The 143285-nt window shown below is 35.2% G+C and overlaps 6 protein-coding genes and 1 long non-coding RNA gene across 10 annotated transcripts; 3 read left to right on the top strand and 4 right to left on the bottom strand.

Moving 5' to 3' along the window:
* Nucleotides 1–2052: 2052 nt before the first annotated feature.
* On the bottom strand, nt 2053–9637 carry LOC141608789 (homeobox-leucine zipper protein ANTHOCYANINLESS 2-like). Its single transcript, XM_074428133.1, has 9 exons — nt 9557–9637; nt 9092–9285; nt 7666–7783; nt 6858–7550; nt 6036–6137; nt 5739–5951; nt 3476–3656; nt 3012–3379; nt 2053–2788 (listed from the first exon to the last, which is right to left on the bottom strand). The coding sequence occupies exons 1-9, from the start codon at nt 9635–9637 to the stop codon at nt 2408–2410; spliced, it is 2331 nt and encodes a 776-aa protein (XP_074284234.1). The 3' UTR covers nt 2053–2407.
* A 6184-nt stretch (nt 9638–15821) lies between these two features.
* Nucleotides 15822–17618, top strand: LOC141609486 (uncharacterized). The gene is made up of 3 exons (XM_074428536.1): nt 15822–15851; nt 16467–17158; nt 17255–17618. The coding sequence occupies exons 2-3, from the start codon at nt 16477–16479 to the stop codon at nt 17299–17301; spliced, it is 729 nt and encodes a 242-aa protein (XP_074284637.1). The 5' UTR covers nt 15822–15851; nt 16467–16476; the 3' UTR covers nt 17302–17618.
* Nucleotides 17619–21680: 4062 nt separating this feature from the next.
* Nucleotides 21681–22478, bottom strand: LOC141608788 (uncharacterized). Its single transcript, XM_074428132.1, has one exon. It carries the CDS (start codon nt 22476–22478, stop codon nt 21681–21683), a length of 798 nt encoding a protein of 265 aa, XP_074284233.1.
* A 27755-nt stretch (nt 22479–50233) lies between these two features.
* Nucleotides 50234–51830, top strand: LOC141609485 (uncharacterized). The gene is made up of 6 exons (XR_012527436.1): nt 50234–50549; nt 50746–50825; nt 51102–51167; nt 51413–51436; nt 51548–51621; nt 51716–51830. It is a non-coding gene; the product is annotated as an uncharacterized LOC141609485 (long non-coding RNA).
* An 824-nt stretch (nt 51831–52654) lies between these two features.
* On the bottom strand, nt 52655–59464 carry LOC141606731 (protein IQ-DOMAIN 24-like). 2 transcript variants are annotated; one of them, XM_074426004.1, is made up of 5 exons: nt 58848–59322; nt 53829–53999; nt 53615–53674; nt 52825–53420; nt 52655–52793 (listed from the first exon to the last, which is right to left on the bottom strand). In XM_074426004.1, exons 1-4 carry the CDS (start codon nt 59229–59231, stop codon nt 52866–52868), a joined length of 1170 nt encoding a protein of 389 aa, XP_074282105.1. In that variant the 5' UTR covers nt 59232–59322; the 3' UTR covers nt 52655–52793; nt 52825–52865. The 2 variants fall into 2 exon arrangements, with proteins under 2 accessions (XP_074282105.1, XP_074282106.1); XM_074426005.1 differs by having other exon boundaries at nt 52655–53420; nt 58848–59464.
* An 18040-nt stretch (nt 59465–77504) lies between these two features.
* LOC141606734 (putative methyltransferase PMT15) lies at nt 77505–84184 on the bottom strand. Its single transcript, XM_074426006.1, has 6 exons — nt 83391–84184; nt 81190–81400; nt 80564–80861; nt 79370–79762; nt 78615–78692; nt 77505–78038 (listed from the first exon to the last, which is right to left on the bottom strand). The coding sequence occupies exons 1-6, from the start codon at nt 84069–84071 to the stop codon at nt 77795–77797; spliced, it is 1905 nt and encodes a 634-aa protein (XP_074282107.1). The 5' UTR covers nt 84072–84184; the 3' UTR covers nt 77505–77794.
* Nucleotides 84185–116807: 32623 nt separating this feature from the next.
* Nucleotides 116808–126430, top strand: LOC141606730 (E3 ubiquitin ligase BIG BROTHER-related-like). Of its 3 annotated transcripts, none has more exons than XR_012526793.1 (11): nt 116808–117020; nt 118245–118309; nt 118528–118590; nt 118676–118813; nt 118916–119076; nt 119401–119629; nt 123356–123393; nt 123484–123528; nt 123817–123941; nt 124431–124586; nt 126142–126430. XR_012526793.1 is itself a non-coding variant. In XM_074426002.1 (11 exons), the coding sequence occupies exons 5-11, from the start codon at nt 118969–118971 to the stop codon at nt 126178–126180; spliced, it is 693 nt and encodes a 230-aa protein (XP_074282103.1). In that variant the 5' UTR covers nt 116808–117020; nt 118245–118309; nt 118528–118590; nt 118676–118813; nt 118916–118968; the 3' UTR covers nt 126181–126430. The 3 variants fall into 3 exon arrangements, 2 of the variants coding, with proteins under 2 accessions (XP_074282103.1, XP_074282104.1); XM_074426002.1 differs by having other exon boundaries at nt 124478–124586; XM_074426003.1 differs by lacking the exon at nt 118245–118309 and having other exon boundaries at nt 116931–117020; nt 124478–124586.
* Nucleotides 126431–143285: the final 16855 nt, after the last annotated feature.

Genomic DNA, 143285 nt, shown 5'->3' with positions numbered 1-143285 from the left:
AAAGTAGATACCTTTATGATGTCCCTGGGAATATATTCCGAAGAAGCGGGTTACCCCCATCGGCCATCAGTCCTTCACGACGATTCTGGCAGGACAGCTGGCAAAAAATAGAAAGCCATGTAGAAACATTCCTGGTGTCGACAGTCAAGTCTATTTGAGACTAACAGTCAATTATGCACTTTCTATTTCCATATCATGGCCGAGATCATCATCACAATTACTAAAACCAGAACCCACATCGCTATCATTATCTATCTCTAAGTCTGAATCTTGTTCCGATTCCATTACCAATTACCATTCACATGCATTGACGTATTCCTCCACATTCCTTGAACTACTTGCCGACTTCCTCTTCACATGGACCTGTCTCATTACCAAGAATTCAATCAACTTTAATTTCTGTGAGACAAATGCACGTCGAGCTCCCCCTATCTACAAGTCTTTATCAGAAAAACACAGTATAAAGCTTCCAAAGATTATGCTTCTTTTCAATAGTCAACGACAATATTCCATGAACTCGTTTTTTCCATTGATTATGAGCCTCCAGCAATCTCATATCGTACCCTGATATCTCCTTATTTCAATCAATACTTACCAATGAAAACTCAACAATCTCCTTTAGTCAAATCCATAGTAAGCCTACAATGATCAATCCTTTCAAAAGAATCCCCTTTTTAATAGTCAATATTCCATGAATCGTCACCACAGATCTTTTTTTCCATCGATTATGAGCCTCCAGAGACCTCATACATACGAGGTACGAGTATCCTCGTAAAAGTGACCAATAAGGCAACAGTTGCCTCTTCACAGTTCAACCTTACACACTACTTTCCAATGAAAATCCACAAGAAATGAAAACCTTCATCCTCCTCATCACTCTCTCAATCGCGCAAACCGTCAAATTGGGATATTTTTCCAACAAGATGAATACAATTGCGCATACTATCTACAACATCAGATAACCTAAAATACTAAGGGTATACTTAAGCACAACAAAATACACAAATCATTCGAAAACCCGAATGCTCTAAGAGCAATTTCAACAGGTTAAGATAAAACTAACCCGGTTTTCGACAACATTAACAGTTTGCTTATCTTAATCAGAATAATCACAGCATCAGAAATTTGGGAATCAAGGACATGCTTTTGCAAAAGTTCTTCCCTAATTAATCAAATTGAATATTATTTGAACTGGGTATTCATAAATTTCAACAATTTGAGGGAATTTTAAGCAGAAAGATACCTGCTTCATGCTTCTTGTATCCTAAACAATAACAACATTACCTCCGTGTTTCAAGGTTCTCGCAAATTGCGGGGCAAGAAGGTCGGATGTACGTAGTCTTAACTCTTACCCCTATGTTAGCAAAATATAGAGAGATTAAATCGTCAAATTTGAGAAAAATCGGGACTTTTTTCGCAATTACCATGAAATTTGGGAGTGGAGCATCATAGATCAATTTCAATTGAAGGGTGTTTGGGGTTTAAGAGGTGACAATTGGGTAACTCGGGTGGTGTTTGAATGTTTGATCGGTTTATCTCAGATCGGATTAAATCGGGTCAATCACATTGGATCCATGTATCCCTTTGGGCCGAGTTGGATTCGGGTTGGATCATGATCGGGTCAATTAATATGCGGGGTCGAGTCGGGTTATTTACGGTCTGATTATTGTCGTTTTTTTAATGGCATTAGTTCAATTATTTTACTAATAAATATAGCTTTTGAGCATTATATTTAGTTTGATTATATTATACTCGTAATTAAATAAAACGTATGAAGGTAGAGACTAAATCGCTTTCATTTGGTATCGGTTCCGTTAATTGCACGTTACAAGGTCGATACAATATAAAGAAGTGAACGATATGAAGTTACAAACTACGGAGTATTAGAAACAAGTCTCGTAGGTGTAACAATAACACACAACTCTCGAACAGGGTCTAAGTCGACTAATTAAAATAAAGATAATACTTGGTATAATGATAGGTCTCAGGTTCAAATCCTGCCTCTATGGTATCATACTGAGAATATCGTCTATATCGACACGGAATTTAAAATTAAGCAGTCTCAAATAAACCATTATTATACCAATAATAACTACACCCACCAAAGTTTCAGACTTACAAGACATTCAGAACATTACAGATAACTGTAACTGCAACATCAGAAGAGCAACACTCTTCCATTGTAAACAGCTACTTAAACCTTTTATGTCGACTTTAATCCGAGTCAATACCCGAACCAGAGCACCAAGGTTCGATCTTGACTCAAAACGACTCCAATGTACCTGTCGAAAATGCTATCTATTTTCCCACCCTTATACCTTATACCAGTTACCTATGTATACTTTGTTTTCTATGTAATGTACAAGATTTCGCCTTTATTTTGTTTCGAAATGTTCCTGTATAAAGGTCAGTTAATACCGATTGATGCTCGGATCTTCTGAATGGTGCAGGACATAAGATTGTTGACGGTTTCAATTGATTCAACTGTGAGCTTATTTGTAGGGAGGCTACTGACCAGAATTTGGAACCCCATAGTTAACACAGATGCTCCACCGAGAACAGCGGAATTTTCACTGCCATTTCCAGCCAATGTGGGTACGTTGGGTAGAATAGGACCATCAGTGATTGCAAATCCCGAGGGGAGTAACGCCAGATAGTCTGAATCTGCACCCTGTAGGACCGATTCCATTGATTGTGAGTCAACTGGTGCATACACTATGAAACAGCCTGTTTTGTCTGACCATGCTTCCTGTAGTATCAGCATGTTTCTTTCTCTCGGTGGCGCAGCCTGAAATTGAAGTTGTCGGATTGTTAGTTACGCAGAGAGGGGGCTAGCAGGGGCGCTCGCCTCTGTTGAAAAATGAAAAAACGCGAAAATTTTAGTTAAAACTTTTAAATTGTCCCAAGTTCATCTTCTGGCATTACTAACGGGAAATCCTGGCTCCGCCACTGGCTGTCTTACAATAAAACGGTCCTATAAAAGATACGAAAAAGGGAAAGCGAACACTTACAGGTGGACAAAGCAGTGAGACGGAATTAATTCCGTCCTGACTCTTGGGAAGATAGGTAATCACTTCCATAGGGCCACCATTAGCCAAGATATCCCATTTTCCTCGTTGTTTCTCGTCTTTTAGGAAATCAAACAAATGCTGCCTTGGTAGAGGCAACCAGACAGAAGTTGCAGCACTCAGCACCAGACCAGACGGCTCGCCTGGTTCATTGATGCTAACGCGGTTCATAATGCTAACATCAGCAGCCAACCCTTCCATATGCAGCTTCTCCCAATGGCTTGACGATGAGGCAGATAGAGCCGTGCACAAGGCGTTGCTTATTCGCTTCATTAGCTTCATAACGCTCTTCTTGCCTTCTTGGCATACAGCTCCTGTTTTAAAATTCGCAACAAATCGGGTCAATCCAGGAAACCAAAAACAAATGAAAGAAACAGAAGACAGTAAGAAGAGGATTATACTGATACCGTCAATATCAGTATCTTCAGGAATAATTCCAGAGGACATAAAAACGGAAACACATTCGCGCTCTCGTTGGAGAGTAGCAAGCCATCTTTTTGCACCAAATGCCAATCCTGACCTCATCAATGGTTGATACAGTTGATGGATGCAATTTTCATCATATTCCGAATGTTCAATCCATGTAACCTGAAATTCAACCGTCTTTAGATATATATAGAGGCAAATCTAACTTTTCCTTGCGCGTTCCTTTTACTAATTCGAGTTATATGTTATTGTAGCATTTTACAGTAACAAGAGCATTATACCATCAATATCAACGACAAAGCTTGGTCGCTAGGAAGACGTAATCTAAATAAACATTCACACGAATATCTAGATTTTATTAAACTAATTGAAACTGTTTTATGTCAGTACTGAAAGTGAACCTTTGAATCTACGAAATGCATCTAAAAACATGAAAACAGAAGCTCATGAACTTGACAAGCAAATGATACTCTCAAGAAGAGATGCACAGAAAGCAAAGCAAGCAGGAAGGCGATGCTCGGCTCGCATATCGTTGTTAATCATTTTCTCATTAATTGAAGAGTAAATTATCAATTACACCCACGCCAAATACACATTTTTACATTAACTCTCACGTCAAATTTTTTTATTAAATTACACCCAAGTTAATAGCTCAGTTTACAAATTGCACCCAATATCGGAATCCGGCCACTTTTCCGTCAAAATTCAATTTTTTTTTAAAAAAAATTGATTTTAGGACGATTTTGCCCTTGTTCTTTCCTCTTCTTCTTCCTTTTCTTGACTGTTCTAATTTTATTCTTCCTCTTTCTTTATTTATTCTTCATCTTTCTTCTTCTTTTTTTCTTCCGTCCAGATTTATTATTATTTTTCTTTCTTCAAATTTCTTTTTTTAATTTCTTCTTTCTTCTTCTTTCATTTCAAGTTCTCCAGATTTATCAACCCAAATGCACATTATGAATTAGGGATAAATAACAAATAAAGTAAATAATTTCCCTCACATCAAACAAATCCAATCAAAATAAAAAGCAGAAGAATGAATTAGGCGGTGCGAATCTGGGTTGATGAGCAACTCTTGGTGGTCGTGCTTGAGCCTCGGTGTACGAATTGCAGGTGGTTTGGGGAGATTTTTCAATATTTGTTGGGTTTGGGGAATAAAGCAGACAACAACAAAAAGTCGAAAACAACCACCCAAAAAGTCAATTGATAAAATTAAGGGGAAATAATTAGAAGTAAAATGGAGGAGATATCAATTAAGGTTGGATCAATGCTTATTGATTTTAATTTGTGTATGGAGTATAGGTGTTTGGATTTTTTATTTATTTGATAAGGAAAAAATGATTGAAATCGGGGAAGGCTTCATGGTTATTGTTGTAATGGTGGAGGAAGAAGATGAAGTTGTAATGGAGGAGAAAGATGAAGCTCAAGGTGGGAGGGAAATAGGGGAAGTAACTCAAAATCACACAAAATCAGACTAATAGATTCGGGGGCAAAATTGTCATTTCATAATTTTTTTCGCCGGAAAATGGGGTTGGGTGCAATTTATAAACTGAGCTATTAACTTGGGTGTAATTTAAAAAAAAAATTTGACGTGGGAGTTAATGTAAAAATGTGTATTTGGCGTGGGTGTAATTGATAATTTACTCTTAATTGAATAAGAAGACAGTGATTGTTTGACAAATACGTTTTACATGGACCAAGAAGACATATTATATATGTAAGATAAAACTGGCTTTACCAGTCACATTCAACCCGTTTTCAAAAATAAGAAAACCAACTAATGGAAGTCCAAATCCAACATTATAACCGCAAACACAACTTCATTTTGACTTATTTGATTATACTCGTATAAAATAAGGACAAGAGTCGGAGCTCAAATATCTATAAAAAAATGAAATAGCGTCACCAGGCCACCCGGGTACAAATGGTATCGAGTTTCAGTTCCATTACCTGAAATCCTCCGGCTCACTCTAGGAGTAAAAGGGTCGGAAGTATGTAATCTTACCTTAATAGACTGCTATTTCACGGTATATATATAATAAGTGCAATCGATTAATAAGTCGTTTTACTTTATCTTAATAAGACCGATATGGAATTATTTGTACTCCGTATAAAGTACTAAGAAGTCGTGATCGACTGTGAGTTTATAACAAAATTTGCATATAACAAAGAACGAATACTTGTTTAAGGCCGTTCTACACGGGAATTTATGTAACAAATCGATGATTATGTCGAGAAGTACATTACCACAGAATAACCATTGGCAATATCTTGGATGATGCAACCAGATGGAAGTCGCCTCCACTTGAAGGATGAAGCTGAATAAGACGATTCACGGATCACGTCCAAAGACACGTCGACCACTGCCCACATACCCTCGGAATGTTTCTTGGCAAATCGAATAAACTTCTCTTGTCGTACAGGAACAAATGGTGACGGAAATATCATTTCCGCATTCATCTAAAATAACATTTTCATTACATAATAAATTCCTATGTTTTGAACCTTAAATTGTCAATAATAATAATGTATATGAGGACATACCAGCTGAAGTTCGCCATCTCGGGTTCCATTGTTGCCTATGAATAGAACCTCGATAGTTGACGCTTTCCCTACAAGGCATGGAAACATGTCCTTCCATCTCTTCTAAAGATTCGACACACAAAAGCAAACTCTACTTTAGCAATTCAATCTCATACTGCGTTCTCTAAAATTTTCCAGCCTAAATGAATTTGGCTATAAATGGGCTTTATTATATCATATCTGTAATTGGGCATTTGGGTCTGTATTATACCATTTCTGTTATTTGGCTTTCATTATATTACATTTACATCTGTATTATACTGACCTTTTCCACTGATTAATAAGTACAAAACATCCCCCAAAAGAATAAGAGTTCTCCAAAATTATCTCGCCTAAATGAATTTGGTTATAATTGGGCTTTTATTATATCATATCTGTAATTGGACTTTTATTATATCATATCTGTAATTGGACTATTATTATATCGTATCTGTTATTGGACTTTCATTATATTAATTTTACATCTGCATTGTACTGAACTTTCCCTTTTCCACCGATTAATACAAAATATTAATAATAATAAATTTACAATTAAATTTCAAATTGAGTTAAATATTATTTTTATTATTTTTTTTTCAATGTTTCTATCTCGCAGGATCATACTGGTTAATAATAATAAATTTACAATTAAATTTTAAATTGAGTTAAATATCAATTTTATAATTATTATCTTCTTTAATATTCATATCTAAAAAACTGCGCATTACTAGTTATAAATGAGCAAACAATCATTAGAGTTTGCGAACAACGAACAAAAATGCAAGAAGGGAGAAGAAAGCTTACAGGGAACATCATTGTATCAACAAGTTCCAAGCTACTGATATACACACTGCTAGTCTCTCTAGTAGCATCAACGGTGAAGCTAATCGGTCTAATACCCATAAAAGGCGAGAATTTCTTCGCATACTCCTCATTATTCAACAATTCTCGACTTTCGTCTAACCCTTTAAACCACAAAGGACTATCAGCCTGAGCGAGGGCAAGCAATTCATCCATAGCAGCAATTCCAGCTTGCATGAATATCGTCTTCTCATACTCACTAATCATGATCGAACCATTCATAGGAGCATGAGAATTGCTCGAAACTCCATTTTCGAGGTTAAGTCCCATAAGCCCAAGCCCAAGCCCAGGCCCAGGCCCAATCCCAAGCCCAAGCCCATTTAACCCACTTCTCGACGTGGATAGACTCAAGTTAGAGTTCGCGGATGTTGAGGCCATTATCTGATTAGCCAAATCAGAGATCGGCCTACCCATGAACTTCTCAACTATGGTGTTAACCCGAATTAATTCCTCTTTTAAACGAACATTCTCGATTCTAACTTGATAGTCATCCATGATTCCATCCGCTAGCATTGCAGGACCACCGCAATTTTGACAAAGCGGGTTCCTTATTATATCCCTCAATGCTATGTTTTCAAGACGGAGTTTATCATACTGTTGTTTAAGCGCTACATTTTCATGTCGCTCGATTTGTGACTGTTTTTCCACAATTCAATGAGAAAAATTAGACTAACTTAACAAAATTTAAACAAAGATTATCAGAGTCAGGTGATATATAACCTGACTCTGATACCATGATAGATTAGATTACCTTCATTTGTGTTCGACGATTCTGAAACCAAAACTTGACCTGTCTGTTATGTAATCCAAGTCTCCTTGCAATCTCAAGCCTTTGTTTTTCGTCTGGATGAGCACAGTTTGCAAAGAAACTGCCACCCCCGGAAATGATTAGACGACATTTAAAGCGTTTGTCGTTCCCAAATCGAAAATTAAACCAACCCTTTTAAGATATCGATCAATATATAGAATAAAACAAACATATTTGTTTTCTACCAAGATTAATAAATTACTTTGATCCAAATAAAGATTTATAGCAATCAACCCTTTTACCATAACGACGACAACAAACCCTTTTTAGGAGACGAATTTAGGGTCAGCTAACATGAATCCACATTAGGATTGTTGTTAAATTAAAAATCTTTTTCAAGTCCTCCACTGAAGGTATATTAGATAATACCAAAAGTTGACGAGAAGCGAATTTGGGGTTCACTATCATGAATCCTGATGAGGATTAATGGTAACGTTTATAATTACTATCCATCTAGTCGAAAGCAAATCACATTATACCAAAAATTAACAAAAACATGATTTAAGACCGACTAACATTATTAACCGTTCTAACTGTTCTAAGGATTGTCGGAAAAATTTATAACAAATCACATTATACCAAAAAAGCAAAAAAACTAGTCGAAAAAAAGAGAAAAATAATTGAAATGAATTTCAGGCTTGCCTAATATAAACCAGTATGTGGATTATACATCTGATGTAGTACATCAGATGTTATAGTTTTTGAGCATTAATATAAAGTTTTTGAGTTTTAATCTAAAATTTTTGAGTTTTATTTTAAAGTTTTTGAGTTTATTTACTTAAACTTTAATCTCAAAAAGTTACATTATAACTCAAAAAAATTACATATAAGCTCAAAAAGATTTGATTTTTGACATCATAAAACTAAAATGTAATTTATAAACTCTATAATACTCGAAAAAAATACACAAAAGCTCAAAAAGTTATTAAATATGATGTAGTACATCCGATGCACAATCTTTTTTCTCAATATAAACCTACATTTGGAATGTTAGTAAAACTTACTTTCAAAATCTTTTACTAAAAGTAAATTAATTATGGCAAAAGTTGCAACAACAAAGCTTTACTCCATATAATAATTTAAGGGTCGACGACTAACCTAAACCATTTTGAAAAATTATCAAAAACAAAAAATTAAACATACCTCTCAACTTCTTGAGTTAAGTAGGAAATGCACACAGATTTAGGTTATTTCACACGTAAGATAGTGTCATTCTTTCTTATACAAGACTCGCTAAACTTAACTTTTCACACCATACAGAAAATCTCTAGAGCAAAGCATTGCTCCACAGGATTTATTTATTTAGAGTCGATTAACATGAACCAAGACCTTGAATCATCGAAAAAAGAGAGGTAAAAAATCAACTTACTTCTCAAGGTCTTCGATTTGTTTAGGGGTGTGCCTATGATATTTCTTGGATTTTCCCTTAGAAGTTGAACCATTACTTTGAGAAGTTCCTTTTGAGTCATTACTTCCTGAATCATCTCTTTCGATCACCATCATGTTGTTCGCATCCAATTCATCACCGAAATTTCCCATTTCTCCTTGACCCTCCATTTTACCCTACAAAACCACATTGAAATTTGTTCAATGTTATATTACTCCGTCTATCTCAGTCATTTGTTTACTTTTTTTTTTTTTGTTAAAGTATGGAAATTTCACAAAATGCATGAAACATAGGGTGAGTTCATTGCCAATTATTCTTAAACTCCTACATTAAAGTTAAATGTTTTTTAACATCAAATAAATAAATACAAATAGGACACCATCAAAGACAAAAATGAAATAGAAGAGTTAAGTCAAAACAATATTTTTAAAGACAAAATAGAAGTACAACAACATAATCAAGTGTCAACTCATGAAAATGACCCAAGAGACCAAATCTTCCGAAAATCTCCTGATATGTTCCAAACATAGTAATAACAAAAAGTACATTTTTAATCCTAAAAGAAAAACATTTTCATCATTAATTAGCATGAAAAAATCTTTAAAATCAACATTCTTTACAAGATAAAGTATATCAAAGTTTGAAAAATCATTTTTTTTATTAAAAGAGAAAGTATATAACATTTGGAACTTTTTAATGGGTTTTATATGGAATGTATAAAAATTACAAATGGAGGTATTATATTTATTACCATTTCAATGTTAAACCTTGTTCTAGTAGTTGTTACACAACTAGGTGCACACTAATTCAAACATTTAAAAAAAAAAAAAACTCTTTATTTAATTTTCAATCTTTTCTTCATTTCCCCTTTTATTTCATCAAATTTCAAAAAAAAAAATAGGAATAAAAGTTTAGGAGAATGATATATAAAAGAAGAAAAAAAATTAGGAGAAAAAGAGTGTAAGACTATAAGTGTAAAGATGTCAAATTAAAGAATCTTAAGACTTTTGTATGTATTTATAATCTATATATTATATGTTCACCTAATTGCATGTGAAGATCCATAGAAATGCTTTGAGATGAAATTAAACTATAGTTTTTCTTATAGAAAAAAATAAATTAAATTAAACTATAAGATGTTGAAGAAGCATAAACAATTCGAGTATAAAATTATATAAATAGAGTTCTTTTGCATGATAGTAGCTGACATACTTGCAAATTTCAATGGTGGATGATTCCCTTTGGTCAAAAATCAAATATACAAGTATTCAATTGAAATATAAATTACTCCGTATAATATAATTTTTTTTCTTACCTTCACTTGTGGATTAGTGCTTTGTTCTTCACTCTTATGAATTGCTAACTTGCATTGCTATGTTTCTGAACCTCTCCTTTGTTTATATATACACAAGAATGTAACCAAAAAAAAAAAAAAAGAGATAAGTAAAAAATAAATAAAATACGTAAATTCTTAAAAAAGACCGTTACAGTGTACAAATGTACAATAGCTTTATCAAAAATAAACTAATTGGTCTGTCCTGATTAACTTTTTAGTTTGTTTTTTTTGCACAAAGACTAACATAAAATATGTTCGAAATAATATGTCCGGGAAGGAATGGTAACAAAAGACCGGGATAGAGAGAGTAAACAACAACTTGAACATTAGAAATAGTAATAACTTTTTATTTTTATTTTGGGAGAAATATTTTAATTTAACGTATACAAATTAATGGGACGGGGAAGAATAATATAAACAAATTATAAATAAATATACTGCATAAGAATAATGTAAACAAATTAATTAATCAGAATATAGGAAAGACATTGCAAGATAAAAGGTAATAAGATAAGATGGTACGGTCTCTCAAATGCCCTCATTTTAATCGGTCCGTATTTTTTTCATTTTCTCAAAATAAATGGATTATTATTTTCTATCAACGGTCCGGATTAAATATTGTGATAATCGAATACTTATAATCATTTTATAAAAATAAAGTTTTAATGGAGAGAGCCTATTTCGCATTTTAATAGACCCTATATATGATAGTGTAGTACGGAGTACTATGTTTATTTTTATTTTTATTTTTTTAAAGAGTAATAAGTGCGAATATAATGATGTTTGAGTTTAAACGAAGGTCGTGGTTCCGTGAGATTCACCTCTTATGACTTTACCAAATAAATAAAGTGACATCTACAACCTACATGTAATATGTGACAAGGTGATACCAAAGTTCAATATTAACACAAATTTTCATTTACGATAGGCTCTTTTTCGTCACTCGGACCGAAATATTACCATTTTAATGAGAAATGTGATCATTATTTAATTGATAGCATTTTATGAGTGGTTACTTTTATCTTAAAACGATCACATTTGGGGTAGTCACAATTTGTGACCGTTGGTTGGCGCAGTGGTAGCATGGGGCTGCGCTTGGTAGGGAGGTCTGCGGATCGATCCCCCACAACTGCGATTGGGAGGGGTTTAAATACCGTAATCCTTGGACACGCCCCGAAATCCGGATTAGTCGGCCCAATGTGGTTCGGATTACCGGATGGTTTAGACCAAAAAAACAATTTGTGACCGTTATAAGAGAGACCAACTACGATATTAATTTGTTACGCCATCACATATAGAAAAAAAGAAAAAAAGAAAAAATGGAGAGTTAGAAGGTATGAAAGTCAGCGGAAGAGTGAGTAAAATCAGTTCAAAAGGGACTGGCGTTTCAAGTTTGACAAAAAGAACAAAAGAAAAAGAAGTGTGTACTTATGTTCCCCCTAATTCATGCGTCCCCTACTCGCACTAAATTAGCGCGTATAATGCACATTCTGTCATTAATAAATCATGGCCATGGGGAAGTATTAGTAGCAATTAAGGCTAGGAAATACTTTTTTCGACTCAAACATTTGCTTAATCCCACACAATAAAATAGAAATGTGACTAAGGACTAATTTTAAAGGAAGGAAATAATTAAATCATTTTTGCGTAATCTAAGTCATGTTTTTCTTATTTTTATGTTCTTGGATACCTTGCCTTATAGAAATTGTTGAGTTGTTTTGAAATGATAGAATTTTCTCGTGATACACCACATTTAATGGCTTTTTGAGATATAGTTTGCGACTTGGGTAGGGTTATGTGAGGAATTAATTGTTACTTTTTGCAAATTGTATTTTTGAGCACACTAATATATACGAGTATGATTCAAATGGCATTCACAGTCTAAGAGAATGCACAAAATAGGAATTAATATAACGCGATATAAAACATATAATGAATGAAATGCAAATTATAATTAGCTAATTTTTACGATAAATAAATAGAAAAAATGAAGAAAATAGGTGTAAGCTAAAAATGGTAACATCGGAATTTGGAAAGTAAGATGTGGGTGTGTTGATGGGATGTCGGAGGAACGCGCGTGTAGATAAGATGTTCAACATTTGCATAGTCGTATATAGAATTAATCTAACAAGATAATGTGTTGTCAACGGTTTCCTAGTCAAAACGTTAAGCCATGATAGTTCTTGTCGTTATACTTTTAATTGTTTTTGCATAACGCGCACTTTTAATTGTTTTTGCATAATGCGCGATTAATGATTTATGAATACTTTCATGCTACATAACTGGTGGCAGTAGTAGGATATGATCTGTGCCATGGTGGGATGTGACAGGAACGCGCGTATATATAAGATGGTGAGCACGCGGATACATAATTATAATTAATCCAAAGGGATATCTGCAATCAACGATTTTTCCAAGTAAAGGATATTAAAACACGATTGTTTTTGTCGTTATACTTAAATTGTTATTGTACAATATGCAATCTTTGATTTTATGAGCTTTCTTGATGCATAACCGATTAGCCACATGAGGGTGATTGACATACTCGAAATTTAAGAGGCATACATGCTATAAATACTTCATAAGATTACTCTTGAGAAGGTTTGAACCTGAAACTCGTGAGAGTTACACCCATATTTTAACCGCTAGACTTCACCTATACCTTTAATTACTTTTGGACAGTACATCATTAATTAATGATTTATGAACTTTCGTAGTTTCATGCTACATAATTTTGACAGTAATTAGATATGATATGTTTTGAAAGCAAGCATTTTTAAATGTTGAATAAGGTGATATTTTAAAATCGTTTTACAAAAGATTTAATTTTTTTTTCTAATTAGTTAGATATATGGTTGGTCATGTGTGAGTTTGACAACTAATTTTGGGAAATGTAACTGATTTATGTTAACTGACATAAAATGATATGATAATTATTTAATAATAGATTTTTTTGTCAACATAACTTTTAAAAAAAACTATTTCCAAACACCACCTTTAAAAAAAAGATTTAGGAAACACGACCTTTAATGATTTTTTTTTGTCAAACACGACTTTTTTGCATGATTCCAACAACTTAAATCATTTTCGTTCACTTGCAATGGGGTGACTTTCAGCCGATGTTTAAAATAGCAAACGAGGTCGATTTGAGGTGTTCTTGGTCTCGTTGGAAAAATGGGAGTACAAGCTTTCGAGGGGGTATCAGCACAGTGGTCAAAGCTGGCCTTACGTGGAGCATTTTCGGTCAATTAAGTCTTTCGCACGTGAGAACCTACTTTGTCTTTTCTGTTTTGTTTTTCCTTCAAATTCACTCCCCTCAAACCACCACTTGCAAGTTGCAATTAACAACCACCACAAATAACACAATTACGACCTACCTTGTAGTTTGTACTCCCTTCTACATGCATGCCAAATTTCAGACCAAACAAAGCATTATAACCCTATTAAAAGACCCATGAAAAACCCTCGACCACCCGCTATGCACCCGTATTTACAGCAATCCTCTATGACCAGCCTTACTTTACACACCAATCGACCCAGCATAAGGCCATATTTGACCACCGTGTTGATAAGCCCGGGAAAGCTTGTACTCCAACCAAAGAGTCCAAGAGCACCTCAAACCGACCCCGTTTGCTATCTCAAACATCGACTGAAAGTTACCCAATTGCACATGATCAGTAAATTGTCGGAATCCGGCAAAAAAGTCGTGTTCGACGAAAAAAATTATTAAAGGTTGTGTTTTCTTAACCTTTTTTTTAAAAGATGGTGTTTGGAAATAGTTTTTTTTTTTAAAAGGTTGTGTTTGACAAAAACCCTTAATAGTATACCCTAAATTTAAAGAGTAGAAGGGGAAAATAAAAGCAAATCAGGTACCTTAAATTTCAAATACTACTCTAGGTAACATTTCATTTCAGATAACTTATTCGCGAAACGCTTACAAAAAATAAGGTACCTGAAATTTGGGTCAAATAAGCTAGTTTGACCAAATAAGGTACCCGAAATGCATTGCCAAATAGAGCACAAATCGTCCAGAAAAGAAAATAGGGAAGAAAACAAAAGTCATCCAAAAATGAAAATAAGAAAGAATATAGTGGATAAGAGGGACTAGGGAGTATTAGTGGTCTACTGGTATTACCTAGGGCAGAGCACGGATCGGATATCCAATACAAACTGTTAGTTTGGATCGGATATCCATATTAAAAATTTCTAAAGTCAGATATTCATATCCAAACCAAATGTCTCGGATATTCAAAATAATTAGATCGGATTCGGAGATCAAAATATTCGGAACGTTTATCCAAACCTAACATTCGGATTGGATTGGATATGGGATCAATTTGAACAATCAGATTTTTTTTTTCTCAGCCTAACTATCACCCTAAAATGACATATATGCCCTGTTCTTTTGGATTTGAAGTTGTTGAACTGAACTGAACTTATAGGAGCTGAACTGAACTTATAGAAACTGAACTAAACTTATAAGAGCTGAACTGAACTGAACTGAACTGAACTTATAAAAGCTGAACTGAAATTATTTATAGAAGTCGAATTGAACTAATAAAAATTTTGCATTTTATATAAGTTAATTTTTTATACAAGTACTACAATACATTACAATAAAAAATAAATTACATATTACATTTTTTTTCTAACCATGTGTTTCCATATTATCCGCCTCCTCATCACTTTCATCTTCATCATAATTTTCACTAACATCATCAAATCCATTGTCTCGCTAAATGTCTTTTACTATGTTATTTCGTACCCTTTACATAGCTTCCTTACGCTTTGTTTCAGACATGTCTCAATTAATGAGATATAGGTGAAATAAGGGTAACAATATTAATGAGATATGTGGACTTGAGAATAAGTAATGAGTAAGCGGCCTAACATAAACAAATTATAAGGATCATTTTTTTTTTGTTTTTTTTATTTAAGAATAATGTGTATTGGATAATTTTAATATTGGATTTTTTTTGCATTAATTAAAATGAAAAGCATAATTTTTTTTTTTTAATTTGTCAATATTAGAAAACGGGTATGAATTTGTAGTTAATATAAGTTGTATGAACTTGTCTAAACTGAGCTTATAAGAGCTAAACTGAACTTATAGGAACTGAACTTATAGGAGCTGAACTGAACTTAACTTATGAGAGCTGAACTGAAATAAACTTATATAGGAACTAAACTGAACTTATAAGAACTGAACTGAACCGAACTGAACTTATAGTAACTGAACTGAACTTAAAGGGAGTGACTTTAAGTCCAAAAGAATAGGGCCATAGTGTGACACTACTTGAATTGAACCCAAAGGCGACCCGATCAAACATTTTTTTAACTCCTATATAAAGTCTAATTTCGTATTTTTCATGCGCCCAAATTATCTTTCTCTCTCTCTTTCTCCAGGTATATTTTCGTATTTTTCTTCTTCTTTTTTCTTCTTTATTATATGCTTGAAATTGAAATTAGGGTTCAGTTATTTTGGGTGTTTCCAATTTGTTGAAATTAGCGTTTCAGTTATGATTTATCTGTTTTTTTTGTCTATTTAATTTAATTTTTTCAATTAGGTCTATTTTGGATGTTTCATTTCTTGTTTAAATTAGGGTTTGAATTATGAATTATTGTTTGGTTATTCAATTACTTCTTTTTTAGGGGATTTTAAATATAGTTCAGTTAGAGTGTAAATTATGAATTATTGTTTGGCAATTCAATTACATCCTTTTTGGGGGATTTTAAATATAGTTCAATTAGGGTTTGAACTCTGCAATATTGCGGCAGCTATTTTGTTTGGCTATTAAATTAGTCTTCTTTTTTCTTAGACCTATTTCGCGTGTTTGAGATTTGGTTAAAATTAGGTTTTTGAATGTTTGATTAATGTTATTTAATGAAATTTGCAAGTTATATCTAATCCAAATGTGGTTTAATTGGTAGAAAATTAGGGTTTCAATTACAATTAGAGTTTAAATTATGAATTATTGTTTGGCAATTAAATTACATCCTTTTTTTGGGGATTTTAAATAGGGTTTCAACAATGGAAGACATGGCTGCGATTGTTTTATATGGTTATGAGTCGGTGGAGAAGAAATCACCTCTTGATCGCTATGAGTCGGAGGATGTATCTTCACTGGATAATTCGTGTTTTGAATATGAGCCAGTCGTCGAAGAGATGAAAAAGATGAAGATAGAAACCAAAAACAAAGTCGAAGATACTGGTGTGACATTTTTTGACACAACTGATGCCTGTATTTTGGAATTAGATCCCGAAAAACTTAAGCCAACCAATAAAAAACAACTCCTTGACCTTGCCCCCTTTTTGAAATATTGCAGACTACGCAAATTGACGATCCGTACTTTTAGCGGCCCTGGTATAGATGCTCGTAAGTTAGAAGGTGGTGGAATTATAGTATATGAGAGGTCTCAGTTAAGCGACGTAAAGTTGGAGAGGTACTCCAATAAAGCGCGCGAAGCCATCCAACAATACAATGATGTCGTCACCAATCCCAATTCCAAGCTTGAGTTTGTCTGGTTTACTAGGTGTGCATTCAAATTTCAGAATAAGTTATTTATCACGTTTAAAGGTCGCCAAGACGGGAATGGCCAAATTGGTACTTATCAAGCTGCAATCCTTGATAAGTTCTGTGGTTATGAACTCCAACTTGTTTTTCTTAGGCATGTTGAAGCTGATAAGATCCTTGCCTTTTTGTCTCTCTCTGGTAATAACTTAGTAATTTCTTTTTGTCATTCATTTTCTACTTAAATGTGTGTTGCTTGTGTTGATGATCTTCTTTTGCTGATGATCTTCTTAAAAGGGGCTGCTGAAGAAGTGAAGAAGTTTTATCGCGGAAATTGGAATTGAAGAAAGTAAGACAAGGTAGTATATGGACTCTTTCGTTGCAATGTTGTACTAATCACCACATTATTTAAGGGCAACATATACTAACGCCACAACAATGTCTCTTGCAAGTTTATTTCCCTATTTTATACAATCACATGGCTTTCTCATGCCTTGATCAGTTTGGTGGCACTAAAGATTTTGGCTGCTGCCCGCTGGCCCTTTATTTATGTCCCATAGTGATAGATTTGTCGAGAAACTTACTCGGAAATCGTAGCTTATAGGAAATGTTTATATGTTGGCTACATTTTGATATATATGAGAAGTTTTATGGCCCTTTATTTCCAATTTTCCATAGTGAGAGTTTTTGGCAGTTTTTGCCATATTTCCGATTATGCCGATAAGATACAAGACGTTTTATGGGGATTTCAAATGTTGTCATACTTGGTACTTTCATTAGGAAGGCCAACCTATACTTAGAATACTTTTGATCGATAATTTGATGAAATGTAGGTGAAGGTTAAATGAAGATGGGGTCAGAGCCTATAAGAAATGTAGCGAATCAAAGTGTATTTTATATGGAAACGTAATGAAAAATATTATGTGATAATTAGAGTAAGAAGGATAATAATAATTTGAACTCTTGCAATAATTTTATTATCTCTTAATAAAATTGGAAATACACCAATTATAAATAAACACACACACTCGTAATCTCACAAATATTTCTACGGACTCACTAAAGCTTACAAACACTTCTTATTGTTTGCTTTGTTTGTAATACATTGCTCAGACAAATGCTAGCTGTTTATACTACACAACCTACTATCACAATAATGGCTTTAACACATACACACACTATACTAGAAAGACTTTTGCCCTGCAAAGTGAGAAAACTTGGAACTTGGGCAGCCATGTTTTACCCTTATTTTCCATAAGCCTATTAAAAGATAGGTAGGCAATTATTCTTGACAATGAGTATGAGCATTTACCGATCCATGTGTGAACAAATGTGAGTAGTTGTTGAATTTTAACAATCCCCCTCAACGACTACTCCCGCTCAAAGCTAACCGAGAAATCATACCCAGTTGTTTTCAGAACTTCTCAAACTTTGGTCCACTCAGACCTTTGGCAAAGATGTCTACGACTTGATCATCGGTCTTGACATAGTCCAGATGAATCTCGCCTCTTAGAACCTTCTCTCGTACAAAATGGTAATGTCAACATGTTTTGTTCTAGAATGAAAAACTGGATTTTCATCTAATCTCATTGCTGACATGTTGTCACAATAAACTCCAGAATCAACTGGTTGATATAGATCCTTCAAGAGTTGTGTTAGCCATACACACTCTTGTGCTGCCATCGCTGCTGCTCTATACTCTGCCTTTGTACTTGACAATAATACAATAGGTTGCCTCTTACTACACCACGAAACAGCACCAGAACCAAGACTAAATGCATACCCGGTTGTTGATCGACGTGTGTCGTGATCACCAGCATAATCAGCATCACAATACCCGTGAATTTCAGATAATTCACCACTTGGGTACAATATTCCATAGTCAATTGTTCCTTTAATGTACCTCAATATACGTCGTATTGCTTCCAAATGAGACTTCTTTGGGTTTTGCATGAAACGACTAACCACGCTTACCGCGTAAGCGACATCAGGTCGAGTCAGTGTGAGATATATAAGACTGCCTACGAGTTGTCTATACATCGTCACATCCTCTAAATCTTTTCCCTTTGTAGAACACAGTCTAACATTAATCTCGGTTGGAGTCGACACGGGTTTGTAATCAAGCATACCGTACTTCTCCAAAATATCCTGGGCGTATTTCTGTTGACAAAGAAATATCCCACCTTTCGTTCTGTCTACCTCTAGACCAAGAAAATGCTTTAGCTCTCCAAGCTCTTTTATATGAAACCTTATTGAGAGATTTGATCTTATTTGATGAATCTCTCTATCATCGTCTCCAGCGATGATAAGATCATCCACATAAACAAGGACCACTGATAACTTTCCATCTCGAGCTTTTACAAACAAGCTCGAATATGCAGGAGCAACTCAATAACCACTTTGCAATAAGAACTCAGCTATCTTCCCGTACCATGCTCGTGGCGCCTACTTCAATCCATAAAGAGCTTTCTTCAACTTACATACATAATGTTGATCAGAACTTTCAAACCCTTTAGTTGATCCATGTATATGTCTCTATCAAGCTCGCCATGAATAAATGCATTCTTCGTGTTCATCTGCCACAATTTCCATAAATTACTAGCTGCAAGTGCTAGTAAAACACGTACCGTGGTAATCTTCGTAACTGGACTAAATGTTTCATCATAATCTAGCCCATATTTCTGAGAGAATCCTCGAGCTACTAGTCGTGCCTTGTACCTTTCAATAGAACCATCTGGCTTGGTCTTCACTTTATACACCCACTTGCATGAAATGGGTTTAACATCGGTTGGCTTTGGCACTAACTCCGAAGTTTCATTTTGATGAAGTGCTTGGATTTCCTCTTCCATAGCCTTCATCCAATCTTTGCTACGAGCGGCCTCATCGTAACTACTTGGCTCTTTCACGGTGTTCTCCACCATTGCTGCATTTGCATATTTAGGATTTGGCTTGTGTGGCCGGCTAGTTCTCCTCACTTGTTGCTGACTATCCTTATCTTGGATAATGACATCTTCAACCTGACTCGGTCTTAATTCCTCAGGAGTTCTGTGGTGTACCCCTTGTTGTCCAAGGACTTTTCTCTTTTACTGGTGAAGATTGAGATCCTTCACTTTCTGATTCACCATCACTCTCGCTTAACTGATCATCTATCTTATCCTTGAGTTATTCCTCAATCTCCTTTGAGTCTGGCAGTAACACGGCTTGTGGTGACCACCAAGATGATGCTTCATCAAACACCACATTTCTTGACACATGATATTTGTCAGTAGTTGGATCACAACATTTCCAACCTTTCCTTTGATCATCGTACCCAAGAAAGATACAGCGAATTGCCTTCTTGTCAAATTTGGTACGAAGATGATCTGGAACGATGACATAACATACACACACGAAAACTCGAAAATGACTCACAGCAGGTTTTAGCTCCCACAACTTCTGAAATGGAGAGACATATTCTAGTCTCGCTTGTGGTAGCCTATTTGTCACATGTGCAACTGTCTTCATGCATTCAACCCAGTAACATGGGGGTACATTTTTGGCATGTACCATACTTCTGCATGTCTCGGCGAGATGTCTATTCTTCCTCTCTGCCACTTCATTCTGTTGTGGAGTGTTTGGACACGTCAACTGACGTTTGATCTTACAATCTTGTAGATATCGTCTGAATTTTGTGGTTGTGAACTCTCCCCCATTGTCTGTACGTAGACATTGAATCTTGCTGCCAACTTCTTTTTCCACTTTTTTTTTGAAAGTTTTGAACTTGACAAAGGCTTCTGATTTTTCCTTTAAAAAATCAACCCACACATATCTTGAGAAATCATCAATGAAAGTGATCATGTAACGATAACCACTAACTGATGGTTGCTTCACCGGACCAAATAGGTCAGAGTGAATTAACTCCAGAGGTGCCTCCGCCTTGAACTTTGACTACTCATATGGTAGTTGATGTGCTTTGACAAATTGACACCCAACACAAACTACATCTTCCTTCACATCAAGTGGAGGAAGGCCATTGAGCATTGATTTATTCATCATGACTTTCAGCTTGGTGTGGCTTACATGCCCCAGGCGTGTATGCCACAAATCAGCCGTCTCATTTTTCCTAGCTTTGTCTGCAAATTATGTCGTTTGAGCAGACATTACGTAGACAGATTCCAAACGTCGCCCTTCCATGATAGGAGATGAATTCTCTTCCAAACTTGGATACACTTTCACAACATTAGGCCCAAAAGCCACATGATTTCCCGAAGCTGCTAGTTGTGACACCGATATTAAATTCTTCGTCATACTTGATACATGATAGACATTATCAAGATGAACTTGTTGGTTACTATATCTTGCGATAACCATGGCCTTGCCAATATGAATGATTGGTAACTCCGAGTTATTTGCAGTCACAACAACTCGTCCACGCTTATACTCTGACATGCTATGAAACTTCTCTTTGTCTCCCGTCATGTGATTCGAAGAACCTGAATCAATTATCCAATCATCTTTATAATTGATTAAGTTGTCACTTTAATTTCAGCGACTAATGCCATTGATTCGTGCACTATTGACTTCTTGCTTGAACCTCCTTGTTCAACTGAATATGAAGCTTGAACATCCCATTCAACTTCCTTATTTTTGTGCCCATTTAATGTTGCGACATTTCCTTCTGCTGGTTTTGTCCAACAATATCGAGCATAATGTCCCTTTTTACTACACTTGTAGCAAACAACATCTAGGCACACATGACCTCTTTGCTGGTCTGGTTGTCGATCTTGACGAGCTCCCCCTCGTTGGAAGCCTCCTCTTCCTTGGCTTTTTCTGAATCCTTCTGGCTTTCTATTTGAACCGCCTTGAGAACTCGACCCATAATTTCTCTTGTCACCTCCTTGGTATGACTTTTTTTTTTACCAAATAGAGCATTTTCTTCTTCCTTGATGGATGCTCCAGACATTTGCTTATCTAGAGTTTCTTGGTTGGCTAACATATTTTCAAACTCAATAAGAGTTGGTTGTGTAGCCCAACCTCGAACTGCTGCAACAAGAGTACTGAAACCTGGCCTTAAACCGAAGATAATAATTCTTCGCATCCTAGTATCCGTGATTGGATTTTCAGGATCCAACTTTGTGATTTGAACACACAAAGTTTTGACTTTGGTAAACCACTCGTTTACCGACATGGTATTTTGTCGAACCGACATTAGCTCATTCTCGAGCAACTGGAGTTGAGAATCATTCTTCTTTGAGAACAATTCTTTTAAAGTGTCCCATGCCTCCTTTGGTGTTTTTGCATCTTTGATGCGATACAGCATATTGTCTCCGACGGTTGTTGTTAACACGTACATAGCCTTTCCGGCTTTGACCTTCCACTTCTTCAGCTCTTCTCCTCTAGCTGGTTTGGCGGTTTCACCACTGCCAACGATGCTCCAAAGATCTTGTCCCAACAGATTGAATTGCATACGTGTGCTCCACGTACTGTAATTTCCACTGTTTAACTTCTCAATACCACTAGTTGAAAAGTTGATATCTCCCATGATGACTTGATGACGCCCGGCTCAATCAAGTAAGCTCGATCCCCGACCAATTTGCTTCACAGTCCCGGACTGTGCACACTAAGATAATATTGATCCCAGAGTGTATTTTATACGGAAGCGTAATGAAAAATATTATGTGATAAGAGTAAGACGGATAATAATAATCTGAACTCTTGCAATAATTTTATTATCTCTTAATAAAATTGGAAATACACCAATCTCTCTCTCTCTCTCTCTCTCTCTCTCTCTCTCTCTCTCTCTCTCTCTCTCTCTATATATATATATATATATATATATATATATATATATATATATATATATATATATATATATATATATTTCCACATAAAAAATAAAGTGGAGAATCTTTTAATTATTATAATATCTATGTTTCCTATTTTATATTCATGAGAAGTTTATAATTTGAGATATTCTACGGTGTACCTCTGAGTTTTTCAGTTTTCTATGTTGTACCCCTCCTTTTTTAAAATTCTACATTGTACCCTAAACTTTTTACCTATTTCTCCATCATAACCCTGTTTAACTCTTCATTAACTTTATCAAAATCAAACGACCGTACTTTGCCCTTTATTCTGACTTATTAATGTTGTATCACCATTTTATATGTGAAACATCACAAATGACCTTTAATAAGCACCAACTATTAAAAACAACTCTTATGATTCAGGACATGATATTGGAGATTTTTTGAACTTTTAGTTAGTTTCATTGGGCTGATGAGTAAATCGGCAAACTAATAAGTAAATGAGTAGGTTATCGAGTAATTGGAATGATAAATAGGCGATTTAATATGACATTTAAGAAACTAAGTTAGCAATGACAATAAATAAGATCATGGTATAGACTAATGTATAGAGTTTAAGGGTACATCATAGAATATAAAAAAAAGAGGGGTATAACGTAGAAAACCGAAAACCACGATGGTACACGGTAGAATATTCCTTCTAATTTTTATATAAAAACTTTGACATTTCATTTTGCAAAAAAAAGGTCGTTATAAAAATTATAAAGATATTATAATTAGATTCGTGGTAAAAAATGCTTTCATTAGAGTATAGATTTTATATGATTTGCACATATTAAAGATGGTGTAATTCTTAATATGTTATATGTCTCTTAAATATTATTTTAGAGAGCTCTTAAGAGTTTATATCATTATCTTCAGAGTATGATATATAAATATAAATATTTTCTATGTTATTATGTATTACTTCGTATATTCAAGTGATGTTTATAATCTTTATATAAAAACTTATACATCTTATTTACCCAAAAAATATTCTAAAAAAATTTATGAAAACTATATTATAATAAAGTCTTGGTAAAAGAAATGCTAGCATTAAAATATAGTATCATATTATTTGCATATATTTTTAATTATGATAAAAAAATTTAAAACGTACGAATATTAATAAATAGTACTCCCTCCATTCAAGACCAAATAAAACATTTTCATTTACACACTTGTCAATACACAAACTACAACGTAAATATCTTTAAGTTTACATTATAAAAAAATTTAAAATTTTGATATTCTCATTGTACTTTATAGTTGAATCAAATAAGATCCCACATGACCATATTTTATCTTATATATTGCAAGGAATCCTAAAGATTATATTCGTTCATGAATAGTGTAAAAAAAGAAATGTTGTATTTGGTCTTGAATCGAAGAAGTATAATATTTGCTTATTATTATTAACCCGGTTTAGATGTCGAATTATGCGCAAAAATATGGTGTATTTCTACGTATGTTGTTTGTCCCACATTGAAAGATATGTTGGTGTGGTAAATATATTACGTATAAATAATAGAATTGTGCCACATCGAAAGTTTATCATAAGGTGGGTGATCATATGATTATAAAAAGAAGACATTCTTAAAACCTAAATACCAACCCAAAACCTTCTTAGTCTCTTAAGCATTGTCTTGGAGAGTTTTAAGAGTTTATATCATTATCTCCACGGTATGATTTATATTATGTCTAAATTATTTTTATATAAAAACTTATACATCTCATTTAACAAAAAAGTAACATAATTATTTTTTTGAAAAATTATATAATTTGATTCGTGCTAAATAAATGCTAGCGCTAGAATATAGTATTATATTATTTGCACATATTTTAATTATGATAAGAAGTTGAAAAAAATGTATTATACGAATATTAATAAATAGTATAGTATTTGCTTATTATTATTAAACTAGGTTAAATGTCGAATTAGGTGCGAAAAAGATTGTGTATTTGAGTGTTTCTAAGTATATTGTTTGTTCCACATTGAAAAGTAATGTAGGTGTGGTAAATATACAACATATAAATAGTTGAATTGTCTCACATTAGAAGATTATCATGAGATGAGGTATCACATTATTATAAATAAGAGTCATATTTGAAACTTAGGACTATCAACCCAAAATCTTTTGAATCGTTTAAATATTATCTTAGAGAGTTCTTATAAGAGTTTTTGTTAACGGCAAACTTTAATTTGAACAATACCATACAAATATTAATCACATAGATATTTATAAAAGCAATTATATGTTACTATATTAGTGATATTATAATGTTTATTTTAAGACAATCGATAATATAATAACTTTATTTAAGACAAAATCATAATTAAAAAATAAAATGGGTGCTAAATATACATAAATTGGTTATTAATGTGTTATATATAATGATAATTTCTGCACTAAAATAGAAAATTTATGAACTATAATACAATCAAGTGTTACATAAAAAGATCTTGAATCCACAAATAAATCAATAATGGGCTATTTTACTTTGAAAAAAGTATAATTAAATCTTTTTAATTTTCAAATATAGGTAATTATTATGCCTCATTACATTCGAGTAGCTAAAACACATCATAATTTTTAACCATTAATCAAAATCGCACCAGAAAAAGAAAATATTTTGCATTTGTTTATACATTTTATCGCTCCCTCAATTACATCTTAAAAGTCGTGTTAGGAAAAAAGAAAGCAATTAAAATCATATCATTTGTACTTATTTAAATTATGACAAAAAAATGAAAAAAAAAAACGTACAAATATAAATAGATAGTATAGTATTTTCTCATTATTAAATCAAGTTGGATACCAAAATAAGCGCAAAAAAAGGTGATGTACTTTTTCGTGGGCTATTTGTCGCACATTGAAAAATAATGTAGGAATGATAAATATATTACATATAAATATTTGAATTGTTTCACATCAGAAAATTATCATAAGGTGGGGTGATCCTAAAATTAATTTAGGAAAGTATCATAAATAATATTTTTTGATGTAAAAAATAATGTGGAAAATCTTTTAATTATTATTATAATATTATAATATTTATTTCTCTATATTATATTCAAGTGATGTTTATAATTTTTATATAAAAACTTTTACATTTCATTTGGCAAAAAAATATCATTAAGAAAATTATGAAAATAACATAATTTGATTCGTGGTAAAAATGCTACCATTACCGTATAGATTTTATATAATTTGTACATATATTAAATTGTGTATTTTTTAGTATGTTATATGTCCCACATTGGAAAATAATGTAAGATTATATTAAAAAAAAGAAGGTCCCAAATCGAAAAATTAACATAAGATGTGGTGGTCTTATGATTATAAATATGAGGCAACATTGAAACTTAGGTATCAACCCAACATCTTTTGCGTCTCTTAAATAAGATGTTTTGACTTTTGATCATATCTAAATAAATGATTAGATATAAGATGTAAATATTAAGACCTTATAACCATTTTTTGTTATTAAGTTAATTACCCCGTTGCAACGCACAAGCATCCAAACTAGTTATAAATAAACACACACACACACACACACACACTCTTAATCTCACAAATATTTCTACGGACTCATTAAAGCTTACAAACACTTCTTATTGTTTGCTTTGTTTGTGAATACATTGCTTAGACAAATGCTAACTATTTATACTACACAACCTACTATTACAATAGTGGCTTTAACACACACACACACACACACTATACTATAAAGACTTTTGCCCTGCAAAGTGAGAAAACTTGGGCAACCATGTTTTATCGTTATTTTCCATAAGCCTATTAAAAGATAGGTCAGCAATTATTCTTGACAATGAGTATGAGCATTTACCGATTCATGTGTAAACAAATGTGAGTAGTTGTTGAATTTTAACCAGAAACTCTTTTATAAGTCGTTTCCTTGGAAGAAAGTTCAACCAAAGTTCCAAGACAATCTATTGAGTTCCAGACAATCTACAATAATTCTTCATTTGTATATTTGATAGATATTTAATGATATTTATTCGACAATTGAAATTCTTGGGATACTGTATTCAAGTTTTTGACTCTAAATAAACTGTCTCGGGGTAAATTATGTAGAATAGTGCATTAAGTTGAGTCGGTAAAAGAGACGGCTTTTTCTTGAGAAAAAAATCTTCCAGTTGGATTCATATATCCAGTATCCTTGACAAAGAAAGAGTCTTTGGGTAATTCGAGATTACTGAATTGTGATGTTATCGTTCCACTTAGAACTACAGCATGTCGATACCCTTCACCTACCTCCTCCACTTCTTCTAATATCCCTCTCATACTCGCTATCCTCATTTTCGATGACATAGGAAAAGAACTTGTCCTGCATTTTAAATTTTATTAACTAGCAACTTAGTACCATAAAGACATGAAAATAAACGATATAATTACCTCACAGACTTGGTTTTCCTCCTTTGCTCTCGCACAAATCGAACCGACAACTGGATAATCAAACAAAGCTTTTTCAATCTTTTCCTCATCATATCCTTCTAATCGAGTTACTCTGGAAATTCTCAACTTTTGACCAATTTTGACCGGTTTTTTAATGTCACTAACCCCCTCATAAGAATGATAGTTCTCTTCTAACTCTACATAATGTTTTTCCACCCACTGATATGTCTTCTCAAGGCTTCCTCTCAAGGCTATATAGAAATGCAACCAATCTCATATATGTCTTCATATCCACTCTACATAATGTTTGTACTAGTTTATTTTATTTATGAAAGTTTACAATTGTCTAAAAAAAAAAATCTAGCGGAAGATAGTCACGAAGAAATTGTTGATTATTAGCGGGTTTGGGACGAATATGGACAGGCCTACACTTACAAAATTTGTAGAAGGAATATAATGCGAATAGAGTGTATGGTGGCATGTGTTAGTATGCAAAAAAACTAAAATTAACTTTGAGATAAATGAGAAGTTTGAAACCACAGAGTTGAGTATTTCGAAAGATCGACATTTGCATTTGCGGGGATGAGATGAGAATTTCATGCGAATATGCTGTTAGTATGCAAACAAACTAAAATTGATTTTTGTAAACATTAATTAATTAATTAATTAATTTAATAAAATAATACCTCGTAAAAAATCAAGCAAATTTTGTTTATCTTCATCAGAATTTAACATATTCACCCAACTACATGAAACATGAAACATGAAACATGAAACAATTAATCGATTAAGATTAAATGAATGAATGTATGAATATTATATATGAAAAGTTCAAGTCACATATATAGCCTAGCTCACCCAGGATTGTTTGTACAATTCCGATAGACAGTTGCCGACTTCTAGTAAACTTATAGTTCCGGTTCCTGCAAAATTTGAATTTGAATGTCACTTGAAGCCTCTAGTTCCGTTGACTAAATATTAAATATCAAACTAACTCCATTTTCATATATACTGCTTTATCTTCTTCAATGGCACTTTAAGCCATCAATCTCCTCCGTTAAATCTTCCGGGACAGTTTGCCTACTAATATACTTTCATTAACATAAACAATATGCCCATAAACTGAAAAATATATCAAGTTATTTCGTAAACGCTCATTATCATCATCATTTCTTTAATTTTCCAGTTTTGTTAACATGTTTCTCCTACAACTTTATAGTTTTTCCTAGATTGATTACATCTTTTAGACAACATTTTTGCACATAAGAATTTGTGACAAAATATTAAAAAAGAAAAGGCTTGAGCGACATTTTTCTTGTTTACTACGACATTTATGCTAAAAAAACTTACAATAGTTGTGACAAAATAATAATAAATCATGGCAAAATTCTAATAAATTGTGGTAAATGCGAATATATTGTGCCAATATATATATAACATAAAAATAATACATTTTTTTTTCTTGCAATTTTATTTGTAAAACCTACATCTTTAAAACTTTTGATTGGTACCTTGTAAGAAAGCAAGTAACTCTCGCTTATCTTCATTGAGTTAACATGTTCACCAATCTACATGAAAAAGTTAATTAATTATGAATGATGAATGTATAAATATATGAAAAAATTGAGTCACATAACCAACTGGCTGGTTATCGAGCATTATTTATACAACTCTAACCAATAGTTGTCGACCTCCAGTAAACCAGGGAAACCGATAAACTTGTTGGTTGTTCACTCTCTGTGACTATTTAGAGACTTTGTACAACTTGGTTTACCCTCAGAGCAAGTCCATCAAACTTTCCAAACAATACATTTTGGATTATATCCTTGTCGACATAAAAAAAATAACAGATAAAGTATTTGGATATAATCTACATAAAGCATATTTGTGGGCTGCTGCTAATTTATTGGTGTTAGAAGAACACTATGATCATTTTGTTAAGGTTAATCGTCCACAAGGAGTGGTTTAAAATGGTCTTCGATTGAGAATTGTAAAGATAAATGGATATGAAGGATGTGACCAAAACTCGATTGAAAATGTGATATTGAATAAACCGGTTGCTGCTTCTGTATGGATAAATCGAAATGAGATGCTTGAAGTAAACAAGGTAACAATATTAGAGAAAAAAAAGGCACGCAAAAATTTCAATAAAAATTACATTATTTTGGTTGTGGTAGTCTAATACAGTAACAATTTTGAATTATGTAGAATCATAATACCCCTTACGCCGTTGATGATGCTGGTGGCAAATATGCGACGATCGAAGATCTATGGAGAAAGTTAACAAGGCAGAGAAAAAGACAGGGAATAAACACGCAGTGATACATAGTGGGATGATAGCATCCCATTCGGACCTCCCGAATTCCTAACGGATTCTTACGTTGTGAAAGATACTGAGTGGTTTGTGCCAAAAGACATATTTTTTTTGTGAAGAGATAGTCCACTATTTTATCCGGGGAACTCAATGCACTACTATATGTAGTGTACCCCGACTCTCTTTATTTGAAGTAGTAAAGTTCACTTGAATATTAATATCTATGAGTAAGATAATATGTTGCTTTTTGAGTTGAGTATGCAAAGTTGTGTAAAGTGAATGATGGTATCTTGAATGTGTTTGGTGAATCTAAATAGAATTGTTTGTTGGAAATTTGAAGATAATAGGTGCGAGAATTTGTGTTTATTTGGTAGCAAGTTTTGCTCGTGACGGTCAGATCACTAGTTTGTGACGTCTCTACAAACCCCATTCTTTTTTAACATTATTTAAATCGGATGTGAGTCGTCACAAACTTGTGACAGTAAAAAGTGAGTGAGAATTTGTTTTTATTTCTAACTATATTAGTCCAAAGGCAGGGGATGTATATTTTGTTTTCCCTTCTAAAACCAAACAAGTGCAATGAAATTCGACAAGCTCATTTGCATTTGAAACAGTTTTCGTTCAGTAAATGGTCTCGGGTTTGTAATAAAGGCGAACGATGGTGCATAGGAGCGCTGATGACAAATTTGTCAGACATTTGTCGTTATGAGTTGGCCTTGAAACATGCTAACTCGGTTATCGAAGGAGTTATGTCCACTGTCCTATACAAATTAACTCACTTAAGACTATGTAATCGATATGCCTTGCTAGAGGCCAATGTTGGTTTGACGCGTAAGGTGATTTACGTATCTGGTAGTCTTAAATGCGCCTATTGGGTCACACACAAAAGGTACGAGATTAGTATAATTATAAGTCGGACTTATAATTAATACTAACAGGTCTCTAATAATGATTAGGCCCAGCTGCACTTATCTGATAGAGTTTTAGGAAACTAACCTATGTATCTCAACTATATAAAGAGAGTTTGTGTGACAAACCTAATCAGGGTTTTTATTTTGTCTGACATAAAGAGAGATACACTAAGAGAGAGGAAATGAGTTTTCTCCAAAGTTAGATTTCTTCCCTTCAGTACTAGCATATGAGGCGCAGATTAGTACCTGTGTGGATACCGGTAGAGGCATCACAATTGGGGTGCGTATTATTCGTATGGGGTTTCGGATTTCTACATCAAATACACTTCTTATTATCGTTATTGTTCCGCTGCGCTAAGAGGTATGTGATTCATCTTATTTCCTACGTTAATTTGTATAATACTTGCGGTTAGACGATCCTGGCTCATAGGGTGTACAAAACCCTATAGTGGTATCAGAGCCTTTTGTCGCGTAGTATTATTCAAATCGACTTGAATCTTGCCCCATAATTTATTATGGGAGATTCAATTGATAAGATGGATATGAATATTTGTAGATCTATTAGAAACATGTTTAGGGTAGTTTCAATTTGCGAATTTAATATGGTGGATTATGAAATTGGATTTTATATAAACCCTAATTTTGAATTAGAGTATTGTAGATACCTCATTTATGCACCTCCCGCAAACCACCCGGTGATGATTGGGCCGCATGTTTGGTATGCTGAACGATTTGTGACAATTCGTAAGATTATCGTCAAGTGATTGCTCAAATATTAATGTCTACCTCTTAGTTGTCATCTACGTGCCGATACGGTCGTTTTGACAGTAATTAGAGTACATTTGGAGTCCGGGCCTAAAACCGTCTCCATTTTCTGAGAACCGTTAAATCCCGAGTCAGAATGTTCTGGAATGTTCCGGATATTTCTATTCCATATTTCACAATCTTTATCTTTTGGTAAACAATTTCCCGTAATATTCACATAAGATATTAAGGAAAACCGAATTATTCCGTCCTACCATAACTTAAACACGGAAATCTTTCTTCCGCAGGAGGAAACCCCTTGGGAACAGACGGCAGTCTGCGCCTCTTCCAAGAGACGCAGTGACTGCTGCGCCTCTTCCCAGGTCCTTTTCTGCGTAATTTTTGTATCTTTTTCATATCTTTCCGAGATTCACTTCCAAAGAGTCTCCGAAACCCTAATTGCTTCACGTGATTAGTATAAATAGGAGTCTTCGCTCCTCATATTTCTCACGCGAGTGTTCGCCCTTATCTTCTCCCTTTGCATTCTAGACCTTTGTTCTTACTTTTTGGCGTCTACGTGCTTGAACATTCGACCACGTAAGCTCGGATCTTTCTGAGTACCAGCCTCGTTTGCATGACCGACCAATTTGACCAACTACACATCAATCAACTTAATCAAATCTAATCGTTTTCCTCTTACGAGGGCACATTCTTTGCATTCGCGTCGAGTATCACTAATCGATATCTTAGTCCTTCTCGTTTCGTCAACATGTAAGTCTGAGGGTGTAAATCTCTCTTTTATTTATTGTATTTTAATTATTATATCACAATTGTAAGGTTTATGTCGAAAATACCTTTTAAAACCGATTTCTAAAACCGTGTTTTAAAACCTCTTTTTACGGATTTCCAGTAGACAACCGTCGAGAAAGGACGCAGCAAGAATCGCGCGCCTCTTGAAAGGAGCGCGATACTGCTGCGTCTCTTCGTGAGGGCCGCCGATTCTCGCTTCCTTTCTTCTTCGTTAAATCCTCGTAATTGGTCGTGTTATTTGTTTTCGTTTGTTTGTTAATTCTTCGACACAATCACATAATAATTTCACATGTATGTCATTAATCATCATCATTAGTTCGTATAATTCATTGTTAAATCCGACTTAAATCCCTTATAATCAATATTTTTGGTTTTTCGTCATTAAATTCAATCCGGGTTGTAGAAATTCAATTCATCAATATTAGGTCTCTGGAATTCATCTTTGACATATTTGCATCTGTTTATTATTGTCACCATCGTATATTTGTCACTAATTCGTTATAGTTAATCTATTTTATTCACTCATGTCACTAATCAATCATTCTTTCGTGTAATAATCCGTCTTAATTCCGTCTCATCCATGTTTATTGCTTTTATGACCTATTAATCACGTGTAAATAATGTATTAATCACTTTTATCCGAGTAAATAATTTAATCAATCATTAAATTCACCAACGAGTATTAACAACACGCAATTCCGGCTTCACAGCCAGAATTCAGGTCAGGAACAGACGCAGCGTCTGCTGCGCCTATTCCAAAGGACGCTCTGCTGCTGCTTTGTTCGGTTGAATTCTGCTTCTGAACTCCGTTGTTGCTTGACCTAGTTTATTTAACATACGTATAATTAATTATTAATCGTATTATCACCTTCTGATCTGTTCGTTTATTCTTTTATTATTTCGTTTTCTCAAATTATCCGTTTTTAAGGTATTTTCGACATAAATCGCCTAATCCAATGTAATTAATGTAATTTTCATTATTGCAATTTTCCTATTGTATTTATCAAATTTCTTGTATCATTTGTATGCCTTCACATGTAATTGAACATTAAATCTTACTTCGACCTAATTGTTTGCTAAATTAATTGTTCACCGACTTAGTCTAATCTCACATGAGAGGATTAAAACTTGGATGTTGTATTGCATGCATACAATCGACGATATATCAAGTACGAATAACTTCCCTAATCATTAGTAGAGGCCGCTATCGAGGCAGGCGGGATTAGGTGTTCAATCAAAAGAGCTTCCTAATACGTACCCTCACCCCTTACTCCAGATATCTGTGAACACCCGTGTTCATTGGCATCCACGAGAGTCATTCTAGACATAGAATGCTAAGGGTAACGATTGCTTAGTGTTCATGTTTCTACTTTGTGTCTTGACATGACACGAGGTATTCGAACGGTTCCAATTTCCTATAAAAATTGGTGGCGACTCCATACAAAAATGCAAACGCTTGTTTCTCTTCTCTCCCAAGCGCCCCCATGGGCCCCCGCTGTCCACAAGTATATATTTGCCCTAAAATTGTTTTTTCTAAAACCCTAAAATGATATTTCACTATTAATGATGAGCCCTAATATTATTAAGGCAAGACTCGAAAAAAATAAGATGAAGGGAAGCCAAAACCATAAGCTAAGAGGCGAAAAACATGGCTTAATTGATTGGTTTAAAAGGTTGAACAAATCGGTTTAGCATGATAATAATTGTCGAAATTGTTTCTACTAGTTTTGTTCTGTTTTTTTGTGTTAAACGGACCGGTTCCAAGTTAGTTGGACCCTTATTGACAGGGAACCGGTTTAAGGTTTCAACAAACCAGTGTATTTCAAGGCGAACCGTTTTGTTTAACATTATAGCACATTTAGCATGTTTTAGCTCGGTTTTTGATTTAATTGGAATGGTTTGACTGTGTTCTTTCCGGTGCCTAGTTGGGCAGGCCAAGACAGTTTGAGAACCGGTCATATTATAGTCGTGTCTGTCTATTTTCTATGAAAACCTATTGATTTTATATGAAAATCGATTTGTTTGGCCTTGGTTTTGTTGTATTTTGTTTAAATATTGAATTGATTATGACTATAATTGTTTTACAATTACGAATAATTTTGGACACTTGCTTTATATCTCGAATAGGGGAAATGGTTTTTTTGGTCGGGATATAAAGCAATCCTTTAAGATATCAAGTCTTGTTTGTTTTGGATGAATTGTTCAATTAAATTACAATTATGAATTGCACAATGATTTGGTTATGATTGAGAATTGTTTTGCAATTATGAATCATTTTTGGGCATTTACTTTTGTATCTCGAATTAAGAAAATCGTTTCTTTGGTCGTGATAATGTTGTCATGCCTCTTTTGTGTATATTGATGAATTGTTCATCTAAATTACAATTATGGATTGCTTAATGATTGTTAATCAAATTTGAGATATGTTTTTTCTCATTTTCCCAGGTTGGGAAATGTTCTTTTGGGTCGGGAAAATGAGAAATATTCTCAATTAAATAGCAATTATGAAATATTTTTTTGATTATAAATCATATTATGGGTCTTTAAAATTTTTTCATTAAGACATGTGATGTATGAATGATTATTGTTTTAGACTTGTATGGCTAAAACTGGTATAACTTTGAGATTATGGCTCAATGTTATAGCTGGAATTGGTACAACTCTGAGGTGGTGATAAAGTTATAGTTGAAGTTGGTATAACTTTGAGATTACGACTCAATCTTATAGCTGAAACTAATACAACTTAAATCACATGTCAATGTTATAGCTAAAGCTAGTACAACAATGGACTAATGTAGTTGACCTAGTGCCATAATTAGGACTCATATATATTGCATTTTATCACTCATAAATATTAAGCATTGCCTTTCCATTATTGGCCACTTGTGGACGCGGGCCCACGGGGGTCGCTCGAGAGGAAAAGCGAGCAAGCTTTTGCATTTGTGGAGTCGCCACCAATTTGAAATGAGGTATCTACACCACTATAATAAGTTTGCAACGTTGGTTAAAGTGACTGCCAAAGCAGTACTTTGCCGATTATGTGAATTGAGTAGATGGGTAACAGTTTGCATTGTTGGTTAAAGTGACTGCCAAAGCAGTGCTTTGTCAATTATGTGAATTGAGTTGTTACTCATACGGTGCAATTTGGTTCGCTTAACATGGCTATCAAGTCGCACTTGGGCTTTGAGGCAAGGAGTTGGTGTCATATGATGACTAACCGACAAACCGAGAGTTATATGGAGATGTAATTGACATGGTGATGTCTACCTAGACATTTGAGGTTTGGACGATGAGCCAAAGCTCACTTAAATCACAAAATGTTTAGGATCTCGGAATAATGTTCATGTATGAAGGTTACATGTTCAATTTATCATCTTAAATTGTTTAATATCTATAAATATTATTAAAAGGGTAAATAAAACTCTCAATTAAAAGCCACATAAGCATGGCTAAATGCCACCTAGAGCTCCTAAATGCCACATTGCCAAACAAAAAAACCACGTCAATATTATACAAGAATATTGGATACTGAATTGGCCCATAGTAAAAAGCCATTGTGAATAAAAAATAAAATAAAAGGAGACGCTTGAGTTGCCACAAAATAATTACTCAAAGCCATTATTGTTCACTTCATTATCCTCTTTAATGTCTATAAGTAAGCTCTTCTTTTATTTTCCACCTTTTCCTCTTCACTTCATTTCTCATATTATTTAAACCCCATATATATTTTCCGTAGTAAACATTTGCTCTCCAAATCCCATTTTTGAGTTTGTCAAGAAAATATTTCACGATAATAGCTTACGTCGATATTTCCTTACCATCAATAAGAGTGTAACTTAGGTTATGTGTTGTTATATGAGTATAATTTTTTAAAATTTTATGTAATGTTATTTGTAAATTCGTTCGATATTCTATAAATATTATTAAAAGAGTAAATAAAACCCCCAATTAAAAGCCACATAAGCATGGCTAAATGCCACCTAGAGCTACTAAATGCCACATTGCCAAAAAAAAACCACGTCAATATTATACAAGAATATTGGATACTGAATTGGCTCATAGTAAAAAGCCATTGTGAATAAAAAATAAAATAAAAGGAGACGCTTGAGTTGCCACAAAATAATTAATCAAAGCCATTATTGTTCACTTCATTATCCTCTTTAATGTCTATAAGTAAGCTCTTCTTTTATTTTCCACCTTTTCCTCTTCACTTCATTTCTCATATTATTTAAACCTCATTATATATTTCCCGTAGTAAACAATTGCTCTCCAAATCCCGTTTTTGAGTTTGTCAAGAAAATATTTCACGATAATAGCGTACGTCAATATTTCCTTACCATCAATAAGAGTGTAACTTAGCTTATGTGTTGTTATATGAGTATAATTTTTTAAAATTTTATGTAATGTTATTTGTAAATTCGTTCGATATTCTATAAATATTATTAAAATCTATAAAATACTATTAAAAGCCTAAGCTAAAACTGGCTTATAAAGTCCACGTCAATAAAGCCACGTGTGATTGTAAAATGCCACGTCTGATTAACGCAATGCCACATCTATGATCTATATCTATATAATAATAGAAAAAGCTAACTGAGTAGATTTTTATTTGACACGTGGCAACATATACAAGTCCAAGCAGCTATGTGACGGGTATCATCAACTTTATTCTCTCAAAAATTATATTTAAAATTTAATTTAATGTGAAATAATTACAAAATTACTCATATCTTAATTCTGACGGTTACAAAGGAAAAGGGAACCTTAAAATCCCATAATCTTCCCCATATGTGAAGTGTGAACGACTTAACACAATTATTACTCTGTTTAATACTCTAAAGACTTTACATCCCTCATCATTAACGACCTGCAATCAAACTCCCCTCTTTATCTTCTTTCTCCTTTAATGATGCGAAACATTGTCTTTTTAGAGTATTAATTCCCGTGTATTTAACTACAGTATTATTTATCCTTGTAGTTGTGAGTTTGTGACCCTATTTCGGTTAACTTTTCTCATGTTCTCTTCTCCCCCTACTCCGATCCGTATAGTTTCCCTCAAATATTGTATTTTGTTTGTTTTTCGTTTTTGGCACGATATTAATTTGTACAACTAATTTGATTTCGAATTCGATGACATAATTCCATATCCACTGCTTCTTTGTGGTATTTTTTAAGGAATTTTTAGTTATTATAATTTGCGAATTTGGTTGATTAACTTCTTGTATATTTATCATTGCTACATGGAAATGTTGGCTAGATTGCAAGTGTTATTAGGAGTATTACTCATAATTTAATGAGGTCGAGTATGTGATTGTTATGGAGTTCTATAATGAGTTTCATTTTTTTTCCTTTTTCCATATAACTCACATGTGTTGATTTATAAAGCTAACTAAGTTTCTTGGCTATGATTCACCTAGGTGCTTGGAGTTTGTGGTAGCAAAGGTGGTGATAAGTGATAACAGATACATAGTGTACGGGAAAGCTTGGCGCAAATAGCAGAGGATGATGACAACAAGACTACTTTAGAACTTTGAGAAAATTGGTTTCTACATCAACCTTAAAAAATTTCACAAATTCCCTGTGATGGACAAAATCCGTAGGGGTAAGTGGGAAAGAAAGTGGAAGAAGATTATGAGAGGTTATAAGTTTGTGACCGTCACATGTATGAGGGGCTGTAAAATTTAATTCCTCTTATCTATTTCATCTGAACATCCAATCTTCAATTTCAGTAAAATTGTAGATGAAGTAGAGAACCTGAAGATAAGATTTTGGTTATTGCTAGAAAGTAGAAATGCTTACAAAATATTCATGCATTATTGTTTTGATACAAAAGGATGGAATATTTTGAGGAGACAAATATTCATGCATTGAAAGGTGAGCTAGATCGGTATTTATGTTTGTATACTGTAGGTTATATTATTTTTAAAATATTAAATAAAAATTAAAATATATATTTTGTTTTCTATAAAAAAACGGAGTACATTAATTGATAAAATTTTCTTCTATCCGCTTTTAATATTATCTTTCGATTCAATTGAAGTATCCCTCATAAAAAATAAAGAAAAAGAGCAACTATTGAGATAAATGAAGTATATTCCTTTAATTTATAATTTCGGTTTTTCTAACCTATGCCCATTAGGCATAAGATAAGAAACCCAAAATAAAAAGAAATAAATGATATTTGTATGGGAAATTGCAATATCAACTACTTTTACTTTGATTTACAAGAAAATACATTTATTACTTTGGTGTAGCTATTTTTTCTCAAGAAACCAACTGAATTTTTTTTATACAGGAGTAAACTATATTATAGTATAAAATTCATGGATGTTGAGGCCGAGGCCCTGTTCTTTTGGAGTTAAAGTCACTTAACTTAAGTTCACTTCAGATCCTATAAGTTCAGTTCAGTTCAAATCAGATCCTATAAGTTCAGTTCAGATCCTATAAATTCAGTTCAGTTCAGTTCAGATTCTATAAGTTCAGAATCTTATAAATTCAGTTTAGAAAAATAATTTACGGAGTGTTATTTTTAAAAATCGACGCAAAAATATTTGACGTTATTATTACTATATTTGATACATATATACATTATTATTTTCAAAACAAAATTATCGCTCTTCTCATTATTTTTTATCGTAATGTAACCGTGGTATAATGTATGAACAAACCAATGTATATATATATATAAAGCTGAAAAATGTTATTATTTTACTTTGTGTTTTAGACTATATTTTCTTATGAGTGTTCTCTCTTGGCTGCCCACTAATTTCACATAATTTTTTTTTACACTAAAAGTTTACGTTTTTTTATAATAATAATAATAATAATAATAATAATAATAATAATAATAATAATAATAATAATAATAATAATAATAATAATAATAATAATAATAATAATAATAATAATAATAATCAAAAGTTGCGGTTTATTAAAAAACAAAAAATAATAATAAAAATAACAACAAGAACAAGACCAATAATAATAATAATAATAATAATAATAATAATAATAATAATAATAACAACATTGAGTTAAATTAATTTAAGTTAATTTAAAATCAGATTATATAAGTTCACTTCAGTTCAGATCCTATAAGTTAAGTTCAGATCAAATAAGTTCAGTTCAGTTCAGATCCTATACGTTCGGTCGCACACAAAAAAACATAAAAACATCAAAAGATATTTTTTTTGGCATGCACTAAATTAAATACTACTTATCCTTCCTGATTATTTATTTACATTTGATTTTGATACAAAGACAAAGGAACAAGGAGCTAAAAGGCTAACTATTGGATGCTAAATGGACCAAATTGAGCGTAAAAGATTAAACTGGTCATCAAAAGCATAATCAAATTAGAAAGGTAGAATAATTACACTCCTAAAAAAGAAAAAGAAAAAAAGTAAATAAATGACCGGGACAGATAGGGTATTATAACATGGTAACATGTTCGAGAGGGCACCAACAAAGTCCCGTGAATTCACGGGCAACTAAACTAGTGGTAAATAAAACCCCCTATAAGCCACATAAGCATGGCTAAATGCCACCTAGAGCTACAAAATGTCACATTGCCAAAAAAAAAAACACGTCAATATTATACAAGAATATTGGATACTGAAATGGCCCATAGTAAAAAGCCATTGTGAATAAAAAATAAAATAAAAGGAGACGTTTGAGTTGCTACAAAATAATTACTCAAAGCCATTATTGTTCACTTCATTATCCTCTTTAATGTCTATCTATAATTAAGCTCTTCTTTTATTTTCCACTGTTTCCTCTTCACTTCATTTCTCATATTATTTAAACCTCATATATATTTCCCGTAGTAAACATTTGCTCTCCGAATCCCGTTTTTGAGTTTGTCAAGAAAATATTTCACGATAATAGCTTACGTCGATGTTTCCTTACCATCAATAAGAGTGTAACTTAGCTTATGTGTTGTTATATGAGTATAATTTTTTAAAATTTTATGTAATGTTATTTGTAAATTCGTTCGATATTCTATAAATATTATTAAAATGGTAAATAAAACCCCCTATAAGCCACATAAGCATGGCTAAATGCCACCTAGAACTACAAAATGTCACATTGCCAAAAAAAAAAAACACGTCAATATTATACAAGAATATTGGATACTGAAATGGCCCATAGTAAAAAGCCATTGTGAATAAAAAATAAAATAAAAGGAGACGTTTGAGTTGCTACAAAATAATTACTCAAAGCCATTATTGTTCACTTCATTATCCTCTTTAATGTCTAGCTATAATTAAGCTCTTCTTTTATTTTCCACCTTTTCCTCTTCACTTCATTTCTCATATTATTTAAACCTCATATATATTTCCCGTAGTAAACATTTGCTCTCCGAATCCCGTTTTTGAGTTTGTCAAGAAAATATTTCACGATAATAGCTTACGTCGATGTTTCCTTACCATCAATAAGAGTGTAACTTAGCTTATGTGTTGTTATATGAGTATAATTTTTTAAAATTTTATGTAATGTTATTTGTAAATTCGTTCGATATTGATATCAATATATGAAGCATATTGTATATATTTTTTGACTACTTATTGAAAATTATGTTTATATGTATTTGGTTTTAGAGTTCATTAATTTGACCATGCTTTTATACGATAGATTACTAATTATTATCAATTTGATTAGTTTGTAGGCCAAGAGGATGATGTAGGCTAAATATTTGAAAAGGAACACTAAAAATGATCTTTTTGTTGGAGAAGGTTGTATACTAAAATTAATTTCTTTTATATCTTAATTTTCATGTTTTTGCCTTTTTGCTTGTGTTAATCTTCATTTTTACATTGATTTGTTGATCTAACCAGGGTTTGTTCCTCGCACCTTTCTTACTAAGATTTGTTGAGGCTTTTAACTTGAAGGCATGTGATTTCAATCATTTTACCATTGTTCCTTTCGTGAAAATTGTGATTAAACTTGTAGAAATTTGTAAATTCGCGAACAACAATTAATCTCGACTCAATAATGGACTCATGATGTTCCCATTTTCGTAATTAGAAAGTATGAGTAAGTCATTATAAAGTACAAATTAAAAACCAATCAAGTAAAATGTTGGGATTGATTTAAATAGTTTTGAGTTTTGAAGTTTCATACTTCATCCATTGTCCAAAAATTATTAATCCCTCCTAACTTTAATTGATTACTAATCTCTCTATAATGATATACTATCAAATCTTGCAAATGTATGTTTTATTTGGGTATGTGTTATTTTTTGTATTCATCATTTTTCCTTTGAAAAATAGCTCTCATATAATGAAATTGGAGTTGCGAGGATCTCAAACTTATTAACAAGTTGGACAAAAAAATCATATTGACATGGATAATGGTTAAATGTAAATTATTATCTAATATTTCTGCGTACATGTCATATTATCTAATGCATATGTCTTATAACACATAATGAGATTGTAATGAGATTTGTAGTAGGCTACTATTGTAATACTCCGTATTTATAAGTCTTGGGGTACTCTATCGAGTAGCCCTTACTCTGTCGAGTAAGGGCAAGTTGCGAAATAAAATAGTTTCTGACCTGTTGGGTACTCGATCGAGTAGCTGGGGTACTCGATCGAGTAGGGGGGTACTCGATCGAGTACCTTGGGTACTCGATCGAGTGTCCGGTTTTACGGGGGAGTTTTCTCGGGTTTTGTTAATTACGCGATTAAGGTATTTAAACCAATTCGTCTTTGTTCTAAATCACTTTTTACAAAACCTAAAACCTGTTTAAGAGAGAAAGCAACTTGTCTTCTTCCTAATCGCGTTCTTGACAATTCCCGGAGTTCAGACGGTCGGTTTGCATCGTAGTTTGTGTCGTTGGATTCCTTGCGTCGAGGGTAAGCTTTTAATGTAATTTATATAATGTTTTGTTAAGATTAGTGAAACCCTAATTTAGGAATTGGGGGTTTTTATGAATAGTAATTGAATAGTAGTATCTATGTGTTGTATGGTAGGAGGAGAGTTCATAGAAGAGCCGTTTTGAGACAGCTGTAGATACCGTCTGCGTCTTGTGCAATCCAGGTAGGATTTCCTACTCAGTATTAGTCCCATAATGGGATATTGGTGATGTGCTGTAGTTAGTTGATTGATTTGATGATTGTAATTGTGATTGTGATTGTGATTGTGGTTGTGTTTGTGATGGTTCTCGAGATGCGTTCTCGGCTGAGTGGGGTCACTTGCGGGAGTGATCTCACGCCCTAGTTTCGCCCTTCGTGGAACCCGCCACGAAAGGGGATGTGCACATTAATGGACAGGGTTATCGCTCGTACGATGAGCGGGGCTTAGGTGGGAACGGCTGCGGTCCCCCATCGGGCAGTGGCGGGTCCAGTGGACGGTCAAGATTGAGATGATGGGAGTTGGTGGTGTGTGTGTGTGTGTGTGTGTGTCAGTTCCATTTGTCTGTTTGCCTTATTATTGTTGATATATGTATTGAATTGTGTGATTAATCGACCCCGTTTAAATGTTTTAAAAGCGTGGTGATCCATTCGGGGGTGGGGAGCGATTATTTGAGGAGTGTGATATGATGCGTATGGGATAGTGGGATGAGTCATCACGTGGCGTTAGAAGTCTTCCATCGTGTCGACGAAGTCTAGTAGCTTTGATAGTTTTAGCGTAGACCGTATGAGAACCTTGTAATTCCTTTTATTAGTTTTGGGTTGAACATGTAATCACTTAATCTATAATTACTTTAAAAGTACGTTTCTTTATTGTCTTATGATATTCGTACACTCGGGCAACCGAGATGGTAGTATCCTTATACCTGAGTGGTCCTGGTAAGGCACTTGGAGTATGGGGGTGTTACAAATGGTATCAGAGCGACGATTTTGGAACCTGTAACAAATGAACATAATGAACATAGGGAGTCTAATAAAATGAACCTGGTGTATGTGTAATGGGAGCCCCGGCTGATGCTAGGTTTTGGGTGAGTAGGCGCCCTCACTTCAAAATCTTGGCCCCATGATACTTAAGCCAGTCACATGGTATGGGAACGTGGAGTCCGTGTGTATATGTGCGACGTGTATGTTAATTGTGCTGTATATGGTTTGTTGAAAGCATGTTGCATGATAGTTGGTTGACATGTTGGTTGGAATCGTTGGGAAAGCATATGAGAATGATGAATGATATGGTAGAAAAAAAAAAAAAGTAGTTCGTATATGATGATGTGTGATGAAGTGGATTTGTAATGTTGTTGTATTAGCAACATGGAAATAGGATTTGTAGTGTATGGGTGTGGTTTGTGTTATTAAAAGTTATGAAAATTTAAAACATGCGAGTAACACATGATTGAAAGTTGAATGTTATATGAGCATGATAGATGGTAATGTTTGACTTTTGGTAAGTAGTAACATGAAGAATAGAGGTTCAATGATATGTGTTTTGTATAACGAATTGGATGAAAAGCATGATGGCTGTTTATAACGTGGCACTTAATAACACGAAGTAGATTATTTTGTTGATTGTATGAGGAGTCGCGCAGATTTGAATGCGTAGTTGTAATCATAATGTTGAAATAATAATGAATGCATAGTACGTTAGGGTATGTGAGATAACATGCGGGTAGTATTCACGAGTCTGCATGACTCGATCGAGTGGGTTTGATTCGATCGAGTGGGTACTTGTCGTTATTTTGACCGAATCGTGTTTGGGCACTCGATCGAGTACCTCGGGCACTCGATCGAGTATGGGGTCACTCGATCGAGTAGCGGGGCTACTCGGTCGAGTAAGTCGAGATCGAAGGTCGGTTTGGGTTCGAGTGGGGCACTCGATCGAGCATGTTTGGCACTCGATCGAGTAGCCTCAACTCGATCGAGTAGGTTCTGGTACTCGATCGAGTGGGGTCTGTGCAGGTCATGTACGTGTTTCGGGTCATATGCGTGTTTCGGGTCATATGTTTGTCTTTTGACATTCGTTGCATATTATGTTTAATTCAAAGGTGTTGTATTACTTCTTTATGCATTGTTTTACGTATGTGTTGGTCCTGAAGCGTAAGTCACCCAATCTTATGTTGTAAAGAGTGGCACTATGATGAGTATGAGTTCGGTGGGGAGGACATGAATTATGAGTGATTATGATAGATGGTGGAAAAAGAAAAGGAAGATTGGTATAGTTTATTGAGGCATGGCGCACGTTTTGCGAGACGGGATGAGTGATATGATTGTGTGTTGAGCAATGTAAAAATAAGTGAATATAGACAAAGGATGATGTGAGTATAATGAACGTGAGAATGAAAAGATTGAAAGTAAGAATGTGGATAGTGGCAGCTTGAGATGTGTAAAGAGTTAAGGAGGGAAATGGTTAGGAGTCGTGTGGGTTATGGATTTAGGTAGTGAAAGTTCGTTTAAAGGGGTTGAGAAGAGTAATATATAGTGAACTTTGTGGAGACATGTCGCGAGGTGTATTTATAGACAATGAGTGAGTTTGGGAGGTTTGGTTTATTAAAAGATGAAACTACTGTGTGAGTTCCTTGGGTAATTGGCGATATGAAAGGAATTTTGATTTCTAGAGATGTAAGAAGGGAGATGCAATTGTTGAACAAGAACGTTGATTCTATGGATGTATTAGTGGCAAGGGTGATTGATGACATAATAAGAGAATATTTGTGGTAAGAAAGAGGGAGATGATATCGATATAAAATAATGGGATTTGAGTTTTGGAGCGATGAGAAGGTAATTGGTGCACAAAAGGGTTAGATAGAAGTAATAAGGAGTTGAGCTATTAAATTGGTATTATTGAGTGTAAAGAGAAAAGAAGGATAAAAGTAAGCTGAGGAAAATGTTCACCGGAGTTATGTGATGTAAAGGTAAGGAATCATCGAAATGTGTGATAGTATCACGAAGATGTTAGCTGAAGGTTATATAGGAGTTTCAGGACAACATGATTGATAATGAGTTTAGAGGAATTAAGGAAAGTAAGAAGTTGGAAGAATATCTGCATGATATGAGATTTTGGTGGAGAAATGGATGATGATTCAATTAAGGAAAATATTGGGAAGAATGTTGAGATAATTTTGTTCATGGATTCGATGTTCGTTGTTTGGGATGTTAACCAAAGATAGAAAAGAAATCATGATATTTAGAGATGAGTGAAGAGGTTTGATGTCCGGACAGTGGTAGTGTTATGGTCTTTGACTAGTGGTTAAGGGAAAGTGTATATTAGAAAAGTGGCAATTCTAAAGAGGCTGATTTTGTAAAGACTGAATTGATAAAAGTATGGTTGTCAGGAAGTATAAGACATAGTCTTAGGAGGTGGTTTCTCATAATGAGTGTTATCTGTATGGTTATGTATGGCGAAGGTCTTTGGTGATGCGAATGGAAGAATGTGATGAGGGGCATGCGAGTTAAGTTCGGACAAACAGTAACCTTTGTTGAGTGGTAACTTACGTGGTCAGGATTGACTAGTTGGTTGTGATTACGGGTCTATTATATGTGTAAATGTTTGTGTGAGGTTCTGACCTCACAAGAAGTGGTATGGTGTGATAATTATAAAGTCGTTTTATGAATGTTCTGTATTATATATGTTGGGCACGGTAATTTAATTGAATGATATCCAAAAAGGTAATAATTTGATTAATTTGACATGGCTAGTTATAATTTTATGTGTATTAATAACACACGTGTATTCCGTGAAATGGTAGAGATGATGTTCATGAGATGCTTATCTGTTCTTTCATATAATATGTTGCGTTGTGATAGAGTAAAGTGGATTGGAGTAAGTTTCCTTGTCCGAAAGGTTATTTCCGAGTCAGTATTTATGGGAATTGTATATAGTTGTGATGTCTATCGATGTGGTTGTGGTGCCTCGGGTAGTGATCCGGGCTCGATATTTAGTGTTGTGATGCGGGTATTTTCGCACTACGGTGTGGCTGTTGGTGGCGGTGTTGTGATGCCGTCACCGGTTGTGGTGGAGTAGGCGGGATGTTTATGATACGAGTTTTCGAAAGTGCATACCAGTTATACATAGATTGTTGTTTTGTTTGATGTTGCTCTCTGCGAGTTTCAGTTTGTGCTGATAGACAGTTGTCTTGCTTATTCATGTTTTCTTTACCAGGTTAAGTTAAGAATGAGGTAGAGTATGATATGAAATAGAGTTTAATATGTTTCGTTGTTGTCATGGGATAGTGATAATCTGTTGATGGGACACGGTTGTGAGAGGTTGTTACGGTAATTTTGATCTTGTTTTCAGATGAGACATCGTTAGACATGGTAATGGAAAATGATTCGTGGATCATGTGTTGTAATGAGCTGAAAGCGGCAGGTAGTTCATAATCTTTTGTTGAGACAGTGAGGGTAGGGTGTTGGGGAAATTAGTGTCATGTTAAGTTGTGTATGAATTTTGCGGTAATGAAAGAAAGAACTTGAGGATCTAGTGTGCGTGTACGTAACGAGTGCGGATCGTGAGTTATGCTTCTGGAAGATAAGTGCTTTACATAGCGAGGTATGTTGGTTTGCAGTGATAATGGAGAGTTAGTATGGTGATTTTGCTACGAGCCTCATGGTATAGGTTAGGGGTGTGCAGATTGATTTGAAGTATGAGAACTGGTGAAGTAAGAGAGCCTTGAGAAATAGGAGTGATTATGGAAATGAGGTTATAGGCAGTTATCTTTGACATAGGGTGGTGATGAGGATAATGAGATAATATAGCTAAGGGTTTAGTATTAGCGAGTTACGAGGACGTAACATTTGTCTTAAGAGGAGTAGGATGCAATAAAAGAGAGTTTCATGGTGGTGCATGCGGTAATATAATTGGAAGTAGAGTGTTAGCGTAGCGTAAAGGAGGGATTTGTTTTGTGGACAATACTTATAAAAGGCCATGGCCGTGCTCGTAGTAGTGTGATGCTTCAGAGTGTGGGAATATTTTATATAATGTTGACAGTTGGAGGATGATGTTATGAGTGTGAGTAAACTTCGAGGACGAAGTTCCTTTTAAGGGTGGTAGAATGTAACATTCCGTTTGATGTCTATGAGTGTCTTGATTTTAGGTTTGATAGTTGATGATATTATGGAGCTAGCAGCATTAGAGGATGGTAGTTGGTTATGTATGGAGTTGGTGTCGTGAGAGATATATGTGGTAGATACGATATAGTGAGTCATGTTGTGGAAGTAAACATAGTTGGTAGAATGGGGGTTAAGAGTTCATGTTCTAGGTTCGGTCGAGTTCTTGAGTCCTTAGCTAAGTTGTTGTGTCTTGGTCGAGTCGGTATGGTTGTTTTTATGTATGGGTTGAACTTCGGGGACGAAGTTCCTTTTAAGGAGGGAAGACTGTAATACTCCGTATTTATAAGTCTTGGGGTACTCTATCGAGTAGCCCTTACTCTGTCGAGTAAGGGCAAGTTGCGAAATAAAATAGTTTCGACTGTTGGGTACTCGATCGAGTATTTGGGGTACTCGATCGAGTAGGGGTACTCGATCGAGTACCTTGGGTACTCGATCGAGTGTCCGGTTTACGGGGGAGTTTTCTCGGGTTTTGTTAATTACGCGATTAAGGTATTTAAACCAATTCGTCTTTGTTCTAAATCACTTTTTACAAAACCTAAAACCTGTTTAAGAGAGAAAGCAACTTGTCTTCTTCCTAATCGCGTTCTTGACAATTCCGGAGTTCGACGGTCGGTTTGCATCGTAGTTTGTGTCGTTGGATTCCTTGCGTCGAGGGTAAGCTTTTAATGTAATTTATATAATGTTTTGTTAAGATTAGTGAAACCCTAATTTAGGAATTGGGGGTTTTATGAATAGTAATTGAATAGTAGTATCTATGTGTTGTATGGTAGGAGGAGAGTTCATAGAAGAGCCGTTTTGAGACAAATTTGTAGATACCGTCTGCGTCTTGTGCAATCCGGTAGGATTTCTACTCGTATTAGTCCCATAATGGGATATTGGTGATGTCTTTGTAGTTAGTTGATTGATTTGATGATTGTAATTGTGATTGTGATTGTGATTGTGGTTGTGTTTGTGATGGTTCTCGAGATGCGTTCTCGGCAGAGTGGGGTCACTTATGGGAGTGATCTCACGCCCTAGTTTCGCCCCTTCGTGGAACCCGCCACGAAAGGGGATGTGCACATTAATGGACGGGGTTATCGCTCGTACGATGAGCGGGGCTTAGGTGGGAACGGCTGCGGTCCCCCATCGCGGTGGGTCCGGTGGACGGTCGATTGAGATGATGGGGGAGTTGGTGGTGTGTGTGTGTGTGTGTGTGTGATTCAAATTTGTCTGTTTGCCTTATTATTGTTGATATATGTATTGAATTGTGTGATTAGTACTGACCCCGTTTAAATGTTTTAAAACTGTGGTGATCCATTCGGGGTGGGGAGCGATTATTGAGGAGTGTGTGATATGATGCGTATGGGATAGCGGGATGAGTCATCACGTGGCGTTAGAAGTCTTCCATTTGTGTCGACGAAGTCTAGTAGCTTTGATAGTTTTAGTTTGAGACCGTATGAGAACCTTGTAATTCCTTTTATTAGTTTTGGGTTGAACATGTAATCACTTAATCTATAATTACTTTAAAAGTACGTTTCTTTATTGTCTTATGATATTGTACACTCGGGCAACCGAGATGGTAGTATCCTTATACCTGAGTGGTCCTGGTAAGGCACTTGGAGTATGGGGGTGTTACAAATGGTATCAGAGCGACGATTTTGGAACCTGTAACAAATGAACATAATGAACATAGGGAGTCTAATAAAATGAACCTGGTGTATGTGTAATGGGAGCCCCGGCTGATGCTACTATAAAAAAATATGATTTAACTCATTTTATCATTTATGCACAAATTAAAAATTTAGGATATTTGACAAATTGATATGGATGATATACTAAAATTAGCATTTATTAAACTTCATAACTATGCTACTATAAAAAAATATGATTTATGAGAATTAAAATATTGAGAAGATAAAAAGCCCTATAATTCTATATATTTTAAACTCCTTACATTGTGAGATTTTTCATTCTAAAAAAGAAGAAGAAATAATTCAAAATTATGCATTAATTTGCCTTTTCTTTTTGCACTTACTAACTTTATTTGCCTAGATCACAAAGAGACGTTCAAGCTTTCACATAGAAAATTTAGTACAAAATCTATACAATCTAATTAAAAGACAACCTTAAGCATTTAAATTTTTTTAACATGGATGTCATGAATGACTGGACTCATTGAAGGTAATTTTTTTAAAACCACATATTATTAGTATATTAATCAAAATAACAACTAAAGTACAATATATAGTTTTGAAAATAAACCAAAGTTGTCAAAAAAAATAAGGCATTAACTAACTAACTTTTATGTATTTCAAGAATATATTTTTAAGATGGATCAACTAATTCCTCAGACAAATAGAAACAATACGACAAAAATAACAAAACTATAACAGATAAACCCGTGAATTTCACGGGTCACAAACCTAGTTAATTATTAATTATCGTTTCTTTTTGCATGTACATTTGGTTATTATTTTGTCTATATTATCACATTCTTATAAAAATGAGTTTGAATTATTTAAATTCATAGATTGGTATCTTGAGAATTGTTCTTAGTGATAGAGAAAAGATTTATTTATCCTTACGAAGGGAATCTCTTATAAACTAAAACCAATGCTAACATACAGTTTGGGCTGTATGGCTAGAGTCATGAAGATGACTAGATGTACCAAGTACTTCAACAGTCTAAATTAAGGGAAACATTCTCTTTAAGTGAGAAAGGTAAAGCTAAGATGGTCCGATTAGTTGAGAATCATCTCCTCAAACGAGAGCCCATTTTTATGTCCTTTTCCGGAAAAAAGAACATTAATTCCATATCTATGCAACCTAAGAAATGATAATGGCATAGTGTGTCCATTCTAAACGATAATTTAAATGAAAAACACATGCATCCCATCTCTTACATAAAGCTTCGTTGTACAAATTTGCATCAGACCCTTAAATCCAACACAAATTCTTGTTTCAAACAGCCATTTTTCGTTTGAAGTTTCAAACAAACATATGTGATCATTTTATAGTTGAATGTAACCATAATAGATAGTCAATATTACGACTTATGATAACTTGTTTTTCAATAATGATCACATCTATATAATACTATTAAAAGCCTAATCTAAAATGAATCATAAAGGCCACATAGACAAATCCATGTAGGCTTAAGAAAAGCCACGTCTGAATTAAGACAGCCACATCTGCCCAAATATTGCCACGTCTGCCCACATAGTGCCACCTCCATCATTGATAACAGTAACAAACTTTTGATTTCCCTTATTGAGTATAGTCAATTTCCCGAATTGAATACTCACTTTCACTCACAAGAAAAATACGCCCCCGCCATTAATCCAATACTCATCATCTTCACTACTAAAAAAAACGCCACCATTAATCACCAATTAATCGTCTCACATCATTATTCTATCCTTGCACTATATCTCCCTATCAATTTTAATCTATGTTTTTTGCACTTAGTGATAGCATACCCTCTACACTCCTAAAATCAACTATCGGTGTTTGGTAATTTGACAAAATCGGTTTCGTGTTGTGATATTATTTTATTGTAGAGGTTAACAAACATGTATGCTTCTATTCATTTCATGTACTCATGTTCTTCCATCATATAATAATCATTGTTTGATTGATTGTATGTACCGATGACGGTGATCTTCTTATGAAACATTGTTTTTTTTTTGGTGATTTTTGATTTTTTTTTTTTTCGGTTTATTGTTTTTTGAGGGTATTGTTGGATAGCTCTAATTGTTTTCTTTTGTCAGTGCTCTCAACAAGTCTTCTAATTCGGCAAGTTTTCTAATTCTACGGGATGAAAATGCTTGGTGCATAATTTGGTGCAAAAGTAAGAAACTTTTTTCGTTCTTATTATTCATTCTTAACTCCTCTACATTAGCCATATTCCGTATCTTTGGTCTGAAATACAATTATATAAGAGAAGTTTTTGAAATTGACGGAACTTTATGTGGTCTGAAGTACAATTATACAAGAAAAGTTTTCTGCTTATGTTTGTTAATTGTGTAATAATGGTGATGAACCATAGTTATTTACGTAATTGTGATTCGCTATACAGTTGATGGGGTAATTGAGCATAATGGGTAATTGGTTGCACTAACTGTAGGGTTGAGATTGACTTTTAGAGGAACAAAGTTTGTGACTTTTGCTAATTCTGACGAAAGGTTACCAGGTGAGCAATTGTAGCTTTGTTTATTTACCCAAAATTTCACTTTATTTGTGATTAAAGTCACTAAACCAACGTCTCATGGAATGTTAAACCTCAATCGAATGTTGACCCTAATTGTGTACTATTAGTCATTTATTTGGCTGATTATGGATTAAGCATAAACATTTGAAAATGTTATATGGTGGAAGTATTAATTTGTTACTATATTTTTTTATCTGTTTATGAGTGTTCATTTGGTTTTGTTGCAGATTTCTTAACTCTGGTTAGACGAGGTACATCATAGACCTTCAATTTATTTCACTCTTACAACTTTGTCAAATTGTAAGTATTTATCTTTCAGTATTTGATGAGCTATGTTTTTTGTTGTTATGTTTGCATATAAGCGATTGAGCTTGGAGAATAGGAGGATATTTATGGTCGTTTTAAATCGGAGCTTTTAAAGGTTAACAAATTGAAGGTTTCATTCCTCCACCATATTTTATCCGTTTACGTGCACCTTAATTTTTTTCCCCATTAAGGATCCTAATAAGTGGTTAATACTTCTATTGCAGGACGTATTTTACCTCTATTGTTTCTACTCTGAACAAATCAAATGTGAACCAAATAATTATCGAGATGGAACGGACATGAGAGAAATATAACAAACCATGAAGTACTTTTGAGAGGTGTTGCTAATTGGATCTGTTTTGTTTGTCAAATACAACAATGGAGTGAAATTTTAATGTCTTAAGCAGTAAAGTGGGTGTTTGGTTTGTTTCATTTTTTTTTTTTTGAATTATTTAAGAAAGGTGAAAGAATAAAACATATGTCAAATGTTTAGGACGTATGCACTGATTTTTAAAATCAAAATGGTATGAACGTTTCATTATCCCCATAATGATTAGATTAGATGTCAGACGGAAAACTAATGACTACAGAGTGAAGAGTATAATTAGTTCGCTGGATCCGCGAGTTTCGCGGGTCACAAAACTAGTTTAATTATAAAAAATAGTTACAAAATCCAGCCTTATTGTTTTAGACAAAAGCAACTCGTTTGAAACAAGACCAAACCGTAAATCCAAAAATAACACACTCCGTGACATTGTCCGTGAGTGGGCCCATAAAGGCCCAAACATACAATAAGAAGTGAAAACATATCTTTTTGTACAATTGTTTTTTCAACTTCTAGCCCATTTTCATAGGGGGACTACCTTAATTAATGTCTAACCTTTTGTACCTATGTTGTTTCTTTTTGCCATAAGAGATTGAAGTTGATGTTTTTGTTACTTTGTGTGTGTCATATTGTCATATATTTCAATCAACACAAACAATTGATGGAACTTTGTTGTTGGTATAACTTGTTGGTATTGCTAGAATATAAAATGTTACTCCCTCCGACTCAACAAATTATTTTTTTCAGGATTCGTTTGAAAAAACTTTCGTCAATTTACGTGAGCTATACATAATCGTAATTTCATAACAACAAATAAAAAGATCGTTAACAATCAAACTTTTCGAACATAAAAATCGCTAATATTTGATTAAAACAATATCGCCAACAACGATTTCTTAGCACCATTTCGTAACTATATTGCATAGCACTAATCATCAATAAATTCACTTTTCAACACAATTACATACAATATCATCCTTAATTATCATACTTCATACTAGATATTACCTTAATTACAACCCTAATTAAGTTTATCAAGCTCAAGACTTTTACCATATTTGCTTAGAAGTTTTGGACTCCCAAAATGCATGAAGAGACCTCTTAATAGAACCCAACCTCTCATTACCATCACCTCTTTGCCTAGGCACACTTTGAGACCTAGTCTTAGCTCGAGACGATTGCGTGTTAGCCATGTAGCTAGGACTAGCAAATGTTGAGTGTCCATTAAGGTACCTTCTTGAGGGAGTCTTTGGACTTATTCTCATGCTTTCGGTCCTTGATTCTCCGGTAAAATGTAGGGATGTTAGAGAGGCAGAGTCCTCTGGTATCGGATTTTGACGATTGCTTGCAAAGTAATCAGATGCTCCAAAGCTGTGGGTATAATAGTCATAGGCCGAAATGTGTCTTAGGCGTTTAGGGTTTAAGGTTTTGTGTTTTGAATCGGGTTTGGAACTGTCGACTTCTAGGATTTTGTCGTTCTTTTCATCGTCAATTCCACGAGTTTTTGACATGCTGGTGTCGGTAATTGAAGATCCAGCGTCAACCTGCCAATTATCTAGCCAGTTTGTAGTCGAGTCTCTTATGCTTGAGCTTGAGCCGCGTCTCTGAATTCGAGTAGTATTTTATTAAGAGCTAATACTACCCTGATTAACTTGATGAATGCGCGGTATTAATAGAGTTTTTATTTTTGTATTACATACACCTTATTAATTTTTCATATTTCACGTTATTATATTTTGATATAGGAAAAAAATTGAACAGTCAAATTATTCAAGAAAACTGAGGTAAAACTGATTACCTGAAGCAGAGAGGAATGCTCGAGCTTTTGATGTCGTCTTGAACTGTCTTTGCTCGGTGACTGAAAATTTTAGTCGAACAAATGTAATTCAATTAATTCAAATTTTCGAACTTTTTATCCATATTTCCGGTATATGTCCAAGTTATAAACTAGGGTGCCATGATGAAGATTAACAAATTTTTCAGAATGCAGTTGAAATCAAAGGGTGTCTTACACAAGTCGACGAGTCTACATGTAGTACTCGATTAGACCGAGCACGAGCCTGGACTCGAACCATTGCTTGCAAGCGCCTTAGCATATCCGCGCTTTGTTTCCTGACAAAGTGGCCTCGAACCAAAGCTTGAAGCTTAACCAAACCCTTTAATGCCCTTAGTGCCCTCCTAGCCTGACCATGTCCAAGTCACATAAATAAAATTAATTATCCACAAATTCTAAAATAAGACATTTGTCTAAGAAAACCATTCATTATTGTTATTAATAACAGGTGCTTTTTTTATATAAAAATATTACGGGATTAAATTTTCGGTAATGATAAATACAAAATTACTTCCCAAAATGAAATTAAATTAGGAATTTATGACACAATTACGCGTAAATTAATGTCATTAATGCTTAATTTAAGTTTTTCTTTCCTTTTTAGTTACCTTAAATGCAGCCCTGCTGTATGTATCATATTCCTTAAATTTTTTACTGCAAATTGCCATAGATAAAGGGGAATGCACATTCAATTTACAAAGTTCAAAGTGGCACAAAAAACAAAGGGAATTTTGAAAATTGAAGAGCTGTAAGACTGTAATGCTACTGCAAATCTGCAGTAAAAGAATGAGAATTTACTGTGAAAAGGAGAGGTTGGTGGTAGAAATCATTGCACATCACATTGAATTGGCAGAATATTACTGCAAAGTATCTTTTTATGTCATTTTAGCAAATCACATGATGCTTAGAGAAAAGGGAGCAATCCCAAAAAAGGCATTAAAAATGGAAAAGTTCCTTTTTTATTGCATAAAAACCGAATTTTCAAAGCACTAAAAATAGCATTTACTTCAACTTTAAGCATTGAAAGTGAACCAACTATTGATCATAGATTCATAGGTATATCATTTTCTTAGATCAAGGAAAAAAATTCGGAATATTGATGTATAAGTATTCGCTTAATGGTTAAGGTTAAGGTATTACAGACATGTAGCCTAAGACTCTTTGATTATAATGACACCTTTTACATCCCACGCTACACTTGTGGTGGGACGTTGCTGTTAATATCTTATACTTCCTTCGTTTCACTCATTTAGCAAATAAAGTACTCCTAGCTAATATAATACGATGCACAAACAAAGTTAAAAGTAAATGAAAAGAAGACAAAGGTGAAAGTGACTATCAACTCTTTGGTGCACATCTATGTGGTAATGATGTATGCAAAAGGGTGAAGTTATGGGTTGATGTACTATCAATAGAAGCATATGGTGAAAGATTCAAGCTTTATTATAATGGACCATGCACATATGAGCCAACGAGCAATGGTACATAGTACATTATCAAAGGTGACAAACTTTGGCGTGTCAAGGTCGATCCACAGAACGGTACAATATAAGGTCGTTTTGAAAATTAAACAACATTTCCACTCGAGTTATTATGGTGTTAATTAGGTCATTTTAATATTCGACATTCTTCTCTTATAATCGAGTGGAGAACATTTAAGTTTCACTTTCACTCAAATAACTCGAATTACCTCTCTGTTAGAAGCATAAGCATAATCAGTGGCAGAACCAGGAATCGACCCTAACGGGGACGAATGGATAATGGTTCAAGGAAAACTCGAAAAAAGATGGAAAATTTTAAATTAAAATTTTGAAATTTCCAACCACCAGCCGAATTGAGCGCCCTTGCTAGCCCCCCTAACTCCACCACTGTTCTTAATCTCAAAATGATACTGTAGTAATTAAGGTCGTCTTAATAATCGACATTCTTCTACTAGAATATGTACAATAAGCATTAGTTTCACATAAATGTAATGCAATTGAGTCTCCTAACAGATTGGAATTAAAATTGATTGGTAAGAGTATTAAATCTCCCAATTAATTACTCTACCAAATGCAAATAATTCACAAGTATTAGTAGGAAAGCTAGTTAGCTAGTATAGAAGCTAACAAATTCAATGATGCCGAATATAGACACTAATAATAGCAACTGTCTTCACATCACATTGCCAATTGTGGGAGGGGAGACCATTTCATCCCCATAGTCCAAGATCGGGTCCAAAATTAATCTCTATCCCCGTATATTGTACACCGTATTTATAATCTCTAAAAACGTGTCATGTTCTGATAAGATTTTAGAGGGGGATCAATTGGATAAACGTAATTGTGTTATTGATATCTGTAGATGATCGGTATTTATAATTACAAGAAACCTAAGCATTAATAAAACCCTAGGACGTAGCCGTCACTACCAAACCCTAGATGATAGCCGGCCCTAATTGGCCTAACATCCTAATTGTGAAGAATCTCATATTGGCCCTGTTTGGTAAACAGCGGATTAATTTCACATAAGCAGATTGCAAAAGCAGATTATAAATGGCAGATTTTATCAGAAGGTTTGACTAGCATATTATAATTAGCAGAATTAATTTAAGTGTTTGGTAATTGGCAGATTACGATTAGTAGATTGTTAGTTTTATTTGTAAAATGAAGAAAAATTTCCTATTTTACAATATGCTAACCAATATGCTAGGGTAAGCAGCATATTGTAAAACAGCATATTGACCCCAAATATGCTGTTTACCAAACACTAAAATTAGCATATTGATTGGTCAAACATGCTAAAACCCTTGAATATGCTAAAAATTGATCAATATGTCGTTTACCAAACAGCGCCATTAACCCACATGTGAGTGTCCCACATTGAAGGGGAAAGAGAGATTGTACCACTTTATAACCAAGGGGGCTACTCCTTCTATTGCCAATTGGTTTTAGGATGGAACCTCCCTTGTGTTGTTAAGTGGTTCATCTCTCCTCCATTCGGGTAAGGCCCATTTGCATGATTTAACATGTTCGGTTGATATTTTTTTCGTTGTAGTGAACTTGACAAACAGATTATTAAGTACGGCATTAGTCGAGTCGGTCTAAACCATGGGGAATGTTCAATTCACTTATGAGTTGAGTCCGATTATTTTCGGGTCTAGGTGTGTCTAAGGTGTCTAAGCCAAACAAAATTCAAACAAATCTGAACAACTTAAGTTAGTCCGAGTTGGGTCAATTATACGAGTCTACTATTTACTATGGTGAACTAAATAGTTTTTTTTTTCAATTATTAATCGACATTCAAGTACATAAAAAAAAGGTCATAATTATAAAAATAATACACCCTCCATCTCAAAAATAATTTCTTATTTGACTTAGACACCACATTACCTCTATTTTTTTAAAATTTACGTAAAATACTTTTTTTTTTTATGAATGTAATATTTTATTTTCACACTTACTAAATGTCGGTTTTTTAACATTGACCGAAAAAAGTATAATTATTTTTAAATTTCTTTGAAAAAACCACTTTGATGCGTAAATTTGACGTTGGTGTCACTATTGGCGTCATGTGATATAGTATGATAAATTATGTTTAGGAAAATGAATATCACAAATTCTCATTTAAGACGCCAATATCCGTCTTAATCTGAAAATAGTACAAATCTCATACCACTTATGTATATTATATTACTTTTACCTATATATTTTTATATGAGTACCAAAAAAAAACTATATATTTTTATATATACAAGTTGTATGTACAAGTGATCCGTCTTAAGCTTAATACGAATAGTACTGTCTTAAGTAAGACTTAGAGCAATAGCAATAGTATTTCTTAGCATTGGGGTTGTTACCAAAAACTTTATTTTAAAAGTTCTTCTATTGCATGTAAAAGTTGGTTCTTATTTTTAAGAACCAAGTTCTAAAATAAGAACCAAGTTTATAAATATTGGAAAATGTACAACCAATAAATATAACTTTGTAAAATGTGTGAGACCATTAAACATTATTCATTTTATAGATTTTTGCATCTAAGAACTTTATATAAAGTTCTTCTATTGTGAACAAAAATTCTTAAAAATTGGAGTTGGTGCATTATGAGATGGCATATGAAGAACTTTATATAAAGTTCTACTATTGCTATTGCTCTTACAGATCAAAGAATACAGGGAAATTAATTAATAATGTATGTCATTAAATGATCTAAGTTTCTTGGAAGATGAAATTATTCAGAAATCCATGCAAAATAAACTACAAGTGTTCAAAAACCATGCACACATTTAGCAAATCTACACTACTCTTATTATTAGAACCTTGTACTATGAAAAAACAAATTCCTCGATGTATGTCACACATTCCACCGACGTACATTAATCGAACCAAAGTCAATACGCGCATTATTCTCTACTACATTTTTAGCTAAATTTTACGTGCAAAAAAATAATTCCAAGTAAAAGAGGCAAGATCAATTCTTGGCAAAAGACAATAATAATTTGACGATTAATGTATTTTGTAAGGCGGTTTTACACTTACATTTAGAAATCTATTAACTCACTAGTGTAAAAACGAGTTTTATATGTAAAACTATTTATGAAAGACACATTTCTCCATAATTTGAGTACTCAAATTTTAATTCGAGTATTTACATAAAATATAAGATATATGGTTTACATATAAAACTGTTTTATATAAAAGACGTTTTTATTATTGATTTCAACTAGTGTTTCACAAGCTTATAAGTGTCGATCGGACTATTTATCGTGCAGTTTTTTGTATTCTGGCTAGGCAATTCATTTCCATAAGTTTCTTCAAAATTCATATCCAAAAATTCTCCTCTCTTAGTTTAATGAGACATATAAAAATAAATCGAAAAAGAGAGAGTAATTAATACTAAAAGAATATTAATTCTCCAATCGTACCGGAATTTAGGAGATTGCAAATTAAAACAATGTACTAAAATTTAAATTCATTCTACGTAGATTATTATTCTCATAGGACGATTATTTTTAAAAAAAAATCACAAACTTTAACCGTAATTATATGAAAAAACCAGATAATTGTAACAGTAGTTATACAAAAAAATTCACATTTTTGAAAAATTTCAAAAAATAATACTCCGTATTATTTTAAAAAAAAAAACAATTAGTCTCGTGTAAAACTGATAGTACTCCGAACTTCATTACTAAAAATGGAAAAACGAGACGATGACTTACCAAATAGCCACGAAAGGCGGACTGAATCTTAACAGCAGCAAAATCATCCAAATAAAACCTCCTACGGCTAACAAGTCCGGGAGCATTGTTCGTAAGACGGACAACCTCAGCCGCCGCATTGGCCGCGGCTAATGCAGCCTCGGCCACTGCAGCAGTGGCAGCAGCGACAGCAATAGCGTGCTTGTTATACTCCATGTCATCGTCGTCGGCTTCGTTGGCGTATATGTTAGTCTCAATGCCGTACCCTATTGCGGGGCAGATGGCCGGGGACGACTTCGGTTTCGGGTTGGTTTTGCGTTGGAAGTGGCGTAGGACTTTGTTTAACCATTTTGATGGTTTTACCATTTTGTAGTGTAATTTTTTGGTTTTTACTGTATTTTTCATGACATTTTGAAGGAGGAAAGGAAATAAATGGGGTTTTGGAGGTGTTTGAAGGGGTAAATGAGAGAGGTAAAGAGTTGTGACTTGTGAATGATGGATGAGATGTTTTATATGGGGTGGCCGGGTGGGAACTGGGAACTGGTCTATATCAACTAGATATGGCAAAGTTTGGGCCTGGCCCGACTCGAAAGGCCCAATTTAGACTTGATCGGGTTCCGGAAAGTAAAACTTGACGTCAAATTATCGGGTTAAGTCAAATTATCCGCAAACGTCAAGTTTTACCTGATTGGACATGGACCCGAAAATGCTTGGACCCGAAATGATTAGACCTTGACCTGATCCATTTGACAAGTCTAGTAGGTAGTGGGCCCTCTATGGGTCTTTGTAAGATCAAGGGTAAAACTAGCGTAGTACTCGTCTACTCCCTAGTCCGTACCAAGTACTCAAGTACTGTATTTGTAGAATTATTGTAGTTCAGCTAGCTCACTATTAAATTTAATAAACAAAGATAAGAAGTAATTTGTGATAAATGTAAATTATAAGAAAAGCAATTGTAGTTTACTATTAAGTTCACTTATAACTTGGTTTATTAGGATAAGTCGATAAATGTAAAAAAAGTCGATAATTGACATATAAATGGAGTGTCAAAATTGAAGGAAGTTCGATCGAATTTCTATAAAATAGGAAATTATAAAGTTTAATTTGATTAAGAAAATTAAAAAGTTTCATGTGAGGTAAAACAAAAAGTTAAAACTAGTTTATAAGCTAGTGATTTCTCCGTTGTATAGCGACTCAGCTGTATGATGAAACCTCATTTGACTTATGACCATTCTTTATTCTAAATTTTATAAGCGTCCTCCGAAGAACGCAATTAAGCCAACATAAGATCACTCGTACATAAAACTTTGGTAGGAAACGTCCGTACTTTTGTACCAAGATACTATCTTCAACTTGTGTAAATAATAAATTGTCAAATTCGCTAGGTCGAAAAATATTAAGATTTAGGTCGATTTCTTGTAATTGAATTGAACCTATATCTATAATCTATGTTATCCGAGATTCATTGTCATCCCTTTCGAGACTTGGCAACTAACTACCCAAGATGAGACTATGAGAGACTAAGCTAAATCATAAATTCACACGAGAACGAACAATTTGCCAAAGATTTAAGATTGTAGAAGTTCTGAAAAGCCCAAAAGGCCCATGTCCTTTTAGCTATTTGGCCCATTGGCCCATATTTAAATTTGACTCGACAATAATCAAGAACGCAAATTCATCTATAACATCGTTTTACACAAGTGTTATTATAATTTATAACATTATTTTACGTAAATAATACGAGTACAACTAAATTATTTCAATCTTGATATGTTTATTTATCGGTCCTCATTTCTCCATCTCAATTACCTGCAAATAACAACAATGTGCAACGTCCAGATTAATAAATGCAATTAAACCAATATTATCGAATATTTTTCTAATTAGCTTATTAACATGTGTTCATAGGTCGAAATTAGAAAAATCGATCTAATAAAATTAAAAATATTTTGTTTCTACGTTACTTACCACAATTGAGGGCAGCAAGGTTGCAAGAAGAAGGGAGTTGACTAGCAACCCTAAGAGTATTACACATGCAATCATGGTTAACACCACTAAGAGCAGCACAACATTCTTGACTCGGGTTCGTGTTGGCTGAACCGGGGGTCACAAATGGTGCGCATATGGTCAAGGGACTGAGTTGTGTGGCACATTCGCCACCCTGTGCATTCGACCCGTTAAATTGCACCATAATTACTAATGCAATCATAAATGTTACTAAAGTAGACTTGTAGAAAATTTGTTTCTTAATGCTAGCCATTGAATTGATTGAGATTTTACTTAATTTTATTGCTAAGTAAATTTGATGTGAGTAATTAATTGTTTTTTTTTTTTGTGAGTATATTTGTTTAAGTTGGTTGGTCCACGGTCTATTTATATTGATGATTTGATTAAAAGAGTATGTAGGATTGGGTTTTCTGCATGAATCAACTAAATTAATTGGTCATCAACATTGCATTTTATGAAAAACCTTCTTTCCTAATCACTTGAATCATGTGAACCAAAGAACATGAAAAAAATGTGAATTAGGTCTAATATTAGAGTTTTGTGTTTTACTATATTGTGGCACTCGCTACTCGTCAGTGGATGATAATTAGTTATGCTTAGGGATGTCAGCGGGGCGGGTACAAGTGGGTACCGCCTCGCACCCGCCCCAAGGGGATGGGTAGAGCTTTGGCGGGTGGTGGGGCGGGTGTGGGTATAAAAATTGTACCCGCCATGGGTCATGGGGCGGGGATGGATTTCGTATCTTACCCACCTAATACCCGCCTACCCGTCAATCATTAAAAAAATTAGTAGGATTATGATAATTTTATAAATCTTATTTAGTTATAGTTAAGCCCCGTGGTAATGCAATAACCTAGGTCGTTAATATACTAGAATTAGCGTACCAAATTAACAATTTATAAGCCAAACTATACTCTAGACTACTCTAAATGATAAAGTAATATAGTGCAAGTAAGGGTCGAACCCAAGAGAAGGTCTATTAAGCTAAGTACTTGAATTGTAAACTATTGATTACTAAAGACAAGATTATAAACAAACAATGGTTATTCACAATGACAAACAATAGAGGGACATAAAAAGGGGGGTTTTTGAGTTGATTGGTGACATGAAACAAAGTAAAATTTGCAACCTTAGTCTAACAAGCAATATAACAAACACTTGGTGAGTAAGATGATTCAATAATTAAGAGAACTTGGTGCAATCCTCCCTTAGTAACCAACAATGGTAAAGCTTGACTCTTTTAGAATTCTCCTCCTAATTTCTACCCAATACTATCACCTCAAGATGTTGATACATGCAAATTAAACCATCTACACATATCCTTCAAGCTTAAGCAACAAATCATTAAACCATGACAAGAGACTAAGCATGAGCATTAAGAATTCAACCAAAAGATGAAGCTAGGATCAATTTCTCATAAGATTAAACCATACAAATGAGCAAAAGACATGAACTTTCCTATTTGTTGCATGAATCCTTTAAACCAAATCAACAAACAACAAACTTGCTTCAACAATCCCAACTAAATTAAACCATTTCATTAGGATTTGCAATAATCAAGTAAATAACATGCAAGGATGACCAACCCAAACAATCAATTACTCAACATAAGAAATAAAGCACAAGAAAAGTTCATTAGATAAATAAGAGGAGATTAAAAGAGTCTTACAAAACCAAAGTTGGAAACTTTGGATGAATTACACCAAGATGGGAAGGATTTAGCCTTCCATAGTCTTCAAAATCCAAAGAAATAAAGAAAGATTACAACTTTGCATCCAAATAGTCTTCTAAATTATTACAAGATTAAACCCTAAGAATGAGATTAAAAGAGATGATATGATGGTAGGTGATAATCCCAGGTCTTCAAACTTCTCGGGTATATATAGGGTTTCACGAAAACTTAGAAAGATTTCCACTTAAGAAGCCCACAAACGAGATTAGAAAAACCCGCAAAGCAGTAGTCAGCGCAGTCGCGCAATCTTTGTTCCGGCTGCGCAATAGTGCGCACCACGCACTGCACTTTTTTGCAAGAGCAGTCGCGTGACCGGCTCGCATTTTGGGATTTCTATTTTCCACGAGCTAGACCTCTTCAATTGCCTTCATTTCTTCTAGTCTTCATTCTTACTTCTCCCAACTTGTTTCCGGGTTACAAGTGGTCTTCTTGTGCCTTATCTTGACCTTTGAAAGGTGCTCTATTGCCGCTCGGGTTCCATGCATAAGGATTATGTGCTCAACCGAGTAAAAATGCACAAGTTACCACCATATAACCGATTGCCAATTGTTAGGAAAAGTGAACCAAAAGACCCATATTAAAAGACACGAGGGTGATAAAATCACCCTCTTAGACCGACACAAAACAATGCTATCAAACTCCCCCACACTTAGACTTTTGCTAGTCCCGAGCAAAACCCGGAACAAGCAACCGTAAAGTCTACAAGAGAGTGTGGGAGGGAATGATCTCTCTTCCCTTTCCTCTTCCTTCTTATGCCTCCCTCAAAACACAACCACCGATTAAAAAGAAAAAGACATGACTCAAAGTTTTTGCACACACTCTTCACTCACTCACCCTCCTTATTTCTCCCTCAAACAAGACACGACACACCACCAACGCCGACTCATCACGCAACTCCACCCTTCTTATATCACCAACAAGAGATGGCCACTCTCACCTTATCCCAAGGTGGAAGCAAAGTGGCCTAAGCAACTCCTAAAACATCCTAATTCACCACTTATACCACCCCCTTATCACTCCAAGCAAAGTATGATCATGCTACTTGGTTGGCCACACTCCGAAGCAAATCAACAACCAAAGTGGCCAAAACAAAAATCCACCGATTTGGGACAAGTTTTGTGACTCAAAATGAAATTAAATCCTAATCTAGCCTCCTTCCAAGACCCTCCTTATCACTCCCTTCTTATCCCTCCATCTTTTTGGTGTTACAATTTTCAATTTTTCAATTTTTTTGGTGAAAATCCCTCATTTTGCCTAAGGTGCCCTTTCGGGTTTTCACCTTAGCTTTTCCTTTCCTCTCATGGTGGCTCGCAACTCATTTCTTCATTTTGCCCGGAATGCCCTTTCGGGTTTTCATTCCGTCCTCGGCCACCTTTCCCAATCTTGCCTAGGCGCCCACCCTTGTGGGTTTTCACCTAGCCGGGATTTTCGTTTTTTTTTTTTTTTTTTTTGCATTTGCATTTGCATTTGCATTTGACTTGAAAGACAATTTACATAAGTTACAATTCTCACTCCCCCACACTTAAACTTCACATTGTCCTCAATGTGAGGGAGTGCCAACTGATAGTGGGGTTTGTCGCACTCCCCAAATCAAACAAATAACTCAACTAATGTAGTAGGGTAGTCGAGGTCGAACCACAGGGAGATCAAGTTTGAATACTAGTTTTGTCTTAGATTATAAGTTAGCTACGTGAATCAAGAAATTGGTTGATATTAAACTAATTAACTAAATTAATAACTACTAAAACAATTAAAGTAAGAAAGCAAGTAATAGAAATGGCAATTCAACAAGAGAAGTGAAAATAAGCAAGAAAAGATTAAGTTGTAAATAAAATGATTAAAGGGCCTAGAACTCGGTTCTCCCACAACGATTCATAATTCCACGTCACGATTCCCTAGGCTAATCACTCGGGTAGACAAGCAAGGGGGAGATGGCTCTAATTCGCCTACTAACTCCCTCTCGGGCTCATAATAGGACACTAGCTCTACCCACCAACCCCCCTCTCGGGTTCGAAGGTCGGAATCCCTAACTCAACACCCAACTACCAAAAAACATGCATTTTTCCAAGGTGGTCAAGTAATTGGTCAAGGTCACTAAGCACTCATCGTATTCCGGGTCATCCCACTCCTCCTCTCGGAGGTCGATTTCAAACGCTAGCCTAGAGGTACCCTCCCTTGGTTCTCCCTTTCGGTCTCAACCTAGGTTAGTGATAAGACCAACTTCCGGGTACCCAATTTACAACCTAACCAACTCTCGTTGGTGGACAAGGGTTACAAATCGACACTACCCAAAATCAATCCATAAACCAAATCATTCCTCTAAACTACCCTTACCAATTTCTCCCAACAATTAGCCTTTATGAGAATCAATTAGTGAAATTACTCATGTCGGGTCAAACCGAGTCCTAGTAGAAGACTACTCACTAATCATTACTAATCTAACACTAAGCACATTTTTAACTATACTAATCATGAAATTGAACAAAATAAAGTAATAAAGATTGAAACTTTGACTAATCTAATGACTAAACATGAATAAATTAACACTAAACATGTTAAGAGTAATAAAGACTACAACTTGACTAATTAAAGTAATTAAACTAATTAAATACATAACAATAATTAAATAACAATAAGAGAAAGGAGGAGAAGAAATGATACCAAACTTGCATTAAATGGAAAAATGAACATAGATCTTCAAATAGGATTACAAAAGATGGAAACTTTGAACTAATTTCTACCCTAAATTAATTATGAAATAACAATATGAGGAAATAATGGTGTTTTATTCTCTAACTACTACTCTACCCAAAGCTACTGTTTTTCCCTCAAAGTGAAGAAGGCTGCGTCCAAAAAATAAGGGTTCCCTCTTCTCATACAAAATATGGGTTTAAATAGTGGACTACAAAAGACCAACGAAAAGACTATAATGCCCTCAACTTAAAATGAAAAAGAAATGAACATGAAGGGGCAAGGACGTCTTTTCGCTCCTCCTTTTCTTCAAATCTGAATCATTCAACCCAAAATTATGTTCTTCTCCTCTTCGACTAATCCACATGATAAACCCAATTAATTGAGTCACTAAAATGCAACCAAAATCAAGCCCTTATGACCGATGGCGATGAACGGATCAGGTGCGGTACTCGAGGACGAAGCAGGGAAGAGCAATGGTGGTCGCAGGGAGTAACCACGGCGGCTGCTTGATGTGGGCTCGTGGTGGTGTCGGGTTTGGTGAGTCACGGTGGCTGACGGAACGGAGGTTGACGAATCGAGTATTGGTGGTCCGTTGGTGCTGCTGTTGATTGTCTGCTGCCTGAGATGGGTTCGGTGGTTGGTCTGAGCATTGCAACGGAGTGTTACTGCTCCGGTGGCGGTGGTGGTGATGACGGATGGTGCGAAATGGTGATGCTTATGTCGTGGTGAATGAAGGATGATGATGGTGATGGTGAAATGAAATACGAAGAGTAGCAGACGGTACCAAATCTAGCAATTGGTTTCATGAATTGATTTTGGTATTTGGAATTGAATTAAACAAAAGAGCAGGGGAAATTGTCATGATGCATTTTTGAGTACAACTACTACTCCTTGAAGATGAACAAAATGCCAGCAATTTGCCACGCGAATTGATTAGGAATGGTCAGCTGTTGACCTCAATCTTCTTTTATTATTGTTTGACTCCGTCTTATTCACCCGCTCTCACTTGTTCGGTACCTACAAATACGAAAATATGAGAGGACTTACCATATACTTGAGATAAAACAATTATTCCCGATAAATGTAATAAAACTAATTACTCCTAATTAATTAACAAAATGAGCTTTTTAACATTTAAAGCACACAAAATCGAGTCAAACACAAGATAAAAGCATGGGTAAAATGACGCTAAATTACTACTTATCACCAACTTCTTCAAAAATTTAGTTGGAGGGGCCCGAGCCTTCGCCTTGCTCATAGGCCCCCCGGTTCTTTCTTCTTCTTTCTCTTCTTTCTCTTTCTTGTTGGGCCCTTGTGTAGGCCGCATTGACTTGAGCTTCATTGATGGGGGGTTGGTAGGTTGGGTCATTGGGGTGAAGAGTCATGCCGAAAAGGCCTTTAATAAGGCCAAAGGAGTCTTCATGGGCTTTGGCGTCGTAGTAGGAGTCGTCAAGGTATTGGTGGTGCCTTTCGTTTTGCACCCCAAATTGTTGACTCACTTCTTCCCGCCACTTGTTTTGTTCTTGCCACATGGCTTGATTTTCCGCCCAAGCTTTGGCACATTGTTGTTGCCATGCAAGAGACTCCTCTTGCCTCTTGGCAATGTCTTCAAGGATCTTCTTTTGGGCCAATTCGGCCTCATCTACCAACCTTCTATGCTCCTCAAAAGATTTTCGAAAATGGTCAAAACTCTCCAATCTCGGCGCTTGTTGTTGTTGCCAAGAATGGGAGCTCTCAACCCTCCCACTAATCGCTTCCAACGTCCCCCGGGTGTCCTCAAAGTACTTAAACATTTGGTGTTGCCAAGGTGGTAAAGGTGGACTTGAGGAACCTCCGGCCTCAAACATAGGAGTGTCTTGAGGCGGATGGGAGGATGAAGGAATGTGTGGGGTCTCATGGAAGCCCCCCTCAATAATCTCAACTTCTCTTTCTTCTTCTTGTTGGGGATCATGGGAGAATTCAACGGCTCTCCTCTTCCGAATTTTTGGTGGGGGTGGGTTGGGGAGATTGCCCTCGGGGGGACAAAAGAAATCCCGGGCACGTGGTCCACTCGGGAGGGGGCCATTCAAAGGGAGTTTCATGTATTGTACTTTCCCCTCCCCTAACCAATGACAACTCCATGGAACCGTATCCATTGGAAGAATCATGTGAGTCTCTATCAACCCCGCTTCATTGTATAGGTGATTCCCCCACACTTGAGGTTGCTCTTAGGAATATCCCCAACCAAACTAGCCACAAAAAGAGTGACCAAACCTCCGCAATTAATACTTCCTTTCTTCTCACGTTGCTTGGCCGCACCAACCACAAAAAGCCTTGCCCAATCCAAGCACTCCCTCCCCTCGGGCAACATTGCCCACAAACACTCACGGACTCCATCATTGAGTTTGGTAGGTTCCCCCATCGTAAAGAAAAAACATGAAATCATCCGAGTAAGAATCCGGATGGGGGGATTTGTGATTGAGGAGATTTTGTCATTGTTTGTCCGGGGAGTTTTTCTTGTGAGCCCAAACCAAGTATCGTCCAAGGCCGTACCCGGTAAGTTTAAGGAGGAGGGTGGTTTGGTGATTCTCAAAATTTCCCTTACCCGCTCAAAGTTTAAGGTATGCCAAGTTCGGTTCAACCTAAAGTTCACCCGTTCATTCCCTCTTTCCCCCGTGATTTCGATGGTTGAGAGGAATTCTAAGGTGTAGGCGGGGTAGGTACGAAGTTGAAGGTTAATGTACCTCTCTAACCCCACCTTGGTGAGGAAGGCAAGGGTGTGGTCGTAAATACCCAAATCCCTCAAGGTTTCTGGGTGAAGAAATTTGGAGATCGGTAGGGGCTTACTCTCAAGGAACCTAAAGTGAGTCTTAAGGTTGTTTGGTAACCCTTCATCCCCCTTAAAAGGTTTGGGTGGTGCATTTGGTGGAGGTTGGTTGGTCGAGTCACCCTTCTTCTTAGATTTTCCCTTGCCAAGACCAAAAACCATCTTGTTCTCTTTTAAATTTGCAAAAACAACCACTTAAAAACAACCAAAAATCTGAAAAATTTTCTAAGGGGCAATTCAACAAACACCTTGTGTGCACTAGCACCAAATTGTGTAGCTAAGGTAATTTTGTTGAATATTTGCCTTCCCTAACAGAAAATGATTGCCAACAATCCCCAAACAAGTAATTACAATCAAGAAATCAACTCAACTACTCAAAGGAGATCGAATTGAAAAAAAATAAGACAAGGATAGTGAAGAAAGTTGTTATACCTTCCCGAAAAAATCCTCAATCTTGCTTGAATACGGAAGAATGTTGCATAAAAACCCTTTTATAACCCAGAAATCCACTTGAACAAGCTTCAAATCAACCCGGAAAAATTCTAGGGTTTGGGAGATTGGGGGATTTTTGTCAGAAAATTGGAGATTTGATGGTGTTTTTGATGCCAAGGATGAATTTGGTGAAGAAATTGGTGATGAGAAGGAGGGTTGTTGTTGATATGGAGTGATTTGGTTGAATTTTTGTTGAATGAGAGGAGGGGAGTTTGGGTGTTGTCGAAAAAATGCTGGTGAAATAAGAGGATGAAACACGGGATAAGAGAGGATAAGGAAACGAGATTGCAGACCTGCGCAGGCTGCGCATTCACTGTTCACGCCTGCGCAAAATTGCGCACCTGCGCAAGCCTTATGCGCAGGCTGCGCCATGCTTCGTAGTTTTTGACTCTTGTTCTTTTAATTCCAAATTTTCTCCTTAGCCAAAATTTTTCCCATTTCTTCTTGTTCTCTTTTCTTTGGTCTCTTCCTATAACTTTGTTCACCAAACCCGACTCTCATCTCCTCTTGGGCACGCCTTCCAAGAGGGTTCTTGCAAATCACTATATCATTAAACAAACCTCAAGTGCCTTTTTACATGTCAAATGCAAATGAAATTAATTCAACGAAAATTAACATGCGAGTAAATAAATTGCGGAATTAAATTGCGGAAATAAACTACTCTAAGAAAGCAATGAAATTGGGATAGAATATTTACAAATTTGCCGTTATTTAACGTCGATGGCTCGACTTAGTCAATGTTGGAGAATCAATCTTTATAAATTGGATCTTCTAAAAGAAGATCCTCTTCACCTTGTAGTTCGATTCCTTTGTAGTACTTCTTCAACCTTTGCCCATTTACCTTTATCACTTTCCCCGAGGTCGGGTCTTCCACCTCCACCGCTCCGTGGGGAAAAACCTTCTTGACTTTGTAAGGTCCATACCACTTTGACCTTAACTTGCCGGGAAAATTCTTGAGGCGACTTTGAAAAACCAACACATCTTCTCCCTCTTTGAAAACTCTTCTTGTGACCATCTTGTCATGCCAAGGCCGAGCCTTTTCCTTGTAGATGCTAGCATTGTCATAGGCATTGTGCCTAAGCTCATCCAATTCTTGTATTTGAAGCTTCCGGTGCAATCCCGCCTCATCGACATTTTGATTAAAAGCTTTGATTGCCGAATAGGCTTTGTGCTCCACTTCGACGGGAAGGTGGCATCCCTTCCCATAAATGAGCCTATATGGGGACATGTCGATTGGGGTCTTATAAGCCGTTCTATAAGCCCAAAGAGCATCTTCAAGCCTCTTGCTCCAATCCTTTCGGTCGGGATTGACCGTTCTTTCCAAGATGTGTTTAACCTCCCGGTTAGAGACTTCCGCTTGGCCATTTGTTTGGGGGTGATATGCCGTAGAAACTTTGTGAAGCACACCATATTTTTGAAGCAAGGTTGAGATCACCTTGTTGCAAAAATGAGTCCCCCTATCACTCACAATGGCTTTTGGGAAGCCGAATCTTGAAAATATATTGCTTTTGACAAATGCTTGCACCGTCTTTGCATCATCACATTTTGTGGGGATGGCTTTCACCCACTTAGACACGTAGTCGACCGCCAAGAGGATGTAGATGTATCCATAGGAGTTAGGGAATGGCCCCATGAAGTCTATTCCCCATACATCAAAAATTTCCAAGTAGAGCATCGGTTGTTGGGGCATTTCGTTCCTACGTGATATGTTGCCAAAACGTTGGCATCTATCACAAGTAGTAACGAAAATATGAGCATATTTAAACAACTTGGGCCAATAGAAACCGCACTCAAGGATTTTACGTGCCGTTCTATGAGGCCCAAAGTGACCCCCACAAGCGTACTCATGACAATGCTTTAGGATGGATGGAATTTCCACATCCGGCACACAACGTCAGATGACTTGGTCTTGACACATTTTCCATAAGTATGGCTCATCCCATATATAGAATCTAGAATCGGACTTGATCTTGTTCCTTTGACTAGATGAAAGTGAGGTGGGAAACTTCTTGGTGACCATGTAATTGACAAGGTTGGCATACCAAGGCTCAACGGCCTTCATGGAGTAAAGGGATTCATGTGGTAAGCTACCGTCAACTACCCCCATAGTCTTCACGAGATCTTCATTGATGTGAAGCCTACTCAAATGGTCGGCCACCACATTAGCACTCTCTTGCTTGTCCTTGATCTCTATGTCAAACTCGCTCAACAAAAGCACCCATCTCATGAGTCTTGCCTTGGTGTCTTTCTTGTCTACAAGTTGCCTTATAAACTTATGATCGGTATAGATGATGACCTTTGCACCCAAGAGATAAGCCCGGAATTTTTCAATGGCATACACCACCGCTAAAAATTTCTTTTCCGTGACGGTGTAGTTCCGTTGAGTGTCATTCAAGAGTGAAGAAGCATATTGGATCACATATGAAGCTTTGTCATCTTTTTGTCCCAACACGGCTCCAATGGCAAAATCGCTTGCATCGGTCATGATCTCAAAAGGCCGATCCCACTTGGGTGCTTGAATGATTGGGGCCGATACAAGTCTTTCCTTCAACAAGTCAAATGCTTCCCTACAATGATCATCAAACACGAATTCTACATCCTTGTGCAAAAGTTTGCACAAGGGGTTAGCTATTTTGGAGAAATCCTTAATAAACCTTCGATAAAAACCCGCGTGTCCCAAGAACGATCTCACGTCTCGAGTATTAGATGGATACGGTAAGGTTTTAATCACATCCACCTTTGCCATATCCACCTCAATCCCTCTTTTCGACACTATGTGTCCTAACACGATTCCACTACTCACCATTAAGTGACACTTTTCAGAATTTAAAACAAGGTGAGAGTCTATGCACCGTGATAGGACTATAGCGAGATGGTCTAGACACGAGTCAAATGAGTCCCCATGGATGGTGAAGTCATCCATGAAGACTTCCAAAATGCGCTCCACATAGTCCGAGAAAATGCTCATCATGCATCGTTGGAAAGTGCCGGGGGCATTGCACAATCCAAAGGGCATGCGGCGGTAAGCATAAGTACCAAATGGGCAAGTAAAGGTTGTTTTGGATTGATCCTCCGGGTGAATGGGGATTTGAAAATACCCGGAATATCCATCCAAGAAACAATAGTACTCTTTCCCACCTAACCTCTCTAGCATTTGATCTAGAAAGGGTAGGGGGAAATGGTCCTTCCAAGTGACTTGGTTGAGGCGGCGATAATCAATACACACCCTCCATCCCGTTTGCAAACGGGTGGGGATCAATGCCCCTTGAGTGTTTTTGATTACCGTCACCCCTCCCTTCTTGGGCACAACTTGAGTAGGACTTACCCATTGGGAGTCACTAATTGGAAAGATAATACCCATTTGAAGAAGTTTGATAACTTCTTCCTTGACAACTTCCATCATAGGTGGATTAAGCCTCCGTTGTGGTTGCCGGACGGGTTTTGCATCCTTTTCCAATCGAATTTTGTGCATGCAAGTGCTCGGGCTTATCCCCTTGATATCCGCGATGCTCCATCCAAATGCTTCTTTATACTTTTGCAAAACATCCACCAACCTCCTCTCTTGATCACTCTCAAGTTGGTTTGAAATTATGAGGGGTAGAGTGTCATTTGCCCCAAGAAAGATGTATTTCAAATTGTCGGGGAGTGGTTTGAGATTGGGGGTGGGTGGTTTAATGATGGATGGAAGGGGTCTCTCAAGGGAAGCCTCTAAAGGAAGAAATGTGGATGGATTGTCATAGGAATAGGAAGAAAAACACGATTTAGAGGGGCTGGAAATTGCGCAGGCTGCGCATGGGGTTGCGCAGTCGCGCAGATTGCGCAGCGCGCATTGGGCATGCGCAGTCGCGCCTCTGCTCGACATTTCGTCCTCAATTTCTTGCACTTCTTTTTCTTCCTTTGATTCTTCTAATGGTTCTTCCTTTTCCAATGCTTCTATACTTTCCTGCACATCATGAGACAACAAAAACCGCAACCCTTCCTTCTCGACATTGTTAGTGAGGGCCACCTCAAGTGGGTCCCTATGACCAATTTGGTAAACCCGATTTGCCAAACTTTCAATCTTGTCAAGAAAGTAGCAACAACTCAAATCATCGGTCTTTTTCATCGTCTCATACACATTATATTTCAAAACTTTCCCTTCAAATTCCATGGTCAAAGTTCCATCATACATGTCAAGCTTGGTTTTAGAGGTTCTCATGAAAGGCCTCCCTAGCAAGAGGGGTGTAGCCTTAGAGTCCGGTTCCATATCCAAAACATAAAAATCGGCCGGAAATATGAATTTATCAACTTCTACCAACACATCCTCTACAAGACCCTTGGGGTGAATTGTGGAACGGTCCGCCAATTGGATCACAACATTGGTCCTAGACAAGGGAGGCAATTCTAAGGTCTCATAAATGGAATAAGGCATGACATTAATAGAGGACCCCGAGTCTAGCATAGCTCTAGCAAAATCTTTGCCTCCAATTGAGCACGGTATAGTTAGCATGCCCGAGTCATCACACTTTTTGGGAAGATTTTGTTTGAAAATGGCCGAGACATGCCTACTAACCGTGACCCTTTCTACTCCTTTCCTTGGCTTCCGTTTAGGGGTGCAAAGTTCTTTGAGAAACTTTGCATACCTAGGAACGGTTTTGATGATAGTAAAAAGAGGGATGTTGACCTCACATTTCCTAAAAGTTTCATAAAGATCGGTGTCTTTATCAAACTTCTTGGGATTTGTGAGGGCACTAGAAAATGGTACCTCCGGTTCATATTCCTTTTCAATCTCTTGGAGTGAATCCTTTGTGTTGGTGCTTCCTTCCTTTCCTTTGTCAATGCTCAAAGGACTCCTCTCTTTTTCCTCATTAGCTTTTGAAGATGATCATTTCCCTTGTTCAACCACAAGTTCTTCTTCAATTTGATCTTCAACCTCAATAACCCTTTCTTGTGACTTGCCCCTTCTCTTCTTCTTGGGAGGGGATTCTAAAGTTCTCCCCTTTCTCAATGTCATGGCACTAGCATTCTCTCTAGGAGGAAATGTAGTGGAGGGAATAGAAGTTGAGGTCCTTTGATTTTTCTTGGCAAGTTCTTGGGCCATTTGGCCAAGTTGGACTTCTAGGTTGGCAACCTTGGCATCACTAACATTCTTATCGGCATCAATCTTGTCAAGCCTCTTGTTTGTTTTGACTTGCTCTTGCAAAATGTTTTTAAGCAAGTCTTGAACACTTGGTTCCTTTTGAGAATTGTTGTTACCTTGATTGCCAAATTGGGATGATTGACCTTGGTTTTGGTTTCTACCTTGGTTGTTGAAATTCCCATTCCTATTCCCTTGAGAGTTTGAACCTTGACCTTGTCGGGAATTTTGGTCCCTCAAGTGGTTGAATTGACCATTCACAAAACTCTTTGAGGTGTCACCACCCCAACCAAGTCTAGGATTGTCTCTACTCCCAACATTGTAAGTATTGCCACTAGGGTCATAATTGTAGTATCCTCCCCCTTGAGGATTTCTAGCATTGTAATTCCCATACCCCATTGCACTTACATTCTCCTTGCTTATTCCTTGCTCTTCCATGATGGGACAAGCTTCCATTGGGTGTGGCCCTTGACAAAAATTACACTCCACATTAGATCCTTGTGCTCCTCCTTGATTGTTCCCCACTAGTTGAGCAACCATTTTTGTGAGATCATCCACGGTTTTCTCAAGCTTGTGGGTAGAAGGAGAAGGTGTCTCAATAAAGTTAAGAGTCTTTGACCCTCGGCTTCTTCCATAGTTCCTTGTGCTAGCGGCCAACCTTTCTATGATCTCATTTGCCTCCGCCACGGAATAGTTGTCAACTCCACCACCCGTAGCGGAATTAACCATGATTTGGTATTGTTGTGTAAGACCATCACAAAAGTTGACCAAAAGGTCATCACCACTAAGGCCATGGTAAGGACATTGAGCAACTAACTTCTTGAATCTCTCCCAATACTCATATAAGCTCTCACTTGCATCTTGCTCCGGAGAAGTGATGGCTTTCTTTGCATGGTTATGTCTTGAGTCGGGGTAGTATTTCTCAAGAAAAGCCGCTTTCATGTCCTTCCAAGTACGGATTGTACCCGGTTGAAGGTAGAACAACCAATCTTTTGCCCCATCTTGAAGTGAAAATGGGAAAGCTCTCAACTTAAATTGATCTTCCGTGACACCATTTGGAATGGCACCCTCACACATCATATGGAATTCGGAAAGATGGCGATTTGGGTCATCTCCCGCATGTCCATGAAACTTTGGGAGGTTGTGAATGAAATAGCCCTTCAATTCAAAGTTGGCATTAGCCCCCATGGGTGGGTAGGCTATGCAAAGAGGCTGAGTGTCATAATTCCTTGCCCGGAGCTCCCTAATAGTTCTAGTATCATTCGCCATTGAAGGGTATTCCACTTCAATTGGCTCTACGTCAATAGGATCTTCTTCAATAGGGGCTTCTAAAGGTGGTTCTTCTACTCTACGTTCTCGTTGGGCTCTTTGGTACCAAGGGTTAGTGAATAACCATGAATAGGCTCCAAAAGCGTCTTCTTCCATGGGAGTTGATTCACCGTGTTGTGGGGAACCAAACATAAACCTTCGCACTAAGCAAACAAGTTAGAACTTCCTATTACTTCTAACAACAAGAGGAGTAATAAAACAACTAAACATAAATTCACAAACTCAAGTTCTAGCTATGTTGCCCTTCCCCGGCAACGGCGCCAAAATTTGGTAATGCAATAAACTAGGTCGTTAATATACTAGAATTAGCGTACCAAATTAACAATTTATAAGCCAAACTATACTCTAGACTACTCTAAATGATAAAGTAATATAGTGCAAGTAAGGGTCGAACCCAAGAGAAGGTCTATTAAGCTAAGTACTTGAATTGTAAACTATTGATTACTAAAGACAAGATTATAAACAAACAATGGTTATTCACAATGACAAACAATAGAGGGACATAAAAAGGGGGGTTTTTGAGTTGATTGGTGACATGAAACAAAGTAAAATTTGCAACCTTAGTCTAACAAGCAATATAACAAACACTTGGTGAGTAAGATGATTCAATAATTAAGAGAACTTGGTGCAATCCTCCCTTAGTAACCAACAATGGTAAAGCTTGACTCTTTTAGAATTCTCCTCCTAATTTCTACCCAATACTATCACCTCAAGATGTTGATACATGCAAATTAAACCATCTACACATATCCTTCAAGCTTAAGCAACAAATCATTAAACCATGACAAGAGACTAAGCATGAGCATTAAGAATTCAACCAAAAGATGAAGCTAGGATCAATTTCTCATAAGATTAAACCATACAAATGAGCAAAAGACATGAACTTTCCTATTTGTTGCATGAATCCTTTAAACCAAATCAACAAACAACAAACTTGCTTCAACAATCCCAACTAAATTAAACCATTTCATTAGGATTTGCAATAATCAAGTAAATAACATGCAAGGATGGCCAACCCAAACAATCAATTACTCAACATAAGATATAAAGCACAAGAAAAGTTCATTAGATAAATAAGAGGAGATTAAAAGAGTCTTACAAAACCAAAGTTGGAAACTTTGGATGAATTACACCAAGATGGGAAGGATTTAGCCTTCCATAGTCTTCAAAACCCAAAGAAATAAAGAAAGATTACAACTTTGCATCCAAATAGTCTTCTAAATTATTACAAGATTAAACCCTAAGAATGAGATTAAAAGAGATGATATGATGGTAGGTGATAATCCCAGGTCTTCAAACTTCTCGGGTATATATAGGGCTTCACGAAAACCTAGAAAGATTTCCACTTAAGAAGCCCACAAACGAGATTAGAAAAACCCCAAAGCGGAGTAGCCGCGCAGTCGCGCAAATCTTGTTCGGCTCGCGCAATAGTGCGCACTGCAAGACTGTTTCTTGCAGTCGCGCACCGGCTCGCATTTTGGGATTTCTATTTTCCACGAGCTAGACCTCTTCAATTGCCTTCATTTCTTCTAGTCTTCATTCCTACTTCTCCCAACTAGTTTCCGGGTTACAAGTGGTCTTCTTGTGCCTTATCTTGACCTTTGAAAGGTGCTCTATTGCCGCTCGGGTTCCATGCATAAGGATTATGTGCTCAACCGAGTAAAAATGCACAAGTTACCACCATATAACCGATTGCCAATTGTTAGGAAAAGTGAACCAAAAGATCCATATTAAAAGACACGAGGGTGATAAAATCACCCTCTTAGACCGACACAAAACAATGCTATCACCCCGCACGATAATAATAGCTATTTTATAAAGTTTTTTACTAATTTATTTGGTGAAAAATTAAAATTATAAAGGTAAATTCAAAAAAAAATGGAAATTAATAGTGATTAAACCAACTTTTATGAAAAATTTATCGAATAAAATTATGGTGTAGCGGGTTAATAGGTAGGCGGGGCGGGTACGATTTTATATTTTTACCCGTTGGGGCGGGGATGGTTTTGGAAATTTGTACCCGCCACGGGTGGTGGGGCGGGGATAGGTACGAGTTTTCTTGATGGATACGGGTACGGGAGAGCCTATATCCACCACCGCCCCGCCCCAATGACACCCCTAGTTATGCTGGGAAGGAGGCTGACCCCTCATGATTTTTCATCTTTAAGCGTAAAATTATCATCCCCCTCCTGCATGATTGAGTATTAAAATATTCACACACAAATAAAGATAATAGTCTAAACATCGACTTTTGAATGTTTGCTCGAAGATCGGCCACTGGTAGTCAGTATCACCCAATTTCGCTATCTTATTTTGCATAACTTGCTTTTTTCTTTCTCTTTTTAAATGTCGAGGCTAATTAGTGAGCTACAATAGAAAAAGCAAATCAATTTTGTCGGAGCAACTGCTTCGTGTTTTTTTTTCATATCATCATTTTGACCAAATACGTGATTTATTACATACACCATTTGCGAACAAATAAAATCCAAAAAAATAATAAACTAGGTTATCAAATTAAAATTATATAATTAACAATAGTTTGTGGTACAAACACTTATGCAATGACATTGGAATTAAATACACTTTTGTCAACAAATTACCAAAGAATTACTCCAAATAAAACAAAAGGAAAATCTCACATCCCACAATTAAAAAAATAAAATAAAATAAATTAACAGCTTTTCTAACGTGTGCCCTAAAGGCACAACATTACGATTTTTGTTGTGTGCGGTTATAACACACATTAGAAAAACCGATAAAATAAATATAAAAAGGGCTAATTAATGTTTGGGCTATGATTCCATATTGGGCTCATTTTCATCAGATTTAGGAGCAGTCCAATAAGTCTTGACAGCAAAGAGAAGTTTTTCTCTAACAAGAGGCCCATCTTCATGGTCAATTATTTGACTATCCCATCTTAATGCATCTGTTATTATCTTTACCTTAATCAACACATCTACATCATCTCTAAATATTACACTTCCTTCTGGCCTTAATATTCTGTCCATCTCTAGCAATATGTCCTCCATTTCACATCTACAAGTAATATAAGGAGAAAAATGTAAATAACACGAGTTATAACAAAAATTCATGTTTAAAATGGCAATATGTTAATACCCGGATTCAACTTAAAAGTTAAAACGGGTCAGATATGGTAAACGAGACATAAACAAAACGTTTCTTATATATGCAATTGGGGGTACATTTGAATCTTTCATAACGTCGTAAGAGAAACTCGCTGCAAGAGCGGAAATTCAGACTTTTTTCGTTAGGAGACATAAGAAGGATGCGTAGAAACTAACAAAAGGTTTGTCCTAAATATGCAAATGGGAGCACATTTGACCTTTTCATCTAAGACATATACTACCGTCGTATAACTGGAAGCATAAATTTCAAGAATTTTTCCATTTTTAAGGGCAGTCACCTCTGTTAGCCTCCTTAACTTCACCACTGATTACACAATGGCATATTTTGTAGGGAAAAGGGAGCGAGAAACGATGTTGACATATGTCAAAGTTGTTCTTAACTCGATAAAATTGTGTAATTCGAGTACCAAAAATGTAACAATTTTTATTTTTTTCAATGAATTGGGTAATGGGTAGAGTGTTTTACCGGTTCTTGTATAATGTGAAAATTGAATCAGCATGGATGAGGTCGTACGTTCTTGGATAAGTAGACATTGCTTCACACCTACACAAAATACCATTGAAAGTTGCAAATAGTAAAGTTGTGCATATTAAGACGATTGTTTTAAGGACATGTTCCCTTCATACGTGTTAATTGTCTACACATTTCTTGGGTTCTCAAATTCTTGGTTAACACCGTCATAAAATAAGACGGTATTTATAATTTATATTCAAATTAAGATAAAAGTAAAAACAGAGTTATGAGAGATCTTAACTTAACAGTTTTAGTGTCTATATTCCCAAAAAAAAAATTCTTTTAAAATTGGAATATAGACTCTAAAACGGTCTTTAAGTTAAGACATCTCATGATATGAAATGACTTATTTGCCCTTTGTATTTCATTCAACAATTATACAACTCGCATTTATATTTTTTTCTTGTTAACTTAGTTCTCTTTTGATCATACAAACTAAAACATGGTAATTCCGACCTTATTGAATTAATTTAACCCACAAACCCGACCCTAAAAAGCCCAATCCAAAACAAGCCAACTTAAAAACGACTTAACTTTTACTTGAAACAATCCAAACTCAAACTCAAAACGACTCGTACCCAAAATGACTTATAACCCATATATTCCAAAATCCGACCAGAACCCAAGTCAAACCGCTTTATCATACAGTATTTCCAAACAACGAATAAAAAATAATCGAAACAAAGGGAGTAGAAAGTTAAACTTACCAACTTTGATAAGTGCCAATCAAGCCCCTCTCATAAATAACACCAAGAGTATTAACCTTAGCTTCAACAGGAACAACATTCATAACCCAAAGAGGATCACTAATCAAAGCTGCTGCAAAACCACCCAAATCTGCATTCATATCTAAAATATTCCTATATCTTCCTGCTTGATCTAATTGATTGTTTATTGTTTTGTAATATGATACTCTTCTTTTCCATAATTTTGTATTTTCTTTGAATTTTTCTTTTGTTATTCCTTTAATTAATCCACTTTTGATTCTTGGTGGTGTTGCATTCAATCTTTCTGGCCATTTTGATAGTTTTCCTCCTGCAGTTTCTTGATTTTCTGAGACTTCTGGTAATGGGGTTAGACATGTTTCCAATGGGGTGTACCTGGTAATTTGTTCCAAACAATGTTATAGAAGTTAACACGGATTATAGAATAAGATTGTCTTACTGTATAAGACGACACTTTTATACATAAAAACAATATACAAAGACGATCATATCCAATTGCGAAACAGTCTTAAACAAAATTCTTGCTTAAAACAGACGTATTCATTTTAAATAAAACAGAATGCCTAGAAAATGATAAACTATTGTCTTTTACTTATATGAGATAATATTTGACCCGTTTTATAATAAGACTAATACAGTATAAACATTCTAAAGGGGACCAAGTGATTGATTATTGAAGTTAACATATTCTAACAAAGTTGTTTTGTTTTGTGTGTTTTTATCCAAAAAAGAAAAAAAGTATTCCACTTGATATGTAAAGTTTATGCACTGATTTTTTGCAATGTTAAGTGGAGTATGATTTTATTCGACTTTTCATCAATGATTGAGAGTTGTTGATAGGCTTTGTCGGCCAGACTCGGCTTATTTACAGCCCTATTTCAAACATATATAAGTGGTTTTCTATAATATTACATGTTCCTATTACTTAGACTCGATTGCAACTGCCAAATATAGATATATGTCACTAAATCTCCGCGATAGACACAATTACTTTTTAACAACTCATTTTTATACCGTTTTAACTAAAATTGAAATGCTTGAGTATCGTGTTAGTTTAAGATCGTCTACCATATCATTGCAAAAATGTAGTTTACTTTCTATAGAAAATTATTGTAAGTTAAAAAATCGTTTTTAAAAATAATGAACGAGATGTGAAAAAGAAGAAAAAAAACTAACCAGGCGCGATCGGGATCTTTAGAAGGGCAAAAAGGTGTGGTGGACTTAACTTTATGCGTACGTTTGCAATTGAAGTGATTAATTGGTTTTTGCCAAATAGCAATGTCACCCTTCTCAACAACTTTATTCCAACATAGGCTTTTGGCTACATTCTCAATTCTAGTTTGCTCTGCATTCAAGTCTTCCTTGCTTCTATCCCACCCTTTCCAATACTTCTGCCACCGGATTGGCGGTCCCGAAAGGATCCAATACCCGCCGGGTCGGAGTACTCTATCCACCTCAATCAAGTACAATCCATCTGCTCAAGTTTAATAAATAAAAAACAATTAATAATTGGTAATCTACATTGAAATTTGTTGTAAGACTAATTATGACACATAAATTAAGGATGTTTATGGGTTGGACCGCGTGTTCGGCTTATTAAAAAAGCGGGTATTTTCGGGAAATTACAAAGTTCAATCACCAATTCGTCTGAATCCCACGAAATCCATGTTAGGGTCGACCTCCTTTTGATTAAGCCTCTATTAATCACACATTTAAAATAACGATATAACAAGGACATAAACTCTAGTTTAGTTTGCAGGAACTGAAGTTAATTATCGATTGAGGCAAAATAGTGATTTTACCATATTGATCCCAAGGGATAAGACAACGAGAACAATGTGCCATATCGAAAGCCCTTGAAGGGTAAGGGAGTCTCTTGGAAGCTATAACACCAATCAAAGCCGGAACACCACGTTCCAAGGCGAATTGAACTTGAGCTTCATGAGAATCCCTTGGTGCAAATGACATTGGCAATATGTTTCTTGATAGTAGATATGCTCCCCAACTAGCTACCTATACAAAACATCACAATTCAATTAACTTCGCAATCAGAACACAGATTTTGAATTCTAATAATAGATGTCATTCTAATTAGCTGATAAAATTATTTAGTTGACTACTTATGAACTGCTTTCAAAATCCGTCAACTTCATAATTGACAGTAAGACCCCTTTTATACTACTAAAACAAGTTATCAAGTCCAACGGTGAACAATCACAATTAGTCCAGAAATTCCATACATTGACATCAAAATGAATTCGATTTAATCGTTCTAACTTACGAAATAACATCGTATGTAATTTTACCTTATTCACCACTCATCAATCATTATCAATGTACTATATTTTGGGAAGGTTAATTTATGTGTGACATACTAAAATTGGACAATTATATTTAACTTAGGCAAGTTAGTTGTTCTGACAAATAAGACCTTATTGGCAAAAAGAAGTTGGTACTACTTACCTACTACCTCAGTTGGCTCAGTTAGAGATGGCAGTGGGTCGGGGACCCGACCCAGACCCTGAGGGTCGGACCCTAATGGGTCGGGTATGGGTCTCATTTTTTCAGACCCAATGGGTATGGGTCGGGTATGGGTCTTAAGAAAATATTTCGGGCCCGGGTCCGGGTCTAAGTTATGAGACCCATACCCGACCCTTAGACCCTTTATTAAAGAAAAAAAATTCAAAATTATTTCTTTTCTGAATTCATACTGGCAGACTGTAGAAATAAAACTAAAGTCTCTTTCTCTTCCCTCATCTCATAAAATGATAAAACTCAACCAAACTCTTCTGACAATATCACCACTCCATCACTGACACAAGAAAACCACCACAACAGCACTGATACGCGACTGACAACCACCTCTCTAATAGCCTGCGACCGACCACCACCATTAACGGCAGATTAATAAACTTATAATGTTAAAGTAGTATGATTTTTTTTTTTTTAATATTATAGACCCTTATATTGTAAATCTTATTCTTAAAGTGGTAAATTTAAACTCGGACCATGGGTAGAGAGACCCAGACCCTACCCTTACCCATAGGGTCCGGGTATGGGTCCTCAAATTTTAGACCCTTACGGGTCTGGGTCGGATACGGGTCCAAAGGGAAAATATCGGGTCGGGTCCGGGTCTAGGCGGACCCTACCCAGACCCTACCCATTGCCATCCCTAGGCTCAGTACCTCCCTTGTTTCTGACCGGTCCAGTATTTCACATAAAATAATAATAACACAATAATTATTTATACACTTTACACTTCGTGACAAAATTAACACTATTCACGTATAGCATTATTTTCCACAAAGAAATAATCTTATTTGGACTGTTCTTATCTTAATATCCTCCACAAATTTATAATCAACTAGTATAATATAAGATGGAGACTTAACAAATCAATCAAAATAAATTAAAATTAAATCACCTAATTAGTCAAACATTATCAATGCAATTAATGTTAACGTTCATAGGGTAGCGATAATGTCACTTTAAAGTATATTACAAGTCTGCAACACTCCAATCACAGTAACTTTTACTTATGACATCTTACAATCACAACTCCGTTCTTTAAATTAAGTGTGAGTAGTTACAAGCTTGCAAGGCTCACAAGTAAGAATTTATTAATCAAAATGCGAATTGTTTAGGTCCCTTTACATTAGGAAAATAATTTCTAATATAGAGTACCTCATACGGAGTATAAGTAAGGTAAAATCCCAACAAACAAAAATCATACATCAAAATTTATATTTCGCAAATTTCAATTTAATCTATAAGACTTATACATTTCATTTAGACCAAATATAAACAAATTTCATTGAAAAGAATTCTGATTTGCTTTTATGAAACCGTCTCATATTAATGTAATGTAAAATCAGTCAATTTACTAGAAAAGCTCTAATTACTTACGCAGTCACCTAATAAAACTTGTTTTGGTGTAATAAAGCGTTAGAGACCGTCTCATATAAGAATTTGCGCAAAAATTGATAGTAAGATTAGTACTTACCCCACAACCGGTATCAATGGCAGTCCTAATAGACCCATCTTCCAAATTAATCAATTTAGCAATATCATCAATATAAGCATCAGCACCATTAGGAAACATGGTCCCACCTCCAGGAAACTTGAACCGGTCACCTTCGAACCTAATCCAATTCTGAACCGCTTTTTCGACCGTTAAATCCTTATGTGGTACGTTATTATACCATGCATACTCCCTACTAACGGGCCACTTAAACGGGTTCTTGTACCCGTACGGGGCGGGTACCCGACACTTCAACAACTCCTTCTTCGCAGGGCAATGCCGCTCTCGGTACACCAACCGGTCCCTTGGGAACCGTAGTGACCGCTTCGGGTCCTCGCATGGCGTGTACTCGCTCCGCTCGGGCCCACACGACGGGTAAGACCGGGCCCGAGGGCCCGAAGCTGAAACGGTCTCGTCCCGGGTGCCGTGGTGTGCGGCGAAGTCGAGCCGAGCGGTGGAGGAGAGGTTGGTGGTTTGGAGGAAGGTTAAGGTGGCGGGCCCGAGAATGGGCCCGTTGACTCGGTTTTGCCATGAGCCTAGGAGGTAGAAGAAGGTGCATAGGGAGATGATGAGGGCAATAGTGTAAGTGTTTTTCTTTAGGATTGTGTTGTTGTTATGGAAAGGTTTAGAAGTAGGATGGTATGGAGAGTCTTGACCACCCATTGTTGTGTATTACTAGCTAGAGTTAGAGTGTGTGTTTTGTTGAATGATAAGTAGAAGAGAAGTGTTATTTATGGGTGAAATGAAGTGTATGTGTTGAGAATTGGATGTTTTTTTGGTGGTATGTGTAATGAGAATATGAGGTATATAAAATCAGTTGGTCTTACTTAAGACGGTTATATCCGTTTTAAGTTTAAAACAGGTGAAATACTAATTCGTATAGGTAGATGGGACAAGGGTTTATCATTTCCTAGGCGTTAATTGTACTAGTTTATGTTTAATTTAGTCTTGAATTACTAAATTAATAGTACCAAATATGGAATATCTTAGAGCAATTGCAATGGAAGGTTTTTTTGCATTGGGTTTGTAAACAAGAACTTTTAGAAAAAATTTGTCCCATTCCAAAATAAAGTTTGTTCTTAAATGAACAAACTAGGTTTGAAAAGAAGAACCAAGTTCTTCCCAAAAAACAAGAAATTGATGAGAGATAGCAAATTAATTATGACCTATTAAAGAATTTTGTTTAAAGTTCTTCCATTGCAACAAAAAGTTCTTAATTATTGAAATTGTCAAAATTTTACGTGGCAAAGGAAGAACTTTATATAAATGCTTAAATACAACTCAATGGACTGTATTTAACATTACCCATTTACGAGTATTTTTTAAGATTGAATTTCCGTCTTAAATAAGAATTTGTAGTATAAAATAGGGGAGAGTAGTGAATTATATTGAGGTAAATTAGGTGGCAGGTTGTTTAATTTATTCAAAGTATACTAGATTAAGGTGTCTATAGTTAATTAATTACTTAAATTAGGGAGGTAGCTAGAGTGGTGAGATGAAATTATTGCTACCATTGATCTAATTAACTTTAATGACTGTTTTGGGAAAGCACAATATATAGCTAATAAAGGAACGTGGTCTCTAACTCTCTATATATGTAGCCCTTAGGTGGTGAGTTGATAATGTTGGATATAATGCATATATTAATCCCAGTGACGAAGCTAAGATTTATTGTTTGGAGACGAAAGTTTTCAGTGGTGTGAACGAGTAGAGAAACTCGACCATCTTTTGAAAATTAACTACAAATTCTCCACCATTGCTTCTATGAATGTTCGATTGGTTTGTATTTTGGTCGATAAGTTACATTACTGTTCAAAAACCGATATAAGATTGTAATGTAAGAATATAACGTGACTTGGTTTCAAATCGGTGAATTAAGTATTGCATTTTTTAAAAAAAATTGATACAAATTTTATTTACAAAAATATATTCCGTATCTATAAAGTATAAACAGTGGAAAAATCGTCGTAACATATGCATGTAGTGAGAATATATCAATAAAATTTATATCATTCAATTGAAAATAATTGAGTTTTCAAGATTGGAGTTTTGCATTTGGTTGATACGATTCAAACAAATTGGGTTAATGTGAATTATAAATTATTATAATTATGAAAATGGTACCATTTGGTTTGTCGTATAAAGTAGAACAAAATATGGAATGAAGCTGTTTCCTTCCCTACGTACTATTGTCTTGTCTTCATAGATACATATATCCCTTATTATTACAGATACTGTATATATTACGTTATTTAGATTATTGTACATCAGAAAGTGACCTAACTTCTATACTATTAAAAATAACATATATAAATGACGAAAAAATTTGCATCCGTTACCTTTATACTCCCTCCGTCCCGGTCATTTGTTGTCCTTTGGTTTTGGCACAAAGACCAAGGAAAGAGAAGAGGGCCAATTGCTAAATGACAAGTGGAACAAATTGAGTGTGAATGATCAAATTACTCATCAAATTTATTCTTAAAATAGAAAGGACAACAAATGACTGAGACACTCCAAAATGGAAAAGGACAACAAATGACCGGGACAGAGGGAGTATTAGATTTAGGACTTTAGGTGTATGTATGTAATGTATCAGATAAAATCAAAATGCCGACAAACATCATAGCATGTGAATCATGTATATCAGGACGGCCACCTTTTCTATCGAAACAACTAGTTAAAATTAAAATTTACGATCAATTAAGTATTAAGTCATGTTTAAACAAACTTGACACCCATGACGAATGCAGACTGCAGTCGATCTCCAATTAAGGCGGTTTATTTTACACAATAATTGGTCATTAAAAGAAATATGTTTTACCGTATTGTTGTATAAGGTCATATTATACAAGAATATGTGTGATTTCTATACTATAGAAATGTTGCATGCATATTTGCTTGCAATTGGCATTTTACAGATTACAGATGTCTCTGCTGATTTTACCATTTATGTCCATCACGCAGTTCATCGTATACTGGCTGTTAAAGGATATATCTCAATTATTGCTACAAAATCCTCATCATTTCTTCCTCTTTATACTCCGTACTAGTTTTATACCCGTGCAACAACATTGCACGGGATTATATATATTCAACAATTTAATCAAATGCATAAATATTAAAAACAAAATTCCAAATAATTATAACTTAAAAGACTAATATAATTATAGTTATCAATTTTTTTTTTTGAAATTATCCCCTCAATATATACCTATGTAGGAATAATTAATTATGCTTCAATATATATACACTTTATAGGTGTACCTTAATCTTTTTATAATACATAAGAAAACATAATATAGTGTAAGATATTTATTTAAAAAAGGTAGGAAATAAAGTAGAGTTAATTAAAGAAAATATGAGAGATAGTAATTAAATGTGGATGAAAAACATGGGGGATCCACTAAAATAAAAAAATTTCAAGTCATTAGCCAATAGGAATGCACGAAATAACTCGGCTTTTATACTATGTAGATTTTACAGGTAAAACTTATAAAAGTTAGTGTGTCTAGTCTAAACTCTAGAATCTAGCCTTTAGAGTGTGTATGAAAAAGAAAAAATTGTGTGTCCTCTTAGTGGACGGTACTCCTTACACCCAAAGACAATCCACCAAATAGAATATTATAATGACTTGCAGTGGCGTTTTTGGCGGGGGTTCATCTGCACCCCATTTCCCGAAAAATAATTAGAGTATTTTTTAGTAAAGGAGCACATTAGTTATGTGGGTCTAGTGGTTATTGAGACTATTTCTTAGTTAGAGGTCATGGGTTCTATCCTTGTATTGAACAATTTTTATTTAATGTTATATATCATACATTTTGTCCAACTAAACAATATTTTTTTTCATATAACTCGATATTTTCATTGTTAAAAAATTTTACGCACCCCCTTCTATCAAATCCTAGAACCGCCTCTGATGACTTGGGTGTAAGGAGTACCGTACTCCCGTAGAGCACAAGAATTTTTGAATGAAAAATTATTGTAGTGATGCTGATTCTTAACTACTCCGTATTTTTTAGGCAGAAAAACGAAATATTCCGGTAAATATTAATTATTATCGACTTGTAATATTACTTTACTAATGTCCCCGTTCATTTGTGCGTGATAATTATTTTTAGTTACAAATGATTTTATAAAACTGTAAGAGAAATGATAAATACAGCCCGGCGGTATAATAATACTAATATAAGAGCAATAGCAATAGTGGTTCTTATTTTTGGGGTTATCAATAAGAACTCAAAATAAAAAATTCTTCTATTGCACCTATAAGGTTGTTCTTAATTTTAAGAATTAAGTTCTAAAATAAGAACTTGGTTGTTTATACATGGAAATTTGGGGACCAATAAACATGACTTTGAAAATTGTGAATACCAATTACGTATTTACTATTTTCCATTTAACAACTTTATAAAAATGTCATTTATTGTGAATAAAAGTTCTTAAACATTGGAATTAATGAAATGTGACATGGCAAGATAAGAACTTTATGTAGAGTTCTTCTATTGCTATTGCTCTAAGTATGCCAAAATACACGGAAAATATCGCCGTTCCATAGAATTGCTGTTATCGGATATTAACACAAGGCATGATCATTGAGAGACGAGAAACAGCTGCGCAAAGTCCTACTTAAACGAAGTCCCATGCATGCCTAATTTGTGTACTGAGTATTGTGCTGAACAATACATTACTCCGTTACGTTCTCTTTGAGTGAATATCATATTGTTATTCCCAATTCTCCAATTAACGTCATTATTAATCTTTTCGATTGGTACATTCAAGAAAATCCCAAGTCTTCATATTCTTATATTGACCTTAATTAAATTTAAATAATTTTTTTTAAAACGAGTTGGTCAAGGTAATTAAAAATTACGCCAATGTTAATTGATTAATACAGTAAATTCCAGCTAGTTGTGATTTTTATTAATTTTTTGTTGAATTAGTTTATCAAGGCTGATTTATTACATTACAGCTGTTGTATCACCATTGACATGATTCCTAAAATGAAGTCACTCCTCTCAATGATCATGCCTTGTGTAAGCTAAAATTTTGTTTAAAGAGTTAGCTCAAAATAATGGGACCGAGGTGCGAGGCGAGGTGACACTTAACATTGTCTTCTTCCAGTTAATGTATTATACAACTGGTTGTATATACAACTGGTTGTATATACAACTTATTCAATATAATTGGGCGTTGTTACAAAGATGTCGAGCTCTATTAACAAAAGTATCGAGCTATGGTACAAAGTTATTGACTTCAACAGAATAATTATTAAGCTCAATAACTTTTTAAAATAACTCAAGAATTTATAAAATAGCTCAACAACTTTGTGCAAGAGCTCAATAATTTTGACGCGGTTGTACAATTCTATTATACAACTGGTTGTAGGATGTATTTGTGGTCTTCTTATTGATGGAACAAATGGATACCAACTTAATCGAATGGTTTTACCAAAACTACCCAATAGAGTGTATTGTAAATTTGTAAAGATGGGTTTTGACATCGTTGTAAAACGGATCCAACCCCTTACGATAATAGTGAAACACAAATACTTATATAAAACGGTCTTTGGTAAATGTTACTCCGTATTATAAATCAATTAGTCTCACTTTAGATAGGTATATCCATTTAAAATGTAGACAAGTCAAATATGTCATCAGGTACATAGTAAGACAAAGTAGTGATATCCACTTGTTGTTTGTCTTATTCTAAAAGTGGTAACATGGTGTGATATTTGACCCGTCTACAACTTTAGACGGATATTGTCCGTCTAAAGTAACAATTTGTGATTATAAAACCACTTGGTAAAGAATTGTGTCCTAGAATATTGTACTCGTCGACTTATAGACTGTAGTTCAGCTTCCACTCGAGAAAACAAGTTATGCAATTCAGTGCAATCTGGTCCAAGGAGAGTAGGGCTGATTGGCCCGTAGAGTATGGACCATTTGGTTAAGGGTTAAAAGAAGTGTTGGATACTCTCTAACATTTTTTAGGAGACCCGGGTTCAAGTCTCCTAAGAGTATTTTTTGTGGTTGTTGGTTACAAGTGTGGTTCGAGGGGAGTTAATTTGAAAGGTAAAAAACATTCAAAAGAATGTCAAAGTAGGATTTCTTTTTTGTGGGTCAATTCACTCACCTCAAACCACCACTTACAACAAACAACTATAAAAAACAACACAACTACGGCTTACCTTACACTCCCCGCTACCTACATACCAATTTTCAGACCAAACAAAGCATCATAAACTCTTTAAAAGACTCACTAAAAATCCCCGACCACTCGCTAATCTCTCCGACCAGCCTTACTTTACACAACAATAGACCCCACGTAAGGCCGCCTTTGACCATCGTATTGATAACCCCTGGAAAGCTTGTATTTTCACCTTTTCAACGAGTCCAAAAACGCCTCAAACCGACATCGTTTGCTATCTCAAACATCGACGGAAAGTTACCCCATTACAAAATGTTAAGTCCTTCGGCCAAAAAGTCGTGTTTGACAACAAAAAATTTATTAAAGGTTGTGTTTTACAAACTTTTTTTTTTAAAGGTGGTGTTTGGAAGAATTTTTTTTTTTAAAGGTTGTGTTTGACAAAAAAACCCATTATAAAATGGTCATTTATAAATGTTCCTCCTTATAAAACCACTTGGTAAGGAATTGTCCTAGAATACTATACTCGTCGACTTAGAACATCTACAATGATAAGCTAGTTGGTACTAGCTTACCTTTGCCACATTATTTTTTTGAGCTAAACTCATTTCAAGCTACAACTTACTCCAACAGTGAAGCCGATTTCCTACTAGTTTGATGTGACCCACCAAACACACTCTCCTATTTTTTTATTCAATTTTAAATTTCTAAATATAAAATTAAAACACTATAAATGAGACCACTATTTTCCTATTGGCTACGTTCTTTTTGTGGGTCCATTTAAACAAGTAGCTCCATGGAGCAAAGCTAATATATTGGGTCCTGCTATACGTCGTCGACAAATTACTAAATATCGTCGACAATTAACGTAAATTTCCAAGTTTGCCCTCCATATCATAACTCCATATCCGTCTCACCAAAATGCAATTTCCGTCTCAAAACACAAATGTCATTTCCGTCTCACTAAAACACAAGTCACCGTCTCACTAAAAAAATTCAAACAAAAAAAGAAGTCGGGTTTTGTAATTAACAAACATGAACGGGAACGATTTTAACAACGATTCCAACAATGAAGCTAGTAACGAGGTTAGTTTACGATTTAGTTTTGTTAAAAATTTATGTTTTATTATCGTTTGAATCCCGAATTAGGATAGATGCCATGAATGTAGACGGAATTATGATAGTTTTGTGACGGATTTATTTGAAAAAGCAATTGAAAAAAAAAAAAAAAAATATTACACGGACTGGGCTTGGACGAAGAAATTTTTCGTCCAGCCCAGGTATTGGACGAAAAATTCCTTCGTCCATAATGGGCCTTGGACGAAGGAATTTTTCGTCCAATACCGAAATTTGGACGAAAAATTCCTTCGTCCAAGGCCCATTATGGACGAAGGAATTTTTCGTCCAGGGCCCAGTCCGTGTATTTTTTTTTTTTTTTTTCATTTTTTTTTTGTTTCCGACTCGTTTTGTATAAAATAATTAATTTCCGTCTTTGTATTATATTTTTTTATTTTTTATAGTTTCCGACAATTCAAATAATTAATTTCCGTCTTTATATTATATTTTATCTTTAAATATTTCCGACTCGTTGTGTATAAAATAATTAAATACCGTTTTTGTATTATAAAACAATTGAATTAATTAATTACCGTCTTTATATTAAATTTTTATCTTTAATATTTCCGACTCGTTTTGTATAAAATAACTAATTACCGTCTTTGTATTATTTTTATATTATTTGTTATTTATTCCGACTCGTTCCGTATCAAATAATTAATTAATAACTAATTTATCGAAATGCGTGCGCAGGTGATTAACGATGGAGACGGTATTAATTACTCAGATCATTTTACGACTGCCAGATTTTTTGCATCTAGTACTGAAGCGTTTAATTGGGCATATGAGATCGGGCTCCGACTCGGATTTGGTATAAAAAAAGCAAGCAACAAGAAAGTTGGTCGTAACACGAATTTGAGACAACGTTATTTTGTTTGTCGGATGGGTGGAAAAGGTCCCGTAAATAAGGATGCCGATTCTTTAATGAGGGGTAACACGGCTACCGCGTGGTGCAATTGCAAATTTTCAATGAAAGTTGTTGAATTAGAAGAGAATAAGTGGCAGCTTGTGATGAGATCCGGGTTTCATAATCATGGTTTAACGTTGTATTGTGACGGCGACAGATACTTTGCAAAGTTTGATGACGAGGAGTTGGCTTATATCGATGCCCAAGTTAGAGCTCACGTTAGACCGGCTATTATTAGTGCGGGTTTGCATCAGCGGAATCCGGAAAAGTCAAGACCTAATCGGCGACAAATCTACAACCGTTCTCAGAAAGTAAGGGTCGAGGAAAGAGATGGGAGAAACCCGGCACAACAGATGTTAGCACTTGCGGTTCAGCATAAGTACGTTCATTATTGGGTCACTGATGAGGAGACCGATGAGCTAACCCACGTGTTCATGGCTCATCCAGAAGCGGTTAAGATGTTTCGATCATACTATTATGTGGTACAGATCGATTCCACGTACAAGACAAATGAATACCGTCTTCCGCTTGTTGAGATGGTTGAGTCACACCGTCGGGAAGAGCTTTGTCATCGCGTATGCTCTTGTGACGCATGAGTCGGAGGAGAAATATCTGTGGGTCCTACGGAAATCGAAGGCCCTCCTAAATGATGCCGTTCAACCTAATGCTATTGTTCTGCGATTGCGAGGGCGGTTTGTTGAACGCGATCCCCATTGTTTTTCCCGATTCGTCTCACTTGCTATGTCTTTGGCATATATATTCTAACGTGGAGACGAAAGCACTTGATATCACGGGTCAGGATAGTTGGGCTAAGCACGTAACTTGTAACTTGTTTCAAGCGGTTGTCGAGGCGGAGACCGAAGATAAGTTTAATGTTGCGTGGGGCAAATTGGCAAGGGAATGGGCGGGAGTGGCGGCTTATATTGAGAGGCAATGGTTCCCGCACTTGGAAAAATGGGCCAAGTATAGAACGAACAAGATAACTCATTTTGGCAATACTTCTACATCCCGGGTTGAGTCGGCTCATGCGAATTTGAAGAGATGGCTGAATAGCGCGAAACTGGCAGTTGATAGCATCTGGAGTCGGTTTCATTCTTTGATGGAAACGCAACATGTTGAGATCCGACACTCGTTGGAGTTATCTAGATCGAGGCTGAGTAGGGTCAATTGCCGAAGGTGGACCGGGTCTGAACATAGGAAAATACTCATAGATCCACGCTTGCAACAAAGACAAGCAACCACCAATAGTCTTCACACCAGCACGTGAAGCCACCCCCAACTGTCGGTACATGAAGGCTAGTACACCGGCTCCCCAAGCGTAGTGGTGTACACCATCAGTATCATACACTAAGGGAAACAACTGAGGACGTAACCTATCACCTGACTTGTCGACAAAAAGTGTCGACCCCAACACTACAGCCAAAAACCCCTGAGCAAAAACAACATCACAATTAGCTCTCGCCGTTTCACAAACTGCATCTACCAATATACCCCCACTCTTGTAAATAGGGACCTTCTTCGTAGAGTTTAACGGCAACCTCGGTCGGTCCGATGAAATCCCAAAGAAGCCACAAACATACATAAGGGGATCCGCCAACGTCCCGTCATTACTCTCCACCTTACAACAGTTACCATCAACCCGAACGCCTAAGATCTGCGCAACATCGTGAAGGAGTATGGACATCTCCCCAAAAGGCATGTCAAAACTGTTGGTGTCGGGTTGCCATCTCTCAACAAAAGCAGAAATAAGGGGCATGTTATAATACTCGGCCATGGAATCTAATAAGTGAGAAAGACCAAGTCTCAGTCATAAATAGTCCGAACGGCAGTAGGAGGAGTTGCCAACAACTCAACAACCTCGTCTTACCAAACCGGTGGTAACCGTCAAAACCGGTCGACCAACCTCATTAGGAGTCGCCCATAAGGTGTTGGCAATGTGGCCCCCGAAGCTAGGAATCACGTGGGAAAGTCGGGACCACCGGGGAACACGATGATCGATCAACCAAGAGACATCCTTACCCGACTTCTTCTTCTTCAGAGCCACCACACTACTAGAACTACCATCCGACCTCCGCAGGAAACGCCCCTCCTCATTCCGTCTACGTGGCACCCTACGCACTCGCTCATAACCCGACCCCTCCTCACCTATCACATCACCTGACCGAACCAGCTCCTCCTCCAACCGCTCATCAGTCCACGAATCGGTACTACCATCTCCAACCTCAGACTCAAACTGGAGCCCCTTTCGAGCTCGAACTTGACGGTCATTTCCTCCACCGGCCATCTATTCAAAAAATAAAACAAAGAATTTATAAATATAAGTTTAAGTAAATTAAAAATTTAAAAAAAAAACAAAATAACCCGGAACGGGGTTTATTAATAATAATTAATTAATATTTTACGTAAACTAAACGAGACGCAACAAAAATATATTTACAACAACTTGATTAATTAAATTAATAAAACAAAGAATTTATAAATATAAGTTTATGTAAATTAAAAAATAAATAAAAAAAACAAAATATCCCCAAAAGAAGTTTATTAGTAATAATTAATTTATATTTTACGTCGACAAAACGAGACGGAAAAAATATATATTTACAACGACTTCGCCACGGACGACAATTATTATTATTAATTTATTACTTTATAACGATAACAAAACAAGACGGAAAAAATTTTATTTAAAAAAAAAAAAAAAAAAAGTAACGAGAAATTCTAAAACAAAAAGAAAAAAAAAGAAAAAAATAACCGAGGAATGGGCCAGACGAAGAATTCCTTCGTCCAACACCGAGCCCAGACGAAGGAATCCTTCGTCCATGGGCCAAATGGGACGAACAGTCCATTCGTCTGGCCTGGGTCTGGGACGAAGAAATCCATCGTCTCAGCCCAGAAATTCGTCTTCCTTTATTTTTTTTTTTTTTTTTTTTTTCGATTAATTGTTTCGATTATTCCGTTTGATTTTCGCGTAACACGACTAAATCCAATTGAAATCAAAGCATCTATCCTAATTCCGTCACTAATTTGGCATCTATCCTAATTCCGTCACACATTTACAAACTAAGCAAAATACTACAAAAAAAATTTAATCCCGAATCACATACCTTGTTGAATGTTTGAATTCGTGACGGAAATGATGCGGTTGATACGTTTGTGTCGGGTTTTTTTTCTTCAAAATCTGAGTCGGGTTGTTTTTTTTCAAAATTTGGAATGTGATAGGTAGTTTTTGAATAAAAAGGAGAATATTAGGGGGAGTGTGAGGGAGGGGCAAATTTGGAAGTTCATTAAAATTGTCGACGATATTTAGTAATTTGTCGACGACCTTTAGCAGCCAGGAATATATTTGGACTACTCCAATAGTTGAGCTACTAGCTTACAATTTCTTGAAAATTGCAAGTAAGTCATTTTTCTCAACCATTGGAGATGCTCTTATATAGACTACGTTCAGCTTGAACTCGAGAAACTAAGTTATGCAATTCAGTGCAATCTGGTCCAAGGAGAGTAGGGCTGATTGGCCCATAGAGTATGGACCATTTGGTTAAGGTTAAAAGAAGTGTTTGATACAAGCCCCCTCTAGAGACTCTAAGAGCAATCTTGTGGAATATTTTTTGCCTAAGTCTATGGTTTATAGACTTTGAGTCTGTCACCCTCGGACGGCTTACCTGGTATATATGTGGTTTGCAGGTTATCATGTACACCTGAGGGTTTACCGCGCACCAAATGTAGCGGGTGCGTGTTCCCTCGTCACCCATAAAAAAACATTTTTTAATTTTTTGGGGATAAAGAGGTTTGATGGTGAAGCTAAGATTTACGATTAAGGGGGCAAAAAATTTCAACGAGGGTGAACAAGTGATGGCATAACATAAATTTTAAAAAATCAAAAACCAAAATTTCCGGATTTTTTATTGGCAAGCGGGGGCAAGCACTCTTGTTAACCCCCCTAAATCCGCCACTGTAAGACTAAGAGGACAAATATATTGCGGACAGATTTATGTCCATGCTACGAGTATCATTCCTCATAACTTTACCACCTAAGTCCACACTTAAAGCGACTTGTTTTTAAGAGTTTACAGAGTAACTTACATTTCTTCTGCCCTTGCTAGACCAACCCTTTCGGCCATCATTACCGCTACGGCGCTACCGAGTAACATCGCCAACCACTCTAGTACTCCACCAATCACTCCCTATTTAACCCTTCTCTTCGACTACCATTCCCAACAATCCTCTACCCCAATCACTAACCATCTACTAAAAAAAAAAAAAAAAAAAAAGACGGAAGATAAAAAAAGTTAAGGTAGTTACCATCAACACCACGCGTAGCCGTAGAACTACACACTTGTTTTTAACTCGTCGTCAACCAAAAGCAGTAAAAACTTGAGGAACTTGGTAAACCATCTTTGGAAAAGAAATAAAACTAGACTAGGGCGGTAGTGATTGCGCGCAGCTATGGCCAGTGATAGGCTAGCTGGAGCCAGGCTTTTGCGGAAACTGTGAGAACTAGGGGACGGGACTCGCAGGAAAACGAGCCTGGCTGGCGTAAAGGAGGGAACGTAAGGACAAACAGCTAATCCTACCACCTTTTTTCAGTCCAAACACTGTTCCTCGGTCGTAGACCTAGACACACATAAACAAACAATAACCTTGGGATAAGCAGTTACGAAGAACAAGTTCGGAGGGACAAATAACCATTACCATGAGTTTGAGCATACCAAATTAAATTCCATATAACGCGCCCTGTTAACTGCTGCCATGTTCTGTGACTATCGCTGAAAGGTGTATCTATCTTTCTCTCTATTATAGGAATGTACGCAGGTGCTATGGAGTTTGCACATTCTGTCAACAGTAAAAGACCGGTTGATTGCTACTCCACAATATAAGAAGCACATTGTGTCACTTTTCATGATACCAGAAGACAGAATAGAGAGGTTTTGGCGCTATTGAGAACGGAAAACTAAAATACTGAAAACCTTTAGTGGAACAGAACATAAGCAACTGCATAGAAGTATGAATATCTAAAACTAATACAAACAGGAACTTCATTAGAGCCAGAGGCAGAGAGAGGGGGATCACTCTGGAACTATTATAAATAACAGGCGCGCCTTTGTGTATAACTGAATGTGAGTAGCTCAACGCCATCAACGGCTTTCACAGCGAGGGAGTTACAGTTAATCTGGCCTAAATGAGACACTGAAAGTGTGATGCTCAATGACGAGAATGAGGGAAACAATATGCGACATCACTACTCTAGGTCTTAGTAGAAATTTTAACCTATATTCAGAATTTCCGGTCAATTTTTCATTATTGTTACTTACTACTCCTGCAAGTCACAAAATTAGTGTTTAATGCTTATGTTTGTACACATTAAAGGATGGGGCTGGCAAGGAAGAAGAAAAGCCTATAAGAGTTTTAGAAAAGACTGATTGGCAGTATATTTACAGACAGATTCTGAGATTCAGGTGCCGTGAAAAAAACATTACTGGAAACTAACCTTGATGTCAAAGAAATCACTACACCATTTTCTGAGACATGGATAGAAGCCGGGATCAGACTTATCACAATCATCTTTCTGAACCTATAAAACTGCTTAACATATGTCAGTAATGTGTATCGCTTGAGTCAATCCTCAGGAACCACTCCAAAGAACAAGTATTAGTAGAATCCACCATCAAATTCACCACAAGTAAGATATTTTTATAACTTAAATGGTATTGGGTATAATAATGTTTCCTCACATTAAAATTTGATCATATAAACAAAATTACAATTCATTTAGAAGGCAAAAAAAGATAACAGGCAGCGATAAATATAATGCCGAACTAAGACTGTTACAGGATGATGTCACCAAAATTAGCTGTTCCAACACTTTCAAACCTATTTCCGTTAACTGACTCTTAAACGACATGTATCCATTTCAGAGCCCTGATAGTCATTCACAAAATGTCAAAATCAATATCAACTTATCACACAACTAAACCGTAATCTCATTCATGAAGGAATCTTTAGTCCTATGCACCCCTTAAACCAAAAAATAAAAATATAGACAGATTGATCAGGTTCCTGAAGAAGCCTTGAATTTCTGGTAATTAAGATTTTATAATACTCCGTATCTGCTTCTATTTCTACAATTAGATAAGATAAAAGCGGGGAACGACAGGAGAGGCAAAGTTATTGTAGAGATATCTGCATAAATTCAGAAATTTCAACTTCCTATCCTATTGGAAGTAATGTGTTACAAGCTACATTTCAAATTCAGCCCTTAAGATTCCGACTCAGGGTGATAGAACAATGCAACTTCTTATCCATGATCCATTAAGGGCTATTTTTCCCAGTAATCTAGCAAAATTCCTTCCCTTGACCATTAATATTTTCAATTTTCTGATTCACAGTTTCTCAACTGTCGAATCTTGAACAGAATGCTTTCAGAATTCATGTAATCATTATTCAGGAAAAAATAATAGAAAACAAAAAAAAGAAAACTGCAAGCATCAAGATTCAGGCCTCAATTCATTAACTGAACGAAGTAAATACCTGATGGAAGTGGTTCACAACATTTTCGAATATGTCAGCAGATGTCAAATCAGTGCCATCACCAAACCACCGCTGTTGAGGTGCTATGGGAGCATCTGTTCAATCAAACAAGTGTTTTAGAATCTCACACTAGATTATTAATCGACGATATAACATAAGAGAAGGATACCCCAGAGGCCTAAGCCATGTCAACAAAAACCAGTATTTCCAACTAAATTTTCTCGGAAATTTGAAACACGCCTCAACACGCTAAACTAAATTAGTCTAACTCTTCCCCTACAATAGACCACAGCAACCACTAATATAAAATTATCTCCGTCAGAGAGACTAACAATCAACAAATTAAACACTGTCAGTAAACCAGGTTTCATTAACAGAAACAATAAAAACTTCACACACTTCCTTCAATTCTACCAAAGCACAATTTTATATTTTAAAACACATTTGGGTAATATTTCATACCTTAAGGAGCATCAGTACAGAAATAGCGATAACTGAAGTCATTAAGATGGTCAAAAAAAAAATTCCACCGAGCTCTCTCCTCTCACCCCGCTGTTACTGAAAATGTCAATAAATCAAACTATCAGCATCAAGCATTTAAGAAAACGCAGGAAATTACCCCCACTGCCTCACGTGCTTCCGCAAATGGTGGGGGATGGGGGACACGTGTACGCAGACAAACCTGTGGGCTAACAAGGAGGGGAGGCTGTTTCAATTAGCAATTAATGAAAAATTGCATCGACTGACCGCGTTTTAAGTCATATTTCTCACATTCTGTAGAAAATATTAAAAAAAATTATTCAGAATTTCCGGTCAATTTTGCTTTATTGTTACTTACTAGTTACTACTCCTGCAACTCACAAAACTAGTGTGAAATGATTATGTTTGTACACATTAAAGGCCAGAGCAGTATGTGCAAAACACTCTCGCTGTCTCGCAGGCCTGTCACTTGACAAATGTGGAAAGTTCACACTCATCAGATAAGGAGGGGGATGACTAGGAAGAACAAACCGCTATAACAGTTCAAGAAAAGACTGTGATTGGCACTTTGGCTGTATATTTACAGACAGATTCAGGTGTCGTGAAAAAAAAAAACGTTAGCAGGAAACTAACCTTGATGCGAAAGACATCGTTGCACTATTTTCTGAAACGTGGATAGAAGCCAGTATCAAATTTATCACAAGCATCTTTCTGAACCTATAAAACTGCTAACATGTATCATAATTCATATGTCATCCTCATAATTCATACATCATTCCAAAATACAGGTATTTGTAGAATCCGCTATCAAATTCACACAACCAAGATATCTTTACAATTTAAATGGTACTCCGTATTAGGTATAGTTGTTTGCTAAAAACACGCAGCAGTCAATATGTTACCGAACTAAGACTGTTAGACCATGAAGAGACCAAAATCTTCACGCGTAAGACACTTATGTAACTGTCAATTTATCTGTTCCGAACAATGAAACTGATGATAATTAAGCCGTAAAATTTTGGATAATTAAACTGATTGATCAGGTTCCAGAAAAAGCTTTGAATATCCGGCAACTAAGATTTAAAACATCAACTTTTATTTCTACAATAATATAAGGACAAAAAGCGGGGATCGACAGGAGGTAAAAAGTTATTGCAGAGATATCTGCATATATTCAGAAATTTCAATTTCGCACCTCATTTGAAATAATGTGTTACAAGCTTCTCATTACCATTAGCATTTTCAATTTTCTCGTTCACGGATTCTTAGTCTCAACTCTCAAATCTTACACAGAATGCATTCAGAATTAATGTAATCATTATTCAGGAAAAAATAATAGAAAAAAAGTTGCAAGCATCAAGATTCAGGCCTCAATTCGTTAACTGGACGGAGTAAATACCTGATTGAAGTGCTTAGCATCTTCTTCGAAAATGTGAGCAGGTGTCAAGTCAGTGCCGCCACCAAACCACGGCTGTTTAGGTGCTCCGGGAGCATCTGTTCAATCAAACAAATTAAGAACTATCAGTAAACCAGAATTCAATTAACCTAAACAATGAAACTTCATACACTTCCTTCAAGTCTACCAAAGCAAAAATTAATATTTTTAAACATACTCTTAAGGTAAGAGATCATACCTTAAGGAGCATCAGTCTCGAAATAGCCAATAACTGAGGTGCAAAGGTGGAGCAAAAGCATTTTTTGGATACAAATCCTAAAGAAATCACAAATCAATCAGAAAAGGAAGCAAATAAGCCTCACATTAATCACCCAACATCAATGACTAAAAAAACAAAGGGGAACGAAATCCACCCGAAAACAAGATCAAACCCATTCACATGTCTCAACCAGTGACAGCAAAATTTCCAAAAATCGTCACACCATTGAAACCAAAAAACGCGTTAACCCATTAATCCCCCCCTACATTAAGGAGACAATCTACCCGAAAACAAGTCAATCCAATTTCAATTAATATCTCTAATTATCCATTTCCTTTAAACTTGTAGTATTAATGATCAAAATCTTATCCAGCTTCTATCCAGAAAAATCTTCCCATCTTTGGATCATAATAGAAATTATCTGTAAATTACTATATTTATCATAACAGCTTGACTGAAATCACATGACTGGCATGATAATCCTTATTATGGAAATCAACTGAGAAACATGTGAGTAAAACTTATCCAACCTATCCCACATTTACTGCTTCCCATCTGAACAAAAAATCTGGTAAAAAAAATTAAATAAAACGGGGTATTTTAATTTTAATCAAATGTAAACAAATGACCCATATGCATACGACTGTCTCATGCACTACCAACAGATTACGGAACTGACCAGTGTACACACTGACGGTCTTATTTCATGTTATGCATACAACGGTTTTAAACAAGACCAACAGATTACCGAGCTCATCCAATGAACAGATCCGGATAACACGAAAAATAAATAAAAAATAAGACAATTGTATGACGTACTAATTCTGATCAGTCTAATTTAATTCGGTCTTATTTTGCATGTCACTTAATGAATTGATACAATATATTTTGACAACGGTTTTAAACAAGACCAACTAATTATTGATGTGATAACGCATCAATGCATCATGTACAACGATTTTACACAAGACTAACGGTATTGAGATAGCGGAGAGAGGAATTGATTAAATTGAAGGGTGAATTTGATTGTGAGGAGAGAGAGAAAATTGCGGCAGAAATTAGGGTTAGGGTTGATTGTTGCCGCCATTGTTGTCGGCGGCGAGGTCATTATCGCCCAATTTTTGCCCAATCCACAAGACCATAATGATTTTAATTTTACGATTTTTTTCACAAAAAATAAATTTAGAGAGACGGTTTCTCAGTCTCTCAGTTATTGAGAGACTTCTCCCGTAATGAGGGGAAGAAGTAATTTAATTTCTACTGTATTTTTCATGTTATATCTCCCACTAATTTAGTGGGAGACGGTCTCTCAGAAGATGAGTGTAAAAGAGCGTGTAAAAGAGTTATTATCAGTTGAGCCAATTCTTGTTCTTTTACGAATTTCATGTAAGACGGTATTTTTAACCGACGGTCTTTATTTAACACGGTTTTTTGAGAGTCTTGTGTTAGGTTTATTACGGAATATAGAACTTCATTCTAAATTTGTCGCAACTCGTAAATTTCGATTGTAATTATTAACTTAATGATTCACGGTCAATAATTTGAATATTTGAAATTATTTTTTTGAGGGGAAAAAATAATTTCAAATATTCAAATTTCCGTATTACGATTATTTTAAAAGAAAATTTTAACCTCGGCGATCTATGTTTGCTTGCTTTTTCATTATTAATTCAAAGTCCACAATTTCTAAATTAATCTCGTGTTTATATTAGGTGGACTTTGGGATGCGTGATCATCAGTATGATAATTCATGTAAATGAGGTGGAGGGAATTATAATCGCTAATAAAACGAGGTTGAGGGAATACTATATTCGGACTGATTTTATTTAATTGTTTCCTAATTAGAATAATATCGATATAAGTGGTTGATATTTAATTAAATTTTGAATAAATATTTTGGATTATACATATTAATTGCGTAATTTTAGATGCCTAATTTAAGAAATTGCTCGGGTATAATTCATGATGTTCTTGTTAATTTTTTTAGGCAACGAGGTTTGGACTATGTTAGCTCATATATCGAAAACAGTTAAAATTGAAATAGTTTGTGGGAAGTTTGTGAGCCTTACTAGTTCATCCGCTACTAAATTATACATATGTGCGAGGTCTACTGGTGAGCACGAGCTTGTCCTCACTTGCGCTTGTCTTGTGCTCATGAATCAAAACTCGAACTCGAGCCGATTTCGAGCTCTCGGAACTTATTTAAGCTCAGCTCATTATCAGGCTTGAAATCTTAAACCCGAGCTCGAGTTTAAGCTCAACTCGAGCCTATATATATTATTCTTACATTTTCGTTTTTTTTTCTTTTGGAACTTTCGGTACTAGGATTCGATGGTTATATAGGCAAATCAATGACAACACCTTATATGGTGATACAAATATATAATCATGATAGAATGTTATTAAAATTAGAGCAATATTTCATCTAGTTAAACAAGTTCGAACCTTAATTCGAGTCGAGACAATGTTAGCTCGGCTTGGTTTGTTAAGTTATATATCAAGCCTAGCAGGAGCTCAAGCCGAGCTTTTACCGAGCCAAGTTCAAGTTGCTCATAAGCCACTGTCTCGTATCGTGATTACCCCATGTGTGACATAATTAGCAATGGTATTATTTGCCTTATTTGACATGACATATTACTCATAGTAGCAAAGAAATTACTCGGGAGAAAGGTCGAGCCCCACAAGCAACAAAAGACTCTCGAGCTAAACGATAATATCGTCTACGATCAAACCTCACAAGCAACAAAAGACTACTCACAATTATGTGAGTTAATTAATAGTTAGTATTAGTTAGTATATACGGAGTATAAAAGATTTATTTGTACCTCTTATACATACTAAACAATAAGAGTTATCAAAATTTTATAAAAACCCTAAAATTTACGATAAATCGATAACTCATCAATGCTCAAATGATCTAGCTTATTTGTAATTCGACACATTAATTTTAAATACTAATTCAATAATTTTAGTAATTACATTTTGTTCACGATGCTAAGATCAAAGTATACTTTTTAAAAACTAAAATTTAGATGATCTGCTAAAAAAAAAAATGGGGTGCCCTAAAATACATTATAGCAACAATATGATGAGTATATTGTTAGAATATAAAACCGATCATGGGACTCCGGCCATCAGCTTAAATAGTTTTTGGTTGAGATGATTTCATAACATGGTATCAAAGCCATGTGACTAAAAGATCACGGGTTCAAATCTCACCACCCTTCAATTTCTAAAGTGGAATATTAAGCACTAGGTATGTGGAGGCCTGCAGTTGCATTGGGCATCCATGTAAGGGAGCGTTTAGAATATAAAACCGAACTTGGGACTCCAACCATCAGTTTAAGCTTTTAGTTGAGATGGTTTCATGATATATATGACAACAATCAAAGCATTGATGTTTAAACTTTTGATTGAGATGGTTTTATGACATATGTGACAACAATCACAACATTGATGATTCACATTTTAGGATCAGCATCAACACGTCCAACAATGATAGATGAACCGTTTCACCCAAAACTTTAAGGTGATAGTTGAGGTCCAACAATTATATTTGTTTCCTATTACGCCCCCTCACTCGAGTGCCCTTTGGGCTCGAAGAGTGGTTAGTGCACATGCCCCCTCATACCATGTGCCGAATTTCAACTTCTTGAGTTATTGGAGGCTGTCAGGATTTGAACCCGTGACCTTTGGTTACTTTGGCTCTAATACTATAATAGATGAACCGTTTCAACTAAAACCTTAAGGTAATGATTGAGGTACAACAATTATATTTATTTCTTACTAGACAATTTCATCCAAAAATCAATTGAGATTTTTTATAATGGACAGTTTCTTTTGTACAATATAGAACACTTACATGTGACACATCCATATGAGTTGGAGTTTATTTCTTCACACGAGCATTTAATATGTCTTATCTCAAAATGTTATTTAGATATATATATTGCTTCACCTAATTTCTTTTGCTAAATACAGTTTCTCGCTAAGTTATTGAGGTTTGATAGACCACTTTTTCGTAATAACTTTACTTTATCTGTCTCAACTTTTTATTTATCGTTAATTAAAATACCCCTAAAAAGAATATAAAAGGAAACAAATGATTGAAAATATTGGAGTATGTGTTTTTATTAACCTTGTTATTGAAAATATTGGTTGAAAATAACACCTTCTTTTGTACATGTTTTCATGATGAGTGTATCCATTTTAAAAGTAGATTGAAACCATTCTTATTAGTAAACCATTTTATTTTGTACCTAACTACATACCCATTTTATTAATTTTAGTACCATTTTACTTCGAATTATAAATCATCTCTTAGAAAACTTATTTTTCTGGATAGTCTCTTGCGAAATCGTCTCACATAATCACATAAAGATAATGTAAGAAATAGAACTATATCACAACGGATGGGTAACCTAAAAATAACCACCGATTATACGAGAGGTCTTAAAAAAGCACCCAATTTTTCAGCTCCTTACATTTCAAATTTCTCATCACTTGTTTCGATAAATGGGAAGAAAAACGGAAAAAAATAAATTAAACAGAGTATAACAAATTTTCATCTCAAAATATTATAGATTATACAAAAGAAGCAAGAAAAAGAAACTAGATTTATACAACTCTTCTTTGAATGTATAACATGAACTCAATAAAGATGTTCAATTAAATTTTATTGTCTTCAATTAAAAATCAGAGATGTTGTGACAACTATCAAAATCTGGACACATTAGTGTACTTAATCTGGACAAGTATATATGGAAAACCATCTAAGCATGAGCTAGCTACAAAGTTCATAGTGTATAGATGTAATATAATGAACATATATATTGAAATAAGAACTTAAAATTCTGATTTTAAATTGACAAAGAAGTGTAAACTCAAATTATTATTGGGATTGATTTTGGTTATGTGAACCTAGGAAGCCATTTGACAAACAAAATACTCTCATTGTTTTAATTAATACCCCCTCCGTCCCGGTCAATTGTTGTCATTTGGTTTTGGCCAAAGACCAAGGAAAGAAGAGAGAGTCAATAACCAAATGACAAGTGGAACAAAGTGAATGAGAATGATCAAATTACTCATCAAGTTCATTCTTAAAATAGAAAAGATAACAAATGACTAAGACACCCCAAAATGGAAAATGACAACAAATGACCGAAACAGAAGGAGTTGTTATCATTGTTTGAAATCATCTTTATAAAAATATTAAATACTTCATCGGTTCTGGTCATTTGTTTACCTATTCCATTTATGGGTGTCTCATTCATTTGTTTACATTTATATATTGAGATTGTTATTGAATGGTAATTTGATCATCCACATAACTCATTGTTCACATGTCACCAAATAACAACCTCCACAAATGGTCTTCTTCCCTCTCCTTGATTTTTGTACCAAAACCAAAGATAAAAAATGGCTGGGCTGGAGGGAATAGATAACTATTAACCGACACACAAAAAATAGTAGTTTTTAGCTAATTTTAAACAAAAAATTGTAGAATTTTTTATGGCAACTTGCAAAATCAACCCAACTTTTTTATGTAACCGTCCAGAGATGATATTAGTTTCTGATCAGTAATAATTATTTTATATGATTTTTTACCAACATATAAAACGTTATACTTTATCCACCTCAAAATATCTTCTCACTTTGTTTTTTTTTTTTTTTTTTTTTTTTTGAGGTGTCTCACTTTGTTTTTTAGTCATCTCAAAATAATCTTCCTATCCTTTTTTCAATACTAAAAGTATGTTTGACCTTGCTTTTCATAGTGTTTTTTTGAAGATTTTTTTTTTTTATCCAAACACACTTATTATTCAAAAGTTAAAAATAATTTCTTAAAAGTTCAACAAACATCATTTCAGTGCTTCTAGATTTTAAAAAACACTTTTAGAAATTAAACTTGAGAAATAAAAACATTTTTAATAATTTAGACCAAACAAGCTCTAAGACCTTTGGTTTATATGCAAACTTTATGTCTCATATCTCTAATTTTTTTCAAATGAGTACACTATGTCGCGGGTAGAAATCGAATTCCCAACTTTATGACTGGGTTGAAAAAAACTCTTACCATTTGAGCTAACTCTTATTCTTATCTTTGATCCAATATAACATAAAAGCCGTTACAGATTATTTTGAGATGAAGGGTAATACAGTTCATAGACTATACATATGAGGTAGTACCTCTTATTGTTTATTTTCTGAGTTTTATTTTAAAGTTTTTGAGTTCTACTTTAGTATAAAGTTTTTGAGCACATTTACTAAAACATTACACTAAAAAAATATAATATTGCTTAAAAACTATATTTATAAATGGTAATATGCACATAAAAAATGTGTATATGCTCAAAAACTACAAGATCTGAGGTATTACCTCAGATGCGTAATCCTTTTTCTCAGGGTAATACCATTTTAATTAAAAGGAAATTGTTACTAAGGCTTTGCTTTAAATCAAGGTGTGACTAATACCTCAGATGCGTAATCCTTTTTCTCAGGTAATACCATTTTAATTAAAAAGGAAATTGTTACTAAGGCTTTGCTTTAAATCAAGGTGTGACCTAAACACACCCATTATATCTTAATTCACCTAGTAGTATAAATAGCTAAACTCCTCTACCTAATTATCATTGCAATAAACATCTTGTTCATCTTTTCTTGGTTTATAAAGAGTTTATTGCAAAAAAAAAAAAAAAAAAAAAAAAAAAAAAAAAAAAACTTCCAAAGTTCTTTCAAAATGAATGGTGAAAAAACACCAAATACTCCACCAATGGCTAACAATGTCATAAAAGTTCGTATCTTACTAGTTGATGATGATTTAGTAAATCTTGCACTCACTACTTCAGTTCTTAAAGTATTTAACTATGAAGGTAATAAAAAAACTATTTATTCTCCTTATATTTTCATAAAGTATGAAATTCAGACAAATTTTTATTCTCATTTTTTAATTATTAGTTTATATATCATTTTACTTTATTTTATTCTCGTTTTAGGCTATCATTCGCATTTTGATTCATTATTTTCATTTCTAAGTATTTTATGTTACATATATTTTATATTTTTATCGCAAATTCTTGTACTTATATATGTGGTTGTTAATGAATTTTATAAAAAAATTGTATTGTATACATTTATTCAACATGTTCCAATTTAGTTTTGCACGAGTACAAATGTATAATCCTCTATACGCACGCATGGATGGGTTATACTTTTTGGATTTTGAATATAGGAGGCTAAAGAAATGACAAAAGTACCTTTCTTGACAAAAACAGGATAAACAATCTGTCATAGATTCTAATTTGTGTCTACTTAAGTCTCTTTGAACTACAAGATTAGCACGATAAATGGTGCTGTGAATGTAGTTTGATAAATAATTTTTTTTGAGTAAGTCTTTTTATAGACAATTTTACAAAATAATTTATCATAAAACTATTTTTTTTTACAATCACGAATGATATAAAATGTTTCATTAACAAAAATGGTCACCATTTAACAATTAATTCGGTACAATAATTAGAGTTGTTCAAAAACTGGGTTGTTCCAGTAAATAGAACCAGATCGGATCAGATCAGATCGGTTGTCATCCGATCTGGTCTGCGGATCTGAAAATCCAATCAACTCGTGTTTAGCCCGGTCTAATCCAACCAAATAAAAAAAGTTGGTTTTAAAAAGTGGTCTTATCCCCTAATCTGGTTTGGACCGAACCGGACCAAACCGATTAAGTCGGATTGGACGTGAACCGTTCTAATCGGATCCGGATCCGGGTCTTGTAAAATGGGATGTCCGGTGTCCGAGTTCACCTAAACCTGGTAAAATCAACCCGACTCGATCGAAAAGGCTGACCTGAGACCGGAAATTGACCAACTACAACCTTCGGTTGTGACCCGAAACCCGAATTGACCGCCTGACCCGAACTTTGTTGGCCCGGAACCGACCCGAAAATGACCAAACAAAACATAACTCTAATTAAACAACAGTAAGTCTCCTGGAAAACAGTCTCTCATAACATTAATGAGAGAAAAAATAAATAAACTAAAAATTAACTAAAAGGAACAAGAAAAAATAATAACTAGCTCTTATGAGAAAGGTCTCTCACTAATATTAGTGAAAAACCGTCTCTCTTAAGAATTTGTGATTAAACAAAAAAGACTTGAAATGACTAATTTAAAACCACACTCAATAATATTTACGATAAAATATAAAGAATCAATTATAAAAACTAAAATAAAAATAGGCAATAATAATAAACATACTTTTTTTCTCTCTTAATCATTGATCCGAAAATGACGAGACCCCGAAATAACCCGACCCAACCAACATACCCGAAAAATACATGAAATCCGACCCAACCCGACCCGACCTAACCCGATAAAATATTAGTTCTGAATTGGCCCGACCGAACCCAACCTAATTGACCCGTGTGTCAGGTCTAAGTTCTCCTGTCCGGTCGATATAATTCCAAAACGGCAACCGTCCCTAACGACAACCATAAACGGTGGCCTTTATACATTTAGATAAAATAATTTTTTGAGTAACTATTTTAAAAGACGATCTTTCAATAATTTATCATAAAACTATTTTATAGTTTAAAGTAAAATGATACCAAAAATAAAAAAAGAATCATCACGAATAATATAAAATGTTTCATTAATAAAAATGGTCACCATTTGGCAATAAATTGAATACAACAGTTAGAGTTGTCTAAAAACCGGGTTGGACAGGTAAACCGGACTTGATGGAACCAGATCAGATCGGTTGCCTTCCGGTTTGGTTTCCGGATCTGGAAAATCCAATCAACTGGTTTTTGATCTTATCCGGACCAACCAAATAAAAAAGTTGGTTTTCAAAAGTAGTCTTATCCCCTAACCTGAACCGGACCAAACCGGTTAAGTCGGATTGGACTGCACCCGGTCTATTGGGTATGGATCTTACAAAATGGGATGTCTGTTCTCCAGGTTCACCCGTCCGATCCGATACGATCATGGAACGGTAAACATCCCTAACAACAATCATAAATATGAAGACATGTACTTAACAAAAATAAGTCATTTTACGACACGTTCAATGATAAAAGTAATACAAATTATTGTATAGGGCTACTCTGTATATAAAACTAGCGTAATAATTAGATCTGACAAAATTGACCCGACCCGACACCCGAACTCAAGATCCAAACTTGACTCGAGCCCAAAATGACCCGTAACCCGACATGAATTTTTATTGTTGTAAACTGATTGTTACCCACAAATAACATGATAATAGTTTACTCGAACACAAAAAAGACCCGATCCGAATTCTGCAGACCGAAACGATCCGAATCGAAATTGACCCGCTCCAATCCCGATCCGGTTGACCCGTTTGTCAGATCTAACAATAACACAAATGTCAACTAAATTAGTTAATATACTTGTACAAAAATATTTTGTTTCGATAAAAGTAATACAAATTATTGTATAGGACTATTCTATAATATTTTGTTTTGACTACTTCCACATTTTAGTATTCACTATAAAGATATCAGAATTATTAAAAATAAACTTAAAATGTAAATATACTCGTGTTAATTAAGGGGCATTCTTCTACTGGGTTAGTCACATGGTAGAAGATTGTCCTATATGATATAAGATTGTCCTATATGAGATTGTTGTTAAAGAAATTCTTGATAAAACCGATCTTACATAGTTAGGTGTATAACCTGAGTCGAGCTCGAGTGCTCGACCCATCACCCAAAGGGAAGACCTCAACTTGACTCCTAATCTGAATTAATTTGACTTTATCCGACCCACCTTGGTTGTTTTCTTCCACATACGGATCATTATCGCTAAATAATTCTCTAATAACATACCTGAAATTATAGGCCTAGCAAATGAGAGAGATCGATTCTTATAATAATTTATGATAAAATTATCTTTGGATAACGATTTCCAATTCGTGTTTTTATAAATACTTATGAAAATTTTAATTAGTTTTTATAAAATAGGACAACAATTTTTTTTCACATGTGATATGACATGTCACCGAATCTTTTTCTTTTATAAGGTAAGAAAAATAGATTGATTAGCTGGGGTATGACCAACCTATCTCATTCTTTCGAATGAGTGAGGTAAATTGAAGTTACCGGCTTTCAAACCACCTCGAAAGAGTTTGACATGAATGTCCAATAAAAGCCATAAAGTCGGCAACCTTGTTGGCTTCACGAAACCAATGTTAAATTATCACTTCATCGAAAAAATGATTATAATTTCACATGCTTGATAATATTAGAAATTTCCCAAATACTACGAATTAAGTCATACCTAAATTATGACCTCCCACAATTAATTTTAAAATTACTAAGTATTTAGATATTAAAATACCTTTTTATCAAATCTTCTTGTTCTAATAATGTTTGTTATTTCATTTTTTTTTTTTATCATCACAGTTATTACAAAAGGGGATCCTCTTGGAGCACTGACGACACTTCAAAAGAATAGTAGATTTGAAATTGTATTATCGAGTGCACACATGCCTTTGATTAACGGTTTCACTTTCCAAAGAGTAGTTGAAGAAGAGTATCGCATTCCAGTCGTTTGTAAGTCTTATGCCCTTTTTATACTTCCGCCGTCCTAATCCTTTATTTATCATTTCGGTTTTATAAATGATATTTTAATTAAAAAGTAAATAAATAATTAAAATGAACAAGTATATAATATCTTTATTGTTAATTATATATGCTTTAATTTAATTCTTAAGTGTCATGCAACCACATTATAATTAGAACAAGACTTTTATTTTGTATCGACAAACGAATATGATCGACCTGATTGGATTGAATCGATCGATTCAATTCCACAAACTTAAATTTAGGGCGAGCTTAAATGTATTTCACTTTAAATTTTATTTTAACAACTTTATACGTACTGTGTTATAGCATGTCGGTCATCATTATCAAAAACCAGTTTGTCAAAACAAATAAAATTTGACATAATACAATTGTTTATGATTAAACCCGTTAATAAGCTGATCTTATCAATGAGACCGTCATATAGAACAATTTGAACTAGGGGTGAGCAAATTAGGTTCGGACCTAAAAAATGGACCGGACCAAACCCAGACCGAATTAGGTCTGGACCGAATGGACCAAATTTCATGCTTCTAATGACGCAACTTTAAAATATTATGAATCAAATTAATAGTATATCTTCAAAAAACATTATAAATTAGTATTGTCAATGATTTTCATAAAAAGAGTCGTCTAATAATTTAAATGCATTATTTAGCTGAATTAAAATGTAATTATCGTATACGAAATAGTGAAAAAACTAATTTTAGGACCATTCGGTCACCGGACCAAATATTTCGGGTTTGGTACGATCCAAGACCGAAATTTTTAGGTCCGGTCTTCGGTCCACTAAATTTGTATTTTCGATCTTCGGTCTGGTCTTGGACCGATTCTCAGCCCTAATTTGAACGTGTCTAATAAACACAACACTTTGTAGTGATGTCAGCAAAAGAGAAAAAGGATGCTTTGGTGAATAGCTCGGAAAGAAATGGATCATTATTTCTGATGGTGAAGCCTCCAAGTGTTCATGATCTCAAATACATGTGGGAATACGTAGCTCTTAGGAAAAAGAGTTGGGGAATTAACGTCGACATCGCAACGTATGGAATTGGAGTTGGAATTGAACTTAGTACCGAAATTGGTCCATCATCACAATCGACACAGCAGTCGAACAATAATCAGTTGATAACCTTATCGGACTCCTCTCAAGAGCAACAACAACAACAGTCGTTGATAGTCTTATCATCGTCGGACGACTCTCAAGAGCAACAACAGTCGTTGATAGCCTTATCATCGGACGACTCTGAAGAGCATCAACAGTTGATGATAACCTTATCTTCGGACGACTCTCAAGGGCAACTACAGTCGATAAATACCATTTTCGACCTTCAAGGGCCGCAACAGGGGTTAACTATCATTTCGGACCCTCAGCACCAGAACCAGCACCAGAACCAGCACCAGCACCAGCACCAGCAGCAGCAACAGCAGCCGATAACTATCATTTCGGACCCTCAAGACTTGCAACAGTCGATAACTGCCATTTCGGACCCACGAGAGCGACAGAATTCTGCAAATTCTGATAATGGAGGGAGCAACAACAGTAGTAGTGGTGGTAAAACAAGTTCGGGTAGCTCGAGGAAAAGCAAGATGCAATGGACACCTTTACTCCATAATAAGTTTTTGGAGGCTATTACTGTTATTGGCTCTAATAGTAAGTTAATTACTAACGTTTTAGTTAAAATTTCCGATTTTTTTTCATATACACTAAATCAGTAAGGTCGTCCTATGCAGGAGCGGTTCCCAAAAAGATTTTGGAGTACATGAATATCCCGGGATTAAAGCGAGAAAACATAGCCAGTCATTTGCAGGTTAATTTTCTTTATTTCACGTCTTAAAAGGAATAACTAATTAATATAACAGGATATTTTATTTTATTTTCTTGTAAATTCAGTCTATTTATTTTATGTAAACCAATAAGGTATAATATTCGTATTATTGCAGAAGTTTCGCATTTATGAAAGGCGGAAAAAGGATTTGGAAAATCCACCCATACGAGGCATGTCTATGAATTTGAACGAAAAACCATTCGGGTTGTCGAACTTCTCATGGACTCTTCCACCACCTCCCAAAAGTACTGTCTCCTTGTCAACCTATTCCAAGGCCTTAAACTTGAGCCAACAACAAAAACACCTAGAACAACAAGCAAGGGAATTGGCACAAACCTCTAAAGAACTTGCTCAAAGGAGTAGATCTCAATCTCAATCTCAATCTCAATCCCAATCCCAATCACAAGGGGTAAACATGCCTAACTCACCACCTAAGGACAAGGACAACATTAGTGCTAATAATCTTGTTCAAAGCAATTCAACTCAATCTATCAACAATTTTGATAGTACATTGTTGAATAAAAATGGACAAAATAGTAACAATTCAAGTCAAACTAATAGTCCTTTGGTAAGTTCACCCATGCAATTTATGCCTCCTAGCAATAATTGCATGCCTCTAGGGATGAATAACAATAATGGGTTAGTCAATAATTTGAACAATTTTGGTAATAACCCTTTTATGGCTCCTAATGCTCAACCTCAATTTATGAATCAAAATGGTTCATTTTTTAATGGTGGCATGGGTGGTAATATGGGTGTTAATAATCTTGCAATGTCGGGTTATCTGGGTCTGGGTCTGGGTTTGGGTCAGAACTATAATGGTATTGGGAATTTTGGGAATATGCCCTATAATTTCAACAATAATAATTTGTTGGGGAATAACAACTTCGCGACAAATGATCAACTGCTGAACATGTCCAACATGAACAATGTCGCGAATGTTAATTCAATGGCTAATAACTTTTCCGACTTGAACAATGGATCGCCTACCATGTTTCCAATGGTTAACCCGTCCAACATGAACAATGTCCCTACCATGTTTCCACCGGTTAACTTGTCCGGCATGAACAATGTTTATGCCGGGATGGGTGGATCACCGGTGAATAATGTTTTCGACCCAAACAATGGTGTCAACATGTTTCCACCGGTTAGCATGAATATGAATATGAACATGAACATGAACATGAACAGTGGCGGATATAATTTGGCTTCACCAACTAGCATGCCCATGGGCATGAACCAGAATGTGATGCCTACCATTTATCCACAAGCTAATGTGTCGGCCAGCATGAACAATGTCGTCTCTCCAATTACTCCATTGGCTAACTTAGCTGACATGAATGGTGGCACGGGTTTTGCTCAACCCGTGACTGATCAATCCGGCTCAAACAACTTGTCAAACTCGAACAACTCTGGCACCATAGACAATGTTTCAGCTGGACAAGTTGTTGTTGTTGCTGCTGCTGCTGACAATTCAAATTCAACTTCTCCGGTTAATCAACCCGTGGCTGCTCTTGACAAGGTACGTGACTTGATAATTAATGAAAGGGTGCCATCGGGTGACGCCGAGATTGCGTGCTACCCTCTCACATGCATCCTTTATTAAAGGGGTTTCCACTTATTGCATGTGAGAGGGTGACGCCAAAATTGGATGACACCCAGTAATGCCAACTCATTTTCCATTTTTAAATGAAACAATTTTGACTTTTTTTTTTTATTATTTTAAATTCTACACTCTCCTAACCAGAATCCTAACTTATCACTGATTAGACATTATATCAACTTCATTGCTTTTGCGAAAATTACATTTGTCATTTAAGTTTTCGAGTTCTAATATGTTATAATCGATATTTATATCTCGTCTTTAATCATTAATGTAATTTATTTATATTTGATTAGTTCTAATTTTTTAACAAATTTATTGATTTATTTTGTTTGTAGGATATGTCAAACTTTGACTTTGCTGGGGCAGCACCAACTCCTCAGGATTGGGGACTTAACAGTTTGGATGATTTCTCCATGGTATATATATCTTATTTTTCATTTATTTACTTCTACATTTTGAATTATGAAATGCCAAAATAATTATTTGTATACTTGTAATCAATTTGTATTAGCACATATTTCGTCTTAATTATTTATTTACCTTTTATATTTTTCACAAGAAATATTTTATTAATCAGAAATAAACAAATGATTAAAACATGTCCCTATAACACATGATTGAAAAACTGAAACAAAAAATAACTAGATTCTGGCTCCTATAATAATAATAATAATAATAATAATAATAATAATAATAATAATAATAATAAAAACGTCACATATGCAATAATTTTTTACGTGTACTATTATTTTTAAACGAGGGATCTTCTAAATAAAAGTGATGATTTTTTTTTTTCCAGAATCTTCAGGAGTATGCTATGGATGATCTCTCTGCAATGTTCCCAAATGTTGGTGCTTACGGAAATGGCAATTAGCTCATAATGATTGAATATGAATCTTGTTTTCAAGTCAACGTGACTTTATAGTTGGGAAAATGTCATACTCAAACTATGGTCGTCAACAATTGCTTTGATTTGAATGACTTTGATTTTAAGACTGAAATATTTGGCATGCCATTTCAAGCATTTATAATGTTAGATAGATATCGTATAGAATTATTGATTGAGTCTCAATTATGAGCTTCAATAGTTTGTGGGCTATAATGTTCACTTCATCAAACCTATGTCACAACCATGGATGGGTAAGGTTGTTCAAGGGTTGGACTAGTAAATCGGACCAGCCAAAATGAACCTCATCGGTTGTCATCCGATCTGAACCTCCAGTCTGGAAAATTCGGCCAACGGTTTTCGATTCCGTCTGACCTAGACAAAAAAAAAGTGGTTTTAAAACTAATCTAAACCCCTAACCTGGGCAGGGTCGGATCATACAGGATCGGACCATATCGGCGCGGTCCAATCAGGTTCTGTATCTAAGTTTGGAAAAATTGGATGGACGGTCTTTGGGTTTATCGGTTTGTTCTAGTGAACACTCCTAACCACGGGCTCTGATATCACATTGGATACATGTATGTATCTCTTCTGCACCCATCAGGATGAGAAATAGTCTACAAGGATAAATCAACTGGTTATTTAGTGGTCAATTCCTTTCCTAATTGGTATATGTGATTCACTTACATGTGACATCTTTTTTATGAGTTAGTCTCATGTTTACGTGTAAGTGTTTTAATTGACCTTAACATAAGTATAAAACAATATGGGAAACCCAGAGATGTCACATGTGAGTGAACCACATATACAATTAGGAGTTTTGTTACCCAATATTTAACGTGAACTCAACCCATGTCCGGCCCAAGCCCGCTTGTCAGTGGGCCATAAATTATCGAGTTTTGTGACCCAATATTCTTAAAATGGACCTTAACATAAGTATAAAACAATATGGGAAAAATTCATTACCCTAAAATTTTATTTCTAGGTTTCCCCCTAATTACCCCACTAACCTGATTGCCACCTCGGTGGCCTCCAATTTTTTATTAAAATAAAAAACTCATGATTACACTAGAAGTGAACAAATGCCTGTTTGGCGGGCTCATGTTAAATTTTCGGTTCATAAATAGTAGGTTTGAGACAAATTAATAGGCTACTAGTTTAGATCCCGCGCAATAAATGCACGGTATTTATAGAATTTTTATTTTTAGAAAAAAAATTAACTATAAAACTAATCCAAAAATTTGAGTAATGTCATGAATGTGTATATTTTTAAACAAAATTAATGAAATTGTTTATAAATTTTTTATTAGCATATTTTTTAGGTACGATTTAGTATACAAAGAACGATTTTTTTATCACAAAAATCTTAGAGACGAATTTTAAATAAGGGATTATATCAAAACAGGAAAGTAAATAAGAGATTTTATCAAAATAGGAAATGTGCTTTTAGGCGGGAAAACTTAGAGCTTCTCCTATTCTTTTAGTATATAGGGGATTCTGTTATAGTTTTCTTAAAATACTTTGTCTATGCCCGCTTATTTTATAGGCCCGATAAACATCTCTAAATTTACACTTGTTGCAAACTTGCTCCCTTTTTATTTTTTATTTTTTTTACTTCTTTAAAAATTCATAAAATCTTGACTTTTAGGTCAATGTCTTAACTACTAGGACAGTGACACAGAGGAAAGAGATATGAGAGTGTTGCAACTAAAATTATTTTTTTTCATCCATGAAACCAAAAATTACCAAATACCCATAATTGAATACCTCAATTATTTCATGAAATCTGGTGATTTTGTGGTCAAGATGCTATCTTTTATCCAACCCATTTCATAATTTCGCCTAATTTATCTAAATTCATCAGGTAATTCCTCACTTACTCACTTTTAATCTCTTTATTTATCAGTTGAAATGATTTTAGTATGATGATGATCTACAGGATTGCATTTTTAATTTGTTGGGTATTTCACATTCATCATTATTTGCTTTTATGATTATAGATTTGATGGGTTTTTAGTGCATTTTGCTTTATAATTTAAGGTTTTAATCTAGTTAATGATTAATTACGTCCCCGTCTCGATTATTTGTTTACTTGGTTAAAATACCGCTCCCAAAGAATAAATAGATAATGTTTTTCTGTGTTGCGTGAATAATTGATTTGTGGAAAAAGGGTCATTTTCAGCTGATTATATGAAATGATGGAATATATGACAAAGTCAGACAAAATCAGAAATTTACTGTCACCATTGGTTGTTCAAGGGGACAAGCTTGTTTGAAGAAACTACTATGATTGTCCGAGGAAATTCACTAGAAATGTAGTTGGTCTCGCTTAAGATCGTTGTATGGGTCATTATTGTAAAAGAGACCCAAATTATTGAATTCACCAACATGATTATCAGTTAATTCTCGAGTTTGTTTGTGTTAGACCGTCGTGTGAGATAATATACTCCCTCCGTCCAAGTCATTTGTTTAACTTTGATTAAAATACCCCCTCACAAAGAATAAAAACGGTAAACAGATGATTGAGACGGAGGTAGTAGTTAATATACTCCGTAGTATTATAAAATGAGGTGGTGTTAAGTGACAATTTGTACACTGCAAAAAAGGTTGACTTAGTAATATATATCCTAGTTTATAAGTTGTGATTTGCTGTGTGTTTCCTGGTTGAGTGTAGTTTTGATGCTAGGAGAAATGATTTTCCTGGAATATTCATGGTATAGTTGGTGGTTGACTTGATGTAATATGGTCCATAATAAGATTTTGCAACATATTTTAAGGAATATAAGAATTGAACAAGGTCTTTTTCGTATGCCTCCTGCGTTCATGGACGTGGCATATCTAGAATCCAAGTTTAATATGCTTGTCTGTCTTTATCACTGTAAGGTAAGGTCTGTGGACAGTGATATTATGGACATGAAGTCCAAATTCTTGGTCAAATAACAAAATAGCTTCATCAAAAGCAAATTCAAATTCAAATTCATTACGAAATCCAACTATTTAAATTTACTTTGGATGTCTTCTTCGTAACCTTCTTTATTATCCCTCGTCCAATTGCTCATTATGGACCCGCATCTTGGTGTTTGTTAAGATATCTTGAAGGTAACGAGAAAAGGGAGATTCTTTAGAAGGGCGCACACTTATATTTCATTAAAGGTAACACTTTTGCATTATATGTTTTCAATTATGTCTTTTTGTGTAATGAAAAAATGAAAGGAAATGGCTTTCTAAGATTTGAGATCATTCCATGGCCTCATCTTGGCGATCTCCGTTTTTTTTTTTTTCCTTTCCATTTAACCATGATCATGCTTTACACAATTTTTCCTGGTGTATGTTTTTATGATACCAGCCTTGCTTTTTGTGGGCATTGACAGATTTGACTTGTCGGGGAGGCTGCACGATTCCTAGGGATTTTCGGATATACAACTTAGTTTCAGGTAGGACTTGTTTCAGGATTGGTTTTCAAATGCAAAGGCACAATCCATTTTAACTTACTGATACCAACTATTATTTGTTTTTCAGTTCTTTGCTCGAGTTCTTCTTTCCTTATAATCCGCGGGCTGAGCTAGCTTTAGCTATTTGTGCAAGTTTCATCTGTGGTATCTGCGAACAGGAAAGATTATTCTACTATTGGAAGGCATAGTTATATTCTTTCACGAGGTACTTTTTTTTTTGTTATTGATTGTAAATTTTCAAAGATGGATCACATATTTTCTGCGCTGTCCATTATTCCCTCTCATGCCGATAATATTATGAAACCAGAGTGAGAGTGTAAACAGTTGAAAAAGAGGGCTGAAGCAATCTTTTCTCAGTAGATGATGGCGAGCCAGCCGTGGCTAAACCAAAATTTCCCACCAGAGGTTGAAGAAAATTTGGCAGATTTGTTCCCTGATCTTTCTGTTGAGGAAGCTCTTCAGCATCAGGTTACCCGTCCTCCCTTTTCGCCTTGGTATTAAATCTGGGCCATGACACAAGTCACAACATTCTGATTGAGCTATAAAGGTTTCCATTATTACCGGGACTGTATTCTGGGGTGGTATTGGCGCAGTTGTGGCTTATGGACTGAGATCGTGCTCTAGCCTCTAGGGACCATTTACGAAATCAAGTCTCAAACTTAGATTTAATACCATGTTATGCTCCCCAAAAAAGAGATCATTTTTGCCCTTTTGGCTGACCAAAGACTTTAGCAATATTGACAATAGCTGGTACCTGAGTTAATCAGCTTTTCTGTTTGATTTAAATTTCAGGAAAGTCTCTATCAATCACTGAAGATAAGCTGTGTCAACCTAACAGCTACATCTTCTGATAATGAACCTCGTAGCAGCCGAGGACACTCATGGGGAGAATCTTCACAGTCTGGTAGTGGTGACTATGATTTAGCTTTGGATGAAGCTTTGGCTAGATCTCTTCAAGAGGTAGACTTTGATGATGAAGTTGAGCATGTTGCTATTTCTGAACCAGTGCATATTTCTTCCAGTAAGTAGTATTCCGTATCAGAATCCTATGTTCAATGCTAAAGTTCCAGAGTATATTGCCTTCATTTTAACATTTTTTCACTCTTCATTTGAACAATTTGTCTCTGCCTTTTTTCTATGTCACTTATGTTTCCCTCCACATACCCGGCTTATCCCGTGCCAGTTGTTTTTCCGACAACTATGGATAAATATTCTCGGATGAAAATGTTTTTTTTTTCTCCCCGCTTTTTCCCCTTCCGTGTCATAAAGTCTTTCTATTATTAAGGATGCTTCGGGATATCCGATTTCGTGATACTTGTTGCATCATTGAACAATAGTAATTTATTGTTTAATGCGTACACGAGTGTATTTTGTAACAGCTTTAGAAAAAAATTTAATGTTCTGCATTAACTTTTCCATGCACTTCATAATCATTGCCTTTGGAGTGCCATACTGCCATGCATTAGTTTGGAACCTCTCTACCAAGACTTATACCACTATGTTGGCAATCTTGGCATGTGTTATATTAGCCACTCTGAAAACCAAGCCTGGTTTTGATAGTTGATACCCATTTACATAACGATCTACATAATATCTAACGCCTCCAACGAGTACGTATTCTAGAAGAGAAATTCCTAAAATATCTTTAACATCAGGCAGCGGCGGATTTGGGGAGGGGAAAGTGAGGGCACGTGCCCTCACGTGACGAAAAAAAAAAAAGAAAAAAAAAAACTGAAAATATATGTTTACATATTTAGAGCGCCTATTTTTAGCATGATGATGCTCTTGGTCTGGTGGTAAGTGGCTTATAAACTTCCCTGATGGTCTCGTGTTCGAATCTCACTATGGTTAGGTTTGGCTTATTTTTTTGTATGTTCAAAGTTAGATTTAATTAATTGAATTTCAAAATGATGCTACAAGGGTTCGAACCTGGGACGTTAGGCTAATATATTCAATGATTGTCCAACACACCAATTACATACTAATATTGTTTGTTAAGCATATATATTTTTATATCTATAGAATTATACACTTTTAGAAGTAGTTCCATGTAAAATTTCCCACTGTCTTATAAATAAAGATTATGGTACTCTTTGGTTAATTTTTTTACTATTTTCATGACGATAATATATCAAATTGAAGGGGTCTCTCGAATTTTTTTTACACAGGACCCCCAATTCTACAGCCGAAAATGGATATTCCCTCTAAAATAATGCACTTGGGCTTGTTGGTATTTGGTTTAGCCGTTTAGGGTTTGTTGATATATTTTTTCTTTACGATTATATTATTATGTATTGACGATGAAAAAATTTTAATGTATAAAAGTTGTCCGCAAAATTTTTTTTTTTGGGGTGTGCCCCCCCTTTAGTCAAATCCTGCATCCGCCACTGACATCAGGCATACCTAAAAAGCAGACTAGCTATTTTTTTTTTCCGTAAAATAGACGATAACTGAGTCCGAGCAACATAGCATATGACAAACCTTATGCGTATATAGTCCTTTACATAATTGCGAGTTCTACCAGTGCTTATATACTTGTATATCAATATTTCCATGTTTTGAGTGATTGAGCCAATTTTTCCCTTGCTATAATAAAGTCATTTTGCTCAAATGTCGATCTTATCAATTTATCATTACCTTCAAAATCATTGTGGCATCGTTAAAACTATATTAATTGACGTTATTTAATGTATACATGAGTGTAGTTTTTAACAGCTTTAGCAAATTTTAATGTTCTGCATAAACTTTTCCATGTACCTTAAAATCATTGCCTCTGGAGTGCCATACTGCCATGCATTAGTTTGGAACCTCTGTCAAGACTTATACCACTATGTTGGCAATCTTGGCATGTGTTAATATGTTGGCAATCTTGGCATGTGTTATAAGTTCTTTCATGGTTATGATGTATGATCTCATGTTTTCTGATTAAAATTTCCATGCATTTCTAAATCATGGCGGTGGTCTGTCGAGTGGCCTACTGCCATGCATAAGTTTGGAACTATGTTGACAAGTATTATAAGTTTCATCTTTATTCTCCCATGTGCAACTAGTATGCCCTTGAATCAGGAGGCCCAGTAATATATGATTTGGCACAACTAGATAAGGCGCGTGCTTTACGTGTGGTAGGGTTGGTCATGATTCTGCGAGCTTACTGATTTTTCTTCCGTTCTATACTTGGATCTTTGAAATAAGTATATGGAATGATTCCGCGGCTTTAAAAGGTGGATTATTTACTAAATTGCTGACAGAGCCCGATAAAATATCAAGGCTGTAAGTGAGTTGATTTATTATTTATGTAAATGGAGGATGACTAAGGTGATGTTACAAGAAGTTTCTCAGTGGCATTTACATCAATTTTCCATCACAGTATCTGATTTACCTTAGATAGTAATGTTGCCTAGTGAACTTAGAGGTTGCCACACTCCTGAAATTATTTTGGGCATAAGTGATTAACTGCTATTTGAAGTCAAATTCCATAAATGGTAACTAAATCATATTGTCATAGAGGGTCTGAAGGTCTTCAATTTTGTTTTGGGAGAATCGTGCCGTATATAACAACTAAGTGAGGTTAAATGATGACCTGATGACGCTAAAGAGTGTCGTTGCGAGTTCCTTGATGTCTTGGTCTGCCAACCTACATTAGACACTCCACTTTTACCTTGTGTCGCATACATCACAGCCTATTTCCGTCATGACACTTCATCACTTAATTGTAGGCAAAAACCATGAAAGCTTTCGCAAATAACCTTATTGTACAGTCTAACATGCACCCGTGTCCAACAGTTTTATACGTGGAAATGCGATGTTGTAGATCAAACCAGCATGTCTGCCTTCTCCAACTCCAAGCCTCTCGTGAATTTAATGTGGAGTTATAATTGATGCTTTGTTTTGAGAGTGTCTTATATACTTCGTAGTACATAAGTGCCGGTTCTACATGTGCTTGTTTACTTCTCTATGAATTTCCATGTATTGGTTGAGCCAAATTTTCAATTTATGTATATCATCACCTTCTAGCTACTTTCCTTTTAGCTTTTTTTTCTTTCCTCAATTTAGGGGTTTTATTTAATTTTTAAAAAAATTATTTGTTCCTCTCTCCTTTATTACACCTTTTTTACCAACAACTCTCTTATATATTTTTACTTGGTTCACTTTTAAGGTATTCCGGACCCTTAAATTTTTCTTCGGTTTTCAAATCTTTATTCTCGATTTAAATTTTAAGTTTTTATAATAGAGATTTCCGGACTTCGATTTTTAAAACCTACTCCGTATAAGTTTACCTTGACTTTTGTATTATGTTTCACTCTCCCTTTGGTTTTTCATTTTTCCTTTTCTATTTTATTCGCATTTTGAGGTGTGCGTTCACTCATGCACGGTTCTAAAGGGTGATTCATGTCAGCCGACCCCAAATCATTTTGGGATTAAGGCTCTGATGTTGTTGTTGTTGTTGGACCTATTGACTGTCGTAGTGTGTTGTTAAAGGAATCTTTAGCCTATTTTACTTCTTGTTCGGAGGATTTAATCGATCCTAGACTCCTAGCTAGAATGCTAGATGGAGTAAATTTTGAAATTGCCGATTATGATATGTTGGAATGAAAAGGGGTAAATCTCATTTAAGAATTTGTAAACAAAGAAATCCATTCATGTAAATATGTTCTACACTTCTACAGACTGAAAAGCAAATTAAATTCATAACTCCTTATATAGACAGGATTTGTATTTACCTTTACCTTTTTCTCATGACATTCAGGAAATACTGAACATGCTGCTGGGGGTACATCTGTCTCGGTAATTTGATTAGGAGCCTTTATCACATGAATTTATTGTCTCATTCGCATAGCCTTGTTCACGAAGATTATAATGATATCACACTCGCAGGCAGCAGAGGAAGATGAAGTTGATCCAGATCAAATGACTTATGAGGTAAGTTAGGGATTTGTTTTCCCTTCGTGTTATATTGACACCACAACGCCTTTAAGGTTTTAGGTTTCAGCTTAGGTTTCAGGCTATCAGCTAATGATAGTTTCCACATAAAGCTAGCGTATGTCATCTTCTTATCTTGACAATTATTTTCCGACCTTTTGTTATACTACCTCTGACCTTTTGTCGTAGTACTGGAAGTTTCAGTATTACCAAAACAACCCAAACTTTCTTGTGTTAGAATTTTGGAGTTTGAAATATTCAACTGGTTTAAAATTGTGTACATGACAGGAACTGCAATCCTTAGGGGAGTCCATTGGCAGGGAAAACAAAGGATTGTCCGAGAGGGAGATATCAAGTTTGCCATGTTTCAAATATAAAGTTGGATTATTCTCAAAGAGACTAGATATTGCACCGTGAGACCTCTTTTGTCTTCTACGCATTTATCGTTTTTCTCCACTTCCATGTCCTTTGTTGCTTGTTTTTTGTCTGTGGGATGATGTTTAATGTTGGTGTATCTGAAACCATCACGCATATTATGATCACTGGTATGATTTTATATGTTGACTTCTGAATATATACTAAACTACATCTACATGACGCAAAGTTTTCAAAAGAGGGCAAGTGTGAAGGATATATATGCCAAATGTATAGAGAGTGAATTATGTCGATAACTGAACTCAAAAATTTTAAATTGAGTGACGGAATATGTAGTGAATTCACATTAATGTAGCGAGTACCTAATTACCAAAATGGTACATTACGTAATCTTTATGAGCATAGCATAGACTTCTTTAGAGTGTAAACAATGTAGGTTTAGATATTCTTGTGCATTACATTATTAGAACCTGGTTCTTTGTAATTTAATCACATTGCGTGCCTGACCCCTCCTTATCGCGCACTAGGTGGGGTGATACCGATATAGTTTACTGATGATGCAATGCTTTGTTAGTTGTGTGATCTGCATAGCGGCATTCAAGAACAAGGACCACGTGACTACTTTGCCTTGTGCACATAAATATCATTCAGACTGTATACACTCTTGGCTGAAGCTAAATAAGGTAAATTACTTGCCCTATCTTTCTTTCTACTATATTTCAGCTTTTCCATATTTATTGTCCTAGTTACGAATATCTACTGCGTGAACCTTTGCATGATCGATGACAATGTAAAGCTTGTCAGTTGTCATGGTATCCCTTGTCGACGTGATCCATCTCTTTATTTGATACAAACTTGTGTGCAAATATTTGGGGAAGATGTGTCAATAGCCACTGAATTTTCATTTGCATGTCCATGTACATATTTATGTTTTGGCAATGGAATGCTGCATCCAACTTGGGAACGATTTATTTATATGGAAGTGCTGTACACATTGGCGTGACGTTAACGTTGACGTTGGTAGCATTGCATAGTTCAATATTCATTCACCTTGTGTCAGTCAACCCTGACCTAAAGTTTAAAACATTCGTTACTTTGCATTAGTGCAGGAGGGGACAATTGCTAGTTTATGGTCTAAAATTTACGCAGCAACAAAAACTTTAACCTATGGCGTAAAGGGTCAGGCAAACCCCAGGGTCGGGGGTAGTGTGTGAAGAGCTATTAGGTATTTTAGGTTATGGTCTAAAAGGTATACACAGTCTTGCCTGCAAAAGACTATTTCCAAGACTTGTAATAAATTATTAAATTGTATCGAGAATTGCATTGAATTGCAGTTACTTCACATTTTACAACTGCTTTAGTAAGCCCTTTTGCTTTATTACATCATACCCGTTCGGATTCAGCTAATTCCTTGCGTAATTTCTTACGTTTTGTTTCCTTGGCCGTTTGTGTTCTTTGCATTTCCTCATTAGGCAGATTCTACTCGTTTTAGGCATCCCCAATTACTACCCTGCCTTTACTTTCACCTTATCTCCTTATCTATCAAGCCATCCTACCGCCACCCTCCTCAACCACCATCCAGGCCACCACCGCCAACCACCCTCCAGAATCTCTCCTCCGTCCCAGAAAACAGCTCTTCCCACCGACAGCATCCAGCCCTAGAACACCACAATCCTTGCCCTTTCATGAAAATAGTTCCCGACCTGCGAAAATCTCTTCAATCCGTCCAAACCACTCCCAAATCCCACCACATGGGAAAATCCACTCCATCCCCGAAAACTCTAGAGCCCCAAAAATCTCAAAGAAGGAGGAGGCGGGTTTGAGGCAGATTTAGGGTTGATGAGAGTATGAGTGGATTTTCAACCAGGTAGGCGGGTTGTTGGTGGGTAGGGGTATTGGATGACTTTAGTAGATAATAGGGAGGGGTGTATATGTAACTGTAATAACCACACTACCTGCATGAAAAGATCTAATTCAAAATGTTAAAAATCAGTTGAGTAGTATGTGAACATGAAAATATGCTTGCTCGGCTATTCTAGATCTACACTATCAATGAACATAGTGATTGGTAGTTTTTGCTTTCGATATCTTCTACTCCGTATATATGGATATTGTTAAGCGATCCCGTTGTTGAGCATTTGAGCATGTTTACTACTTGTGGGACCTGTCGATGCACGTCTTTTTCTTGCGATTAAATCTTCTTAATGACTGATTTTTCGCGATGTGGTTTTTCCCCAGAATTGCCCAATCTGCCAAAAGGAGATTATATTCTCATGATCGTCTTGAAAGGGAGATTTTTTCCCAGTCCAGTGGCCAGAGTCTCAAGTTCTGTAAGCGTCTAGCTACGATAAATTGTTTTCTTTGTTTGCTTCACAAAGATAGGAACGTTCCCCTGTACAAATAGACTACTACCGTGATTGCATATGTATTTAATATCTATTGTTCGTTAAACTAGTAGTATAATATTTGAAGGATGTAAATTACTCCAGATGAGAGGAAAGCTCCATAAAGGTTGATTTTAAGAATGACCTTGATGAGCAATTTGATCATTCACACTCAATTTAGTTTATTTGTTATTGAGTTTTTTATCAAAAACTACCTAATCATAAATACTACCTAAAGTTTTTAATTTTGCGAGAAACTACCTAAATTTTCTTGACTTTTGTCGGACACTACCAAATTGAAAAATCCGATCAAATTAGACAAAATTCTAACTCGAAAACATTATTTTTGGCATTGAACCTACATTATTTACTATATTTAACCACCGCCAATTGTTTTGATTAGCTACTAACACATTTATTTCATTTTTTTACTACAATTTTGACTAGCTTGGCCGAGATTGTGGCTAATTTGGACAAAAATTATGATTAATTCGATTGGCATTTTGAGTTATTTGTCGGAATTTTAGTTAACTAGTTGTTGCGCCGCGCCCTCCCGGGCGCGGAGCCCCAATTCGATTAATTGTTTATAAAAGACCAACAGGAATCTTGTCAATGTACCGTGCATTGGCGTATAGAATAGAATGTTAATACTTTGCTAATTTGGTCTCAACCATTTAACAAACATATTGTGCAAATTCATATAGGACGCCTTAGGGGTTAGAATGTACAATTTTACAGCTGGGTCACGAATTTGGGCGTATTGTGCAACACCGGAAAGTCATAATAAAGGCACGATGATAGAGGCTAGCTAGGATTAAGATGGGACAAAGTGAGGAATGCATGTAATTTGCAGAAAAGATAGCTACTTATACACAAAACGTAAGGTTTGTCTAGTAGTCATATGTTACTAACAATCGGCTATATCCAGAAATTAGCTGCTGTTTTTTACTTCCAATCCAGCTTTCCGTACAACTGTTTTTGGGCTATCTAACTCTGAAACCTTTCCTTCTTATACTTGGGTTGAAAGTATGCACTGGTTATAGAAGTGTACCAAAAGTTGACAAGATAGCCCTGGACTATTTTGTGTTTAGAATAGAGAGAATTGTTTGAGCACCCACTTCAACTCTTGAGTTCGTGAAAGAGCAGCGGTCGGCATGACGTTCTTAGTAGTCCTTAATTTGTCCTCGACGTAGTCAAGGTAGCCCACTCGTTCCTACATATAAGTCGCATGTATTTATGGTGAGGCTCAGATGATAATATACATATATCGGAAGTGCATATATGTTGCAAATTCTGAAAGTTCATGATAAACAACACAACATGAATAATAATCTAACTAATATGAAATTCCAAGTCGATATCTCCACCCTTTGCTCCCTTGGGAGTGTCAGGAAACTGTTGTCACACTCTCAGTACCCGACAACGGTCTTTTCGGCATGTCAATATTATTCTACCACTAATAATAAATCAGTGCATTTTCATGTGAAAACGGTGGTGCCAAGCCCTCGGCACAAACTCATTTTCCTAAAAAAACAGGACATTGTTTCCAAAATGTTTAGAGAATGAATAACTTGTTTCCAAAGTAGCGTAAAGAAGACATCTATGGCAATCAATGTGAACAATTGGCTTACTTTTATATACGAAAAGGGTACTTTGATAACTTATACCTTGAATAAGTCACTTTTTCAAATCTTATACCTAAGATAACTTTCTTTAAAATCTTATACCTAAAGTAAAATTTTCTTCCAAACTTGATACCAAATCTGAAAAAAAGCCTTGAATTGACAATCTTACCCTTACTAATTAAACATTGCCATTCTTTGCCTCACCTATTAACACACACATCCACGATTACCACCACTAAAAACCATCAAATTAGTAAGGCCAAAATTGTTAATTTAGGGATTTTTTTAAGATTTGGTATCAAATTTGGAAGAAAATATTATTTTAGGTATAAGATTTTACAGAAAGTTATCTTAGGTATAAGATTTGAAAAAGTGATTTATTCAAGGTATAATTTATCAAATTATCCTATACGAAAATGAAGAACAATAAAATCTGGAAAATGATAAAATTATTTGGATAATCAAATATATGTAAGTTTTAGTTTCAATTTGGAAAGTTGACACCTCAAAACTCAGAAGTAAGGCTCCATATAGCTAGCTCTTCCATCCGAAGGTCAGTTGCCTCTAGAGAGTTTGCAACATGAAATGGTGCATCAACAATAGACAAAAGATATGTTTGAGCCATCAACAAAACTCGGTCAAACTATAGCGTCAAATCAACAAATCTCAAGCCCACGCAAACTAAATCTAGTGAAATGCTACCCAGAAAAAGTACGCAAGCACACATTTTAAACTAAATAATAATCATTAAAGTTAAATTCATAAATTAACCAAACAAGAGCTAATCAGGGAAATGAAACCAGAAAAAATAAAATTAATTATAAAGGAGTAATTGAGATGATAATTTGAGGTTGAAAATGGAACTGAAAGGTAAATGTAGAGCCTAACCTTCTGTCAGATTTCCGTAACCTTCAACAACAAAAACTGCAATCACAACCCAAAAAACACCAGAAACAATTGAAAGAATCATACAAGATGAACAAATAAATCACTAAAAGAAATCTAGAATGAATAAATAAACAAATAAAAGCTATAATCGAAGGAACAAATTATGAATAAATACAATGAAAAAGGGGTAGGAAATGCACAAATAGGATTATACATCCAGTTGTACCATAAGCATTGTACAACCAAGGTATAAGAATCCGAGCTTATATGTATTTTTTCTGAGCTAATTCAAAGTTCATGTGTTTTAATGTGTAAATGGATGAGTTCAATACTTTCTAATAAAGCTCATATTATTTAACATAAAGCTCGGATACTTTATCACAAAGCTCAGATTCTACACCGTACAACATATACAACTGGTTGTATAATCCATGAATTGTAGGAAATGAGAGCAGGATGGAACCGAAATAGAAAAAATATAAAGAGATTAAAATATTGGAAAACGAAAAATAGTTGGCAAGATAAAAAGTTATTTGTTTGTGGAGAAGATGAAATTGTGGGTGAAAGGACGAGAACAAGGCTGAGAAGCAGAAAGTAAACAAAGGTAAATGCTTTGGTATGTACCTCGCAGAAATTACGAATGTCGTTGACTGCACTCCAAGCATCTTCGTCTGTCTATGACTGTTTTCGACATCAAAGGGACTGGTTGCAGTCACCTTCAAAACCGGATTCCAAATATAAGTAGCGATCGTATTAGTAGAAAGCTTGAGCAATAGTAAAAAGCAACTGAAGATTAAAATGAAATTTTAAAATTTGAGACAGATGAATGAATTGATGAAGTTTATTAGAACTGAAAGGGGGAATGAGTATGAGGAAATGGAAATTGGTAAAGTGAAATGAGCGGGGGAGATCACTCCTCATACACTAAGAAAATTAAAAGATCAAAGAGCCATAACAAACCTGCAATAGAACGTGGAGATTGCGCGACGGAGTAGGACATTTGTTTCTGGGTATAAACTGCTAATAAAACGACAAAGCTAAGTAAGATTTACAATGAATTGCATAAAGAAATTGTTGGCTGATATCTACCAAAGCAAATGTGAGAAACTAAGAGAGTAGAGAGTATATGCCAGTCACCCAAACATACACATGTTCCTGTACACAAACAGACATAGAAAAACCCCGAAAGTAGAAGGATATGTGCAAGCAGAACAATCATTCATGTTTTCAAGCCTACCGAGAACTACACCTAATCAACAACATCACCTTTAATTTAAAGATCACCTAAAAAAACAAAATTGAAAGAGGTAAGTCGAATTATCAAAAATCGGTTGTCGATAAGCCATGGAAACACCTTTATTGGTTGAAGATGGTAAAACCAAACAGCTAAGCTCTGTAACAACAAACCCAAATTAAAATGGTCTTCTGTGATCCTGTCTAGTCGGAATATAGCCACATAGCTTCTTAACAAGTCTATTTGTTGACTGTTGGGGCCCAGGAAGCGAAGGGAATGAGCTCGGCTGCTTGCACTGCTCGCACTATAAGGATATAATAACGCTAACACTCACTACCAAGGAGGCAGACTACGACCAATTGTATAGTATTGCCAAACAACTACCCCGTTCTATATTGCAAACGCTGCAGTTTTCCTGAAACACCCAAACTATCTCCCATGTTGCCGTCTAAACGACGGACAACTATATATTTAGCAGGCAAAAGAAGCATAAACTAAACACAAAATTCCAGTAAACCCCACTCCCACTTCAAACAAACACCAACTGAAGAAAAACAACCATTCACACAAAATAAGTACAAATCCAATCCAAGGCAGCAGCAGCCATAATCAGCAAATATCAAACCCGGGAAAAATGGCGATAAATGGGCCGCTAAATCGCCCACCTTTTTGCAGAATTAATCATTCGCACAACTCTAGCTCCAGGAAACAACAAACCCAGAAATCAAAGAACAAAATAATAATCAACAAGGAGGATAAAGATAATGGAAATACGTAAAAAAATTAACAAATTAACAACTTGAATGAAAACAGATCTCACGTAAGGGCAATGCTCTCACTATAAGAATACACTAAGGCTCAACATTCACTACCAATGAGGCAGACCCCGACCAATTGTATTAGTAATGCCAAACAACTATCCCGTTCTATAATACAGACGCAGGCTGCAGTCTTCCAGAAACACCTTGCGCGAGCTTAATAAGTGAAAATTCGACTAAATATACAAACTTAAAGACACAATATTATCAGGATACACTTAATCTGTCTAAAAACCTAATAATTAGTCAACCAAATTTAGCTGTGGCCATGAACATGAACCTCATACTCTGTAAAAGAGAAAACCCCTAATTATAAGCACAAATACAGAACTTTCATTAACAAAATGAACTACCACATCCAAACAAATACAGCCCGGTTCAAAATTTTAACTAATACAATTAGTTTCACAAACCATATAAACTACCCATAATAAATGAGCATCAAGTTCATTTAAAAAACATATATCAAAAGGAATGGTATTAAAGAAAGTGACAGGTAGTTTAAAAGGACAGTTTGGGTTTTGTATTCATACATTATTCAAGTCAAAATGGTCATTTCTCTCTAACTTGTGCAGTTTATTACAATTGTAGTTGTAACAACCTGGTTGAGACTTCAATTGTCGCTTTTTCTTTCTCGAAAAACATTATGTGACAATTGATAAAAACATACTTTCCATTCATGTTAACTTATCACGTATCAATGAGAGATTTAGAACGAAGTAAGATAAGTAATCAAATAAAAAAGATGATAAAAAAACATAGCAATCGACCAATTAACCCAGGAAAGATCAATGATCATCATGTTAAATTAAGTACAAAAGATACAACCAGAATAATCAATCGATATTCAATTACCATGAGCTAAATCAAATCGATCCATTAGAACTTCTAAAGAGAATGAATCATTGTCTTACACGCCTACCAGAACATTTAACCGATCAGGGTACAAATGATAAATTGTAATTTGGCGAGTTAAATTGCTTTATTACTGGAATATATTTATTGACAAGTATGCCAGAAATGAAGTTAATAGAGAAAACAAGGGAATCAAGCACACTAAATCTGCAGAAAACAACCACCACCTTCAATATAAGAGAAGACCAACTTCAATCAAACTCACTAAAAAAACACAATTTTCAGTTGTTGCTTACCACTTTTAGCCGTCGTCGAGCAGTTCTCATCGTCACCGTCGTCGAGCAGTTCTCATCGTCCGTCAGCTCAGTCTTGCAAAGGTTCCCATGAATGGCTAAGAATCAACAGGGCACCCATCTATAATCCACCAAAAGTGGAGAGGTAAGGATAAAGCGGAAGGAATTAAAGGTAAGAAAGAGCTAGTATGCAATATCACAAGTTCACAACTACAAGAATCATTATACAAATCCCACCAAAGGAATAATGGGGTATATAAGCGGAAATGTAAGAGTTAATTAACAAACATTGGGTCACTAATCAAGCATCAAATCAGAACTTGATTGTGGAACATTATTTACGCCCGTGACGGAACTAAGAAGGGTTAAAAGGGAAGGTCACTTTCCGAGTAATCGATAATCGAAAATGAACATTTTCATGCATAAACGTGATAAATGATACATGATGAACCATCCAATCCAAAATAAATTATCAAAATATTCACATTTATGACACAATGATAAATAATAATCATCTAATAATAACACTACTAACAGTAAGATCAATAATAATACTCCTGTAAAATACAAATACCTTTAGCTAGGGAGGACACATCGCGAAAATCGGCACGGCTCTCTTCCATTAAAAAATTAAAACACATTAAAAAAATAGCTAAAACCCAAAAAAAAAAAAGATTAAGACTTTCATAACTAACTTCACCAAAAGTACTCAGAAAGACAATGTTAAGTATTGACAACCAAAAAGAATACAATATCAAACATTCAATCAAACAAATTAAAGGCTTTTGATATAGACATCACAAATACCAAATCAAGATAAAAAAGAAAAAAAAAAAAAAAGACACCACAAATACAAAATAAGTGAAAAACTGTCGGCATAACAGCTGCAGAAACCATGGAACTAAACAATTACATGCCAACAACCATCCATGCGAAAGTACCCGATTTTATAGAGCAATAATGATCACCTTCTGCAGCCACCATAACAATAGAAGAAGAGAATGTTCATGGGAGAAGTTTAAACCGAAAGGAAGAATATTTGATGGGAGCTAATAGAGAGGATTAGCATGGAGAGAGATGGAGAAAGCATGGAGAAAGTGGCGGGGGAAATTGGTAGGCTTCACCGAGAACAAGGAAAAAGATGAGAACAAGGTACAAGACTAATGAATTTGTGTGTGAAAAGTGAAAACTTGGAACATGAAAGTTTGGGTCAGGAAAATTCGATAGTAAACCAAATAGGATAAGCATGCACATCTTTATGCTCATCTATGAACAGTTCTAAAGGCACTTCTCACTTACCCACATCTCAACCAACATGTATGGGGAATCAATGATTGAATCAACAAATCGATAAATTGAATCGGCCAGCACAACAATTGACAATTGACAGGGCACCCAACCAAAAATAGAGTAAAGATAAAAAAAGTGGAAGAGAACATATCATGAGAGAAAAGCAGGAAATAAAAGCTTCACAAGCGAGTAGTGATCGACAACGATATACGGAGTAGATAGAAGTAAATATAAAATAGAGTGAAATTGGAAACACATGGTGGCCAGGGACAGATTAGTAAAGGGCCGTCAGGCATTACCAATGTGATTACTTCTAACCTACAGTGCTCGGGTTTATTAACAGGGAGAATTAAATGCAGTAAGGAACATACCAAGGTGCACACAACACTCGCTAATCAATAGAAGCCTGCTTTGGCCGCTGGAACTGGCATACCTTTCAAGGCCCCGGCTGCACAAAGTAGGAATAAAGTCACCATTATGCAATATCCCGGCATTTTAAACATGGCAACAACAGTACTGACTGCACGATAGACCCCTAAACCCATTACTGGCTTACTTCTGTATTTACAGACGAAGCAAGGGACCATCAGAAAAGTCCCCATATAGTCGTCAGTTCATAAATAGCAATACACAGGGCACTCACTTAAGGGGGACAAATGCTTGAGCTACACGCCCCCGTGAAACACGCTATCTACAGCCGCTTAGACTGGCACAACCACCACACGCCTACTTGTCTGTCCCTAAAAGTAAGACATAGAATAAACCCAATGTAACAAATCATATCAACTCAACCCAATAACAGGTTCGAGTTCAAAAAAGGAATGCTACTTCTCGCAGCGAAGTCTGACAGCCTACACCTACTGCACCGGACATCTAAAGTAACACGCATTGCCAGCTCATTGTTGAGGAATCACCACCATCTAGTCCTAAAGCGAAGGAAAGACACAAAAGAGAAAGTCCACAGTGGATCTCACACTTACAGAATAAACGACACTGAAAGCATCAGGTAGGCAAGGCTTTTGCAGTAGATAGTAGATGTGGTCAGTTGAAGAGCGGCATCACCAAAGCAGAACCTGCAAAAGAGAGGCAATGCAGACCTATTAAATAAACAAAACTTGACCTTGCCACGCTGCATGCTGACAATTAAGTAGTAAGAATATGGACAGTTTTCACAGATATCAAGTAATTGGTAGTGTGTTCACGGACCTACAATTCCAGTACCAAATACCATGGTAATAAATCGAGGTAGGACAACCTACCGCCGAAGACCACCTTAAAAAGCAACATCAGGTCATGCGAGAACCCATCATCAAAATTCAGAGCTGAAGTCTACAGGTCGTCGGAGCATTAAAAGAAGCCTGAAACTTTAAGGGTCTTGTGGGCAACAAGTAGTCTGAAAATGTTAGAGCCAGCCATGAAAATTAAGGGAAGAAAACATGAACATTGCAGTAAAAGAACAGACTGATGTGAACCTGACGATAAGTTATTAGCAGCGAGTTAATACACCAATCCCTAAATTCCGAGACCAGTACACCTACATTCCAAGCAAGCAAACTCACACAGAGAATCTGAATAAAGGCAAGTTTAAAAATCAATACAAGCTAAACTCGACAACACAGAGAAAACAGCAACCTTATTCGACAGCCATTGAACCCTCACTATCCTAAACAGCCATACTCGCAAACACCGTCAGCCATCAGCTAGATTTTAACGATCTCATTAACAGAGCAATTTCATAAAACTCTATTGAAGGCAGATAGAACGAACAACACACGGCAAGAGTAATGAACCAAAGGCAACCTATGCGAAGAGTAAATGTATGGTAGACCATGTTTGTTCTGGTGTCAAATTCAGACATCAAGTACCTTCATTCTAAACTATCCAAATCAGTGTCAAAATAATAAAAGGAAGAATAATAAGATACTCGTACAACTTAAGATAACCAGTGTCAAATTCAGACATCAAGTACACAAGATCAGCCGATCGAGCCAAGAGTTCTGTTTGTAATTAAACTCATCATATAAACTATCAAAATCGTCATTTTCAACAATTCAAATGTTCTGATCTTTTAACTGTTTACAAAAAAGTTGTCTAAATAAAATTATGAGCCTTGAAAATAAAGTTAGGGAATTCTAAGCAATACTTTATCAGATACTTATGGCTAATCAAATGTGAACCCAATTTAATCCCTGGAATTTATCCCAAACTCGAGTAAGAAATAATCAAAACCAAATATTAAACGTAAATCAATAGCCAGGAATCAAATGTAGTACAATATAAATCAAAAGAGTACCTGACTGACTATGTTTCCCCCTTTCAATATCCTGCACAACCTCGTAACCACCTTGAACAATAAAAAATGAACCAGGGTCAGTAAGAATACAATAAAGTTGTAAATCACAAACTTTAACGGCAACAAAATGCATAGCAGTAAAATAAATTAATGATTCAAATAACTTTCTTTTAACAATTATTTTCGAGTGTAATAGTAATAGTAATTAATTTAGCTACAAGGACTGATACCCACCTTTCACCAACGGCTCGATCATCTTGCTACGGTACTGAACAAGATCACAATAACCCAATTAACAGTATATACAAAGCAAAGCAATGCAAAACAAAATCATAACAACCCATTATAAAGTACAACCATTACAATCAACTCAGCAGCGCAGTGAGGTGTTCTTAAAATACAATTTGTAAAGGTAAAAAGCGCCAATACATCCTAAATCGAGAAATATGAGGGGAAATTGTATGGAACAGTTTATTTGGCTAAAGTGTAGTGAGTATAGAGCAAAACCCTCAAAATGAAAAAGACACAACAAACTAAATTGATGAGAAATAGTAGTATAACGAAATACCAGAGATGGGGAAAGCAATCGCCATGCGAGGATGAAGCAGGAGATGGGGAATGAAGAAGATGAACCTGCGATTGATGCACGGCGGAGAGAGAGGAGGGTTTTATATGGTGAAGACGTGAAGTAGGTTAGAATTGAGCAGCAAGAATGCAAAGCAGAATGAAAGGCAAGGCATAAAAGAGGGTAAAGTTAGAATGGAAGGTTCAGATTGAGAGGGAGACCAAGGGTGGGGATGTAAAGGGCACTATTCATAGCAACAGTAACTTCAAGTTTGCTCTTTTTAAAGGGTAAGGATTTAGAAAAAAAAATTGTCGAATTTGCTCATTAATTTTAATTTGGTAGTTTTCGACAAAAGTAAAAAAATATCATGTAGTTTCTTGCAAAATTAAAAATTTTAGGTAATATTTATGAAAATGAGGTAAATATTAGGTGATTTTTCACAAAAAGCTCTTTGTCATTTAGTAATTGACCCCTTCGCTTTCCTTGATCTTTGTGTCAAAACCAAAGGACAACATCACCTAATTCTTTTACTCTAATTTTATTCCTCATCTTAATATTCGTGCCACAAACAAAGTAAGAAAACCAGAGGGACGTCAGATGAGCGTTCACCTGCTCGGTCATCTGTTTGAGACTGAACATTTTTGATAAAAGTATTACTTTGTCGTCTGACTTTTGGACTTGGTACAAACTAAAGACGTGCACAGTGCACTCAGTAGCCAATGATAAGTGGTACTCCGTAGTCCGTACTAATACGTGCTAAGGATACCAATGGCTGGCTATACGGAATAGATCTTCTAACGATTGATCTTGGATAGAGTCGTAAAATTACAATTAAATGATTTTTATTTCTAACAATTTTATACTCCCTTTGTCCTGGTCAGTTATTGTCCTGTAATTTTGGCATACAGACTAAGGACGGAGGATTGCGCCAATTATTAAATGATAATTTGACTAAATTGAGTACGAAAGATGAAATTGCTCATTAAATGCATTTCTAAAATAGAAGATACAACAATTAATTGAGACACCCCAAATTGGAATAGGGCAACAAATAACCGGGACAAAGGGAGTAATAATTTACGGTAAAACTCAGTCTTCATCTCTAAATACGAATGAATACGATTTCAAGGTTAGCCTTAGACTCTTAGGCATGCAATTTGGTCAGCTCTCCCAATCGTTTTTTGTAATTAATTAATACTAACAAATTAATAATAGTCTTTTTTATTTAGTACTCCCTTTGTCCCGATCAGTTGTTGATATTTGATTTTGGCACAAAGATAAAAAAAAAAAAAGAGGAATAGATCAATCACTGGATAACAAGTAGATTAAAGTGAATGTGGATGATCAAGTTACCCATCAAAAACATTCTTAAAATATGTAAACTAAGTAAACTAGTAATCATAAATCTATAAAACCTCGGATTTCTCCTTTTCAATTCTCTCCACAACCAAATTAAAGAACCATTCAAGATACCTCCTTCATAAATTGTCTTGACCGCACTTTAATCATCATACATTCCCGCCAAATTCAAGTACCTCCTTCATGGTTACATCCGAAGCATCGTCTTCTAGCCCATTGGTAGGCACTCTATTCACCTTGCTGTTATGTACTTATGCATCATACTTCCTCTGTTCCATTAAATTGTTTAGGTTTTTTGAAAATTTCCTCATACATTTTTAAGAACATAAACAATTCAATCGAACACATGAAAGTATGAGCATAGTTAAGTCTTGTATTTAAGGTTACAAAAAAAAGGAATTCAAGGTTTAAATCAAACATTAATTAATGACATCAATACACTCGTAAATTTGTCATAAATTCCTATTTAACGGCACTTTAGGATGCATTTGATTCTTATTTACAACCCTAAGAACTGTATTTATCATTACCCTTTTTAAAATGTCAAAGTCATTTTAACATAGTGTTTAAAACGTATCTATTATAGACATAAAATCGAGGTCAAATCCTTAAATTGTATTTTCTAGTGACTTATTTGAAAAAAAAATGAGGATATATACTATAACACAAATTCTCATTATAGACGGACACTATCCGTCTATACGTATAGACGGATACCACTTCTCCTCACAAAATACCCATTTGCCATAAAGTGGGAAGCACATGGGGTGCCCCACCTTGTCCCCCCTACTCATTTTATTAGAGGTCTTTACCCGTCTATTCGCCCCACCCGTCTATACCAAGACTTATTGATACTATAACTATTCTGGCCTTTATAAATCAAATTCTACATAAAGTGTAATATTGTCATAATGAATAAGAGGATTACATGTAACAATTTCACATAATTTCACAAATAGAATAAAAGAAACATAAAAAAAATGACAAATTAAGATGTACGTAGCACTAATGATATGTTAGTTTTCTAATAACCAAGCTTTAGAAAAAAAAAACATACTATAACTCTACTAATATTGAAATAAAAAAAATTAAACTTAACCATGTGTGTGAAAGTAAAAATTAAAAATCAACCAGTGTGAACCTAAGAGCAATTCCAATTGTTGTGATTATAAGGACTTGTTTGCAATTTTTATAAATTGTTAAGCAAGTTGCTTACCATTGGAGCAATGAAAATTAAACCCACTTTCTAACAACATCTGCTCTATCAAGTTACATGCTTGAAATTAATTTGCTTGGTTTCTATTGGATGTTTGAGGTGATGTGGGACCACATAAGCTAAATATGTTTGTGGTCACCATTGGAGAAGTAGGCCAAATAACCAAACACAAATTGGTAAAAAAAGTGGAGTATAATTGTCAAATTGGTAAAAAAAAGTTTCACTTATGACAAATTGGTAAAAAAACTTAAGGGAATGTGACAAATTGGCCAAAAAACTATTACTTTATTTAATTTGTTACTAGTTGAGATCCCGTGCTAAAGCACAACATTTGTGAGAGTTAAATTAATTAAACTTTAATAATTTTTACATAAATGAGTTGTAGTTATAATAGTATGTTGTAACGTACTGAATACTGATTATAATGTTAGTAATATTATAAAAAAAGTTTATTATTCAAAGGACTTTTAGATTAAATTATTTTTGTGTGAACCTATTTTTATTATTAAAAATAATGATAGCATCCTAGATTTTTACGAAGAGAATATATAAAAAAGCACAAAATAACAATAATAATATCACATTTTTATATTGGACATTTAAACATGTTAGCTTGTATAGTTGTATAACATGGAAAGATTAAAAAGAGCGAAGTTGACACGTTTTATTTATATAATCAGTTGGTTTTTTTACTTAGCTTTAATAAAATTCAGTTTCAATGTCAAAATTTATTTATACATCATAGCTAATTTTTGTACATTATTTAAAATGACAAAAAAAATATTTATACATCATAAGATTTTGGAGATTTTATTTGTATTAATTATACTCTATAATCTATATTATACTTTATACAAACACTATAATGTTCGGAGTTAGAACTTTTTTGTGTATAGAAATATAGGATACGAATATTTTATTTGTGCCAAAGATTACGCATATAGTTATGGAAATTCTATTATTATTAAATAAGGTAACATTAATAAAAAATATCAATGTTTGGGGCCCACCGAGTTTCTTGTTTTACAGAAAAAATTATACTTACACATTGAATTTTTCGTTGGCCCACTAATGTATTGAATTGTAGTGAATTAAGATTTGACAAAAATAAATAGGCTCACTTATAGGAGAATGCATTTAGGCGGGAAAACATTGAGTTTTCTTATTCTTTTAGTTTAGTGGGGATTCCTAGAACTAAATTTGACTAAAATACCCTTTACCCGAGTCACCCAACTCACAAAATCTAACCCAAAACCAAAGAAATAAGAATAGATGACTAGATGAAAATTACAACTAGTCCTGGCAAACGGGTCAATAATTGAGTAGGGTTTGGGTCGGGACATTTCGGGTTGTCATATTATCGGTTTAGTTCAGGCCGGGTTGAGTTGAGTTGTTTTGAGTATTGTTCGGGTATATTGGTCGGGTTATTTCGGGCCAGACTCATATTCGGGTCAATGGTTAAGAGAAAAAAAAGTACGTTTAATACTATTACCTATTTTTAGTTTAATTTTGATAATTGATTCTTTATTATAACGTAAATTATATTAAGGCGTTGTTTGGTAAACGGCATATTGCCTAATTTTTAGCATATTCAAGGATTTTAGCATGTTTGACCAATCAATATGCTAATTTTAGTGTTTGGTAAACAACATATTGAAACAGCATATTAAGGGTCAATATGCTGTTTTACAATATGCTGCTTACTCGAGCATATTGTAAAATAAGAAATTTTTCTCCATTTTACAAAGAAAACTAACAATCTACTAATCGTAATCCGCCAATTACCAAACACTCAAATTAATTCTGCTAATTATAATATGCTAGTCAAACCTTCTGATAAAATCTGTCATTTATAATCTGCTTTTGCAATCTGCTTATGCTGAAATTAATCCGCTGTTTACTAAATAGGGCCTAAGTGTGTTTTTAAATTAGTCATTGATTTGTTCAATTAGAGTTACATTTTTTGCGTCATTTTCGGTTCAGGGTTTCGGATTTGGTCATTTAGGATCGCGTCGGGTCAGATCCTAGTTAACAAAGTTCGGGTCGTGTCAGGTCAATCGGGTTTCGGGTTAAATTTTGGAGTTGTAGTTCTGATAAATTTTGGATCTCGGGTCGGCCTTTTCGAGTCGAGTTAATCGGGCAAGGTCGTTTTTTCAGGTCTACTTACAAGGTCAACCCGAACCAACTCGACTTTTTTCTGGATTCAGGCGTCCTATCATCCTAAGAAAATCCACATGCGATCCGAAGACTGTTTGCTTGAAAATAAAAATTGGATTAAAATTAATGTTTACGAGTAATTTGGAGACTCTCCTGAAATATTAAAAATCAACCGTTAGGTCTATTAAATTTAAGTTTCGGGTCATAGTTTCTAATGACGAGTCTCGGATAATGTTTTTTTTTTTTTTAGTTTACTAATTCAATAAGGGTAGTTTTGTCAAATCTAGTTGCAATGATAGAGTATTTGTTAAAGTGCAACATTTTTGGCCAATTTGTCACTTTCCATTAGTTTTTTTTACCAATTTGTCACATGTAAAACTTTTTTTACCAATTTGGCAACAACCATTCACTTTTTTTACCAATTTGGTAGTTTGGCCGGGAGAAGTAAGTAGGTAGAAAGCATTGTAGCTTGATAATTTGACTTGGTAGAGCATCTCAAATGGTACTAGCTTACCTTTGTCACATCATTTTTTTGAGCAACAACGATTTCAAGCTACAAGTTCCAAGTTACTCCAATGGTAAAGCCAATTTACTTACTAGTAGCTTGATGAGACCCACCTAACACACTTTTCTATTTATTTATTTAATTCTTAATTTCTAAATATAAAATAAAAACTTTATAAATGAGACAACTATTTTTCTATTGTTTATGTTCTTCTTGTGGGTCCATTTAAGAAAATAGTTTCATGGAGCTACTAGATTAAAATTATTTGAACAAAGCCAATCTACATGGACAACTTCAATGGTTGAGCTACTAGCTTACAATTTCTTAAAATTGCAAGCAAATCCTTTTGTCCAACCATTGTAGATACTCTAAGACAAGTTACATATGTTGGTTACTTGCCACTATTAGATACTCTCAATTGATATAACTACCTTACTGTAACACCCCATACTCCAAGTGCCTTATTAGGACCACTTAAGGTATGGAAGTGCTACCATCTCGGTTACCCGAGGCAATGATAATCATAAGACAATAAAGAAACATATTTAAATAGTAAATAACGTTTAATGTGATTACATGCCAAAAATCAAAACTGATAAAGAGATACAAGTTCTCCAAAACTGTCTACTATCAAAAGACTATAAAACTATCAAACACAAATGGAAGACTTCTAAATCGCATCGTGGTGACTCCTCCCGATTATCCCATACGCATCAGCTCATACCTGCTCAATAACTGCTCACCACCCCCGAATGGATCACCACAGTTTTTAAAACATTTAAACGGGGTCAGTACTAATTACACAAAAACAAAGCCACAATGAAACAAGTACACAAACAGTTCAAACAGCTCAACACAACCCCAGTCTCCATCTCCAATCTTCACACAACTGACTATACACTAAAGTGTGTAGCCTGCCAGAGTACCCATCGCAACAGGTTACTCCTCGCCACCAGTGGGGGACCGCAGCCGTTCCCACCTAAGCCCCGCTCATCTCCATCGAGCGATAAACCCATGTTCATTAATGTGCACATCCCTGCTGTGGCGGGTTCCATAGGAGGCGAATTAAGGGCGTGAATCCACTCTCGCAAGTGACTCCACTCAGCCAGGGACGCATCCCGAAGAACACAGACAGATAAACAATAACCATAACACCAAAATCAACAGCCGTCTGAATCAATCAACAATATACAATCACAACCGTCTGAATCAATCAACAATCACTATCTACAACACAATCACCACACATATCATGTAACTAATACTGAGTAGGGAAAACCTTACCTGGAATGCAACACCAACATCAGACGATCTAGCAGCTGTCTCAAAATCTTTCTTCTACGAATCCTCCTCCTATTCACATAATCATACAACCACTACTAACACCACAAATCATACAAATCCCCATTTCCCAAAATTAGGGCTTAAACAAAGTCAACCAAAGGCTATAAAAAATGGTACGTGGATCTTACCCTTGACGCAAGGATCACTATGATGCAAAGAACAACGAAATCCGACCTCTCTAGCTCCGGGATTTGCCAATAATGCGAATGGAGAGAACAACGTAGTTTGCAATCTCTTTTTGAGTGTATTAGGTTTCTAAAAGTGTTTATGAAAGATAACGGCGTATTATATATATTAATTTGCATTATTAACAAAACCCGTCAAAATATTACCCGATAACCAACTTACTCGATCGAGTAAGTAACATACTCGATCGAGTGCCGCTTACTCGATCGAGTGCCAAGGCTACTCGATCGAGTACCCTACAGACAGAACACTGTTTCGTTTACCAAAACATACTTACTCGACAGAGTAAGCCCCACTCAATAGAGTACCCAAAGACTCATAAAACCGTAGTATTACACTTACAAAAGTGACTTTTGAAACCAAGTAAATG

Source organism: Silene latifolia, chromosome 10, assembly GCF_048544455.1.
Source record: "Silene latifolia isolate original U9 population chromosome 10, ASM4854445v1, whole genome shotgun sequence".
NCBI lineage: Eukaryota > Viridiplantae > Streptophyta > Magnoliopsida > Caryophyllales > Caryophyllaceae > Silene > Silene latifolia.
This window is presented reverse-complemented; position numbering and strand designations above follow the sequence as displayed.

Coding starts and splice junctions, on each gene's coding strand:
- LOC141608789 (XM_074428133.1), bottom strand. CDS start 9,637: ATGTTTGGAACATATCAGGAGATTTTCGGAAGATTTGGTCTCTTGGGT. Junction 5,952..6,035: donor GAGATGGCGAACTTCAGCTG/GTATGTCCTCAT, acceptor ATGTTATTTTAG/ATGAATGCGGAAATGATATT. Junction 3,380..3,475: donor TGAAGATACTGATATTGACG/GTATCAGTATAA, acceptor TTAAAACAGGAG/CTGTATGCCAAGAAGGCAAG.
- LOC141609486 (XM_074428536.1), top strand. CDS start 16,477: ATGGAAGACATGGCTGCGATTGTTTTATATGGTTATGAGTCGGTGGAG. Junction 17,159..17,254: donor TGCCTTTTTGTCTCTCTCTG/GTAATAACTTAG, acceptor TCTTCTTAAAAG/GGGCTGCTGAAGAAGTGAAG.
- LOC141608788 (XM_074428132.1), bottom strand. CDS start 22,478: ATGGGAGATATCAACTTTTCAACTAGTGGTATTGAGAAGTTAAACAGT.
- LOC141606731 (XM_074426005.1), bottom strand. CDS start 59,231: ATGAAAAATACAGTAAAAACCAAAAAATTACACTACAAAATGGTAAAA. Junction 54,000..58,847: donor CCGCCTTTCGTGGCTATTTG/GTAAGTCATCGT, acceptor GGACATGGTCAG/GCTAGGAGGGCACTAAGGGC. Junction 53,421..53,614: donor AGCATTCCTCTCTGCTTCAG/GTAATCAGTTTT, acceptor ACTCGAATTCAG/AGACGCGGCTCAAGCTCAAG.
- LOC141606734 (XM_074426006.1), bottom strand. CDS start 84,071: ATGGGTGGTCAAGACTCTCCATACCATCCTACTTCTAAACCTTTCCAT. Junction 81,401..83,390: donor CCATTGATACCGGTTGTGGG/GTAAGTACTAAT, acceptor TGTTTTGTATAG/GTAGCTAGTTGGGGAGCATA. Junction 78,039..78,614: donor TTCACATTATACAAGAACCG/GTAAAACACTCT, acceptor TATTACTTGTAG/ATGTGAAATGGAGGACATAT.
- LOC141606730 (XM_074426002.1), top strand. CDS start 118,969: ATGATGGCGAGCCAGCCGTGGCTAAACCAAAATTTCCCACCAGAGGTT. Junction 123,394..123,483: donor CTGGGGGTACATCTGTCTCG/GTAATTTGATTA, acceptor TCACACTCGCAG/GCAGCAGAGGAAGATGAAGT. Junction 123,529..123,816: donor CAGATCAAATGACTTATGAG/GTAAGTTAGGGA, acceptor TGTACATGACAG/GAACTGCAATCCTTAGGGGA.